This window comes from Anopheles bellator, chromosome 1 (assembly GCF_943735745.2).
Source record: "Anopheles bellator chromosome 1, idAnoBellAS_SP24_06.2, whole genome shotgun sequence".
Classification (NCBI taxonomy): Eukaryota; Metazoa; Arthropoda; class Insecta; order Diptera; family Culicidae; genus Anopheles; species Anopheles bellator.
Window position 1 is genome coordinate 22,583,054 of NC_071285.1, and position 140,147 is coordinate 22,723,200.

Below are 140,147 nucleotides of genomic sequence, written 5' to 3' on the forward strand. Positions count from 1 at the left end.
GCGACGACGTTGTTCTTCACCCGGTTTCCAGCGACCGCGACGGTCGCTCTCTGGCACGCTCGGCCACTCTTTTAATGTCAAGAATAAGCACCTCATCCTCCGACGGGGGCCCGTTGCAACATTCCTAAAATGATGATTACTGCGCGCGTTGCTCGCTGCTCGGCTCTCGAGTAGCTAGGTTAAGGCCTAAGGGGTACCCCAACAGCTGACGAGGTCCGTGGGATGGTGGGCCACAGTGCACGACGAATCGGTCGCTTCCCTTGGCCTTCGCCGAGACGTGTGAGAAGTACCGACCGAAAGGCCGATGCCGAGGTGACAACGGCTTGTGGCATCCCCGTGCGATAATTTATGTCGAAATGACAATATTGTGGCCCTCAAATGGTCTCCCCGGCCGTGTTACATGGGCATGCGCTCGAGGGGTGGCCAAGGCATATTTAAGGAAATTGAAAGTTGAAAATTGAAAATTGAAGAAAAACAAAACAAATACAATGTTTGATAAACGCTTGAAAGGCTTCAACGAAAGGTATACCTAACATCTAAAAATTATAGCTGTATCTTAAATGAGGAAAAACCTATTTTATAGAACTGTTCTAAACAATGTCAAAATAAACTAATCGAAATTTGGAAATCTGTAACGAATGAAAAAATGTACAACATCATTAAGTGAAAAATTCTACAAAATGAGCAGACAGAAGCAAATAAGATGTAGAAATCATGAAACTTAGTAAACGAAGCAAAAACTGATAAAAACTAAACAAAAGTTGTTAGTCAACACAACGATTTGAAAAAGGAAAGATAGTGAAAAGTATAAGACTAGATGTTTCAACCACAATTTAATTCGAAGACAAATTGAAACACAACAAAAAAGAAAGTGAAGCATCTGACAATTACAATAAAACGTTTCTTACTTTTGTGCTTGAAATTAAAACGTTAACTGAAAACCGTAGGAGAATGAAAACAGGTAACACTTTAATTCGTACGGGAAGATTCATAAAAATGTTACTAAAACTTAATTCACGAAAATGACGAAACGGGAGATAAGTAAAGTGCATGTTATGGAATTCACAGCAAACAAAAGGTAAACTTTACAGTGAAAGTTGTTGAAGCGAGAACAAATTTGCCATTGTTTTATCATTACCTAAACATATTGGCATACCTATACGTATATCGCGAAAGATCAGTTTATTGGCCACACCGCTTAAAAGGTTTACCGACATTCCCTAGTGCCACCCAGTGCAAATCCCTAGCACCTGGCACCTTCACTCCGTTTCACCATTTCAACTATCCAGCCGAGAGGAGCCATCAGCCCATCATCGGCACACGGGCGGCTTGTCCTTCTTCCATTCCGTGCGATGCGCAATTAAGACGCCCGGCTAATGTGCCACAGCCGATAAATCCTCTTCAGGTTCGGGTTCGGGGTGCCGTTGGTCGGCCTGCCGGCACAGAGATCGTCCTAATGGTATTTTGATAACATGCCGCGCGTCGCTTTGCAAAACGTTTACCGACGACAAACGCATTAAAGCGCGTCCGTTTCCGCCGGTGTCTGAGCTGAACGCCGAAGACAAAGTGAAGAGGTGCGCCCGCGTTTGCGACATCGCACGCTGGCTTCGTAGGAGGTGATCTTGATAATCCCCATAGACATAATTACACTCTTAAACCGCACCAACTGCACCACACACTTGACCCAATTGTCGGCGTCGCAAGATAGCAACGTTGGAGGTTCGGAACAAATCGATCGAAAAGCCACGCGACACGATCCTTTCACGAGTTGGATCGGGGAGCGCCAGCACGCAAGAGTGCTGAACCTAGAATCCTTCATAAATCTGTCTACCGTGAACTTGGCGTTCGTTCAAGCGTGAAAAGCGTTGGCTAAGACTATCACCCGTCGACAGATACTGACATTCACGATGAATGTTTTCCAGAAGTTCTAGAGGGTCTCCCAAGCTTTCTGACAACACGGCTGAATTCACCATTATTGTCCCGGTCTACCCCGCGTTTGATTGAGACCAAACTGTACCTTGATGTCTACAAAGATGAATGAATTTGGACAAAGATGGTGGCCAGTGTTGAAAAGCAACCAGCACTGAAGTTATCAACTTCTGGGCGAAGTAGACATGCAAGTTCTAACAGAGTACGTTACGTTCCATGTGACTCCAAGTCCCAAACGCCCCGTCTTGAAGCAGACTACTCCCACTTTATTGCTTCCTCATCGCGAACTTCCGAAGCGCTCTCGCCGGTTCGCGGCCACCTAGTGGGCACTTGGTGTACTATCGGCAGAGGGGTGTACGAAACGTACTTGAGATCAGCTTGTTGGGCCGGACTGGTTGGCCGGTCTGGAACCGGTTGCCCTTGAAATGCAAACGCCACACGTGTTGCCCCGTCGCCACCGTGTCCCCGGTCGGGTCTGCTGGCATCATATGGTGACCTAGTCCGGGCGCCTCCAGTGTACACATTAAGTCGACGCGTACACTGATACGCCAGCGCTATTTGCGCCGGATAGAATTCTCAGCCCGAGAGAGGCCGGCGAAGCCGCTTTGTGGTTGTCTAACGCCTAAAGGCCGTTAGTCTCACAAGTTGCCAATTTTTCACAGCTTCCGTTGATTTGTAGCAACCAGTAACACCAGTTCAGGGAGCGCACACTTCAATATCTCCAGAGCCAATCCGACCGAAGAAACCATCACGCCGGCTACCGTGTCCTAATAAATAACCCGACGAAACAGACGCCAGGAATAGACCCCGAAAGGTTCCAGAGGGGATTTGAAGTTGAAGAAGCTGCGAAATTGGATTGGCATCCTCCGGAGACATCCTCCTGGTTGCAGGAGATGGATTTCGCGGCGTCGTCGCTGTCGTTGTCGGGCGATCGCGACAAGTGTCTCCAAGAACGTCGCCAGTCCGCCCGCTAATGTATGACAAATTCATGAAGCAATTTGCCGATTCCTGTCGCAAGCTCTCGCTTTGTTTCGGTGCCCTGGCTCTACCGTGGCTTGGCGAGGTCAGGTGGCAAACGCGAGGACACGCTTTTGCTCCGCTTCCGAGTTCCCGGACGGCTCCAATCGGAGCCATACCATAACCTCAAAGCCCGTGACAAATGCAGAATTTCGCCGGTAGCGGGACGAAATATGAGCTTCACGTACTCCATCTCCTTCCCTCCATCTATCGATGAAACCGGCGATGAATAATTCACCGGAATGGAGCCACAGTGTTTGGTGACCACAACCACCTCAGAGGGGCCTGACATTCGATTTGGGGGCGAAATTCGAATCGAATCGATGCACTGTACCCACGGCTGGTAACCCGCGGTGGACGTTGATTGCTGCAGCTCTCAGACTGGTGCATTACACCACCGCCGTCGTCAGCCTACCCAGAGGACCCTGTGACGGGGTCCCCGAACACGTACACGCGCGCGCCGTGAGCCAATGAATGACAGCGTGAAAATTAGTTTTCCGCTGCGCGCGTGGAAATTCGAAAAATCCACTCGCAGCCCGTCCATTTGGTCGTGCGGAAAGCGTACGTCACACAAACAGGCGAAAGGAGTTGGTCACATTAGTCATTTTTATGTTTCCACCAGAGGACATTAGCATAAATATGCATTACGACGGTTGTAATAGTAGTGGCGCGCTCTACGCTTTCCAGAACCCTCGCCAGCCAGCCAGTAGAAGGATGCAATGGACCACCGAAGGGGAGGGAAGAAAAATGGAACGCACCAGCAACCGGGCCGGGCCGGGACATTTGCACGACGCGCTAGTCGAACGCAAGACATATTGCAGTGGCGAGAGGATTTATGGCCCGACGGTCCTTCCTTCGGCCGCAGCGAATCCGAACTCGACGCGGATTACTGTTCGAAGCTAATTTTAAGTAAGAGTTATGTTGCAACTGGTTGTTAGCTTCAGATCGAGTCCTTCCACGTCTCGTCAAATTGTAAATTTTCCGTTAAACAACCTAAACGGCTTTCGCCGCTATAAGACACGTTAATGCCCTCTCGGAAAGTTAAGATATAACCAATAAGAATAAATCAATTCATTTTAGGGTTAATTTAATCCCTACGGAACGTGTTTCGATTGGTGTTTAAAGTATATTTTGAAGCACGCATTTTAATGGGCTATGTCACATCCACATTTCCAATTGATTACCATTTGATTACCACTGCATATCTTGATTGATCTTGGGGATAATCTGACGGGACCAGGTCTGGAGAATCTAGCTCATGGTTTTAGTCAGGCTTTTTTCCCCATCACTGTATAATTCTTCAAATTGTTATCGGTAGCGATCTCGATTGACTTTTTGGCTCGGTGTTTTTTACCTCATGATAAACTATACCATACTAGTCCACCACACACAGAGCATCGCCTTTCGGTCGGCCAGCAAATGCACGAAAGCCATTATTTTTTACGCTTATGGGTCTCGAAATAAATCCATTTTTCATTGCCAGTGACTATCCGATGCAGAACCGACTTGCTTTGGTGGCGTTGAAAAAAGCATTTCCGAAATGGGTTTGCGATGCTTCATTTGCCTTTCGCTCAAAAACGGCTTTGCAACGATGGAAAATTGCTGCTGCAGTGTTTCGCCCTATTGTTGTTGCGTTTGTGGTGGATCTGCATTCAACACACTCCGGCAAATTGCTCGTCTTTAAACCTATTCAGTGCACCAGGATGGTCATTATCCTTCAGAATGAAATTACCCCTTTCGAAATGCCGAAACCATCTCTCACATTTACTTCCTGCTGGAGCTGGAGAAAATTCCGCGTTGAACACTACCGTGATAGCAAATTACACATACACGGATTTTCTCAATAAAACACACACAAAAAAGCAATCTAATAAAAATAAAGTCCTGACACTGAACGTTTTACCGAGCATGGCAAAGGACGAAATTTACTACATTCAGGTTGATGTTGGCCCCATATCCCATTACAAATGCATATAACTTGTTCCCAAACAAACATACTAGATAAGCATATTTTTCAATTAAATACCGGCAACGGTCAAAGATCAGAGATCGGCAAACCCGCTCCGCCAAGTCACGGTTCAAGCATAAGCATGAAGCATCCATAACCCACAGCCACCCAGCCTGACCCGGGCCATCGTAAACCGGACGAAAAACGTTGCCACGGCCCGCTATCTAATGCAAACACCGCACCAACTCCGGTACCGAAGCAACCTTCGGCAGATCGCAGCGTGGCACGGCTCGATCTCAGACGGCCGGGAGGGCTCCAGTTCCATAACCGCGCAATGGAACCATGCGCAAGCTTCGGCAAAGTGCGAACCGTTTAACAAAAAAAAAAGCAGCCGTCGGAGAAGATCAGATGCCAACATCGAGCTGAGATGACCCGCGCGACCCGCATTCCGAGCGACTGTTATGGAGCATAAAGCAGCAGCCCCCAGCAGTGGCGTCGACGTACATGTGCGGCCGGGCACATGTTCTCGCACCAAACAAACCCATCAAGATTCTGCACCAGCCCTCCGGCTGCGCTGTCTGGGTCAGGGTCAGTCCTACGGTAAACACAACCTTCGACGCCGACCACCGTATCTCTTGTGACCACCACCACCAGCATCGGAGGCGGAGTTGTGAGAAGTGACACCTCGTAAATTGAAACGAAAACCCTTTCGGAAGGCGAGGCGGCTGGGCTGGGCTGGGTTGTGAAGGGAGGTTCGCGGGCGCGGGTTACGTAACCGCAAACACCTCATAGGGGCACGTGCCCGCGCTCGGTTCGTTGGACTAAAGATGGACACACAGCGAGCCCTCGGTGGCCCTGCGCTGGCCCTTGTTGGGAATGTGTCGGACTCGAATTTGCTTACCCCCCTCGAAGCGGACGACCAGGAGCAGGGCGCTAGGTCCAACAACACCCTCCCTCGGCGTTCGTTGGCATGGTGGGCGCCGCGGTCCACTGGCCGATTGCAATCTTCCGGCGAGCTTTTCCCATTTCTACAGTTCGTCGGCCCGAAACTCCTTTTGGGGCGGGAGCCGGTCAGCGATCGGTGCCGGTGGCGATGGCGGTAGCGAGCTGCCGGATTCGGTTAATGGACGAGGGCCTGCCTACATTAATTCGATGCGCTTTAGTGCCGGGGAATGTTTGTGCCGTGGAGCATTCGTTGGAAAAGGAAAACCAGCAAGCTGGCAGCGAAGGTTGCTGGCGGACAGAAAACTTGGATCGAAGCTCAAACTTGGGCAATAGCGTGCAAGTGAAGTAGAAAAGATAACAAAACTATATTGAATGGATTCAAAGTAGAAAGAACTGAAGAAAGGGGGAAGTGAAAAAGGATAATGAAAATGGGCAAATGTAAAAAACTCAACCTAAAAAAAGGATTTAAAAACCCGTAAAAATCCCAAAACTAACTCAATCAACGACAAGAGAAGGAATATTCTGTCATTGAAAGCAAAAAGTAGTTAAATAAAACCAGTAATGAGCCTGAATAAACAAGAATAACCGTTTAGGAAGGGAATGGCATTCAACGCAATATTCGCTAATTCATTCCACCGCCAAATCTTCAACTGCATAAACAACGCAAAACACACACCACGGTTACACGTCTCGTCAAACCTGTCGAATGTCAAACATGCTCGCCGAAAACCATCAGCCGATCAAAAAAACGTTCCAAAATTTGGTTTCCTGCTTTTCACTGTAGCGCCCGTTTGAAAAACCAAAATCAATTGGAAATCAATTTATCAATATTGATTCCCCGATTGGGGCGGATGGTGAGGTTCGCGTTCGCAGTTTCCACCGCCGTCAGCAACAAAACAACGGCGGTCCTTAATCCGTCGCAGGTTCGTGCCGCAAGCCGAGTAAACGCGGCCTAACGTCGACCGCGAGGGGGAAGGAAGTCGGTAAGGTAACGTTTTCCAAGGGTGGATCCGTTTATGAAGCATCCACTTAATCCTAGCCCACGGCTAGGCCTTCGGCGCCCACGCTCCGATGATCCGATGTCAAATTTTCCTTTTTTTCTGGCAGCTTCAAAGAATTGTGGCCAAAATGCTGACGCGAAGAAATGTCTCGACCTGGTGCGGCCATCAAATTTTAAACAGCGACAAATATTGATTTCCATTAATCCGATAGGCTGTCGCAAAAGACGCAGAAAGAAGCAAAAAGTTTGAGAAAGAGAATCCGGGCGAGATATTCGCCCCGCTTCACCGATTTTGTCCATGCATGCAATAGGCTTACACGAATGTAGTAGAAAACATTGTTAAACTATTAGTAGTATTTTTTTAGTATTCGCACTCAAAAAGCATAGAAAGAGAAACTTTCATGAAGAAAGTATTCGTTTCTTTAAAAAGAAATTAAAGTATCCATAGAGTAAACAAAAATTGTGTCAAAAATGATGAAAATGAAAAATAAAAATAGTTATTATTAAACAAAACTATACGAAAAACGTATTCAATTATAGCTGAAACGCTAAAACGACAGAAAAGCTTTCGTAACACCAAAAATGGAAACAAGCTAGTAATATGAAGTTAAATCTAAACAAAAAACAAGAACAAAAAGATAAGAGCGCAGCAAAGTCAGACACATAAATAGCAAATAAAAAGCCATAATGTCAACACGAAAAGCACGTAAAAATAGAGCAAAATCATTCAAATAAAGCCATTACCATTTAACAGTTGTACAATAGACAAACAGTAGATGGGAAAAAGTGATAAAAAAGTGGCCATTAGCCATCAAAATGAAATTATCGAGCAGCTAAACGTTTCTCACAATCGACGCGCACGCAACGCAGACTCCCCTGACGCGGCCGCATCATTCCATCCTCCCGTTCTCTTTCTCCACCTTGTTTATCGCAAAGGGACCGGAAGTGCTGACAGCGGAGCCCCCCTGGGGGCGAGAACAAATATGCTGCGGTAAAGCGAAGAATGATTGATAATTTCTCATTACGGACCGACACGGTAAAAGTGAAAACCAACCATCCATCACCTCGGTCATCCTCGGCACCGTTCCGATCGTTTGTAGCTCGGAATCTTTGACGGCAGCACGGAAACATAACGCCCAGCATCCACCGAGCGGTTGAAATCTGAGAACACCCCGAGCGGCGTCAGGACCACCTTTTTACAGCCAATTAATTTACGAGCGACAATAGATTCGTACACGGCGGTGCCATCTTCGGAGACACGCGGGACCCATTCGAAGCATTGAACCTCTCCTTAAGGGCCTCTCCTTTGACAGTGCGCACACATAAACACTCACCCGGGAAACTCATAAAACCTTATCAGGAGGGCAACAAATTTCACGACCCACTCGGGGGGGCTGCATTTTTAGTGGCCGCGATGTGTTCATTGGTGTGCGTAGGCCCCCCAACACCGGGGGCCAAGATACGCAAACAATACGTCGCCCCGGAGACCGACGAGAAGGGTCCTGTGACCGGTCCTGAGCCCGTCGGTGATAATCTGCCAAGTGCGGGCCGAAGATGACGCCAGAGCCGTGGGGTCGCACACCAGTCACGCGTCAAGCCCCGTCGTCCTACCCAGGAAATGGTGCCACGGTTGTTGACACCGAGATGATGGAAGAAATGATTGAATATAGATTGGCTGTCGACCCTTTTTGCCGATTAGCCGTCCCGGAAACCCCTTTCCGGGGACTGGGACCAAGGCTGGAAGATTTTATTACTTTCCGAAGACACTTCACACAACCAGGGGATGCCGGGGGCAGTAATCAAAAGCCACTTTTCGACGGGATAACAACCACCTTTTGGAGGGGTTTATCTTTTCTCGGGGGGGCGGCTCAAGTATTTTCGGGTACCCGCCCACGCACTAAAAGAGGTTCGATTTTCTTTTTTACATTTTTTTTGCGGGTGAGAAGCACCTTGGAGGACGAATGGCGTGAAAAAAAACGCTTTCGAATACAGCTAGCCCAAAGTAGGTGCATGTTTTGGCATAAATTTGAATTGATTATAGAAAAAACGGGAATAATCAGGAGTTGATTAAATGCCGAACTAGCAATACGTGATGCACTGAACTTTTGAATTAAATGCCGAATATTTAGAACGGAACGGAATGGTATTTATGTAGCGGGAATTATCATTCAAAGTGCTACGGTATTGTGTTTTGATAAATATTTTAAAATGTACAACTAATGCATAAATGGCCTTCTATTTTGACGTATGTGTTTGGCTGAAACCTTAACGAGGAATTGGGAAGACACTCGACCACGAATGTACTGCAAAAAAAAATATTTATTTAATATTATTAGAACGAACAGAGACCGTACTAAGGATCAATTTAAATTTAAAGCACTCAAGCTGATGCACTGTCACGGTTCCAACTGACGTCTTTCGCACAGAAACCTATTATTCGGACACAGCGCAGACGGATGGCGGACCAATAAACACCAACCATATTTGACAACAACAAAGCTGTGAGTATTGTTTTCTCATAAAGATGGATGCGACACCGGAAACCGAAGTCAAATAAAACATTCAATTTAATCGCACAAACCACATAATGGCCGCGAAGCAGAGGAATATGGTACGCCTGCCAGAGTGCACGCATCTTGAGTGCAACAATTGATCCAGGGGAACGGCCGCTAGGGCCTCTGTCGTGGTCGCGGACCATTTTCCAACTCATCGAATCTCTGGCGAATCGTTGAATTATTTTATCACCCACACAATGCATAAAACCCGACGATTTAATGTACAGCTTAATGAACGCCCCCCCATCATGGCGGGCGCATCATTTGCATTTTAATTTCGCGCCAACCGAATGCCGCTGGGCTCACCATTGCCCGAGGACCCTATTTTCAGGGGTGCGTGTAACTTTTTGCGTTTGATTCGTGGACGGAAAACACCACCTCCGGCCAGCCGGAACGATCCGGAAGGATTAACTCACGTGCCATGCGAGCATTAATCACCCACCGGCCCCGGGCTGCGGGCGAATAAATCTGTTTCGACGGTGTGAAAATCGATCAATTCGATTCATTGCCCTGGATTCGGTTACGATTTTCTTATGCTAGCTGAGCTTTATGACCGAACGGGGGCCGCGGCTTGCGGTGATGCGGTTGATAAAAATTAATGATCGTCCCCGGAGGGCTTTTATTGACACGAACCGCCACCGGTTGATGGGCTTAGCGAAAATTAAAACTCGATTATATCGGCTGGGAATGTAATGAAGAGTTATTGACGGCCGATTAATATGGCCAAACTTGGTGAGAGAAAAAAACTAGCGGCGAGGCAGAAAAGGCAATTCTATATTATTCTAAAAGGTTCAACGTCAAATATTGAAAACAAGCGATCCCAAAAGCAGCTCATCTACTCTAATATTTACGGTCAACTCAATATAATTTGGCCAGGTTAGACAGACAACTTGAAACGCTTGAACGCTTGAAACAATAAATGGCATTCACGCGCAGTTCCGTAGATACAAGTATACATACAGAAGTAAGTTGGAAAAAAGGAACGAACAGCCTGCCTTCGGTCAAATGAAATAAGAATGTGAAAGAAGAAGTGAAAAACATCGACCTGTGTTCGTCGAACTTCGAGGACGAACGAGTTGTCGGCAAACGAACGAGACTCAAAAAATTGATGTAATCAATGTTCTTAGTTCGTAGTTCCGCTATCAAAACATTACTTCAATAAGATTTTTCGCTGCCATTCGTCAGAACGTAGTACAGTCGTTCGTCATTTCTGACGAACACTGTTAAATGACCAGTTTCGGTACTATTAGAAAATCTGAGGAATTGGACGTTCAGTTTGAAGCGGTGCGGTGCCGACTTCCCCGACAGTCGATGCTGGCGATAAGGTCCACCTTCATAAGTAATGAACTAATGATTGTAAACTGTTGTTGCGTAATGCACGTTAAATTATTTTTCCAATATTCCTGAATTTACTATTAAATGAAAATGAATTATCCAGCAATAGAATTTACAATCAAAGCGCGTAATCGAAGAGACTGTTCCAACTGGTCTGAGTGTTGGATAAATACTGGTAAGGTAAGTAAGACTGGTAAGGCTTACCTTAGGGGTAAGCCTATCGACAGCCTACCAATCAGCTAATGAGCCTATCTAAACGTACCCAGGACTCCAATTTGCACTGGAATAGAACCTACGCAAACGTTTCCGCAGACCCGGAATGATTGTCATCGCCATTTTTACGGCCCCGAATCGACACTGAAACGGTTCATGAGGTGCTAATAAAATTTGCCCGCGGTGGCTTCGGGATAGCAAATTCACGTAAAGCGTACACCATTTTGAGGCACTCGCAATCGGATCCGTTTATTGCGCGGCCTCGCTTAGTAGGCACCCTGATTTTACGAGTCTCGTCCGTACGAGTGCAGTCCGGAAAGGAGACGACTCTGAAATGGGATCCCCAGGTGCGTGGGTCCTCTGCGTAGCCCAGGGCCTGGTTGGGGTAGGTGACGATAAGGGCACAGAGCGATGTCAACCGTGGCAGGCAGATGGCAGTAGAACGTGAATGGCGCATGGAACCGGTGTGCGTTGCGCCACCGGCATGGGAATGACGGCGAGGACGCGATCATAAATTCATGCTAGAAAGTGAATGTACGTCGTTTTAGGGGAACTGAATCGAAGTGCTTCGGAGGTTCTTCCTCGGCAGATGCAGCACGTCAGCATCAACCTTTAACTTTAACCAGCGAGCAAACTTGCTTACCACGATGACCTCACCGATCTGGCAGCAGCAATTCTCGTCTGATATGCACCTCTTCGTGGTGGATCAAACGATCACCATTCGGCAACCGTGGAGTATGTGGACAAACCACTCGGCACCACCGGCAAAAAGCAGTATCTTCGGTTCGGAAGACTCCGTCCGTCCGGTGTGTCTGGAAACGGTGTGGCCAACAGCCGGAATGACCTTCGGTTCGGCGTTTGGCACCGTCTAAAACATATTTGATGAACCTCTTCTTCGTCGTCTTCGATGCGAAGCTGCCCTCCCCAGTAAGGTGCCTGCCGTGGTGCTTTGCAAGTTGTCTGACTCCGATTCTTGGGAACAAGAACCTATTCTTGGGAACACGATCCAGCTCAGAACCGTTTCCCCAACAATCGGCAGCAGGAAACTAAATTTCCCATTAGTTGGCCACCGAAACCACGTTGCATGCGCGCTGGGGCTGCGTTCAAAGCTCGCCCCACTGACGATCGTGCGAGTTGCATTGTTGGGAAGGCGCCGGAAAATTTTAAATGAAATTAAAACACTCATTTTCTCAGCTCGCGGGTGGCGCTGGAACAGCCTGCCGTGTCGAGTGCCTCCCAAGCCTGCACGCGAGCATAATGTGGCGGCGGCCCCGATTATGTTCATTAGTTTACAAGTTCACTGCTAAACGCGCCAAATTACATAATGTTCGGTTCATTGCATTAAATGACGCCCTCTCTCTCTCTTTCTCTCTTTTTCTCGGAGGGCGGCAACGACAGTTGCTTCAGCGATTTATGATTACATTCCCATCGCTCGCTCATATACATATGCTCACGTTACGCGCTTGACAGCCCGTACGCCGGTTGCGTGCATGTTTTAACAACTTGCAGCGGGTCGTTGGACGCAAGGGGCCGATTCGGGGGCCGCCACCACTACTGGAGCCTACCCAGGGTTTTCATGTTTCTTTTTGTATGTGTAGAAAAAACACTTTCCATCTCGTCGAGAGGGAGGCCCACATCGAGAACGACGACGGGAGGGAAATTATAATGAAGCGTAAGCATGATTTATCGGTAGCCCTCAGATTCAAATGCGATGGCACAGCTAATTAGGCGGTGCATATTATCGCACGGTGGCTGATTGATTAGAGTTTTAAGTGGTGAAAACTTTAATCATTTTTATTTTCACTTCTTTTTCTTGTTTTGTTCAATTGTGTTTTCTTTTTCCGTATCGCACCGTAGTTATCATAAGGATGTATATTTTTTTCTTTCTTTGTTCAATTATTTAATAATTTCGGTTTAATGAAGAATTACTCAGTCCGCGCCGGATCATGTTACATAAAGATTCGATGTCTACCAAAGAGGCACTGAAAAGATAATGATGTCTTAAGCCAAACCGAGCAGCCGTAAAACAAACATACCCGTTTGGCTAATCGTTCGATGCTGTGCAAATGCTATCTGGGAAGTTCGTAATATTATATTGTATTTACCAATATTCATGCATCTTTCATAGTGCTTGGGTATAGTTTAGTAGTAAAACAGCTTTAACACAAAGAGAAAAACCTGAAAGTCAGCAAGCTGTCATAATTATAATTCGTTATCTGAGAAAAGCTTTGCAAGAGCAACCGGAAAGCATGTTCTCTATTTTGCTTCAACATTTTCAACGAATCAGGGGAGCAAAGGTTTTGAATCGTTATCTATTTCCGGAGTTCAGGATTAGGATTAGGTTCACATCTACAGTTTACAATTTTGTAACATTATTTTTAAGCAACCATAAAAATCCTTTTTTGGTGATATTTCTTTTCTATTGTACTTTGCATTTAAACAGCAACGAATGAACAATTAACTTCTTTTGAATCTAGGATTATCGTTATCATTCTTTAAAATTTGGAACATTTTTTCCCTTTTCCCCTTTTTTCCTTTAATCAAGCAATTTACGCACCGAGTTAAAACTGTAATTTCGGCCTGCACACAATCAAAATGCATTCGCTTTGCTTTTCCCAACTCTTCTCGAACACGGCCGCGAGGAGCTATTTTTGATTGCCTCACGTTGTCGAAACATCTGTTCTGTGGGCACAAATATTTGCCCAAACGCTGATCGCCGATGCGATGGAAAGGATTGAGGAGCACGTAACCTGTGTGTGCGGAAATTGTAAACAAATGTTTGTTTCGCTCCCCGTTACATAGCACCGCATCCTCCTTCTACCTCGCCGAGGTTTTCATTTTGATGTTTCACTCGTATCGTCTACATAACAGGCCCAAAAAAGGCCGTAGAACGCACGGACCATGATGCAGAGTCGCTAGACGGACTCACTAGTCGAGTCCGTCGAACCCAGCCACGTGGAATACCTTAATTTTCAACTCCTCGACACCTAGTGGACCGACGGTCTGTGAGACGGTTAATTAAAGTCCATTGCCAAATCTTGATGCCAGAATCGTTAACCACACGGCAAACCGCAACATGCACCCGGAGGGTGGAAAGGGCGGGTGCTAGAGACGGTGAAAATTTTGTGGGCCACGTCTAAAGTGGCCCTCCGACAGTTGAGAGTTTCCTGACGAGGCCAGGTTTTTCCGGAGTTTTCGTGGAATATTCCACTACGGCTTCAACTCCGGCGGTTTACAATACCGTTGGCCCTGGAGCCGCAGGCTAGGATACCACATTCCGGCCTCCCCGACCACCTCTTCGTGCGTCGAAAAAATCTACCACCCAGCACCGTACTGTGGGGTTAATGATACGAACTGCCATTTCCCGGCTGCGATGCCTTCGAGCAAACTGCCTTCAGTCAGTCTCGCTCTTTCTCTCTCTCTCTCTCTCTCACTCACTCGCACACAACATTCCAAAACATGGTAAATGGCATGTTTGTTGGAAAAACATGAAACATAAAAAACCGACCAACAAAAAAAGGAATGTTCTTTTTATTACGAACAAAATGGGTTCGCTGTGCGAATGAGCTCACCCTAATGGAATAATCGCACGCGCCGAGCGTCCTCGGCCCGAGCATCGGCCGCAGTTGGGGCCCCCAAAAAGTGCATCAAACTGTGCAGCGCGATGCACTCGCGGGCTTCCATTGGCCCAGAGTGGCGTAACTTTCAATTTTTTCCGGCCCCATAAAAACACTGCCCGATGCCACAGTTGATTTATTCGCACGCATCGATGCACCACGGTGGTGTGCGTGAGGTCCTATTTTTTGCGGAATGCCCCTCTGTAACCACGGCGATGGAGTGCAAAATGGAACGGGGTTTGCCGTCGACACGTTCACCGGTCGTTCGGCACGAATTATCGCCACTGCATCGGATGCACCCACTGTCGGATCCCTGCGACAGCAATGGGCTAATTCGAACCCGAGACAAAAAGAGTTGTCCTGCGAATATCCTGCACATCCTCAATCCCGAACTGATCCCGGGCTTCCAATCGTGAGGTGTCATAAAAAAGTGCGAGCTAAACGAAAAAAACAACGGACAAGCAACATTGTAGCAGCTTGACTTACCCTGCCGGTGTTGGGTGGTTGGACTCGCTGTCTCGGATGGTTCGGTCGAGCGAAATTGATAATTTGTTTCGGGCAACGCGTCAATGCCTGGGGAAAAAACGGAAAACCAGGATAATGAATGGGGCGCTTTGGTGCAGATAAACGAACACACATCAAACGCCAGGCCTTCTCGGTTAATCCTGACATTTATTGGGGATCTTGGTTGTCGATGCGTTCGATTGAACAGAATCGGTTTCAAAGGAGTAGGCCAGCTTCGAAGTTGCTAAAGTAATTTCGTTGTTGTTGTTATCATCTTTATTTTAGAGATTTTGAGCCTGAAGCAAAAAAAAAGTAATTTCGTTTTTCTTGTTCATCGTTTCGGTCGTACTTTAAAGTGTTTTTGAAGTGTGCTTTTGTGTGTAGTTTTTGAACTCTTTTATTTTGTTTTTTTAATGCACGTTTTATTAAACGCCTTCTATAGAGTGTATTATACGAAAAACTGTAATATGGGCATCATGAATAGCAAGAACCAGGTTTCAGGTATGAATACTAAGCAGTACTATCTATCGAATATTGCCACGCTATATTCGTTTGTACGAAATATTTTAAGAACTATTTCGATTCGTCTTGTCTTTTCCTCAATATGTCGATTAAAACTTCTCTTTCCCTCAAAAGAAGGCGAAGAAATCAAAAAGGAACACCAAACGTTTGTGATAAGTTTTCCTCTTTATTACATTGATTTTTATTTTCTTAACGTATTTATTTAATTTATTTAGTTAATACAGTTGAATAGATTTACTCTTATTACACAAGTGTTAAATAATTGAGAAAAATCCATTTAGATATATGAGCTTTTATCACCCTTTTAATTCGAGCTCTTGCAAATATTGGACAAATTGTCAGAGAAACATTTCATTTCTACAGGGTTCTAAGTAACAATAGACAATTCAATTACTTAATTAATTCAGCTACGTCTTCGTACTCAGAATAAATCGTAGGTTGTAGACCCATTAACAATCCTACCTCGGCGATGATCGTCGGTTGCGCCGTGCAAACGGCGATCGATTTAAATTCAAACTACGTTAATTCGACTAAGAAGTGCGTTCCATTGTCGACCCAAAACGACTAACTACCATTCAAAATGAGGGCAATTTACCAGACACTCGTTGCGTTGCGCCGGAACAAGCTCCTCGGAACCGACCGACCAATCGTCAAGGGCGCACGAGAGTTGCCACAGCTACATCACGTTTGCTTGAATGGGTTTCGATTACGCTGTTCCTGTTGGCGGAGCAGAACAAAAACAAACTCGGGCCACGCTATGCATATTTATGCACTACATAAACTGCAATCCTACTGCCCAGGAGGAATGGTAAAACTAGTTACGCGTTAATCCTCGCACCAGCGTTCGGTCTACACAATGGTCTATACGAACGGGAGTTTTTACCACTTCAGGGACGGAAGCATCTGATCGACTGTAAAGAATGACCAGCAAACGGGGTCTCCAACTTTTTAACCATTTTCATCCTGGAAAGTTCACACAACTCTCGGCAGACTGGCTGACTGTCGGTGTGTTCTGTTTTGCAAGTGCAAACAGGATTTGTGCACTAGAGTGTGTCCATCCGTTGGCGTTTGGCTCTCAGGCCTGCTGTTGTCGGGCAGTGCCGGACACGGGAGAAACAAAAAAGACCACCGCCCTTCCCGGAACGGCGTTAGAATTTAAATCCAGACAAAATGCGCGGACAGCGGGCGAACTGCATTGGACTATCGGAGTAGCAGTAGCAGCTAGACACAAGAGCCAAGGTCCTTTGCCACCAAATCCGGGAGCCTGGACGGTCCCGGCGGGATGTCCGCCGGCGATTGTCTGGAGATGCTAATTTAATTAAAACCGGGAGCTGGCCTGGAAAGAGATGGCTGCTGCCAGCTGCTGGCCAACGTCAAGGTCTGAGCCCTTTTCGGCCCCAAGCACATTATCCTTCTCGGTGACGACGATGACGATGAACTCCCCCAGCTGGAAATGGGCGAAACCGGCTACGGATTCTGGACGTTGGACTCGAGCGGTTAGCGGTGGTCAGCAAAGACGGTATGGAATATGGCCACCCCACGATCCGAAACAAGGCCAAAGGTTAATTGGTTTCCATGGGAGAAAAAAAGGAAAGAAAATAGGAACGAGTTTGCTTGGCCTGTTGTGTACTGACCTCCGTTCGTTGGCAAACTTCTTGCAATTTGTCTTGGTTCTCAGACTCCTTTCTCCAACAATGCCAAGAAGCAAGCACTTCTTTCCTGCGAGAGAGCTACCTAAAGAGTGGCTGTGAACCGCAGGCCGACGTTGTTCCGCGACACATTTTTTAGTGATTTATTTTCAACCCTTTTTCAAATCTAATACGACCCCGAAGACCCTCTTGAAAGAATTGGCCCCAATCTTCACCCTGGAAGGGTTATGGTCGTTTTCGGTTCCGGGGAACAAAACCAGCGATGGCCAACTTTTGGTTTCATCACTTCCTGTTGATACTTTTTTTTCTCGGGTCAGGTCCGGGACAGGTCCTTCGGACAAAATGAAAAACAAACGCCCAACACCCAACAAGCAACAGGATCCTTACGGATGGTGAGCGCGCTGAGGGTTGAAGCGAAAGAAACTCTGCTCCTCCGCATGAATAAATTAAAACCATGCTTCGCTGATGGCTGCCAGGGCAAGTGCTAAAAAAATCTCTGGCGAAGCGAGATGCATTTTAATATTAAAAGATTACTTTCTTAAACTGCTTATTTCCAATTTGCACTTGAATGCATCCGCAAACGCCAGTGCCAGGAGACTATCTTTCAGCTAGAGCAATCTATCCTCGCAAACCCGTTGAACAGCAATCCAAAAGGAAACAAAAGTGCTGTGTTCTATAAAAAAAAACATATTACTTATCCCCACGAAATTGAGGCGATTTCGGTTAAAGAGTAAAAAGCGAGAAACTTCTCGAGTAAAAAGCTAGAAAAATTCGATTGAGCCAACTCAAGTGAATCGCGTTTCACAAAAGTAGTGATACCTCACGCTCTGAACGACTTATTAGCTCATTGATAATCCGCATATAATGATGAATCAGCCAACACTCCGAGGTAATCTAAACGTGTACTGCATAAATTTATGCTCCGTGTAGGATACGATTACGCAACAGCTAGTATATTTTATAAATTTATAGAATAATATCATTACTGAAGATTAGCATTATTGTCCCTGAACAAAAGTTCTCAATGGCCCTCGAGCAGCAAACGTGCCGATATCACCGGATCGGGTTTATTTGACAGTTTGCCTGCATCATCAACCTTTGTAGCATTACTGCTACTCAAGAGTGGTAGTTCCGGTTTGAAAATTCTCTTCTTCAAACTGCCATCAAACCGGATTCGAAAACAACGTAAAAACGCAGAGAAATTCCCCACCAATACCCAGATTCCCAATTAACACCAATTAACGACCGAGACTAAACATTCAAGGTAAGTTCCCAGTACATGAAGCTACACGGCTAGCCCAATACATTTAACCATTCCACCATTCAGTACTTGAAGCCGTATCTCGTGGTTCGTGGAAAGTTCGGTCCACAACCACAGCTATCAATTATGTAGCGAACTAGCTTACGGTCTCGGCCATTCCCTATAATGGTGTGCATCCTGATGCAAGGTCTCTTAGCGGCAAGCCTCAACAATAATATGAAAACATTAGCATTCCACGGGCAGCGCCTTCTTCCGGTGCCTTCTTCAGAATTTCGTGTTTGCCGAAAGACAAGCGAAAGGATGTGGCATTTGGCAACTCTGCCCCAACATCTGGTCGCCGGGATGTGCATTCCGAGGTCCGTTTCTCATTTTGAGGGATTCATTGGGGCATAGGACATAGGCCGACATAGGGCACGGACGATAGATCCGACCGGCGTCGGTTCAAGCAGAGAGACACCTGAGTCCTGATTACATATTAATGCCGGAGAGCCAAAGTTATGTGCGGGTAGGCGCAAAAGGGCGGCCCGGTCAGCTGGTCAGCTCCTAAATTAATTCATCCTGCACGCAGAGGGTCGCGGACCCGGTGAGGTGTACGGGAGCAGCCGTATTACCGCAGCTTTTGTCTGTCGCCGGCAGCCAACTCCTTGGCAAGTTTGTTTCGTATCTGCCCGCAGCAGTCGGAATGCGTACCGACAGCCGTGGTGGGTTGAGCTGGAATGTACTTCTGTGGTTATGCCTACCCCGACACCGGTGCCGTGTCCTTCAGGCTCCATCGTACCGGGTCGGATAGACCGGAACCGGAACGAAACGGGCTGAAAGAGAACCGGAAAAAGAAACAGAAACACCGACGCAAAGCCCGACCGACGGAACATTGATTCATGCTCACCGTACCGTGCCCTGGCCAGATGCTCCTGATTTTGTCTGCGTGTGTACGTTTGTGGATGTGCGTGCGTGCGAAGAGCTTTATGGACTTGGGCAGCCGGCGGAGGGAGCAAAGCAAGAAGTAAAATAAAACGAGAAGGCTCGTGGCGTAACTTAACCGGAAGTCCACTCCTTTTGACAACACAACCCACAACCAGCCGTTTTCTTCTTCGGCCGACCGAGGATGTAGGACTGTTGGACATCCTGGAGCAGCGGACTTAGGACATCCGAGAAAAGGGCGATGGGCGATGCCGGATCGTTATCTATCATCATTTTCTTTGTTTCATTGAGTGGATTTCCAGCGTTCGGACCAACTTACGGACTTCCGTAAACGACACTCTTCCATCCACCGGAACCCCTCCGGTCTAGGAGAAGCGGGATGCGAAGGAGGAAGGCACGGTGGAAGGAGGACCATGGTTCATTTCGCACTAGAGACCGGCGGATGACTCGGAATGGCTTTCGGAGTTGGCATTTCCATTCCATTCCCTTTCATTTTATACTTTCTTCCTTTGCAACACCGACCCCGGGGTTCTGCTAACTATTTCCTGCCGTAGGGGGCAATGCCAACCCGAGGTACGCTCCGTCAAGATCCGTCGCATGTTGCATAATTTAATTTGACTCTTCCTGGCCAGTCTTCCCACTTTTTTTATCACCTAATGTCCACCGGTTCTATCCGACCGGACTGGACCTTGCCTGAGATCCCGTCACCATCGTCATCACCGTCATCGTACCGTTGGCTCCATTTCTCCATTTCACACCGGAGGGTTTAAAATTTATTAAAGCGCATCAAAAGGAATCATACCACGGTGCGGCCGCGGTCGAGTTATTAAGGACGATTCCCTGTGGCTGTGAAGAGGATACTCTCGAGGTGTAAGTCCGAGACGGTGCTGCGTTTGATGACACTCCCGTCCTGGCCATCGATTACGACCGGCCGTGAGATTGTTGGTCTTTCGCTTCACGCTCTAAAAAAAACGTCGGAAAGAAACCCCCGACAAACCGCCGGTCATACGCAAGACGAGGCGAATGGTCATTTGGTTTGACGGTGAGATTTTCCGGAAGCCCGTCGTAAACGGAGAGCCGTTTTCCGCATTTTACTTCTCTTGCTTTTTAACCCCTGAACGTTGATTACTTATGCGCTGAGAGCTGATAACGATAATGGTCGGTCAGAGATCACAGTTAGTATAATTGGAATCAGCTTTCAATCGAGGCCCTTCAGGAAGGATCATCTTTTTGCTAATTTAATTTTGAAGTTTCTACTCTTGTTTGGTCCCACTGGCTCCTCCTGCTGATACTGATAACATCAAATCAATATTGGATACTTTGCTCAACTTTTAGGTTCACTGTTTGAGGTGAACGATGTTTCAATTCCTTTTATCTGTTATTGTTGATCTCCTGTTGATAACTCTATTCTATTTCTCTCATATTCATAACACTTTTGTGTCTTGTAGTTTTGCAGGAAGTCTTAATAACTCTCACGGTGTATTAGGATATGTGGGGGAACTAAAGCTACCTACAATAATGGCGATAGCTATGCCTGTTAGCTCTTTAAGGAAAGCCAAGCAAGCTTATTGACTTCATGCTTAAACTTTGGAGCTTGTAAGGACATGCTACAACATTTCCCTGTGTTCGCACACAATTGTCGATATTCAGAATCAATCCCATAAATCCCCCATTCTCATTGTCTCGAGGAAAGGGCACCGAAAGTGCACGAATGCATACTCATTACGACCACCGTCAAGCGTTATTTCGAATACTGATTTCAACCCTTAGGAGAAAAATAATGTTACTAGGTTTGCCTCAATCCCTAAGCTACTGTCAATCCCGAAGAACCCGCAGAACGTAATTGATTAAATACAAAATGATCTGAAACGGCGTTTGGCAGTAGGACACTTAAATCGGTGACCGCACATTAATTTTAGTCCATTTCATTTAAGGCCATGTTCTGACACCTTTAACTGGCATTTTCTCTATGGTGTCCATCTATCACCCCAAGGAAGATGCTACTACACGCTGCCCTCATGATGGTACTGATCAGTCTAACACTATCTTACAGTCTTCATTCATTCGAGTGCTGCCGATGATGAATGGAAACCGTTTTCCAGTTTATTGGCCGCATAAACCGTGAGCCGTCGTCGATAAATGATGGGCCATCGTTACTTTTTAGGCTGATTGATAGATACACCTCGCTCGCGTATGCTTTGCGCACATATGCTCAACATTGTCCCTCGTTTTTGATTCGTGCGCGGTGGGTGTCTCACCATCGCGGTCCGTGGTATCGATGAATTTGCAAAACTTTCCGCTCTGCGCCGCTGTTTGATTAATCTCTCTTCACCTTAAGTCCTCCCAAGATCATTAATCAAAAGAGGAACCCAGGACGCCACCGTGGATCCAAAGAATTGTCGTGAACCCAAAATGAAAGCACATTTACATTCATACAATCTGAGGGACCGTAGAAATGTGATCTGCCAATAGGAATGATTCACTGTGGAGACACACCTTCGGTCAAATCCCAGTCGGGTGCAGTCTAACTCCAACCAACACAGCAAATAGCAAGTGGCCTATGAACTGAAAATATCCAACCAAAGCATTCGACGCATATTTTAACACGAAATAAACTTATGCCTTCCAAGTTCTAAAAAGCACAGGACACCAGAGCTGAGGTAGATCGACTGGAAAGAGCAAAGGAGTTGTAGGATTTCTCTTAAATACGATACATAACCTCATAAAATGAACGTGTTTAGTTTACAAGAGAATTTGATTTAATTACAGTAATGGTTTAGGCATCACGGACTGTTTATGCAGAGGCGGTCCCCGACCATTTTCTTTGACTTTGGCATCAAAGTGAGTGCCATTAATTAGTGGAAAAATTGATTTTCTCGACACAATGGGTCCTCAATGCCAGTGATGGGAATGCTCGGATGGGGTTTTCTGTCTGAACCATTATGAACATCAAAGTTTAGGCCTTACCCTTACATTGAACCAGTATGGATGCGGTTAGATGTAAAAGGGCCAAACTTCGGAAAACCCCCATTACCAGATCAGACCACTCGTATCTACCACGAACGGTCATTTTGTCACCATCAAAATGTCATCACCCTGATTTCTCATGGCGGAAATTGACTGTATTTTCTAGCTAATAAAGTCTCAGTTGCTAGTTGACTTCTTTCGCAAACCGAACCCTGCTCCGCAGTCTCATTAATTGTCTCTTTCATTCTCTCTGCCGTTGGTAAGCAGCGAATTGAACTTCACCGCGACGGAGTCACCAATTTATGAAATGCCCAGCCAGCCCCGTACTGCCGACAACAACATATGATTACGACCGGCAAAAGTGGGCAGACCTGCAGACTCCTGGCAACGAACCCGAAAGTCGACGACGACGACGTGCACAAGAGAACAAAACTATAATTCCACACATCCACACATATTCGCCGGGACCGGTCTTGGGCCGGGACCGTAGAGGTCATTGACCCACTCCCGCCAAGAAGCCGGTCTTGCCAAACCGGCCCGGTGCTTTCGGGATCAAATCGGTATCCCCAAGAACGCACCCCGCCAGGTCTGGAGGTTCGACACTTTCGACTGACGTTGCCATTTTGCCAGAAAAACACGTTTCAGCACCAGCTATCTGGGGCGCACTTGGCAGTCCATTAATGTGACAGGGCTGGGCAGGGCTAGGTTAGGTTAGGCTCTCAACTCACCCGGTTGGCCCTTCGCTAACGGTAAACGAAAAACAAAATTGAAGAAAGAATAAAGTTACGCCGCGATGCTGCCCGAGATGGCTGTTTAAAATTATGCTAATCAGTGCGCGCGAGCGATCGGGGCGAAAAGTATGCCCGGAACTAACTTACTGGATCGCTGCTGCTCCGAGAACGGAGGAGCGCCCGAAATATTAATGCAAAAGTTCGCGTTGGACTTTGCGGGAAAATGGTTTTCGCATTCCTGGCCGTCGGCCGGAAGGAAGGCCACGCGACTTAATTACGCGCAAAACGAGGTGTCCCGACCGGTTGTGCCCTTAGTCTCTGGGTGATCTCGTCCCTCGGTGTGGAACTGGTTCGAAAGGGTAGGTTTTGGATAATTTTCGAGCAACCGAACTAATTGCGCTCATTTCGCCAAGTAGCTTCGGTCGCTCGGCAAGCAACCGTTGGCCTGAGATCTGGACCGGTGCTGCTTTTGGTGGTCTTAATCTCTGCAGCGATCCCTTGGAGCGCGAGATGACTCAGGATTATTCGAGAACTTGTAATGAGTATTAAAACAGATCCAGAACCTGTCTGTGGTGTACTTTGGGCGTGTCGCATCTTGTTGACAGGCGTCCTCACGCAGTTCCGTAACGCTGCTCCGTTTTTGCATATTTATGCCGGAGCTTAGCTTTGCTAAAAACACTCACAAATCGAAGTAACGGCTCGAAGTACAACTCCCAAACTTGTGAAGCTTTTCATTAACGATCACCGGAGCGTGACTTGGAGCCTGCTTTTTAAGCATCCCTTTCTTTCCGGCAGAGTGGCTTTCGAACTTCCTCGGGTGGGTTGTTGTGTCTTAAGCAGAAAAGTTTTTCGAGAAAACATGCGACACGCAACGGCCCGATTTGGTGGACGTTGAACCCGATGCACACCACACCCGGCTATGCAAAAAACACACTCATTGACACGAACATTGACACCCCCGGGTGTTTCCACATTGATAATCTAAATGGAAGATTTTTTCTTAAATTAAAACATAAGATTTGGTAAAAAAAATTCTTATTAAAAATAGTGTAACACATTAACACGAACAAAATATTTAAAGTGTACTTTAACTACTCAAAACAATAATTGTGTACAAAAATATAACTTACAAATGAAATAAAGGTAATGAGATTAATTCCAAAATCATCCCAGCTGACAAGAAAATCAAAGAAAACGTCATTAATATTCTAGATGAGATTAAACTGACCCAAAACCAACGCTTGGGGCGGAGTCTTCGAGGTTCCAGGATCACAGGGAAACGAATCTTTAAGGTTCACACATCGTCAACACGTTGTCAAGCTTAAACAACAGACTTGGGCAGCATCAGGAAGCATCCTTTGCCTTTGGCGAGTTTGCACCGTCGTTGAGCTCGCATCACATATCCCGATCCCGACACAGCCAGAACGACGACGTCGAACCGGACGAAAGTAGCTCCCTTCTACCCTCCCTTCACCCTGCGGTGTGTAGCGAGCACTTGTGGCATCCTTTCCGGTTCCGTGGCGATTCACTTCCGGTCCATCCTTTTCGCCGTTTGCCGGTCACGGTCACTTGAGACTGAGGAGCAAAAAGAAAACGAACTCAAACTTGGGTTGTGGGGTCGAAAGTTGGCCCCGTTGACTTCCAAAAGCCTGAAGCTGCGTTTTCATCCACCATCTCGATTGGATGTCCAGCTGGCCCCGAGAATACAGACTGTTTGTACCGCCGCCATGTTGGTAACGTCAAAAACGGGAAGAGTAATCTAGCGTGTGCGGGCTCTACAAAGTTGAAAGTATCCCAAGGAAGCTCCCACCGGTGGCCTTGAAGGAGGTCAAGTGGCCAGCCATGAATCAGCAGTACACGCGTGCCCCGTCATGGTTTGATGCTCACCAGACAATTCGACAAGCCAACCCGACCGTAGCCGTAAGTCGTGTCCTGTCTGACCGCAGCTGGAGGTTCCAGCCCAGCAGCTCATTAGCCGCGGTCTGTGGTGCTTCATTGTGGGCCCGCCGTTCAAGGTGGGATTCTGCCATGACGCAACTGGCTCCGTGTTTGAAGTGGAACGCAGAGCGGGATTCTGGGCGATTCTCCATAATCTAACGCCATTCAAGGGCACACGATAGATTCGGGAGGTCGCGTGTAATCAGCGTAAGGGTAATTGAACTTGACCCCCTACGATGTAGTGTGGATCCGCTGGACAGCCAAAATAAACGGGCGAATACGAAAATTAGCCCATCACCCCCCATCGGGAGGGAATTCGTTTCGCGCAGTCGATGTTTTTGGCTTCGTCTATCTCATTTTTTACTCCTATGTGCATTTGGACTATGTTAGACGTTGTTGCGGTCTACGGTAATGGTTACACAACTCTGGTTCGCGGAAGCAACGCGGCGGATGGAGAAGAAGTAGGGATGGTGCTCAGCGTGACGCCCACAGGGAGCGGGTGGTTGAGCGATTCGATTAACCTTGAACACAGACAGACAGACACACGCCGAAGCGATTGCGAAACGAGTCAAATGTGTAACAAAACGCGCAAACCAACCCCAGCTGGCGTCACGCATGGGGCAACGGGGATCGAATAACGTACCCGGCCGAGTGTGGCCCCCGGGATCTGCGTTGAGCTGTCTTCAACCCGTTTGAACCTGGATCGGTGACAGCTGTGGATCAGAGCAGCTATCGTCCGTCTGATTAGATTGCTGAATAGATGGATTCTTGGATTCTCCTGGACACTCCTGGAAGTTGGACCTGGACATGGTTACAGCCACGCGAGGGCTAGAACCGATTCAATTAGCAGCTGGACGTCCAGTTGTGGGTTTGGTCAAGTGACTCTCTCTCCGCCGGGTGCCCAGCGACACCAGCTAAGGATGTTAAGTAAAAAGAACGAATTCCGTTCCAAGACAACTACCAGCCTTAACCTTCCACGTGGAGGGGCCGGACCGCATGGGCTGTGTTTGTGGCTTGTTTGAAACTAGTTTGGTCAGAATTTAATTATCGCATTTACCCGTGCGCAAGACCTGGTCGGTCTACTTTTAGTCGTCAGCCTGGTTGCTGGACCAACGAGTGCGAGAGGTATGACATCCGTGCGGACGTATTCTCCACCGGAACCCTGTTGGAAGCTCCTAACCGCACGTTTATCGCAAAGTCCGTGTGTGTCAGGAAGTCGACGGAAGTCCTTGTGAGAGTTGCAGTTTTTCCGAGCCTAATCTAGTTTGATTCTGACCGAGAGTCAGAACCCCTACTACCTCCAGCGCAGCGGTTTCTGTGGTTCCAAGAGACTCTAAATACAGGTATCCAAACCTTGTCAATAGCTGGCGGGCAAAGCGAGCGTTTGCTGGTTGCATCACATCAACGTTCGCCTAATGCTGCAAGCCAATCGCTCAAACGGCAAGTACCTCTAGAAGAGTCCGGCAGTTATTTGTAAATACGTTCTCGACTTCAATCGTCCCCCCAGCGTAGTCGCTAAGAGCACAACAACGATACCATTTTGTCGCCGACAGCAAACAGAAGTATCCGGCAAGTTCCTGGGTCCAGGAGAGCGAACGGAGAGTTAAATTAGAATCTCCCAACGGTACCGGGAAACACCACGAGGAACCAGCCAGCGGGAGTTTCGCAAGGAGTCGGTCGGTGTTTGGAAAGTAAGCAAAGCAGCAAACATCCTGCAGCGACTGCTGCGGCGTGATGACAGTGCTGATGATGGCGCTCTAGTTGGCATCCGAGACTACTGAAGCACCCGGAAAGTCTAGAGCGAGAAGCGTGTCGTCCAGTATCTCCGTCAGTTCAGAGTTCCGTGTGATTTAGCAAACGAACGACTGCGCCCTGATTGGACGTAGTTGAATGGGGGAAGACCTTTGAACTTCAAAGTGCCGATGGATCGATGATGATTGGCGCCGTCATAGTCGTCGTTCTCATCGTCCACATCCGATTCTCCACGCGATGACAGGCGACGACAAATGCCCGAGAAGGTGATCTTTGGTAATCAACATTTCAATTCCAACCGGGCGAAGTTGGCAAAGAACTGTCGCAGAACCGTCCGTTTTTGGCCGGCGCAATCAGGGCTAGACATTTGTAAGCGTCACAGAATGTTTGAAGGAAATGACGGGAAGAAACGGAAGTGAAAGAAAACTATCGCCCGGATCCGGACATCCGGTCTTCGATGGGACCACTTCGGGCAACCCGCACTTGAATGGGGTTCGATTCCATCGAATGGTCTGAGAGGATACCCACAGAGCGCAAGATGAAACCAAATACCATACGAACAACCCCGAGGAGCTACTTTTCTCATCTCGCAAGTTTATGTTTTTCTAACGGCTCCCCTGGGAGTTATAGGTTCCGGCACCGATTGCACTGCGGAGTTGTCAGAGTCTCCAAATTCCAATCGCAGCGATTTATGTTGCCGGGGTGATAATGGGCCACAAGTTATTGTGCCCTTTCTATATTGCATTGGGTGAAAAATCCCGAATCTGAGGCCTATTCGTTGATCTGTCACACGGAGGATTGGTGTGTACCACATCGCATCACAACTATGCTCCACTAAAATGATTAACCACAGAAGAAATCAAATTACATTTAAAACGCTCCGGAATCTGCTGGGCCGAGATCCTTTCAATCAATCAACGTCAATCACCGTGCAACTCTTTCTCCATCCCTGAGAAGAGTGTGATCCAGAAATCCCAGGAAAAGTGATAAGAGTATTTGAAAAGGAGAGTCCTGAGTGATACGTATTTCAGAGCGGCATGTAGCAGATCTTCTGATACTTGAAAGTCGGAAAAAAATCAATTTGTCTCCCAAGTGATCCATCTTAAAATACTCGACCCCATGGCACGGCCCCATCATCCCAAGGACACGACCCTCTCCACAACTAATCTATCGATTAGTACTTCACCCACCAATGGATGTGTGGCACGAACGGAGGACTCCACCCCCGGGGGAATCTGTCCTGGATTCTTTTTCCGTGCCCGTTTGGGCTCACGGTCTATCGATAACTGGATTATCACCACAGCTGATCTGCGCTCTGCCGGTTTCGTTTATTATTACTCATTGGTCTACGGAAAAAGGCGGCGGCCCGGCGTTCTGCCAAACCGACCGGAAGTTGCTGCAGACTCTTGTTTTTCTCGGTGTGTTCATTTAGCGGACGATTACATAAACACAATACGCCCCGCACACACCTCTGATCTTTGGTGTTGCCTTGGATTATTATCCGCTGGGGTGGGTACTTCCTGGTGGCCTGAAATAAAAGCGAACGAAAAACTGTGGCCACTTTTGGCGAACCTCCGCCTTCATTCGATTAGGTTGTTTACTGCTGACGGGGACAGCACACCCTCCTGGGCCGTAAAAATGGTACCAACCACTTGACAGATATGCAACAGTGCGTGAAGCGCCCCGAACCAATCAACAAAAACAAGAAAAAAGAAGGTTATTAGCCATGGTGGCCGATGAAGGATACTCATTTTGTCCGAGGCATAAGAAAATCAAATATTACTCCTTCTACATCCGCAGCTAATCTTTGGTCCTTCGTGAAACGAGCTGGTACGAAGCCTGAACGGAGTTTATTGCTACCACACTCTGGCAGGGCACTAAGGAGGAGGTTTTCTCAGAACACTTAAGCTTGAACGGGGACGTGATTTGGAACAAAAATATCCACAAGGGCTGCCATAAGTCGAAAAAGGAGCACCCAAGATACCATAAAAAAATTCATAAATAACAACTTCCGCCTCACTTTCGGCCGCCGATGTGCGGAGTTATTGTAAACATAAAATGCATAAACGCAACATTGGACGCACGCCGTGAGTTGAGACTGAAAGGCTCAAACAGTTAAACCAACGAAGTTCGAAGGAAAAATCCACAACGGTCCAAGAACATGATTATACTCGTCCTAGGCGGTTTGCTGGAGGCTGGCTGGCTGGATGGATGGAAATCACATAATTAGTGGAGCGTAATTTAGCGAAAAGTCGGACTCGCGGGGTTCCGGAATCGCCAGACACAAGGACGGACCGGGCCTAATTTATATGCTAGCGAAACTTTACGCGAATCCTGGCAATCCTTGCTGACGATCGCCTGACGTAGCTAATTGAAGCCACTCTCGGGACACGAGAATCCATTTACCTAGCGACGGACGGTGAAATGGCCGAAGGAAGTGAGCATGCGGACGGGCAGGGTAAAGATTTACATACCCACTGTTGTTTGACGTTTGGAAAATGGCGCGGGCACGCGCGCGTATGCTTTTGCCAGTTCGGCGACCGTCATTAATAATTCATTAGTGGGCGACTTCAGTCTCGGTTGCATCTGAACGATGGATATCCCTTCGGGGCCCACCAAAACCCAGGCGATAGGCTGTTTTCCCGCGGAATCGGAGAAGACCCCCACTTCTTCTCAGCTTACCCCGCATTCCTTCTCAGGTGGACAGATTTCCCGGGAAGTTCTCGCTTTGAAGTTTGATGTTTCGGTAATAGAAGTGCCACAAACGAGTTGGGAGTTAGTGGATTTGGATTCCAGCCGAAGATCGATAATCTGGCGTGGGCGATTTTCCTTCGAAAATTTCGCGAAGCTCTCAATTTCATGCCACTGCCACCAGATGGCTGGTTCATTTTGAGGAAGACATTAGAATCCTTCCGAAACTCAACACATCAGCGAGCTTCACGGAGAAGATCATCTTGAGCAGAGTTTTGTTACAGAAATGCCAATTAGAGCCCGGTTCTCTTGGTCTGAATCATTTGGGAGGCTTGGGATTTAGCACCGGCGACGACTTACGCCGTTGCTTGTTTGCTAATTAATTAAACCGTTCTTAGTTCCCCCGAATGCAGTCAAATAACAGTAAGGTTCGCTTTTACTCGCGATTTCCGTAGACGAATAATAATTATAAATGGATTCATATTTGCCTTGCAAGGTAAACCCCGGCAACGGGCAAAGATAATGTGCTGCGTGTTCCGATACTGGTCTATTGATTTTGTAACAAGGTACTTTGTAGGATTTTGTAACGTACTTACCTTCGCTAGAGATGTTCTATTCTGCCCAAAGATTCACTCGCCCGCCGTTTATAGGCAGCACACTGTATTAGTTTTCACTTCGTTTTTATTCACACCACCTATACACAAGAAAGAAGGAAATAACTACTTTTAGTTGAGAACTATCCTGTTGTTCCTTTGCCCATCGCCACTGAATATCGCGCGCTAGTTAGACACTGTTTCGACAGAATCCCAGATCATCTCTTGGCCTCGGACCACGAATTTGTTTTGATGTGAAAATAGTGGTGCCTTCTCGCTTTGTCTCACTTTTATCCCACCATATTCGGTCTCACTCACTGCCAGAAGTCTCCACACTGCCTCAGCGGACTTCAAATATTGTTTGCATTTGTTCCACACCGACCGTTGACTACGCGTAATAAACGTAATTAACCAACGCAAAATGTACTTCAGCATCCGGGGACCGGGACACCGGCCGGAAAGGGAAATGAACCAAAGCAGCCCCACCACACACAACACCAATTAGCAACGACGACGCCGACGATACGATTCTCACGGAGCGGATCGCATTTTCCAATCCTGCTGCCGACGTTTTCCGACGCGCGCCCGCCAAATCTGGCCAACGGCACATAGTTTATGAATAAATAAACCGGGCCCGTTCACAAAGTTTTCGGGGCCAACACATTTTTGCACGGGTCGTATTTTTTCTTTAATGCTCTCCCCATGTCCGCCTGTCCGCCAGTCACCCCGCGCAACTGGCGGGAAAGTTTGACTCCGGTGCCAACCTCAAATTTCGGCGAACATTCGGGGGTTTTGAAGTAAACAACATTAAGATGACGCGTACCCTCCCCGACTTGTACGGATCCACGGATTAACTTTGCTCCAGATTTAAAAACGAAAGCTACTAATATCATTTTCAAACGTTTTTAAAAACGAAAATGTGAAGTTTCGTGGCGCGTTTATATCACTACGTTAAAACGGTTTGCTGACGACTCCGAAAATGAGTGCACTATGAACTTGCCAAAAAAAAACGCCAACCAACCACACAGTATTTGGAGTCCGCACTTCAACTCGTCCCGGACCGGCTATCGCAACACCAACACCGGTTCCGTCGAACCACACCAAATAGACGCGTTTTTCGCACGGCGTTGAGAACAGTTGAAACTCTCGGAGCAAACTGTTATTGTTATTATCTTTATTATAGAGACTTTGACCTTGATGCTTTTTTCTCAAACACTGCAACCGGCCCGAAACACGGTCGCCGGTCTTTGGGTTGATTTTGCGTTGAAACACTTTATTACTACACACTGCTTAAACACGGGAACATACAACAGTTCCAACCCCAAAACACTGGCTTTGGGGCCTCTTTGAACCAGTTAGGCTACGAATGCTAAATAACGCTGCACAGACAAGACCACAAACCGAACCGAAAATACTGAATCCGGTGTTGACTACTTACGCGAAAATACGAAAATCCGGAACCGGAAAGCACGTAAACTTCGACGGGAAATCTGTCACAAGCGCGCGCACGAACAACGTCCGAAGCCGGCGAAACAGTGAAAATCGACTTCGACTGTACTCGACATTCGAGTGTACTTAGTACTTGCTCAATTTAGTACGTCGATAGTAAATCCGCAACCGTTCGTATTATTAATTTTTCTATTATCGAGAGAAGAGTTTCTCTCTCTCTCTCTCTCGTTGCGTGTTCGGGATTTTCGTAGCTTAAATCGGGAAATCGCACTCACTCACTCACATCTCACGTCTCGTTCGCTCGATTTTTTTGTGAAATTGACACAAACTCTGTACTTTTTACCTGTACTTTTCGATGCGTTCCCGGTCTCTGTGCTTTTCTACTCTCTCTCTTTGCTCTGCGCTCTCTCGACCCGAAGTGGACACGAAGAAGAAGACTCATGAACGGGAGAGAGATAGCTGGCGTTAGAGCGAAACAGCAAACGTTACTCTGTTTTTGTGGTGCACAGTGGGAAATTTTTAGTTCAAAGGCGGACATATTTATTTTTAGGAAGAATCTATGGACTCTCTTCAACGTTTTTGTTTCTTTGCAGGTGTTTTGATTGAATTCAACTTTTAATGTGTAATGCACGCGTTCCAGTATGTGAAATAAACCTTTTTCGTTATTTTAAGCATTATTCGCTACATTACCAAAGTTGAAAAACTGTATTTTTCGTAGTTTTCTATCCTAATTCCCGAAAAAAGTGAACTAGCAATGCAAAACGTAAACTTTTCATTATTTCATATGAAAGAAGGTTTCATTACCTTTCGAATGGTGTATAATATAGATACATTACCGTTGCCGTTGCAGAACTGTACTAACGATGGCGTTAAAGTAGCTGATAAAAGCTGGTTTTAAAGGGCCATTTTTATCACGCTTTTTACTTTGACAGATGAGTTTTCAGAATTTGCGCAACATGGAGGGCTAAATATTCGGATTTGTCATAGGTAACTTATCTATTGTAGGCTAATATAACTAAACCCTCAGTTTTTAAAGTTGACTCTTGACCGCCTTTTCCCCATAGTGCACCGGGCAGCTGCTAACGTTACACGCGTTACGTTGCGTTAAACTACGGAAAACAGTAAACACGGAGAGCGAGAGAGCGAGCCGGAGAGCAAATGCGCGAGAGCTAATCGACGAACGAGCGATGTAAACAAACCCAAGTAACCGAGCTGGAAAGTGATGCCAGTTTGTAGTTTATTTAAAACATTGCATTTAAAATTTGCGAAGATTTTTCCAGCGTACGGCACGAAATGTAAAAGTTTAACGGCAACCGCATATCGAAAGGTTTGGCTTGTTTTGTGTCCGTAGAAAACTGGGTAACAAAATGGAGGCGCCACGTGGCAAATGGAGGCGCTTGGTATTCTTCCGAAAAAGGATCATTTCCTACTCAATTTATAGTTTTTCTTCTACTAACCAATACACTCCAACGGATGGTAGCTGCGTCGTAATTCTTTTGAAAATGTGCGAAACGATTCCATTTCTCTTCTAGCCGTTTCATTACCGACACTATCATTGCCCCATTAGTTTTGATGATAATTTCGCTAGCGCTGGGGTACTGTTCTACGTCGTCAAAGTTAATGTCAAAATGTTGATGGTTTCTTCTGGTGCTGCAACTTCGGACATTAATGTCTTCTTCAAGCCTATCGATACGGACCTATCGAAATCGTTTCCGGAACTCGATTCGCTAGCCATTACGGCTTTTCTTTTGTTTTTCCTTAGAAAAGGAGCCCAATGCCATTCCTGCTCGAAGGAAAACGAACACTTTAGGCACACAGCGAGCAGTCGGTTGACCATTACTTGTGCCGGTGCATCAAGTCCCGGTCGTCCGGATGCGATCTGAAGGTGTGTCACTCTTATGGCCAATCGTTTCCTTCACCCACAACCACCTTGGTTGTTGCCTCCTTCCCTCCGGGGGTGCTCCAGGCATCATCGCTACAAGGCGCTGTGTTTCGGGCCCTTACAGCTTCATGCTTGAGCGTGCTCTGCTGACAGAAATCACTTCACACCATCCGGAGGACAACCCTTTCAACTGAGCTCTGATTCGCCTACATTGCTGCACAATGTCCGGACCGAACAACCAGAAGTTTCCGTCGCCAGCACTAGCACTTTTCCAGTGAGCAGCATGGTTGACTGATTCGCTGTTGAGCTCGCTAGCGAATTTGTACGGCAATTTCGTTCCGAAAGTCTTTCTATTCATCAGGGAACGCTGGCGAGGGACGCCATCGAAAGCTACCTTACTATAGCTTTTCTGCTAAGTTTCCGCAAATCAGTAACTGGACGATTGGGAACGAGTGTGCCGATTAGATGGTGGCTTGAATTGAACTGTAAAACTCATCATGGGAGTAATAATCCAAAACTTCCAGCGAATGTTTCTTCGACATTTTGTTCTTCATCTCATGCAGTTTAACTTTCACGCACGGGTGGATCAGCGTGGTAAACATTTGCATGAAAAAGTGCACTGAATGGGACCATTATCATCGATGTGGCAGCGCAGGATGATAGGTGGCGATGCCCTAAATCATCGGCCCGCTGGAAACGGCCCTACTCGAAGTTCATTACACATTACAATTCAGCACATTGTAATAGGAATAATCCGGAATACTAAAGCGCAGGGCCCTCGGAAGCCGGCGGAGCACCCAAAGCCAGCACCACCAGTCCGCCCACTCATTACCTGCTTATCGCAAACCGCAACGCCCTTTCCGCCAACATCATTATCACGGCATTACATATGCTGACTTCACTCTCTTCACGCCAACCTTCGCTCGCTCTTACCACCACAACGGTTGCTGCACGGTGCGGGATTGGGATTTTTATGCCGTTGTTTCCAAGCTCCGAAACCCAGGCTGGGGCCAGGGCATCGTCATCATCGGCATCGTCACTCTCCTCATCATCTTTCATATCTTCATCCCGGCCCGGCCAGAAGGACCGTGTCGGGCCGGGAACAAATCCTGAACAAACTACAAGGTGAACAAACGATAACATATTCTCGGTAGCGGCGGCGGCGACCGCGCACATAAGCGCATAGCTATGTGGGGGGAGAACCGTACCAGGTGGGAGTAACAGGCGAGCTTCTTATGCTGATGAACGGAGCCACCTACACCAGAGCAAGACCCCGTGTTGCACACCGGGGCATCAGCATCACCCACCAGCGGAAAGATTTTTATGTTGCAAGCATAATGCGTGTTTCCTCATAATAAGTTAATAAGAAATGTTTCTTCTGTTCAAAAATAGCTTTTGGAGCAAGAATCAATTTCACTTTAATAAATATTAAATAAATAAATTTTGTCATAAGTCGTAGAACGCTTTCATGTTTTGTACCCATAAATGATGCTTGCCTCGTAGTGTCAGCCCATAGTTCGAAGATGTTGGACGGTGGCACGCCGTTCTCAGCTCGGTCCCGCCGCCGACAGTGACCATTTCCGACACATGGCAGAAGGACTCACACTGCCACGTCACCTGTAAGCGGGGCTCAGTGTGGGAATTATGAGCTGCCAGCGGCGGCGGAAGCGAACCTTGCCACGGTGATAAGAATGAAAAATGATGCCCTCCTCCAGCAGAATTGCCGACGAACGGCCTTCTTCCTACCCTCCGGACGTTCCTCATTCCCGGGCTGACACCGACACAAAGGCACCTCACAAGACGCGCACACAACCATTAGTTGTCATGAATCCTCCGACAAAGTTGCGGAAAGCGCGCAGCCTGCCGAATCACGTGCAAAGGACCTCCGACACATTCGGGGAAGAGGCGTCTTCTTTCGTCGACCAAAGATTCGGCCCCGCCGCAGTCACAGTCTGTCACCGTTTTGTGGCCGACGGATTTCCCTCATCGGGCTGCACCGGGCACCATTGGCACGTGTTCCAAGGCGCAAGTGCCAGCAGCGAGGATGCCCCGGCCACGCGCTTTTCTGCATTGCTGGTGATGCACTAAAATAATTAAAAGCATTCTCACGGCGCCCGGCGTTCGGAAGTGAACCGGAAGACCAAAGATGGGCGACGTATTTCCAGAAAATGTTGGGGTGTTTGCATCAAATGTACTTGTGGAGCTTTCACATAAACAATCCCAGCTTTAAATGGTTGTAATAAAGCAATGCAATAAAGCAATACGCCGTTCACAATTTAGGTGCTTAGGGTTTTTGCTTAGACCACTAAAATATTTTACAGGTTTTTCAGAATAAAAGAGTCAGTTTAGCAGATGATTCACTACAGTCACAATTTCAATTCGTACACATAAAAGAAAAGGAATTTCTGTTTTCCACATTTTTCCTAAAAATTAAATCGACATCTCTCTAAATTGGAAGATGGAGATGCTTTATTCAAATAAAGTCATACGCGTGCATTTATCGGAGAACGCGCTGCTACGAGGCTAATATGGTTTGAATTGAATTGAATTTTTCTTTTTTTGAAGGTTTAAAAGCAAAGGAAATTTATGAACTAATGTTGAAAGTGTGTTAGAACTCTTCCCCTTCAATTAGTACAGTAGCAAGATGAGTTGCTGAATTTAAACGTATAAGCCTTGAAAACGATATATGTCAAGGACTTCCAAAAAACAGTAGCAACACCTGATATCATAAGAAAAATACAGGATATACAGGAAAAATTCAGAAGATTTAGGAGACGCTCTAGGCATTATAAAGTGTATTTCAAAGCTTAAAATTGTCTTTTTGTTATCAAAGCTGGAGACTTATTGCACAACCCAGTATATTCTAAATATACTTATATTCTTTCTTCGTTCCGACAAAGTTAAATTGTGGGAACTTAATTAAATATCAAATTTATGATCAAAGCAGAAAACGGCAACAAAAAAGGATTGAAATCATTGCCTCCGATTTAAAGTCGGCCAGTACCGCCGTTTTTCACTTTTTCACTCAACACGTTTCTCGATTTCCGGTAGGGTCGCCATGTAGCACGTAGTCCCTCACAACGCTACAATCAGCCTAACAGCATACATCGGCCGCCCCGAAAGTGCCCTCCGGTGAAACGTGATTTAACAACCTACCCCAAAGCGATCTGCAAACCGTTTCTGGTGGGTCGCACACGGTGTACCTTCAAATGCGCCGGCAAGTGGAAATTTACACCCAACATACAAACTTTTAATTGCAACATTACTCGCGTGGGCCGGCTCAAGTATCAGCGGCAGCAGGGCACACCGGAGGCGCAGGCTCATTTCCATAATTGTGCCATACATATCGTGCGATGATGCCTAACAACTTGCACCATCGCTGGGTCACAGGCACATTCATTTTTGGGCCTCCTATTAGAAGCCTTGCTGGGTCATAAAATCTTAAAGGCGAAAAATGGTAAGCCTTTCTGACGCACCGACGAGAGATCCAAAGCGAAAGCGTTCGTCTAAGCGCAAATTTAATGCATCGTCCTGGCGGCTGCTCATGTTTCTTGGCCGAACCGGAGAACCGCCAGCAATCTGGGACATCGGCCAGCCGCGTCCCTGGATTCCGAATCGAGCCACACAGTGAAGCGGGACGATTTATTAAGATAATTTATGGTCACCGAAGATGAGTCCGTGGACGGGAGGACACCGTGCCTCAAAGTGGGTGTACCCGTGAAGCGGTCCTATTTCCACCCAATTTTCCCGTAGGTGGTTCCAAGCGAAATGACGATTATCACCCACAGCGCGCAATCAGGACGATTCCGGACACCGCCGGTTGCCCGAACGATGGATGAGAAGGAAAGTTCGTTTGAGTTTTCCGGTATCTGGACCGGCCAAGACCTGATGACGATATCTTTAATTAGAATTTCCCTGGAACTTTCTTGCGAGCTAATAGAAAAAGTCACTCACCTTCGTTATCTCTTTTACTCATTTCTGATTGGCAATGCCAAAACATCCCGTAATACAAGATTTATTTCCCAATAGATGTTCGGCTACCGTTTTCCACCGGAAAAGGATCAGCCTGAAGTGTGTGAGTGCTCGCTGGTTTAGTGGGAAAAAATGTGTATCTCAGTATATTTCAGAACCCCCCCTGGAGCGGTAGCTTGTCATGTAGGCATGCATGATGAACCGTCCACGAAGAAAGGAATTTAACCAAACGATCACTGGCAGCTTATAAAAGAGCGCAAATCCGTCCCAAAAAAGAGTACAACTATCACGTCCACAGGACGCCAGGGATCTACATAATGATTCACTTGGAAATGAAACGACTTCCGGACAACACTTCAAACGAAAGCGACCCACTGGGGATGGCTCAAGAAAAGGTTCAGGACAAAAAAGAAATAAACATTCGATCGATAACCGACCCGTGGCGGGCTGGCTACCTTTCGACCAATCGACAGAATTGGTTTCCGCTTCGTGTAAACCTTTTGATGTGTTAAACTACTGTCCAGAAACCACGAAAGCCGCAGAACCGTCCCTTCGTCCGGTTGACGCCTGACGGATACAATCCGGAATCGAACGGAACAAAATCGGAACATCAACCAAACGAGTAAAGCTCGTCAGTTGCCATGTCCCGAGTCAAGAAAGTGCAAGACAAGCACACAACAATAGTGCAACTGATGCAACAAACGGGCGCTGGGAGTGTAAACACTAGAACCTCTTTTTGAACTAACGCTCTGAATGGTTCCGTTGCTTAGTGCTCATTAAATGTGGCAACTACTCATCGGCAATCCTACCGTTGCATTACTCTCTGCTTGCTGCTGCGTTGAATCTTGAGAGAAAACAAACAGAAAGCATTCTTCCGTGGTTAAAAGGTCAAGTATTCTGGTCTTGAGCAAACCCACTCAGATGACTCCGGACCGGACCCTTACGCCCAACTGAATGCGGCAAAGGTGTAATGAATGTAATGAACGATTCTATTTGAAAAGTTCATACAAATCAGTAACTTACGAAAATGGGCTTCCAATGGGCACAAAGCTTGTCATAAATAAATTAAACAGTAACTTAACTGTCCGAAGCCAGTCGATCCGAAGTACTCATCGCGGGAGCAAACAGGGTTTGAAGCGAAACAAATTAATTATGCACAACGAAAACGGTCGTACCCTTTGATTGCCTGGTCTTTTGATGCCATAGTGCGCCCTGTCCCGAAATAGTTTTATTACAGGCCGGCCAGCCATGCTGATTTTAACGCTCTGTTGCTAAATTATCTATCAGCAGGAAAATACCTTTTATTGTTCTGTTGGTCTCATTTCTTCACTAGGCACAAACGTCGCTCGGGAAAAGGAACAACGACGACAGCACCAAGAATTGTACGTGCGATAGTGGTAAATAAGGAAGAGCAATAATAAGGTGCTCAATTTACTTGGTCATTTGAAAATCCTTTGCGCATTTTCGCCCTAAGGAAATAGAGGTTGGACAGCTCAGGGGTCCAAATTTCCATCCGATACTCGACAACCATCCGTCGCTAACCAAAGACGTTTAGTCTGATTTATTTCTTGAAACTTTTGTAAATCAGCTTGGATTCTTCAGATGATTTCATGATTAGATATCAAATTATAAATATAAATAAATTATCTATAAATTGACAACGAAAAATGGACAAAACTTTTTGTAGTGGGTCAAACCTCGTGTGCTTCCGGATCGACACCATCTGTAGCGATTTTGGTTGAAGTTTGGCCGGAACTCTCTAAACCAAGCACCGCAACAAGCAGGAGGCAGCTGCGCTGCGGTTGCCGTCACTCTGGCAAATGAAACCGCGAGAGAGCCAAAACCAAAATCACCGCCCAATTATGCTTTCCGAAAGTCCTCTGACCTACGACCGGACATTTCATTTCATAACTCTTCTTGCGATCCTATTTCTAATTATGAAATATGCGGGCATTTTTAAAGTGAACACTAAGCAAAATTAAGTATCCTCACATCCTTGCTCTGTGCGTTTTTTTTTTCCTGGAAGCGCACAACGACAATATCAGCACTTTCATAATCGCCAGTCCGGAAGACAGTGAATCGGTGCCGCAAAGCCGCCGGAAGCACCAAAAATGGAGAGATTAATGAATTAACGCGCTTTAAGGTGGCTGGTCTGTTTCGGTTCGCTTAAATGGTTCGCCTCAAAACCAAGAAGCAGCGGAGAACGCCCGCCAGCCCGCCCCAAAGGTCAAACAAACCGCTCTAGGACTGAAGGAAGCATGAAAAGTCCATTTATTTTCCCCGTTTTCACCACACGACTACGGCTTCTTATCGACGTAAACCACATTCCGTGGCGACGAGGGTGGCAAAAAGCATATTTTGGAGATAATGTCTCGGTCAGCCGGAAGGACGAGTGCCGTTGCGTTGCTGGCCACTACAACAACATCTGGTGCAATAAATTTCCCGAACCTGGCCTTACCAGTATCGTGTCCGGTCGTTCGGTCCCACCAAGCTTAAAAGCGGAGTGAACCTCATTATGACTTACCCTCAGTGGCGCCCGTGGCAAGGACTCAGTCGGTGCCGATGGGACAAATAAAAACGCTAACCGGGGTTTATCGTCATTGCTGTGATTAGAATTCTCCGTGCTGCACCTAAAGCTCCTACAACCACCGCTAATTGGAGGTAATTGTTATAGGTCAGCCCAATCTGGCTCACGGATCGAACCGAGGAACTCCAACCAAGTCCGGTCTGGCTCGTACAAATCCTCTCAAATCAATCGTTTGTAAAGAGCCGGCCCTCGGGGTTTCCATTGGGCGAGTGACGAAACAAAAGCGCCCTTCCGAGTTCGAGAGGGATTTTCTATTATTTGTTGTCCCATCAACTCTATTGATGGGACGCACTGGTTGGCCCCCCCAAAGCCAGCCATCCGTTCGTTCCGAAGCAATGGAAATTAATTTCCCCAAACAGTTTTGGGGTGCGCCCTTTCGAAGCGAGCGGACCACAACCGCCGGCCACCGGGTCGATCGCCACAACGGCCGCGCGGTACAATTTGTTTGTTTGCTTGTTTGCATTTCATCGTTTTTTTTGCCTTCAAAACTTGGGACCCCATTCCCTGGTTCGTTCCCTTATTTTTTGCGTGAGCATTATCCTTCGAAGCACAGACTGGCACCACGGAATTGGATTGCTTTGCCACTTGGTTTCGATAACGATTGGGATAGGTTCGTGACGGGAATGTTTAAATATTTGATCGTTCGGTGCTTCTCACTCGTTCGTTGGCTCGCTGCCGTACCATCGCTGTAACCCCCCACGGTGCACGGTCGGTGTCCTGATTCCTGGTGGGGCCTTCGGTAAAGGAAAATTACAATTGCAATGTGTGCTCCCCGATGGCAACCAGGTTGGTTCAGACGAAGCTCGGCATACCGTCCACGGCTTCACAACATGCGTCCTGCTACCGTGCAGCATTTATGCAAACGGGGGGGCGATATGTTTGGGGGTCTTCCGCGAAGAACGAAATGCTTAAACGGAAACGCATCAGACGTAGGTTTGTTTGCTAACATTGCATTTTTAATAGTATTTCAGTCCGAAGTCAAAAAAGCTTTTAAATTAATTCAATAATCAGGAACTATTTGCAATACCAGTAGATGGGTGACCTAATTCTTGATTGCTGGGAAGAATAAAGTGGCCACTGAAGACAAAACCGAAAAATAGCACGACCTTGACCCATTATTCCATTGGTCCATCAAAGTTCTTTACGTTTACTGAAAATTATCAAAAAACTAAGAAAACTCATTAATATCACACAAAATCTATCATTTTCACCTATTTCATTGTGAAACATCGCACAAGAAATCCAAACTTGTGCAAATAAAGTTACAAACGTTCCAACTTCTTTTACCGTAAAAAATAAAACCCTCACTTGCTACCAACTATGCCTCCATTAGCATACGTGCGGGCTCACGACTTCGGTACCGAAAATGTGAATTGCATTCTACACCTCGGTGTACGTGCAAATTGTGCCCTTAACGATGGTCAACCACTTCTCGGACCGAGCCCTCACAGCATCCGGGCCGGCGGCATCAAATGAGGTATCTACGGATCCGGGTGATAAGTTGGGACACTTCTGTTCCCGGGAGTCCTACGGTCCCGGGCAAACAGGGAGAGCTTTCCCGTGCAAACAACGACCTGTACCGTTGACCGTTCAAGCTATCCAATTTCACTGAACGGTCGTCTGATGATTTTTTTTTTCTTTCCAGACCGCTCGTGGACCGCTTTGTGGCCGTTACTGTCGCCAGCACCACAATGTCCTCAGTGTGAGGTGTGACCGAACGATAGAGAGTGAGAGATGGAGTTAATTTAAAATTTATGCTTCAGTTCATTTGCAGCACACATCACACGGGTTAGGGGGACCATTTCTTCTGGCCGATAGACGTTTCTTTCACATTCGGGTAATGTCCACTGTTTCATCGATCTTCTCCCGTTTCTAGTGACAAAAAATAGTACCATCCCTGAATATGATGGTGATTACTGGCTAACAACGGATCCAATTGCAATATTTGGTCCAGTTCTGGGGGTCCCCGCACTTCAACCTCTCCGCAAGTGCCGAAGAAGTATGCAGTGTCCCGCTCCCAGGTGGTGGAAAGAAATCTCGCATTTCACCTCCGAGGGCTTTGAAAATTGCGAAAAATTCCAATTAAAAAACTTTGCATTCCGTACCGCGCGGTACCGTGGTCCAACCACGGCACATGGCTATGCCTCGCCGAGCTCTTTCATAAAGTGTCAAAAGTAAGAGTAATTCCAACTCTGCCCCATTAAGTGGCTGACTCACCAGCAGCAGCAGTAGCAGCGGATTAGTGGAAATTATTGAACGATCGGGTGAAACTTTTGTCACGCCGATGGGAAAACGTGCTTCCCGTTCACTCATAGAACCTTCCGCAAAATAAGCCCATTCATTTCGCCGTGGTTTTCGGGGAAGAAACCAGTGAATTACAGAGCCGAGACCACTGCACCAGAAAACTAGCCAGTCAGGAGTCCTCAGCATCTCGGTGGTGCTGCCACTCGAAAACAAAATCAATTTGCAGTTGCTTCGCGCCTGGAGCCGTCCGAATTCCGGTTTGCAGCATGATGATTTTGAAACCACGGGACGAGATTGAATCGGTTGTCACGCTCGGTGACGGTTGTCAACAGCTGCCATGAAGGCGAAACGGCGACTTTCATCGAGCTATGCTAATGATTAACGGCGAAGTTATGGTTGGAGGGTGGTTCCTTGTACGAGCTCCATTTGCTAAAATTAAAATGAAAGTGTTAGCATGAGGTCGTCGTTACGATGGGAGCAATGGCGGAATATGAAGGTACCTTAGGGGTGGTCCTTCCCAGGAAGACACTCTGTGCTTCAGATCCAATCCACAATATTTCATCAGCTTTTTAAGGGAACAACCATGCCTGTTCTCCTGTTACAAATGTTTTCACGTAATCCTTTATGTTTGAAGCCCCTTTTTGGCAGCGACGAAAGGCGTTGAAATTGATAGGTTTGAGTACTTACAAAACCCAGTTTGCTGTTCCGTTTCACGGTCAAAATGAAAGCCGGTCCAGTTATGTTCCTGAGCATGGGTGCAAAGAGAAGCAACCAATTGTGGCAAAGCACATTATTTATTTAGGCATAGATTTATGTTGCATTGTTTGAGAAATCATCGCCACTCACTGGTACACAATTATGCACACCGAACTGTGTGTGTTGGTGTTCGTATACTGGCTTCGTTTGTAAGTTTTCACACGAATATACTTCTTTACAGTTAAATATCAACTGAGAGCCCGTCGTAGAGACAGCGGAAGCGCTGCCATCCCCTGATCCCTAGATCTGAGGATCGACATCCGTCAGCTTCACCAGCTTCTTGGAAGCCTCCCACAGGGCTTGCTGCTTGGCGACGTTCTGCACCCTACGATTCAGCTCATTCAGTTTGCAGCCCCGGAAGTACTGTCCGCTGATGTGCTCCACGTCCGGCGACACGGCCAGAAAGATGGTGGTGCGGGCTCCCTCCTCCGGCGTGCGGAAACACATCTTGATCGGCTTGAACAGGATGCTGAGCGGGAAGGGCAGGTTGCGCCAAATGCCGGTGTCGATAACGCCCGGGTGTAGGCAATTGGCCGTTACACGCGTATCCTTCAGCCGCCGGGCCAGCTCCTGCGTGAACATGATTTCGGCAAACTTGGACAGGCTGTACAGGTGGACGGGGAAGAGCGAGAAATAGTTGACCGGGTTGATGCTGTTCGGGTTGTCCGGGTTCAGCGAAGCGTATTGGTACAGCTTCGACGACACGATCACCACCCGGCCCTGGTCGGCCTTCTTGAGCGGCTCGATCAGCAGGTGCGTCAGCAGGAACACGCCGTAGTAGTTGGTGGCCATCGTGAACTCCAGCCCGTCGGCGGTCACCTTGTTGTTGTAGGCCTGCGCCACGCCGGCGTTATGAATAAGGACATCGATCACGGGCTCGGCCGCAACAATCTCCCTGGCAAACGCACGCACGGAGGCGAGCGAACTCACGTCGATCTGCTTGATGATGAGCTGGGTGTTGCCCGTTTCCGCCACGATCTCTTCTGCAAGTTCAGTGGTTTGAAAGCGTGAGCGCACCATGTCATAACTACCGTGAATGATTGTGTCGAACAAGCTCTGATATTAAAAAGGCAAAAATGGTGACGAACTCTCTAAATACATACGTGGTTTGAGGGCCCCCAATGTAACTAATTCACTTTCCAATTTCCCAAAGCTACCAACGAACAATTTCAATTTCTCAACTACCAGCATTTGAAAACTGACAGCCTGACAGACAGTAAGTTTCGAAATAATTCGGTGAAAGTTTTCACGCGCGAAATATTCCCAGCGGAGCGCAAAATTCGAAAACAAACCGCCCGAAGCGTGACATTTTAATACCAAAGAATTAATTTTAGCGACCACAGAAAATGGTGGAAAAATGAATGATACCGTGATGAAACCAGCGGAGTGTAAACCAATATGAAGAAACGAGCTTTTTCTGCTGTTGTTTGCGTAAGATGCAGTGAGATGAGTTTTTCGTTTTTTCAGCTGATTATGAGCGACGAATTTGCTGGACCTCGGCGGAAATCAAATAATTAACAGGCCCGAAAAAAAAGCGATGAACAGCCAAAGGAAAGTGGTACGGATACGGTTGTAACTACTGACGTAGCCTATCGGTTTGTTGCTTATCACGTCTTAATTCATCTCTGAAGTCTGAAGACTCTTAATGGAACACTCACAGAACGCCGCTTGTGACCATCGTTCCGTGGTGACGATAGTTGCGGTGTCAGCGAAAAACAGCACCACGATGAATCGCAATTTTCAATCGCGCCCCGTTGGCCGGGAAGTAGGTTAGAGAAAACGACAATAAAGCGTCAAACGAAAGCCAAGCACACACAGCACACACACGAACGGGCAAAAGGTGGAACGGAACGGCTTTGCGACGGTGAGAGAGGAATGGGCAGACTCGGCAGTGCGTGGACGATTAAAATCACCACCCAGAGGTGGGTGTGCCGGGCGATCGCATTATGGTTGGAGTATCAGCGGTTGGACTTTCAACCGCCTACCAACGGCGTAGTCTTGTGATATTTATTAAGTCAACTCTATGGACGGAATAACACGTTGGGCAGCCGATCCTTCAGATCTTGGGATCGCTGTCGGTCAGCCCGACCATCTTGACCGACTCGTCCCACAGCTTGCGGGCCTTCTCCATATCGCAGATGCTGGCACTGAGACCGGCCTCCTTGCAGTCCATGAAGTACTTGCCGGTGACGCCCTGGACCTCCTCGGAGCAGGCGAGATACAGTGAGGTTTGCGCTCCCTCGACGCTCGACTTGAAGAAGCTTTTGATCACGCGCATCGGGAGGGTGAGCGGAAAGGGCACGTTGCGCCAGATGCCGGAATCGATCATGCCCGGGTGCAGACAGTTGGCGGTGACGGCCGTGCCCTCGAGCCGGCGGGCCAACTCGCGGGTAAACATAATGTTGGCGCACTTCGACACGTAGTACAGGTAGGCCGGCAGGCTGCGCAACGGGTTCAGATTGTTCAGATTGACCGAGGCGAAGCGGTACAGCTCGGACGCCACCACCACGATCCGGCCCGGCCCGGTCGACTGCTTCAGCGGCTCGATCAGCAGGTGCGTCAGCAGGAACGGCCCGTAGTGGTTAGTGGCCATCGTGAACTCGATCCCATCGACGCTTTGCGTCTTGCGGAACGTCTCGGCGAAGCCGGCATTGTGGACCAGAACGTCCAGCGTGCGCTCGGTGCGCCTGACTTCGGCCGCAAACTCGCGGACCGAGCCCTGCGAGCTCAGGTCGAGCTTCAGCACGACCACGTTCTGGTTGTTCGTTTCCTTCACGATTTCATCTGCGGAGAAGAATCGGAATCGGGATCGGATCTCCACAGTCATTCACAGGTATTCACAGACGGTCGGGGTTTGGAATCTGTACAGTTGGCAGGAGCATGCAGGAGCTATACTGCTGTCGGGTTGAACTTTGACAGAAAGCTCACGAAGTGTCCACGACTGGGAGAGCGCTTTGTACAACAGGACGTGGGACAACACAGCACTACGATAACGAGGGGCGAGACCAGAAGGAGACCAACAACGGGATCGGGAGGACCTTGTTAGATTAGTGCCATTAGTACCGACCCACCACCGTGTACGGGTTAGTTCGTACACTATCTTCACTAGTGCGTTACACTATCATGATCATCGGGTGATTCTCCTACCTCGTGCCACCTTGGCCGTCTCCATGTTCCTGCAGGCCATAATAACACGGGCACCCCGTCTCGCTAGGTCGCGGGCCGTCTCCTTGCCGATGCCCGAGTTGGCCCCGGTAATGATGACCGTTTTGCCGTCCATTTTGCGCTGCAAAGAGAAACAGGGTCAAGAGAAGAAGCGTTGGTCACACACAGGTTGGTCACTTGGCCTGCCCGCCCGGGGGTAATGCTTACTGCCGAGGTAAAGTGCCCGCAGGTGAGGTACAGATAGTATTTGATTAGTGACAGAACGATCGCTAGGCCCGTGATCACGGACGCGATCGCCGTCAGTGGATCGTTGAATCCGAGTAGGGACATAGTTTGTGTGTGGGTTGGAAAGTGGCTAGAAGGGAAGCAAGTACACCAGAAACGTAAAGATTTATTAGATTTATTTGCTACTAAAACACCTACAACATACGGCTAGGTCGTTCAGGCGTTTATTTACATGGCCATGGCGTCACGAAAAATAAGAAACGGAGGGACCACCTCAACCACCTCGCCGGTAGCATCCAGCACAGCTAACCAGCATATAAATATGTACATCCGGTCGATGCCTTACCGGTTAGTTAGCTAAAGGAGAAAAAGTTTTCTTCCCCACCTAACGCAGCAAGTAAACAACTCCAAGAGCGTCGCCCGCACAAAAAAGCGCAAATTCTCGAACATTCTTGAGCGTTCACTGTTTGTCTTCCAACGGCCCCGGGAACTTCAAGTAGTGTTGGACACCTCAACTTGCTGCTGTCGAAAGAGATTCGTATCGAGCGATCATGATGGATTAGGAGGGATGGTCGAACCCACCCTTTGACCCACGTCCCCTGGTCGTATCCATTACCCCAATCAGCAGAGTGGTGGTCGCTGCCCACCATCATCATCACTCCCATTTTTTTTTCTCAGAACTCAGCAGACTCCTCCTAGGATCGTTTTGATTTGCATCTTCATCGTGTGGAATGATGATCACGAAGATCAACAATTGTTTCCTTCTTTCCCGACCGACCCGTCAGGCACCGTCCGATAAATATTGACCTAAGGTTTGGCCACCCCTTTTTTGCGCAGTTTCTTGTATGATCAAGTGGGGACGCACTCAGCGAGATTTTACTGCCATCCGTGTGACTACTGCACTTGACTACAAAGAATCGCTGAGGTTTGGGACCAGGTTTGGTTTTTTTTTGTTGGATTGCTTCAATGGTCCCGCTCACCACGCGCTTCGACCGGTGCTTGACTTGACGAGCTGGAGTCGCAAAGTCGAACATTGGAATCGTTTATGGAACTGTGCATGCTAAGTGGTGGTAACAACAAAAAACACAGAGGTATTGTGGCCCCCAATGGAGAGTACTCTGGCGAGTTCTCGGCAGATCGCGCGTCGACCCAACCCGCCAGAACTCGCACAGGGGTACATCGTCATAATTAGCAGTAATTGCGTTGCTGGCTCCGATGCTCGGGTATCGGCTGGCGTAATTCTGTTACTATGGGCCTAGCACAAACCCGGCCAGATTACCCCAAACGGCCAGACGCGGATATCGAACTTCGAACATCGTAAATCTTCTGCGGCACATAATACGCACCCCGTTCAGCGGAACGTCAACCGCGGCCAACACCTCAATTTGCGTGTCATGTTTGCCGCTCGTTAATGTTGTAATTCCGATTGGCTGTGCGCAGGAAGACGCGCTGTAGAAGAATCCACTTCAACCAGCAGTGCCATTTTTACAGAGGATATGGACATTGGCAAATAAACACTAACGTGGAGCGCTTGGGCAATCTCAGGACTCTCCAATGGCTCTTTGACGCATCAACTCCACAATTGGCATAGGCATTCACGGTGGCAGTTTGATAATACCAATCGTTCCACTGTGTGGCAAACTACGTCACGGACAGGTCGCGATGGGACAGCCCACGACATCGATGTCTCTCGAAGGCTACATCCCTTCTTCAGGTGCTTCGGATGAGATTTAAATGTGGCATCAATATGCATGAGCCGCGATGGGGATTCGATAAGCCCTTCTTACGCAATATACTTCGGAGGCGCCCTCTGTTAAAACAGCGTTCGAATTGTCCATGATCTTCGACCACCGGCCATAAGACTCCGGCCAAACAAATAAATGTGACGAAATGCTCCCAGATCACAGGAACTAGTCGCTCAACGTGCCACAGAAAGGGTTTCGTGAGAAAACGAGTTTACGATCACGATACTAGCATTTCGGGGGGCAGAACTGTCGGTTACTCAATGCTTCCACGTGCTGTTTTCGACGAAAAACACGCTGAAAGAGAGGTCCTACACATTACGCAAACGAATCAACCAAATCACGCGACCCGCGCCAGCTTAGACAAGTCCAGCGAATGGGTGGCATTCACAACCCTTCGAGATTAAAACGGCCTTAGACGATCGGTCGTGAAGAGAGAAAGCGATCGAAATTCAGCGTTGACTTATCGAGGCCGGCGCATAGATGTGTTTTGGCCTCCATTCCTGAAACCATCTGGCTACGTTCGATCTTATTTGTTGGGTAGCGAAAAACGTTTGTGCGTAATTGAAAAGATTGATCGTATTTTTCTTGATCGAAGAACATCTTGTTTGATTTGAGACAACGCCCAGCGCTATCGTAACGAAGGTGGACCTGCTTGATGGCGTGATTAAAATAATCGCTAGGATGCGGCCGACTTGGCTGGCCTTTTGGAACTGTCTGGAAGCTAGCGACTCTCAATAGCACATGATTGAAACAATGGTTTCCCTCATAGCACTGAGTGCGATCAGCGATCAAGATACTACATCGCGACACGCCATCGCAATAATTCCGCCGTATTAATGCTAATTGATTCACCCGTTCTGCCCGTTCTCGGTACATCTACCATAGAATCAGTGTTGTTGAAGTAAATCTAGACACGAACTTATCATTTTTACTTCCCCTTCGTGGAGGATCGATTACCCGTGTTCGCTGCTTGATGCGCGCTAGAAAATTATCCCCATTCTAGGCTTATGCCCAACTTGCGATTCCTCCACGAAAGCGGCGCCTATAGATATTGGGAGTGGATGATAAATGCGAGGATTCCAAAATTCCCCAAAAGCCTACCTCCGGACAGAGTGAGTGGCCTTCGAAGCAACCGTCGATCACGGCGACGTCTTTGATTTCGCATCGCCGACTTAATAGCCCGCCATTAATCTCCGAAGCAGTTACATGATATCGGTCCTAAGTCATGTCATAATACATCGCGATATTCGAAAAGCGTTACGAGCCTGAGAATGGCAGACTCGAACCTGTCGTCTGCCGTGGTCACAGAAATCCCATTCGAATGCTCGTCAATCGTCCACCGTCGACGACGTAACAGTGGCCTTCGGCATGTAGCCCTTCGGCCGCCAAGCAATAGGCGGATGGCCACCGAAAACCCAACCTAAGTCGTCTGGCCACCCGAAACACGATCGAGGTTGCTGGCGCCGCAAGCATGGCATGGTTCTGGACGCACCACAGCGTGAACCACAAGAGAAGACAACACGAAAACACGGCGAAAACTGAAAGTCCCGTTGACCCATTTTCGGTTCCCATTGCCTACATTCCACCCGAACTCGGGTGCACCAGGCGGGGTTATCTTTCGGTTATTGTCCGTGAGTATGAGTGTGTGGTGAGAGCTTTCTCTTTATGCTCGATGTTTTTCTCTGATGTTGGATTTATGATCCGCCAACGTGTGCCGGATAAACGTAAAGAATTTGAATCCGGTCACGTCACTTAAACGATTTCAACGTAACGCTTTTGGTTGAACCAAAAGAACCAACATCCGTCGGCAAGCAATTAACTGCAGCAAAAATTCTCTGTACCCTCGGGAGAGCATCCATATATCCGATCGCTAAGCCGTTTTTAAGCGATTGAAAGTGACCCGCACCTGATCCACTGTTTGAACGCCTGGTTTTGCGACAGATTCTACTGATCGACTTTTGGCGCGGACTAAGATTCGAGAGCCGCCCAAAAAACATTAAAGATGGTCCTGCTGCTGACCGTTCACTGACCTTATAGCAACGTTTTGCACCCCGCGGGAGCTGCGACTATCCTCTGGGTTCTCACGCTTTCGTCGAACACTTTGAACACTACCCCTCTGGTATCGAAGTACGCTTTCGAGCTTTCGAACCTGTGAAAACACGGGCAGTTTACTTCGCGGAAACTTCCGCGGATAAGGTGCACTTCCTCTCCAGCCGAATGCGACGATCGAACTGACGATCGCTTGGTGCGCAGTCTCGAAGCTAACCCGAACAAAAAAATCGCTCAATTTTTCATTTTTCTGGCCCCAGATCTCAACCTGTGAGACAACCTCTCTCACTATGGCTGGATTGAGATATAACGGCTCACTTTCCTTCTTGTATATCCCAAAAATCGCGTTTATATCCCAATCCGTCTCACTAGCTCCGTGAGCGTCTCCCCCTATATTTTTTATTCTCTCTTCCTCTCATTCCATACACCCTCTCACCTACATACTCTCAATGCATGAACTGTCAAATCGTTGTGATGTTGTAAACAAAGTGTTGCATTTATTCATAACCACCAATTACAATATTTTCACAATTGTTTCACTATTCCACCATGTACATGCACTTTTCACTTATCTCTGCGTGTACGTAGAGTGTATCCATCCGTGAATCCTGTATTTCATGTATCCTGTACCATCCGCCCTATCGACATTGTCCCGTACGCTGCTAATGGTTAGCTGAAATGGAAACAGACGCGTTGCACTTTCACTATTTAGAAGTAAATACTTATCGAGAAATGCTTCCCGATGCTTAAATTTACTTACCGAAATAAGCAACAGCTTAGAATTCACAGTTAAACACTATTTTTACACCGATGATGCGTAGTCGATTTGCTTGCGTCGTTCGTTCTGTGTTCCTGCATGAAACTAAGAGTTTCTAACAGTTTGACATTGGAGTGCCGGACTGGATGCTACATGAGCGTGACAGAGACAAAAAAGTTGTTCGGTGTTGCGCTTTCTTTCTGGCCTTTGGTGAGAAACGAATCGGCGCTCAGATATTTCGTCTCACTATAGAAAATATGAGTGACTTTTTTGTTCGGGAAGTGCGGTGCGCGCATTATTTGTTCGCGGGCCAGAGCTTTTACTGTGACGAGCGGCGAGCGCGAGAAACAACTCGTGCGAGAGAACTTCGAGTTATACGGCCGCGGAATCCCGCGGCCGACAAACACGGAGAGTCACCAAACACAGAGGCATAAAACGCACGTTTTCCAGGTGCTTCAATTAGCACATGCGACCGAAAGAGGTGAACTATTGGCCTGTGAGGATACCGCCCAGAGAGTCAACGGACAAGTCGTCACCGGCCAGGTACCATTCAGCAAATTTGTACTTTTATTGAGGTCTACTTTTATTGAGGTTTATTTATTGGTTCAAATTGCCCCTTACTTGGTATTGCTTCCCATATTACGTTGAGGGTGTGTTGAAAAGAGGCTCAAGCCATAGCCATAGCACAAGTAGCTTATCCGATGCCGCGTTCTATCTTCAGATAAGAATCTGGAAACATCTTCAAGAACAATGCCAATTTGTCATACTTTTTCTAGTATAATACACCGCGAGTTACTAGTAGTTAGAAACGAATAGTAGTTACTGATGCTACTTTCCACATAGCATCACTTCTCAGTCGTTGAAAAAACCCTGTATAAGACCGTTTCCTTCTTGGTTTGCCAACTCGTACCCATTTCGGTTAGTTACGTTTTCGCTATCATTCCCAAGGGCTTTAATATTGTACAGTACAAAATCATCATTTGTGTTTAATGCAGAAAAGAATTATGGACACCGTTGAATGGCTTCACTTCCAAACACAACTCGAAGCGCAACTATTTTTTTATTTTACACTATTCAACTATTCAAACGCAACGTGATAAAAGGACACTTCATCGTCGGAAGATAACCTGATCAGATGTGTTATGTTTCTGATCCTTCTGTCTTTTTGCACGTGCTTAATTCTTCCGTCTTCCGTCCCATGTTTTACATCGTGTTTTACAATATATACAAAAATGAAGTTCTGTCCGTATGTTCCTATGGACTCCGAAAGTACTGGACCGATTGACTCGAAATTTGGTATACAAGGGTTATAGGGGCCGGGAAGTGGCGTAGTCATGGTTCGAAACCCCTCACTCTCCTCTTTCTTTTCCCTCCCAAGCTACTAACTGACAACAACATTGATTACTCCACAAGAATTTCATCCAAACTTGCACAATAGTTGATGGTCACCTGAGAAATCATGTGACAAAATTTGGTCCTTGCAGGGGGGACGAGGGATAAAATACGTCCTAGGGCAATATGGGTATCGTATCTTAGGTTTTGGTCGTCTTAAAATTGATTGGTTTCACTTAAAAGCCTTTTCCTTTCTTCTTCCACCTATCGCCACCCATCATCTTGAAGTAGTGTGATGTTCCGGGAAACAGCATAGATTGCGTTTGATTTTTGAAGAAGGTCAGAAAGAGAAAAAGAGAGAAAGAGAAAAAGAGAGAAAGAGAAGGAGATAGAGGAAGGGAGAGAGAAAGAGAGAGAGATAGCAACGGACTAGATTTCAATTAGGATCATATAATAGAAAAAGTACATTTCACTCCTCCCGGGAGAGGGGCTCCCACATAAGCCAGCCACAGGATGCGCAACGACACATTTTTGGCGTTTCAGATTAATGCCAAACTGTTGCGCTTCTGTCTAAACGTTTATGGGTCGGCCGAGGCCCGACCGTAAATACTTTTTGCATACGCTTTGCTTACAAACAGAGGATAATGTAAGTTCTTATTTGCTGGTGTAGCAACAAAATCGAAAAACACGGGAAAAAATATTCAGAAATCAATTTATTTCTCTTCTGTGTCTGTTTTCGCGGACCAAAAACGCGAATGTAAACACGTTTGACATTTCGTTTTTATATTTTTGAAGCGCAAACGAAATAACGTTTTTGCGGTCCGATTTGCGCTTGGTGTGGCACCGCAGTTTGAGTGTAAATTTTTGTAAACATTGCACAGATACACATACGCAGATAGCAGTTCAGATGTGCTTACGATTCTTGCTATTATATTTCTGAAATTTTAGGACGATATCCGCGTATTACGTATTAGCTTTGCTAATCAGAACCTATGAAAAACCCACCACCAACCAAACGGATCTTAAACATGAAAACGCTTGACGCCTGAGCCGACCAATTTATGTTGAGCAGTGTAACCAGTGTCTTCAGCGTAAACCTGTATTATTATGTCCGGCATTCTGGCAGGGAGCTGTGCGAGGCCCGCTTTAGTGACCATCCGACACGATTTAATTTTAAGCCGTTGCAGCGACGGAAATGCACCCGGGATCTTCAGGAGACTTTCGTCGCTTATCTTCACGTGAGGAAAACACAAACATTAAAAATATATCATGCAACCAAGGTGTAGACATTGTACTTACTTGATCACAGTATTTTATCGTCAACTGGCGAACAGTGTTGCGGGGAACATAGTCAAACACATCATCCTTTACATTCAGATATCCTAGTTCAAGCTCATGCAACGCGTGTAGTTGATCAATCTTCGAAAGAACCCGCTCTGAAATCTACAAATGGAGCAAGTTATGACAAAAGAAAATGAATAGCTTCAAGATGAATGAATAGCTTACGTGTAGGCAGAGCTCCAAGGACAAAAATTTAAGTTTCCGAAACTTGCTACAGACAAAATATGCTGTTTCGTCGTTTACGAGTCTTTCACGTATTGTAAGACTGGATAAGTTAGTAGCAATTTCACATAAGTGGTTGCAAAAGTCCAACATATCATAAAACAACGCGGTATTCAAAATAACGGATTCGAGAGACTCAATCTCTTTGCATCCCTCAAACACATCCGGTTTAAGCCTATCGTGCAACTCAAGACACTGCGGAAAAATATAATAAAAATGAATAAAAATTTAGCAAAACTGTATCGTTGAGAACAATAATGCAGAACGTAGGATATGATTTAACGTTCTATTTGGTTACCTTTAACTTGGTGAGCTCCGCCAACGATGCAAGAGATCCTCTTCTCAAGTAGTCGGTTCGAAGACTGAACCTAATTATTTTCCGACAGGTACTTGTTATACTTTGCAGAACAGTCGCTGGCAAACGGCAGCCCAAAACGAGCTGGCGTAGGTTCGCTAGACTTTGAAAGAATTGGCAAAGGCTTTCAATCATATCTTCGCGCCTGTACTGTATGTCCTCGCACCAGTATTCTAGCTGTTCCAAACATGGAAAGCGTAGTTCACAAAACCGCTGGTGACAAATGTCCGTCTTAAAATACACCGCAACGAACTTCAGCCGATCGCTAAAATATCTGTAAACATTTAATGCCTCATCCGTGTCACAATCCATTTTTAGCGTTTGCAACTGGGGGGCGATTTCAATCGGTTTTGTTCGATCGAATGGTTTGATCGGTTCGTTGTTCAGCTCAATGTCGAAACACAGTTCCGCAAGAACCGAAAGGTGTTGCACTTTCGGCACTTCTACTAGCATCTTTCGCAATTCGTGGGATGTAATAAAAAAATTATTCCATGTTGTTATTGTGCGTATCGACTTTTTAAACTTACGTAAGAGCTGAAAAAAGTAAGTCAGACCCTTTCGATGTCTGTTGTAAAGTAGCACCAAAACGCGATACCTTCGGCTACTGTTTTGAAGAATTTTAAAATATTCCTCTGCATCGTTGAATCTAAAATCTATTTTCAATTGCACACGATCCATTCTTCGGCCAGAGAACGTAAGAGATGACCATCTACGACAGACCAACGAAGCATTCTTAAGATCAGTCATCCCAAGCCAATCGAAAATTGTGTGCAATATCTGAAAGAAAATCAATTTGTAAGAACGTTTTTCGAAAGTCCATGCTTACTAACAACAGGCTTACTTCATTTGGCAAATCTGATAGTCCACATTTATTATAAAACTCCATGGTTGAAATGTGTTTTATTTCCCGCCTTGCGAAGCGTTACTTACAATGATTCACAATCAAAACAAAGCCTCGGGTGGGAAATTTGACAGCAGCTGGATCCCATAAATTATGGCCATGTGTTCGCTGCTAGAAATCGGCAAAGAATGAAGCGGACGAAATATTACACATGCAAGAAATGTGCAAGAAAAAATTCGTGCAAAGATAGTGTAGAACTCCTGTACGCAGCCTAAATTCCGTGCGTGAACGTAGCCCTAAGTTCCGTCAAATATAACTTCTGTCTGGGGGGCTACATGAGGCGTGAAAACTAGCGAAAAATTAATTTGTAATGTCAAATCGTTCGCAAAAATATAAAAACGAAATGTCAAACATGTGTACGTTCGTGATTTTGTTCCGAGAAAATAGAAATAGAAGAGAAATAAATTTATTTCTGAATATTTTTATCCATTTTTTTCGATTTTGTTGCTATACCAGCAAATAAGAACTTAAATTATCCTCTGTTTGTAAGCAAAGCGTATGAAGCGTATGAATCGAGAAGTCGAGTGTTCGAATTTCGTAATAAGGGTTTGGTTTCTTGTTTCTTTCCATATTCCAGGGTCGTATTTATTAGTTATTATTTATTTATTCCATCTTCGTATCAGTCGCAACTCGGTATTCAGAGCTTCTATTCCCTTATAATCCAACGTAAGCTGGATAAAAATGTTGACCATTCTTCACGAATGTACACGATGGCATCAGCATACGCAGCCTCTCCATACAGTCGTTCGTCACCAGTGGGCACTTTCGAATCGTCAATCGCCGCAGCAAAGGAAACTTTCCTGGTATCTTTCGGAGGCCATCGTCCATCGTCTTCGCTCGATAGAAATGAAAAAAGCAAAAACTTTCATTCTCCTATCCAACGGGCCCGATCAACTAGATCGTACTTACTCTGTCACAGCAAATGATCGACAAATAGCGAACAGTGTTACGGGGGATACATTCAAACATTCGTTCCGAGATGTTCAGAAAGCTTAATTGAAAATGGCGCAACTCTGCCAGTTGATCAATGTTCGCCAAACCTTCTCCTGTAAGCTGCAAAGGACGACAAAGTTGTCCGTGGTAAAACGGGACTATTCTAGCAAACCGGTAATCGCATTCTACTTCAAGACGGCGCTTACCTCGCGACAGGATTCCAATGTGAGGCTCTGGAGGCAGGCAAAGTGGTAGCATATGAAATGCAACACTTCATCGTCGACGATCGAAAACTGAATGTTCAAACGGCAAAGCTGTGGTGCAACCCGAAACAGAGTGTGGAAGAACTCCAACGGGTCGTGAAAATAGACGGATTTCAGGTGCACGGATACGAGCGAGGCCACTGCCTTGCACCTGCGAAAACTGTGCAACCGCATGAATCCGTCCAATTTAAGGTTCTGCAAGCAGAGAAAAGTGTTGTGAAGGTCATGGCGCTGGACACTCTTACCCCGATGCCGATCCTTACCTTAAGCTTAGTAAGTCGTCCCAGCGACTCTAGCGCACGCTCCTCCATCTGGCTGGTTATGATGTTGAGCGAAGTCAGCTGGCGGCTCCATGATGGATTGCAACAACACTTTGCGGGCCACGCATCGAAGGGTAAGCTGGCGAAGTTTGGAAAGCCTTCGAAAGAAGCTACAAGCACTTTCCACCGTCCCGTTGTCCGTGAACGGTAACGTTCGTTCGTCACAGTAGCAATCTAGCTCTTCCAGACATGGGAACGGTACCTCGGAAAAACGGGTAAAATAGTCACTTTGGACGAAAACCACTTCCACGCTTTTCAACTGACCACTAAAGTGGCGATACACGTCCAGCGCGTGCTCTGAGTGACAGTCCATGACGAGCCGTTCCAGGTGGGGGGCGATCGTCCGCACACTGAAGGCGTCGCACCGCAACCAGCCACTGTCCCTGGCAAGCTGCAAATGCTTCAGCTTCTTTAGCACCGGCAACCATTCGCCTTGGCCGGGTTTCCGGCCAACATCGACAAAGTAACCGTGGCGCAGTTCCGACCGGAGGGACAACCGCTGCAGATAGGGCACCTCTAGCAGGAGCAGTTTTAGGTCGTGCAGGGAGAGCGACCACTCGGGAAACACTTGCAACGTCTGGATCGAGCCGGTGAGCTTACGCAACAGCTGTAAGAAATACGTAGGACACCAGGTGCCATTGCGCGCGAACACAACGTGACGATAATTCCGCGTACTTTTGAGCAATACTTCACTGAAGTCCTGCGCGACAGTGCGATCCCGCGCCTCGGCATCCACCTTCAGGCAGAGTCGCTTCATGCGGCGCCCTGCAAAGGTTACCTTTGCCCATCTCCGACAGACGAGCGACGCACTTTTCAGGTCCAGCACATCGAGATGGTCAAAAATTAGGGACAGCACCTGGAGAGCACAAACGACTTGTTCAGTAACGGCGCACCTTCACCAACACCTCTTTTCCCTCACCTCATCAAGCATATCGCACATTCTGGCGCTACTGGGCGCTACCGAATATTCCATATTTTGCTCGCTGGGTGTTTGGGGCCTGGATTTTCACAAAACCGTTGTTAAGTCTATGCACGCCACGGTGGTTTCAAAACAACGAGAGCTCTTGATAAGCGCCGCTGGACAACTGAATCGACTACCCCACAAACCCGTTCGATCGGCGATCCTTGTCCGTCTAATCAGTTCAAGTCAGGTCAGGTTACAACGTTCGACCGGTAATACTGTTTACGTTTTTGCGCGAGCACTGATGTTTGGTTTTCTATTGTGAATCACGCATTTTTTAAGAAGTAGCACATGGCCTTAAAAATCCAGAGCCCAAGAAAGAAAACGTGTTTTTTAAATCTTCGAAGAACGGAGCGGGTCAAGAAAACGTGTTGTTTTGTTTAAAATTGGCTTTACTTATCAATCATTCCAGAGTCGCTCTTACATTTAAATACCATTTTTGTAAAATGGTTATGAGTGAGCATTTTTCTGAGTTCTGTGAACAGCCAGTAATCACTGGGAGCTAAGTCTGCTGAATACGGTGGATGGACGGACAGCAATTCGAAGTTCAATTCATGGTGTTTTGCCATTGTTTTCATAGCCTTGCGGAACGATGCGTTGTCCTGATGAAACAACATTTGTTTCTTTCCGTTTTCGGTCTTCAAACGCTTCATTAACGCTATATATTCACTGTTGATGTTATTTCTCTTCTCAAAATTACACGACATAATTACATAATTAATAATTACATTATTACACGACGCACATACAAAAACGGATTCTTCAGACTCTTTGGACGAGGTTCACCAGTCGATGTTCTCTCAGATGACAAACGTTTTGATTCCGGAGTGAATTGATAGATCCAAATTTTGCTTAGAATCATCAAAACGATCTTGTTTTTGACCAACAGTCAACTTTGAACAGAGCTTTCTCAAGCGTCAAAGGTACAAGCTTTACATTGCCAACACGTTCTTTTGATATCTTTACCATGTCAGCTAACTCACGCAGCTTCAGTTTTCGACCATTCGAAACGATTCTTTTATGTTTTCTGATGTTAGCGCCTCATTTGGACGTCGCCACTGCGTTCTGCATAATCGGTGGCACGGTTGTAGCCGGCAAACCTTCGTTTTAACGATAGTTTTTCCTATCAAGAAGCACTGTAAAGGTAAAAAAACGAGATTGTGTTTGATCCATTGTTTCAACATTTAATTTAAACTTAAGAGTAGAATACCATGAAATTTCAACAGCCTTTGTTTGAAGGTTAGTAGTAACTGGAAAAGCGATTATTAGGCGCGGAACATTTCAGCCCATGTGTTATGCTGTGCTTCCACAGGGTTTACTGCTATCCTACTTTAGGGAGAAGTACTTTCCATGTTGAACGAAATCTAACTCTCTTTGTGGTTCCCTTAACCTCGTTCTGATCGCTTGTAGTGTGGTTTCTGTGGATGAAGAATTCGAAAAAAGCAAAAAAAAGGTTTCTGTCCACCTTCAGATCAGATCTTCTTTTCGACGGTTAACGACGGTCTACGAAGGAGTTTAAAAGCTACCAAAGCGATCTGGTCCAATAGTCTAAGGTCAGATGGGATTCAGCGTGTTTCAACGCATGACTTAAACACTAGTTAGTGCACGTGAAACTCAAAACGACCGTTACGGCCTTCGAGCCCTCGTCCTCAACGGTCTCCAAACCGATACCAAAATCAAACCGAAAGCCGGCCATTCAAAGCTTTCCAGCGACCCGGACACATGATCGGGGCACCCGAGCCGAGCGCGAACAGCGTCCCCGAACACATGGCCCCGTACCGAGGGCTCTCGACCCGAGCTTCATTAGGGTTTGCGGTCGGTCGGCCAGTCGTTTGCCGTCCGCCGTGGCGTTCGCACACCAGCAACGGTGGCCACCAGAAACCTGTGTTTGTGTTCGGCTCCTACGAACTACCCTGTGATCCGTTCGGCTCCCGGAACCCGGATCCCTCTGCCTGCCTCCGACTCCCCAAAACCCAAGTCACCGCTCGATCCGCGCGGGTAACGTAAGCGAACGTTCGAATGTTCAAACAGAACCACGCCACGTGGTTCTACGCCGGCCGTGTGCTGAAGAGTCGACGCGAATCCGGCACCCGTCAGTAGTCAGTGCCGTGAGCAGCTGGTAATTAACCATCACCCCTCGAGACCCACCGGTCAGTCAAGTGTGTTCCAAGCAGCGCTCGAATGAAGATGGAGGCGCCTGGTGGTCCCAACCGGCTGCGAACGTGGAGCCGGACCGTTCGATGCGTGTTTGAATGCAGCACGTAAGCCTTCCGGGTTGGAATCGGCTGTACGACGCTGACCAGTGAGTGAAATGAAAGAAAAACAAACAGAAGCGATCAACGCCAACAAGAAACGAGTGTGGTGTGCCGCGGTGCCATTCGCAAGCGGAACTTCCAACGGCCGTGTAATAGGATCTCGAGGGCGGAAGTGAGCCACCGAATGGACGGGAAGTGAAAAGCTCTTAAACTGGTTGTCGTCGAGTTGAGCAAAAGTTAATTGAGAGTGTGATTATATTTGCTTCTAATGTCCCAGGGATAACAGCCAGCCGAAAGGGAGGGGTCGCCCGAATCCGGGTCGTAAATCCGGATCCCCAAACCGGGCTGTCCAGAAATGCCACTGCCACTGCTCGGTATGACATCAAATCGATGCAGCAAAAGGTGCATCGAACACAAAGCGAAGTTCCAATTTATATAATAAGTATTGATTGGGGGGAACCTAAAAATAGGGACCCAGCTCCCATTTGTCGACCCAACCGGGTCGGGGCGGTGGAATATCATCTATTTAGCCAACAGACTTTAGCCCGCGAATGGAGTGTGACCTGCCAAGGCAAAGCCCAGCCTGTCTCCGGGGTCCAGCGGCCCAATGTGACGATTACAAAACTGAAATAGTAATGTAATTGCAGCAACAACATCCAAACCCGGAAGTCACTCACCGACCACGGGTCAATTCGTACCCAGCCACACTGCTGTCACTCGTTTTTGTGGCGCGCAATTCGATAGGACAACCGAGACTCGTTAGATGAACTCTCGGTGGCCCCTCGAAGCTTAGGTGGCCGGTTGGCTGGTGGTGGCTGAGGAGACCAGGAAATTCAGCCCGAGTTTGAAGTACGGTTGGGCTCTCTCACTCTCTCTCTACGTTTGGCTCTAGCTTTCTCTTTCTTCTCTCTCTAGGGAGATAATTAGTTGGACATCGAAGAACCGTTGGTCGAGGATTCCCAATTCTTTCTCTACCATATGCGATGCGCCAGTGCTTGTGCAGTTTTTTTTTTGTGTAATCATTGAGCAATGGACTGGGCCGTATTTATGGCGATTCGGCAGTCGATTTAGAGGATATTATTAATAACAGGATATTATTGTTAAGCCGATCGGTTGTCTGATCGGCCGTTTTAGTTCCGGAGCCGATTATACTTCCAAAACCCGCTTCGTTTTCGGGAACTGCTGACGGTTTAAACCCGGTTCTACTCCCCAATGTTGAACCTTTTGAGATGCTATTTGGATTGAGCTTTGCAGTGCTCCGAACTCTTTAGTCAGGCAGGCTCAGTGGTATCTTAGCAACGTTTCTTCAAGCCAAGGGTTCATTCGAGTAACACCAGCAACAGAGCAACACGACCGAAACGAAATGGAGCATCATGACCTTCCGGTTTCGGGACGGTATGTTGGTAGAGGGAAAGAATGTTGTCCTCGGTTATTGTGTTCGACCTTGTGTTGTGTTGTGGACAAGGAACGCGTGTCGACGTGGCACAGTGACGCTTGCTTAGGATGAAGTGCTCCAAATTCGTACGGGAAGCTGATGCATGTCTGTCGCATACACAGGCCTTAATCTAACAATGCACCGGCTAGTCGCAAGGCCTAGAAGCTTCTTTCTGCATTTCCAATTTCTCAGTGACCAGACTCAGAGCCCACAGCCAATAGCTCCGAGATGGAAGGGATATTTCTTGTCGTTACTACACACCATACTTTAGATTTTCGATGTTTTTCGGGCAACTATCTCGCGGACCTCGATTGGGATGGTCAAACACACCAATCGAATGCATTAATTGAGTGGCGGCCAGGAATTCAAATCCAAAGCTGATAGTAAAAGTAATTGAACAGGACATTAAACAGGAACCAAGAAACGAGAAGACAACTCGACTCAAATATGGCCTAACCGCAACAGGATAACGCACACGCTCGACAAAACGTAAAAACCAAACACTGCGGAACACAGGACAAGTACCACTTTTTGGCCGCACTGTGCAAGGACAGGATCAGGTCCTGACGAGTTCTTTTTTTGTGAAGAGCGTGTCGAATGCGTCCAAAAACCTAGGCTCCGTCCAGCAGGCGACCTTCGAGTACGTCATTGTGTCACTCGAGTCACGCTCAATATGGGGTTAAACCCCGGCCAGGCCACGCGATCCGGGTCCAGGACACGATTCCGGCGACCGTATGTCGTCGCGCAATGGCACGCGAGCGAATCGCATAACTTTCAAATCATTATTAAATTAAAGAAAGTGCACACCGTGCGCCGGGCGAGCTCCTGGTACGGAGAAATCTGTCCTGTTTGGTGCGGATGAAACATTCGCACCTCCTCCCCTTATACTCTTCCGCTCGCCAACTGCCGCCTGTTGCGTACGGTTGAAACCGGACCCCAAAATGGTCCCGGTTTGTGTGCCATGTGTAATGCTATCCCACACTTAACACCGGCTCTGTGCGGAGCGGCCCCGAGTTATTAGGGGCCTTTCAGGACGTCTGTGATTATTGTTGTTGTCTGTCGTCTAGCGAGGTGATAAATTATGCAAATGGACGACCCGGCCGCCCGACTTGGGCCGTCCAAGATAAATAGTAGCTCCACTTCACTTGACGTCCTCCGATCCCAGATCAGTTCCCCGCGTTTCGAGTAAAGCTGTCATCTGCTTCAAAAAAAACATAGATGTCGTACGGTTCCGAGCCAATGCAAATCACTAGAACCGGGGCAACTAAAGCGCGTCCGATGGCGAGTATGCGCGATCAGTGTTCAGCGCGCGCTGAAAGATTGTTGTGATATGGTCAATTGGTGCGGTAGACTTCAAGAGCAATTGGCCGTGCGACGGCGGAACGATCTGCTTAAGACGTGACAGGTCCGTTTCCGACTCGCGGGTGATGTTCAGCGGCCGGTTCTGGAATCTTCGGCCCGAGTGTTACGGCGCTGCTGCTGCTGCTGTTGCGTATCTGTAAGTGATAAGTCCTGCAGCAGCCGTTTCTATCATTCCAGTACCTAGCTAAGGGTCCCACCTGTGTAATAGTGCCGCGTGCCAGTGAGTGAGTGAGTGAGGAGTGAGTTTCTGATCTGGTGTGATCGCCGGCCAGCATCCTGGATCGCAGAGTGGGACCGGCGCACACCCGGGGCCCAAGGTGGGCGGTGGTGCGTGCCAACTCAACACAACCATGAAATGATCATAAACCCTCACAATCGGACCACCGCACCATCCTCCTTCGGCCGGTCAGGACAGCCACAGCAACGGCTGCGGGGACTGCTTCACCACCACCAACACCAGCGGAAACGACGGAGGCGGCGCCGACGGCGACGGTACCAGGAGGTACCACAGCGCAGTACAAAATGGCCGCGGCATTCGCCGCCGGAAGTGCGCCCCGCAGTACTGCATCGATCCTCTTGGCGCTGCTGCTGCTAATGCTGTGGTAAGCCCTGAACTTGACGTGAACTTTACTTTCGTTGAGGAACCCGTGAGATAATGATTTTTTGGTTCCCAAACCCCTCTTTCAGTCTTGCGTTTTATGAAATCTAAAATAAATTAATAAATGACCAGAGTGTGGCAAATAAGTCCCAAGATTTGGTTGCCTTTCCTTGGCAACTGATTGTGAAGACTGCGGCAAGATTGCAGGCGTTCGGTGTACTTCTTTGGTATCAACATTTCGTTGCAAACCGAAAGACGTTCACGTTGGTCTCGAAGAAGATCATTTCCCGACCTTGAACATTCTTTGTCCATCGCCCTTTGACCGATCAGTAGAGTCTATTACCACTTCAAATCGAGTACTTGGCCTATAATAACTACGCTTCATTGTGTCGTTTCGCATTTGTGAAAACTTAAATAGATTTCAAGTTGTGTCACGTTTCACTTGTGTTGTTTCAAGTTCACTTTCAATAGCAATTGGACTTGGACAGATATTGATTTGAGGGCTTGCATGTACAGGAAAGGGTTCGATTTTTCTGTGGTTGAAAGCGATCGAACTTATTATAATCTGACTCCTTCGGCATTATAACAACAGACACGTACAATAATAACTTTCAAAGGCAGTGTTCCTTGAAAGCCGCAGATGACTGCAGATGCAAGCAAACTCAGGATCCTTTCTACAATTAATTTTGGAACTTTATTAGACATAAATGCTTGGGATTTCAGCTATTTAATAAGTCTAAGGTATCAAAATGATTGAAATGAAAATGTTTCGAATTAAATCTATTTAAATTATATGTTATGTCACGTGGCTTTGAGCCATTTTATCCTACTTACTACTACTGATAACTAACGACATGTTACAACTAGTTAATTTTAAAATCTTCAGATAATTAACTCACTATCACTCACTGGCTTTTAATTTCGAACGATAGTCTTTGCGAGCCAGCAAGGTTTAGGAAAAGATTCGTTGGTGTTCTCCAGTGTAAATTAAATTGAAAATTTAATTCAATCTGATTTGTATTGACCGGAAGTTAGTTTTGGATAATTGTGACCACAGAGAAGATTTTTGATTAGATACTCATGCACCCCTCTCAGCGCCCACATATTTCAATTGCCCAAAAGAGCGATCAAACGAGCGATCAAACCACGATCAGCTCAAAAAGGAATACTTGTCCAATGATCGGCCAAAAAATTGAAAAAAAACCTTCAAAAGCAGTCCGAAAGTTTACAAGACACTGCCGCTAATCCTCCCGCTAGTAGCATTTTCGCTGCCATCGACACACATCAGCAACTGTAATGGGGACCCAATTAGAGCGGTTTAGAGGGCCAGAAAAATAATCAATTCCGTGGCTTCAAAATGCACGTTAGCTCGGGCCGGCCAAACGGAAGGTGGCTCCTACCACCACTGGCACCAAGGCCAGTACTGGCAGGCTCCCCCCCTTCGAAGGGTTCGATTACGAATCAGCGGATACGGCGGTTCCCCCGACCGCCTTCTCGCCCTGCTCTGCAGAACAAATGATTGACGGACGGCGCGAGGGCTGTGACCTTCGAAGCCGCAGTCCGGACCGGGGGACACGTCACGATGTGTCGGGACGTTGGTCGATTTTTTTATCGGTTTTTCGCGGTGCCTCCCACTTCCTTGAGTGAGGTCCCTGCCAACGGGACCGTGTGTAGGTGTAGGTGGATGGCGAAGAATCGAAATCGGTTTCGATGTTCCGATTGTCGGTGTCTATCATCGGGGTTTGCCGATAGCAATTTATTTATTCTGGTTGCCCTTTGCGGCCACCTAAGAGAAGGCCCCATAAGAGGGCGTGAATCATAAGGCAAAGTGGCTAGAGTCGGCCTCCGGCCAATTGGGTGACACTTTAGGGTTGACTCGAGTGGCTTCCCGCGTGTCAAGTTCTCTTTTGGCTGCTTCTTCGAGCCAAGTCCAAGTCATTAGTCTGAGTGCCGTGCCTGCGACAGTGTCGATCGCCTCAGACCTCAAACTGTTTGCTAATCGTTCTGCAGACCACCTAAACGGCACTGAATAGCACTGGGGCCATGTCTCTTCCAGCGGGTTCTGTAAAGCTGCAAGCTTTGAAAAGGTGCCGAACACACCAAGATGTCCCTATTGAAAGGGAATGAAAACCCTCAAGGGAACAACGGATGCGGAAAACATAACCGCACCCAGATCGCTTCCCTGCTAATTACGTACACGGCTCGGGGCTCGTGCCTCGAAAACAGGTGCGAAGCCGTTGGAAAAATCGAGGAAACAGCCATAACCGTTAGACACCTATTTAGGAACGACGCATTCCATAAACATACGAACTGGCCGGCGACACAAAACCAATAGACGAACCGGTGACGGGTAAACACAGCGCCACACGCCAACACACGAGCGCAGCGCAGGAAGAATTAAATGTTCCTCGTTATAAATAATTCATGAGCGGCAGAGCTTGACCTGCTCCACCACTGGTCAAATCCCTAGGTTCACCTGGAAGCGGGTTTCCTCGACACTGGGCTGGGTCCGTTTTGCGTAACCCCTTGTAACAATGGACGCTGTAGCTGGTGTGTCGTTGTTTTTTGTTCTGTCGCACGCCCGGTGAAGGTTTATGTTAAATTCCTGGCCCATTTCCTCCGGTCCGGAGGTCCGGACCAACGCTGCACCGGAACCATGACCTACCCGAATGCGTACCCGGAAGTTGGCCGGCTGAATGCACATGCCCCGTTGGGTTCGATGGCTGGTGAATACACCATCGGGACCCCCGCGCACACATCAGCCAGTGCGCCAGGCAGCGCTCAAGGATCCACCCTAGTCCGCCGCTAATGTGACAGGCCGCATGAAAAACCTCTGCAGTACTCGGTAGGCGTTCCGGCGTTCGTGCGTTCCCTCGAGCACTTTATGGACAGCGAAGATTGGTACAAAACACGGCCGACGATGTCTGCCAGACGATGGTCAGACGTCAGATATCTTCGACGTCGACGCCTAAGTGGGTTTCTTTCAAAAATGGCCAACCATACGCTAGGCTGCCAATACGCCAATGACTGCATCTCCATTATTCAAACAGTCCGCGCTGAACGTCCGGACCCGTCCTGTTCGGAGCTTTTGGCTCCAACCTGGCATAGTGCGGGCGCCAACTTTAGTGTCCCGGGGCGCAATCGGTTTCGAATGACGGCAAATAAAGGCTGACACCGGCGGCTCTCCCACCGAAAGGGTACCGGTTTTGGCCAGCGGATCACTTTTCGCTCCTGGCTGGACGCAACAAAACCTGAGATTTGGATTCGGCTTTTATGAGGCATCCTTTTTATTGGTCCCGTTTCCATTTTGTATCGTTGGCTATCCGCGCTACTATGAACCATCCTTCGCCGGAGCATCGCTACGTTTGCTCGCGTTTTTCGGGTGCTTCGAAAGTTGGGTGAGTGAGTGTGTCTTGTTTAAAGTTTGATCTCCAAAAGCGAATGACTCAAGCTGCCAAGATTGGGGTTTTCCAGGAGTACCGTTCGGTTAGTGTCCGAAATAAATCCGCTAATAAACATTTTATAAAATGCTTTGATTTTTATACAAATAGGAAAAAGACAACATTGAATTGTAATACTAGGACTGGAAAAAGACCTTCATGGTTGCTAGTCCATGGTTGGTCCTGTTTATTCAAAACTCTGGATATAAACCATAGTACACGCTTCGACGGAGGAAAACAAACTTGCTTCGACAAACCCTTCAACCGACCTGCGGAACTCGAGTTGAGGTTTCGGCCAGGGTAGTAGAGAACGTTGTACGCGTAAAATTTGATTGATTTACAGCTCACTGTGAAGGGTAGGACACATGAAGGCAATTACTTTTCAAATTACCTAATCAAAATTGAGAAAAGTGCCAACAGTGAAGGATGAAAATGCATAAGAGTTGTCCAACTAACTTTCAAAGAAGTAGAAAAAAAGGTTTATAATTTGTTCTAGAAACATTCACAAAAACTAAAAATTCCAAGGAGCTTTTTGAATATAAAAATACAAAACAAAAGATAAAAAAGATGAAAATTATACGAAAACTTTAATGTAAGTATCCGATTGTAAACAAAAACGAAAGAAATATAACGTTCAAAAACAGTACATAAAACTTAAGCAAATAAAATTAAAATATAAATTAATCAAAACAGTGCACAAGAATAAACTAAAGAAAAGCAAGTTTCTTGAGCTAACTGAAAAATTATTGAAGACACGTCCATAAAGCCAGCAAAGAATGCACAACTAAGCAGCAGAACATTAAATAATTGTTGTAAATAAACGATAAATTCGATAAAATTAATGACAATAGATCAATAGACGAACGGCGCGGAAAATGGCGAACAACATAATAGAAAAAGATTGGGAAAGCAAGAATCTGAATCTTCAGATAAACATCGGCTCTTCGTCGGGTACGAAGAAAAAATGGAATTCAAACAACACAGCAAAAATTTGAAAATGACTTGTACAATTGTGCATCAAACCGCTACAGCCTTCACGGACCAAGGTTCGATCGGAGTTAGCAACACTTCCAACGAACCAACCAATTAATTTATGGACCAACCTTTCCCATTCGCTGCAGCGCCAAGAGCCATCCTAAACCGAGGGTGGACCGAGCGCGATTTGAATATCAGTCGGCCGGGAAGGACCGCAACGCCTTTTGGAAGGCGCACCGGCACAGACCGTCGTCTTATCAGGGGGTGCTGGTCGCCGGTCCGGTGCATGCAAAGGAAACATACATCATCATGTTCACATCACTCCAGGACACACACCACCCCAAATTACGGCTCCGGACGGCCACTGTGCGCTGCTCCACGCTTGACGTGTGTACTTTTCGGTGCAGCTGATTACAGCTGGGGCCAACTGGGGCCATTTCGTTGTGGCCCGGCCCAGTGCAACGCGCCACATTGGGCAACCCGTTAAGGGGCCGTTTTGGCTCGACAAAAGACGTAGCTCGACCTCAAAGCTGAGCATCGTTCGTGCAAAATCATAAATCGAACGCAGATAACCTTGCCAGACCCAACCCAATGTGTTCGTGCCGTGTGACGATTGCTTCCTTTGGAAAGGACCAAAACATTCCAAAAACATTCCAAGATGCAAGGAAACCCCGATGCTTAAAAGTTGGGCGGGTGGGCTTGTGGGGTCTTCGAAATTTCGCCTAAAAATTAAAGTTCCAAACTGCTTTCTCGAGCGACGGCCAGATTCCTCCAGGTTTCAGGGTTTCTCGTGCTCACCATAAAAACAATGGCCAACCAAAATAACGCTCACGCGAGCCGTTGGGTGTTGGGAGGTTTGGCCTTTTGCCTCCTTCGCTTCCTAACCATAATAAAACCGTGGTCGCAGTTAAGGAACTGTCTGCCCCAGGGCAGCCGTGGCAATTCACGGTAGCGTTCGCAGAAGGCCAGCCAAATTGAGGCATCCTTTATTGCTGTGCGCTAATTTCACTGGTGTTACCTTAACCCCGAATGGTTGGAAAGGTGTCGAACGGTTGGAAAGTGTGAAGGACAACCCCCCTTTTCGCGATCTATTCCAAATGTATTGTCCAGTTTTCATTCAGACAAGTTTGACTAATTTATTTAAACTTTGGTTTCGATTAACTCCACTGTCTTCTCCATTAGATGCTGCTGCTTTTTCTTATTAGTGACAAAACGATCGAGAGCCCTAAGTATCTTACCGTATTTTAGCTTGTAAGGTAGCAGAAATCTCGAAATATTGTAAGCTAACCTATGAAGAACGTCAAAAGGGTAATTAATATGAGTTTAAGTGGTGAAACAACATGTGATATTGGAGGAGGCCACGCGTAATTTAACTGAATTAGTTCTAATTAGTTAAAACAATTTGGTCAACAATAATAGCTGAGAGTTTTAATTAGAACCGCATGAAAAAATCACGCTGTATGGCAATATTGTCAGAGTTGAGGATACTAAACTATCTAGGCAGTAATATTTAGGTTGTTCTAAATATGTATGGCTAAATTTTTAATTTGGCTTCAATGATCCCTAAATACAGCAAAAATATCACCCTCTTAGGAATTTTACGATGGAATGCAAAACGTGTAAAAAGACAGATTTCCGCTTTTGGGCTATTTATTTTAATTTTCCATTTCCAACTTTAATCACTGAATCACTTGAAAAATCAAAGTATATTGTTGTACATGAACATAGAGAATGCCCAGAAGTCAAGGTTATTCGGAGATCACCAGCCGCCGCATCACGACCAGTATTGGCCGGCAGAATCAACGACATCTCAGGCTCCGTTTCGATTCTAATAAAACGACAAATTATGGGAAATGCCATGCTCCCGGTGCATGTTGTTGCAACCAAACCCCGGCGGCTGCTAAATAATAATTGGTCTAAACGTTCGCTGAAGCTGCTCCGAGATCGTCGGAGGAACCCGTTGTGGCGGGTTCTATTGCGAACGGGCGTCATTATCACCGCGTCCATCATCGCGTGTCGCCGTTGGCCACACGACGATGTTTGCGCATTTTGTGCGCACGATTGTTCGCATAAACACATAAACTACAACCAGCGGTAGTGCCTGCCAACTACACACCCATCATCCCCTAAAGCGTGGTTCCGAACGAGTGGCTGCGGATTCGAACGCCACTAGCCAGGCCACCAGGAGGGCATTTGTTGTACCGGGTGCCCCCCATTTTTCTGACTCATTTGAAGTGCGAGAATGTTGCGCACTCTCCGATGAGCAGAGCAGATTCGTGCCGCTGATAATGCAATTTATTTTGATTAAAAATCCCCCCACCGGACGGGCACACCAGAGTGCAACATTCATATCGAACGCCGGACAAACACGGGCAGAGCACGGAGCAGGCGCCATCTGGTGGACAGGCGGCCGGCGAAACTCTCTCTGGTGTTATTTTTTCTAATTTTCTTAGGGCCAAAGATTCCACTCGCGTAAATGGCGAAGGGGCGATTCGATTGGTCCGACAGTTTGGAATAATCGATAACAATCATCTACACCTTCGACTGTTGTTTTGTGAGAGCTTTGCACTTTGCCTATTGCCTATTGGGAGGATCAGCAGATTAGCCACTTGCTCTTTGAATTCTGCGGAAACCCAAGAGGACGGCGACCATAAATGGAGATCCTGGAAGTCATGGTTAGAGCGCATCAGCTGTTTAATCATAGTTTTGCGTTGATGAAAAGCCATCGAAGAGAGAAATGCCTTCCAATAAAGTCATTATCTGTTGGTCCTGAGAATCACAACGTATCTGGGAAGCAGTACGAAGAAAAAAACAATTCCAACCAAGTAATTCTTCACTGGAGCACCTAGATGCAACTTCAGCTAGTTCCACTTTTGTATGACCGGAAATACTTCAGTGGGTTGGTCCATGTTTGAAGGACTTAAAAATTCTCGTCGGTAAGCCCCGTGTGTTGTTAATATGTTCCTTTCATTTAAAACCCAAAGTTAGCTATTTCGTTCATTGCCTTCTCGAAAAGGGCTTAAGTTATTAACTTAGTTTCCGGAGATATGTCCGATCGTTGAACGCGGCAAAGAATTCCATCCTAAAACAACTGGAATAAAAGATCCGGCTTATTTCTCCTTAACTTCTTTTAGTAGCATTCCTTACCTTTACCTTTCAGGACACAAGTGACACTTTTTTTCTGAACCGTTGGCGTACCGTTTCAGGACACATTTACCCGTTTGAATGCGTAATACCGGCAAACTAACTAATGAAGAAAGATACGACAATAATTAACCTGATTCAAACACGCTCAACTGCTTCTATCACATGCTTTGAAAAACGTATAATGTTGGGGAATGGAACTGACTCTTGCCTATAAACACGGACATGCCCTGCTATAGTTAGGACGAGCACACGAACGAATTCATGGTTGTGCTAAGAATCCACATAATCTGGAACCACTTTTCAGCATATCAGACAAAAAGAAATGAACAATTACTTGCTACTTTCGCTGCTTTCTTTAAACCAAAACTAGCTGTAAACGCTATCGACGAGGCTCGAAACCTTAGCGCTGTATTACGTCAACGAAGAAGTACGTAAAACAAATTATTCCTATGTGAAGAATAATCGAAGCTCAACGACAATCGTCGGGCTGATCATCGGGTTCATCGCGCGGTTAGTCAGTCGGGGCCGATTATGCCATTATGCTCCTTTACGATTTGCTTCTCGACACCTCGCGCTCGACACTCGAACCGAGCACATCAGCCTTTCAGATCGATCTATGAATAAACATGTCCTTGCACCAAGTGCCGCCCCGGCGATTGCGTTGCATCCCTATTACCCTGATGATGTTTTCATGAGCTCCGTCCCCGAACAAACAAAAAAACGACGAACCACCCTGTGAGGGCTGCCCACCGAATAAGCACACACTTCCGGCGACGACGACGACCAGCGCCGCCAGCTTGAGCGGGGAAATTATGATTGTCACCCAAAATATCAACACATTTGTCAAGAGGTTACCATCCGGCGTGGTCCACAGGCACTCGCTCGTTCCCTCGACATTCAAATAGGTGTCTGGTCGCGTTTGGCACCAAACGAGGAAAGCGGCCAATTGGGCGCACTGAGCGGTGACTAGCTCGCGGGCCTCCGTATACCGTGATTTCCAATGTTTGATTTGCTGGCGTTGCCCGGAAATTGACCACGCGTTGGCCGCCGGTTGACCGATCAGAAGCCCTCGTCCTCAAGCGAGCTGCACAAACAAAGCATTTCATTCATTCTTTTATGTTAATTCTTTTCCCTGGTGTTGATGCGAGCAGGCGGAGGTCCCACAGGAGCCTCGCCACACCTAGTGGGTGTTCAGACCCACCACGCAATGGCGAGGCTCAAGGCGTACGGTTTGCAGTTGTTTGGCCCTCAAGCAATAGTGAGTGGGAAAACCCATCAAACTCCACAATGTTGTGTAACGTGTAATGAGTAATAACATTTATGCCCTCAGCAATGTTTCAGACACTAATAAAATTATGTTCTACAGTATGTGGGATTCTTATTAGGTTTAATGTTTCCTTATTATTGATATTGAATAACAACAGATATTGAACAATAAGAAAACACAGCAAGAAAATTAAATATCGATGTAGGAGATCGGAGTTGAAGTCTTTACCATCCATAAAGCAGATTCTGTCACATAAAAACAAGAAAAAAAAACCCTAATTTAGTCAATTCAACAATTTTTTTATTCCCTTCAAAGTACAACCCTACTGAGGCATCAACGATTAATCCAATCATCCGTACATTTTCTATTACCACCCGAAGAAATCGACTATAGGACCTCTTTCGAGTATGGATTCGAGGTGAAACGTGTTTCTCGAAATGGCTCGTCACAGTTCTTCTGACAAAAGTGAAACAGTTCTTCTGATACATGGTGAAAACGGTGCTCCTAGTGCGACTTGCCAAGTTCAGCAGAACCTCATCCGAAAATGGGGAAAACCTTGCAGAGCCTTGTTTTGGAACAAACCGTGTTGAAACGTGTTTGAAACCTGCCAGCCCAAAATACCCAGAAAATTCTAATGCCTCGCGTCGTACAATGGTCAGTCACGTGGGACGTGTACTAAACTCTCCCTATTTGTTTTTCCCGCTCTGCGGAGGGGTGCGACTGTAGTCCAAAAATAAATATCATGTTTTCGGTAACCTTGTCCCCTGGCTGTGCTGTGTGCCCACCTTCTAAGGCCCTCCGTTAGGAAGGTGTTGAAATGGTCATAAAACCGTCGCCACCCTTGCCCAACTGGACTAGACCAGGGGGTCCTCCCCGCAGGGGTCCTCTCTTTCCACTGCCGAGAGCTCCGTTTAAAGTGGGGGCTAATTGATTACTAGCATTAGTTGATAGATTAACACCATTCGCAGCGGGTTTTTCTTGTGGGACCCCTCCATTTTGAGTTTCGTATTCTAACTCTCTCTCTCTCTCTCTCTCTTCGCCAATCTTCTTGGTATCTCTTTGCAGCGTTCTGCGGCAGGTGTTGGCCGCGAAGAACTACACACTCAAACCACGGGTAGTCCTGCCGGAAGACTATGTCAAAGGTGAGTCCCAAAGTGTCAGCCGTGTTTGATTTATAGAGCTAGATTTGCAGCACCTCCTGGAGGTCCGCTGATATCAAAATTAAAGCGCCCGCGTAATGGTTCAAACCCCAGTCCCAACGATTCCATTTACTTGATTGCCTTACCAAAATTGCGGCTCCGTTTTCCGGCGCCGGCAGGATGTTGGCCGGAAACTTTGAAATTAAAATAATGACGCTCCTCGTGACGGCAGCAGGCAGGCGCTGAGAGCTGTTCCGCTGTACATCAGTCGCTACAAGCTCGATGTCGTGGACGGTATTAGTGCAGTTAGCTCTGGTGGCCATTTCATGTGCTCTTGAGGAGCACCAATTCGATCCGCCCTGGGGTCGCCTGGCGTCCCAGGCGCCAGTATCCCGCTATCTCCTGACGCTGTTACGCCCGGTCTGCCACGATGACCAAGTGTACCAGCTCAAGTTTATGAGCCAGGTGGAAGATCCTCAAGCGAACGATATCCTCGGCACGGTGCTGGCCGGGCTGGCCGATGCGCCCTGTGCCCACCAGATCACGCTGCAGGACGACAGACACGAGCAGATCATGACGGCGAAGAAGTATTTCGTGATCTTCACCAACAACTTGCCCGCCGTAAGTTTGGACCGTACTTCACCGTAGCAAGCTCACAAACCGCATTACTACGGAATCCACTCCCAGGGACTAGAGTCTTTCCGGCAGTTTATGGCCTGGAAAGTGATTCGCTTCGGAAGTGCCCGCTTTGTGGTGGTCATCCTGCTGCGAGACCCTCAGCTGGACCCACTGACACAGATGTTCGGTTTCGCGTGGCACAATCGTGCGTTCAACGTTGTCCTGCTGCTCTACCATCCGACCGGTGCGTTCGAGTGTGTCATGCTCGAACCGTTCCAACAGCGAGCCATTGTCCTGCATCCTGGTGGTCCTCCGTTCGGCACGCTGGAGGCCCTATTCTATCGCCAGTACCGGAACCTGCACGGCTACGAGCTGAACGTGTACCTGACTCGGGGAGACATAAGCCAGCGGACTCTGACGGCCAGTCGGTACGTGTACTTCATCGAAGTGCTGAGCAGGCGGCTGAGCGCCCGGTACCGGATACACGTGGACCGCATGCCCAACTGGAACCACGCACACCGGATGGACTTTGGCATCGTGCACGGTATCCACGGAAATCACCCGGTCAAGCGGGTCCCGATGCGCCAGTTCAGCTACCACTGCGTCCTGTCGCCGCGCGGTGGTCGACTTCCGCTGATGCGCTTACTGATCGACCCCTTCAATTGGCTCGTCTGGCTCGGGCTGGTGGTGATGTCCGCCCTCACCAGTTACCTCCTGCGCCGGTTCGGGTTCCATCGTCACCGGGCCCTGGTCACAATCTACTTCTGGCTGTTTCAGATCTTCATCAACGGGCCACCGAGAGCGCAGGTGGATACGCGGGCCGGCAACTGCATCCTCACGGCGTACATGTACGTCGCCCTGATCCTGGTCACCGTCTACCAGTCCGCCCTGACGTCGCGGCTCTCGCGCACCCTCCGCTACCCCAAGCTGGACACGGTGGCCGCCGTTAACGGATCGGGGCTTCCCATCTTCGTCAGTCCATTCCTGCGCGAAGTCAGCAAAGTACGCTTCGCGCGGGAGATTGACCAGGGGCAGCTGCAGCAGTCGGCTACCCACGGCTACCACCTCGTCCTGCCGTGCGATATCGCCGAACACGTGCACTACACCGGTGGCCACCGGGTCCACCTGGCGGCCGAACGGATCGCTCCGTTTCAAGACACGTTCATCCTGTTCCGGTTCTCACCGTTCGACGAGCTGCTCGACTTCTACTGGACCACCTTCACCGAGGCCGACCTCTTTCGCTACTGGCTGACGCAGAACGCGGCCCGGAATGCGGTGCCCGGCACGGAACCCGACAGGATTCCAGATGGCGATGGCCACCAGCCGCCCGATGGTGCCCGGGCGTTTAGCGTGTCCGATTTGCTCATCTGCTGGGCGATCATTGGGATCGGTCTGTCGCTGGCACTGGGTGCGTTCTTCGCGGAGGTGCTCTGGCATGGGGCTCTGCTCTCCCCGTGCGGACCGACCCGATCGATCATCGGGCGGTGCTGGCAGCGAATGAAAATTGGCGGCCAATTTCGAAGAAGTATCACGAAAACCCGCCCTGAGGATCCAATATGAACACTAAGCCTATTTTATTGACAAAATGAGTTAAACAGAATGGTAAATGGCGGCTGCGAAAGAAAATCAGTGCTTTCGGCTTAGATAAACTGAAAGTAAAAAGTAAAAAGTAAAGAAAGTAAAGTGAAAAAAGGTCAAAGTGAAAGTAGTGAAGTAAAACGAATCGAACTGAATAATAGAAAGACCAAGTGGAAAAGTGTTAATGCCACAACAAACAAGTTATAACCCCACACCAACACAATAATCCCGTTCGCCTATTTGTAAAGAGAGTGAACGCCAAAGAAAAGCGATTAACGGTTATTCTGAGGCACCTCCTGAGGCACACAATGCAATAACCAAACACGGTAACCAACCCACGGCCACCGACACCATGCTTTCGCTAGTTGTTACTTCCGAAACGATTATTCCAGTTTTTGTGGGTGAGGTGCAAATAAATCCTTCTCCGCCGTGCCTCCGGCAGGACCCATCGGGCAAGGAGCAGCCCAAAACCGAAGAAATGTTCCGCAAACCGAAAATGGGCGAAGGTGTCTTCGTTCAGGCCACCAACCGGGGGACACCCCGGAGCCAAGCCAATTTTTGCGCCACTTGACAGCATAATCCATTCGTCTGCATTGCATCATGTATTAATCAAACCGCGAAAAGCCGGCGGGAGTTTCCCCACGCGTCAAGGTACTCGCTGGCGGCCAAAACCCCAATCCGCTAGGAGTCGACCCGGAATGGGCCGAATCGGTGAACCAATCCCCACCAAAGAGCCCAATAATGCTGACCGAAATTACGGCTCGAGCCTCGAAGCCGAAGGGGCTGTACCTCTGTGGCGTGATAGAAAAAGGTTTTTTGTAACACGCGGACATGGGATTTCCCCACGAAAGGCCATAGCTGTGCAGCTGCTGGGTATTTGTTGAGCTGCAGGTTATGACGTTGATCACGGAGGGTCTGCCGCGTGACCTCTGTTTCCGAGAAGCGCTCCGAAATAATGCAAGACATGAAATTAGTGTTGGCTTTCTTTTAAATGGAAAGGAGTAAACCAACACCCACATGGAGTGGAACTTAAATAACGTACTACCAATAAATGAATAGCTGCTGGATGGTAAATCTCGGGTTCAGTACGATATTATAAAATAAAGTACGCAAGAAAGGAACAAAAAACACCTCAACCGAGCTGTAACATTGATGAACTCCAAGATGGAAAGTGAAATATCAACAAAAGAAAAGCAAACCTTTTAGACCGACCGGAGTGAGACCGCAAGTTCAAGTTACAGTAGATGGGACCGCGGTTTTATGTTTTTAAACCGAATAGAAACTGAGTTAAGCTACTCGAAAAGAACTTGAGCTTGAGTCAACCAAGTATTCATCAACGCCATTGTTTATTAGTTAACTAGCTGTTCCCGGCGTGCGACGTCGCGCCTCATTTCATTTTCATTCATCGGCTTCCCTTCTCGCTTCTCGTTGGATACATGCCGAAAGTCTCATTTAACACGCCCGATCGCTTCAGACGGCATCGTATGTACTGGCCGCGTAATACTTTCCCTGCCTGATGATCCGATAAATCGATGCAGACAGATAATCTACGACGGACGAGCCACGATTCTTGATAATTGAATGTAGTAGAAGTATCAAACGACGAATCAGTATTTACTCAAATTTAAACTTTAAACAACTTTTACCATAAAAGTATTATTAATTTTAAAGGTTTTTGATTTTCACATTTAAAGTCTCACCACATAACTGTTTAAAAAAAAAACAATTTTACCCGTTGCACGCTCGCTAATCGTAAGCGACTCCATCACCGCAACCGTTCACCGTAATTAATATGGACCATGATTACGCCCGGCACTAATCAAACCAATAAAAGACAACGCTTATCAGAGGCCACCGATCGATCCGCCGCCGCCAGGGCTTTGCCTTTGCGCGCTTTTTTTTTTTTTTTTTTGAAACAGCGAAGCAAAAGCCCGTTGGAGACGTCCATGCTCCAACTAAAACACGGCAAATTTATTAAAACCCGCTCACTGCTCCGAGTGCACTTGAAACCCGTCCGTCGAAATTATGATTGACATGCGCTCGTTCGTCCGACTGCTCGTCTGCTGTCCGTTTGATTTATGACATACGGTGAATGATGGAAAATTGAGCATTAAACAAACAAACAAACAAACAGCAGAGCAAAAAAAGATGGCTACACAAAAAAAACCGAAATCGAAAGTTAGGAGAATTATGTAGGTCTGCGCATTGGACTGCTTTACGCGAAAATTAAATGGAAACTCGCAACACTCGCGCCGTTATGGTTGGATCTCCGAATGGCAGGAACTACCACGAAGTACCACGGAGTCTGACACTTTCCGTAGCGGTAATGCCAGGGGCTACCGTTTTTGGCATGTTGACAATTGTGAAAGTTTCACTTCTATCATTTTTTATTCTCGCTGGATACGGAGCGTTAGATTGTGCGTTTGGAACTTTTTTTGGCTCAGTCGTAACTGCCAATTCCTAAATTAATTGGCCATTTCAAATTAGGTTTTGGCACCAATCAAATCGGAAGTTTAAACCGTCGCGCGGTAACTGCCGGGGTGTAACGTCCTCCGGGTCCTCCGACAACTAATGAAATTAAAGCGAGCGGTAGTACCGAGAGCAAAAAATTCCGGCAATTTCGTCATGGCTAAAAAGATTCAAAATATTCTTCTAATCTATTTCATTCACTTTAAAGTCCCTACTTGAATATTCTCTGACTACCTAAAACGCTGTGAAGCACAAGTATTGAAGAAATGGTTTTAATTTCAAAAGTTAAATACGAATGCCAGCATTTTTTGGTAAAATGGCACCAATTGCAGAAAATCGCAAAATATTTCATTTCCATTGATCCAAGGCTTGACCATTCTACTGGCCCCAGTTTCCTGGCTCTGCACTGACTCACTGGAAAGTCCACTTCTAATTGGGCCTATTAAAATGCACTTCGCACGTTCTGCACGACGGCGTGGTCTCGGAAATGGTTTACGATTTCGGAAATGTGCAGCTTGCACCGGCCCGGCTCTACTGGCCACGCTGGGTTTGGCAGAGATTTACGATGCGGGTGTGATGGTTTGAACACAGTGAGAAAGTGATAAGTTTTCAAGGACCCGCTGAACACACGTCTCGGTAACCTCGAACACCCCGAGGACGAGAAGCACTTTTGGCGGGGCGCGTTACGTGGCGATGCAAATTAGGTGCCGTAAATTGCGAGTTGCGTACCGCGTTCCGAGGACGCCGGAAATAAACCGCCAAACCGGAAAGCCGGAAGTCCACACACACGCAGTATGGTTGGATTATTTTTAGCTCCTCCAGGAACCCGGGGGGTTTAGATGGGAAGGAAATCACAAACGCAATCGACTCTCTACCTCCAGCTGGCCGCCTGACCGATCACATGTCGGCGCCGTGTGGGCAGGCGGGTTATCCTCTTAGTTGGCGCATTAATTACTTGTCTTTACTATAATCCTCCTCTCTCTGTTTCTATCTCGTTCCAGAGGTTCGGCCACCGTCGCGAAAGGGCAGCCCGGTCGTGGTAGAGTTCAGTATATTCGTGGTAGATATCAATTCCATAAATGTCGAGGATATGGACTTTAGGTATCAGAACGCAGCTAAGCAAATAAACAAACGCTCCAACAAAGTTGTTACTGGCCCGTTTCCCCCTTACCAACACCAACACCGGCCACTCACTCATCGCACTCCGCCGCCGGGACTTCCCTTCCGTTAGCGTGCACTGAATTTTTCACCAACATGCACTCATTACACACCCGGTAGCGCATTATGTACCCAGCTCCCACTGCCCCAAATCCGTGTTCCTGTCGCCGAGCCAGAGAAATCAATATATACCAGCAGTCGTAGTAGCAGTAGCAGTGGGTCACGCCATTCAGGAATCCGTTCAGGACGCTGTTGTTTTAAGCAAAACAAACAAGCCCCAGTTGTTTGCAGCAGGAACTGGAATTAAAGTCAAGTCCTGTGCCTGATCATCAACTCGCGGGATTGGGATTCCTGTTTCGTTCATCTTGACACGATCGGACCAGATGTTTTTTGCCAGAGCGTTGGAACCGCTCTACGGAGTCTCTCGAGCACTATTCAAGCATCCTGTAAAGTAACGAAAATGTAATAGGGACACATGTAGCTTGAATGCCGGTGCTGGGAACATTCAGTTCAAAAGGGTTTAAAATTGTTAAAAAATCAAATTGAAAAGTTTTGTTTCGGAATTGAAATGTTTTAAAAACGCTTCCATTATTTTTTCTTGAGGCACCCGAGCTATTATCAAAAAAAAAACCATCTAACATTAATTATTCCACACTCGATCAGGGAACATTCTACAAAATGAAGCAATTGAATCTAACGATGGATTGTGGTAGGATTGAAATGTTTGTTTTGCTACTTGGCCGACAACCTGTTATAGGTTGGCCCTCTGCTCAGGTGAGCACCGCGCAGGCCACCGGCCACAAAAATTGGAGCACCGCTATTCGCAACACCCTCTGGTAGGGGTGATTTCGGATGCGGTCGGCTCATGGCGCGCCAATCATCCGGCCAATCGCGTCGAAGTGCTAAAAATAAAAAGCAAAATCACCAAATCAATTGCAAATAGAGTCGTTCGGGGCGGTAGTCGTGGCATCGTGTCACAGAAGTGCATCGTGGGCTGCAAACGCCCAAGAACTGAACGGAGAATAGTGCGACAGGAACGTCATCGTGAAACCCCCGCTTGAATTCCGCTGGCTTACCACTGACGGCAAGTCGAAGGCTGCCGAATGCGCGGAATGCACCTCATCAACTCACAGCGGTTAAACCCACCTGCCACCATCCCCACAGCCTAGAAAAATCATATCGCCCACGCTGTCAACATTAAGAATCACCAACATACCACAAGCTATGGCGGCCTAGTCCTAGACCCATTCACCACCCGATGGCCCCGAAAGCAAGCGCGAGCGAGCGAGCGAGCGAGCGAGAAAAAATCGATTAATAATGCAACTTTTCCCGCCTCATTTCCTCCCTGCTACCCTGCTGCCGGTGGCCAAATCGTTTCCGGGCATTTGGCGGCCCGTTTCCTGTGTGACGAACCCCGACAACAACAATGAAAATTGAAAAAAAATAAACCAAACAAATGGAAACAACCAACAATCCTGCACCGCACAAAAAATGCATCACGAACCACGGACGGTGGGGTGGCCTTGCCCCTTCGGCGCCCTGCACTATACCTGCCCGGCGGCCCCCCCAGGGTAGACATGTTCGTGCACCAGAAGTGGGTCGAGTCGCGGCTGGATCTGCACGACGACATTTTCGAGGAGGGCGACGATCACGTAATACTTCCGCCGGAGTTTTTCGATAACCTATGGCAACCGGATCCGTACTTTCTCAACTCGAAGATTTCAGGTAAGCGGCACACGGTTCCCCCGACTTGTTACTTGGCCAACATTCTGACTTACCACGTCCCTTATTCGCTACGCAGCCGCCTGTTCGCGAGCTTTAGTTACGCGTTTCGCTATAGATCCCTGGTTTTGGGTGCCATGATTGTGTTCGGCTTGTCCTATTGATTGAACCTGTGCAGGGGACCTTCGCAGAAGTTGCATTGGACAACTACAGGACTCCTGTCTCGATCCTGGCCCGAGTAACGCTTAACAGCTTTATGTCAGCTTTGCTTCAACTTCCAGCATACACCATACACTGCAGAGCTTCTACGTCACTGCTCTTTATCCACCGGGTTTCCGTGTCAATCGCTTAGTAGATGGTAGAAGTTTTCTATCCCTCACCGTTTTGGTTCTTAAAGCGTAGTTGGTAGCTTGGTTTACTAAGGGTTGCTCTGGTGTACAATAAGGACCTTAAAAGTTTAAAAAAATTTGACTAAAGAAGTCGAATCTGAATAGAGTTCTATTTCATTTGCAGGCATGGCTGGAATCTGTAACATTGACCAATAGGCCAATGTACCAAACCAATTGACCAATAGGCCAAAGTATTCCCAAATTTTATTAGCGGCAATTTTCCATTAGCAAAGATACCGATACCGTATTATGTACAGATCGCAGTTGCTGAAAATTAAAAAGTTGGCATTGAAAAATCGAAAATTGTGGAAACCGGAACCTGGAACCAGAACCAGAGGATAGGATAGTGAAAACCAGAATCGAAGGTCACATTCCTATTCCATCGAGTAGGTGAATGCTTTCAATTCTTGCCAAAAAACGATAACAACCAGATTACCATGTTTGGGTCGCAACAATCTTCCTTTTTGGCGATTGCCGATCGATGTACAGCTGCGTTAGTTAACAAGCTAAACACAATTGTAAGCTGTCCCGCACAAGAGAGAAGTTCGTCCTCCGGACCACGATTTCCGCTATTTCTGGACCACGTCAGTGGCGCCAGTTGCCCTTCGGTTCGGTTTCAGTAAATTACGCCAGCTAGACCGTGACCTGAGCAGGCTGCACGAGAGCCTATCTGCCATGTCTGCGTGCAATTTACCTTTACCTTGGCGATTCGGGGGGGGAATTGATTTCGAGCTTCCTTCCTCTTCCGGTCGGACGGTGATCCTTCGGTATTGATTGTATCAAAGGTTCTTTCTTTGCTTCGGTGAGTAAATAAAGGTGGGCTCGGTGCACGCTGCACCGGCGCATTATTGATTGTGCGCCGCTAGGCCTTCCCTGGAGGGCGCGTGCCAGGGCCAAGGGTTCACCGCGGAAAACCTTCAGACGGGGTGGGCTAATTTTCATTGACCTTGTCGTCGATAGATACTAATAACCGATCCTGATCCCACCAGAGCCCAGACAAACCTTAATGGGCTCTTTGTTCATGTCGGCGTCGGCGTCAGGCAAACTTCCGGTCGGTGGTGTACTTAACCCGAGATAAGCCATTCCCAACGTTGGGCCTTGTTGGAAGTCCTGGATAACAAGTCCTGCAATAGCGATACCGTGAGGCTTTTGGATAGATTTTACGACAAGCGGACAGAACACGCTACGCCACCTTCCATGAGCACGGGAACAGACGTGACAACCACAGTACAGGCTTGGGCGAGCTATAATTGTATGGCTGGTTGCAGGTGGCTTCCGCTTCGCGTCCTTCCCCAATCCGTGTTCCGAGAATGCAACCACACACAGCCCCACACAGCCACAACAGCAGCAGCAAAAGCAGCAAAGTAGTGGACTAGAAAGTTTGTATCCACCTTCCCCAACACACATTATAAGACCTGAGCAACGTTGCCACCAGCAAAAAGCCACTATCCTTCAGACCAGGTAATACTCTCCTTCCTCCTCTGGAGCACCTTGGCAACGGCGCAAGTAATGGTGTGTGCCGTTACGTTGTGTCCAACATCCAAAACAAAAAACCCCGAAAGCTCACCCACCACCTCTCGTGTACCATCATCGTTCGCAGGTCAAACCTTTATAAATGAGGGTATGAATAGGGTGTTGTGTGGCAAGACAAGTTGCATGACTTCCATGCGACTGCAAGGTGAGTGTCAGAATGGCGGCCCCAAGCCCTGGAACTTTGGCGGCATCCACACTCTGGAGGCACTTCAACAGCTGCATCCTTCAACGTCACGCCATCACACACACCACAGATTACACAGTCATCCATCCATCCGTCCGTTTTCCACCCAAAACCCCAAAACACCCAGACACCCTCATTCATCGGAGAGGATCATGCCTTATTTGCAATGTGCTGCTGTGGGATACTTACGCTTTACGTAGGACACTTGTGCTGTTGCTGTTGTTGCTGCTGCTGCTGCTGGTGCTGCTGAAGGCGCAATCCTGAGGATCGTGAAGTTGTCGGAACTCGGTCCGTTGTGTTGCTTTCCGCTTTATATGTGTCGTTGTACCCCGTAGAACTTCATGGCTTTCCGTTGTTTTAAGCAGTTATGTGTTGCTTTTATAAGTTGCGCTTTCAATGGAACGATCACTAGAACGAATACTAGCGTTAAAGGGAGAGAACGTTCAACTAAATAACGTGTGAGTCATTTGAACCATCGAGCTCGATATAGGGAAACATGTCTGTTAAGAGTTTAAGCTAAAGTGCGAATCACAACCGTTGGTTGTCTGATAGCAGAACCCCAGGCTGTGTTGAGCTTTCGGTCCGACCGGTGCAATAATTACAATTAATTGGGATATTACCATTCCCGGCTTACAACTTAGAAAGGGCCCCAAGATCTTCGTTGAAGGTTTACTACCGAATATTCTTTTTGGAATTGTACTTATTAAAAATGAACAAGGATCGTCTGAGCCAGTCGACTGGGGCATTTCTTGTCCGACATTCGAACCGGAACCAAATGGATTTTTGTAGGTTGACCACCAGACGACGGATCCCACCGATGTGTTGCCATTTTGGGTGAGATCGATTTTTTTTGCTGCCGAAAATCAAAACCTAACGGCGAAGAAATAGAGCGGAACACGTTCGACAGACCGTTACCGAGCGCAAGCTGCCAGGCGATGTTTGTTTCTTATTGGTTGCCAAGTTCGTTTTGATTTTTTGTGAGTTTTTGTCTTACACTCTCCAATCTCTCGACTCATCCAGTCATCCGTCAATCGCCATCGAGTACAAGACCACAGGGACCACACAGGTGTCCAGCGCACCAAACGAACACCGACTCCGTTGGTCAGCTCGTTCCTAACACTGTGTCCTGTCTGTTTCTGTTTCTTTGTCCTTGGCCGAATGAATCCCTCCCGATCGATCACTAGAAATCGCCACGCTCACGCACAAGTTCTCGTCGGTGACGCTGTACAAAAACTCGACCGTTCGGTACGCGTGTATGATGCACGCCATCATCGCTTGCCAGATGGAGTTCCAGCTCTACCCGATGGACATCCAGATCTGTCCGATCTACATTGAGAGCTTCTCGTACCACAACCAGAAGATACGGCTCAAGTGGGCCGACAACGGCGTCACGATCAACCCGGAGCTGAAGTTGCTGCAGTACAACCTCGGTCGGCCTTTGCAGCTCGAGGAGACGGACGGATACATGCCGGAGAAGTATGGTACGGAACCGGCGTTAGCGCGTTCTCCGGTGTTGATCTCCCGGTTGAACGCTTTCTTGAGCTTACCCTTTATGGTTCTCTCTCTCTCTCTGCCTCTCTTTCTCTCCGTTGATAGGAAACTTCTCCCGGCTCGCGGTGTACTTCCGGTTCGAACGTCAGATTGGCCACCATCTGATACAGACGTTCGCGCCGTCCTCGCTCGTGGTGATGCTGTCGTGGTTCAGCTTCTGGCTCGGGCTGGATGCGATCCCGGGCCGGGTAACGCTGCTCGTCACCTGCATGCTGACGCTGGTCACGATGTTCACCGGGATGCGGGCGGATATTCCACCCGTGGCCTACGTCAAGGTTAGTATGCTACGGGCGCCACACATCGCGGACACACGCAGATGAAACGCACGGGTGGATCCCGTTTCAGGCACTGGATCTGTGGATGGCCGGCTGCATGCTGTTTGTGTTTTCGGCACTGGGCGAGTTCGTCGTGGTGAAGGTGCTCGACGTCCAGTACCAGTACCAGGTCAACAAGGTCCCGAAAGTGCTGCCGATGCGCATCAGCGCGATGGAGAAGGGCCAGTGCGTGGGCACGGTTGCAAACTGGGAGGGCGGAACGGTGAGTGTGCGGCCCCGGAAGCCAACCCAAACGCCGACCACGCCGGGCCAGGTGTCGCTGCAGGGCAACGGAGGACCCCAGCCGCCGCCCCCGACGAAGCAGCCAACCCGGCGCCAGAGCATCCTGTCCGTGGCGTGGACCGACACCGACACCGGCATCGAGAAGATCATGTGGCGCGAGATCGACAAAATGTCACGGATCGTCTTTCCGGGCTTGTTTCTCGTGTTCGTCGTACTCTACTGGCCGATACTGATCTTCAAAACCTCCTAGATGGTTCCGGATCCTTAGCGCTCGGTCGGACCCGGTGAGCGCCTTACCAAGATTGTGATGCCTTATGACGCGAACACCAAACTACAAATTCGAGATTTTACACCAGAATCGAAATTTTTAGAGCGAGCTCAAGTAGAAGGAGGCTCAAAGCCTTCCAGGCCGTGCTTTCAGTTCTAGTTCCACCGGTTCACAGGGAGACAACGCCGCAAAAGACAGGACAGGACTTCCCGTACCCCAGGAGCAACGCGAATTCGAATTTCAGCGGCACAAAAGCAAATGAATAAGCTAATAAACACTGGTTTCTTCTCGCACATCGATAGAGAGAGAGAGAGAGAGAGAGAGAGTTGTAGGTAGGAGTTTAGTAATATTTGAAAAGCTTTACTAAGTGTAAAAATGGTATATTGTTTATGTATTGCTGAAAGTGTTGCGTTGCGTAGCTTCTAGAAATGGTATAATTTGGTAGACATTTTGAGTAGCCAACTCTGAGGCCATTTCCGTTCAATCAAGCAGTTAGTTTCCGTTCGATTTCCGACGGCCAACATTTCACTGTAAAACATATTTATCGGGTTGCTTCCCGTGCAACATAGAATTACTAAACAGCATGATTTCATGTTGGAGGAAACGGAAACAGGGGAAAACCGCGGAAACGTGCCCGTTTTCTTAGGCTCTTGTCTCATTACCATCGCCGTCGATGGCTGCAAGGACAATATAATCTATAATTGCCTTCCGGTTCCGGAAGTGGGACCGCAGTAGCACCGCGAGGCTATGCTGCAAGCAAACATACTATATGGCATTTAGTGCATTACCGCCGTTCTTATACAATTGGTAGGTTCTAACCGCTGTGAAAGCAATAAGTACCTTATACTATTTAAGACAGCTGAAGAGTGAAAATTGGGAAACGCAAAATTTAATGCTGATGTAGTGCAGCGGCAGAGACAAACCAAAAGGCGAAAGCACAAAACAATAAACTGAATTCTATAAACCGAAGAAGAGATAGCAGGCAGTCTACAGCTACAACGAGCAAACACTTGTTCACGTTATGTTTTGCGTAGTGAAAATATTAAGATATAAGCATAAACGCTGTGCCTTTTCGGAAGAAGAAAAACTTTATTCCACTTTACTCAAACATGTGTAGTGTAATCGTTAATCGGTCACGACGGTCGAAGCTCGCTGGAGAACTTTCCTATGAAGAGTTACAAACATTTGAAGCAAAACCACAAACACGCGAAATGTTAAATTGTGCAAATGAATGAAACATGATTGCGCAGTTAAGTGTGGCCATTCAAAATTATTGTGGCGTGCTGTGCAGACAGATAGGGAGAGTGAGAGCGTCAAAACGAGACAGAGAAATAACATGGAATTGTGATAAACATTAGCTAGAAAGTAAATTCAAAACAAACACATGCACTATCTACTAAATACAACACACTTCAAAGCTATGCTGCTGAAAAGGCTCTGCTCCGACGCGTCGCTACGCCAATGTCGCCGGCTACAAGACACTACAATGGGTTTAGGGACGGTTCTGTGGCGACCGTTCCGATTCTTTCACCAGCTTCTACTGTAAAGCGAATACTAACCGAAAATTAAACATTTTACAAATGGTTTCCTATTAATTACCGAAACAATATCAAAGAGATAGTATAGCGTATAAACCGAAAAGAACACTTCAAATCGCCCAAATCAACAACAACAACACAAAGAGGGTTTGTAAAGGTAAAGAAACAATAACAAGTTGTTACAAAAGAGGAAGTGAACACATTACCCTTTAACAAAATAACCACGGAGATACAGTGAGCAGTGTAAATAAAAGAATACCATTCATAAAAAATGGAGCTTTAAACCCCCAACACCATGCCTTGGCATAGTGAAAGCAATCTGAAAAGCAACAGGTTGAAGCAGCGAGACCGTGAGACGCGCACCTAATAAGCAGAAGCACCGGGGACTGACGATCCAAAGTATCTTATTTTCAGTTGTCAATTTTTACTATTTTCAAATTATCTACCCAAATATGATTCGCGGTGGGAGCATCCGAAAACGGTAATAGACGGCAAACATACGTTCCCTCTGGGCACAGTTTAGATAGATTTCGATAACGTTGGATTTAACGTACCTCAATTCTTGATACTACAGACGACCACCACAATAATTGAGGCAGGGACAAGAGAGAACTGGAAGGCGGCCGACTACACATAGTAAATCTGTAAACTGATCGAAACACTACTATCGACCGTCCGAAGATCTTCCTTAAGAATGAAAGAAATCGATTAAACATAAATTCGAACACAACCAAAATCAATGAACTCTATCATTACCTATTGGATTCTTATAAGAGCCTTATTTTATTTTCTTGCGACTTGTATTGGTTGTTGGGCCGCTAATGATCGTCTGCTTCCATCGCGTCACTGTTCGCATCCTGCTCGTCCTCGTCGCTAGATTGCCGCTGGACACGTTCGTTCAACAGCATCAATTCGAACTCGTCCTCCGAAGAGGAACCGTCTTCCTCTGCCACTCGCTCAGCCGCAGTACCTTTGTGATCTTGTCCCTTCCCATTGGATGGCGCTCTTTTCGTCGCCTTGTTGGAGACAGATAAGTTTTTCAACACTTGCAAGGTGTACTTGTTAAAATCGCAGCTGCAATTTGTGGAAAGAGGAGAATCAAATAATGAATTGTTCAACGGACACGGCGGGTTCGTCTCGTACATTTTGTTCAGCTGATCATATTTGTGATTCAGGTTCTGGTGCAACGTAACCAGGGTTTGCGTGTCCAAAAGGGATTCCACCTGGCCCAGTCGTGTTAGCAGTACGGTCGACCAGCGCAAGTAAAACTCAACGTGCCGCGTGTTACCAAGTGTTCTCGCTACAAACTGCAATGTCCTGTGCGCAAACTCGTCCGGCAAGGATTCCTGCACCAGCTCCACTGTAACCGCAGTAGGAAGCAAGTTAATTTCGGGAGGATTCTCACTTACTCTGTTCGTCTATTGCTTCACTTACCGTCGCTGAAGGGAACACTTTCGATGACCTCCTGCAGGAGGCTCGGTTCGTTAAGCTTCAGTGCCATCAGCATGGCCCCACCGTAGTCCTTCTTCTGGTACAGCAACACACGGGTCGCCCGCGGTGTTACCTCCGTTGACAGTTGGAACGGATCGAACACGATCCCTTTGTGCAGAGCGTAAACCAGCAAACCTTCACTCGAAACGGCGGCCCACGTTTGACCGGAGGGCGAAAACCGTACCGACAGCACGTTTACCTCCGGTTTCACGTTTCGAGCCGCCATGTTCCCTTTCTTCGCTCCCGGCAACTGCACCGCCACGTTGCCACCTTCGAGCTCTTCGCGCTCCTCCAGCAGCGCCATGTTGCCGAACTCGGTAAGGTTGCGACGGTTCATAAATTCCTTTAACAAACGACAGAACGCAGATAGTACTCCAAACTACGGGGATCGCCTCCATTCCAGATACTTACATCCATTCCGTCCAGGCTTCGATTTTGGGTGATTTGGAACTTTTTCAACAGAATCGCTTCCTTCACGTTGTAGATGCAGACGTACTTCGATCTGCCCCCGGCCAGCAAACACTCCCCGTCGGCCGAGTAACAGATGGACATAAAAGCTCTGCGAAGCGAGTACTGGGAATATAAAGCATTCGTTTTGTGATGATCACAGGTTGTCTCACCTTCCGAGCAGATTCCTCTGAGCCGTGTTCAAATCTTGCTGAGAGACACTTCCCTCCATATCGTTTCTGCCCTCGATTGACGCAAGCTGCGCGGCAGTTTTCGCGTGAAACACGGTGATGTTACCGTTCAGCGTGGATACTGCCACCTCCTCACCATCCGGCTTAAATGCGACGCAAACCACGTCCGAGCCGAGTTGGATCGTTTCCTGCGCTCCGGACGCTTCCAGGCAGTCCCAGATGCGCACCGTCTGGTCCCACGAGCCAGACACCATCGCCGACGACGAAGCGATCGGTGCGAATGCCAATGATACCACCGGTCCCTCGTGGCCACTCAGCACCTCCAGCAGGCGACCCAGTTTCATCGACCACAGGTAGACCTCGAACGAGTCCTGACTACCTGCGGCGACCAGTTCACCGGAAAAATCGGCCGCCACTGACGCAAACTGGACTGGTTCGGGAGAGGTGAAAGTGCGGAAGTTTCGGTAACGTGTCACGTCGTACGCTCGCACCGTCCCGTCCAGAGATGCACTGACGAGAAACTTTTTGTTCCGACAAAACTCCACCGCCATCACGGCCGACGTGTGCTCGTTGAACGTCACGATACAGAAGCCGCTCGTGATGCTCCACAGCTTCACCTTTCCGTCGTGACCTCCGGTCACTAGCTGGTGCCCGTCCGGTGCGTACGCTACGCAATTCATACCCTGCGAGTGCTCCTGCTGCTTCATGATATACTGCTCGCTTTGCCACTCCCAAACCAACAATTGGCCCAGTTCGGATACACCGAGAGCCAACCAGTCGCCCGTGTTGTTGAACACCACCGAGCCGATGCTCATCTCCGAGATGCAAAGCGAGTGGATCATGTTAACATCCGGCAGCTCGTACAGGTAGAATGCCCCTGTCGAAAACGCCACCACGAGGATCCGCAGCTGCTTATGGTACGCGGCCGCGCTGACGATCGCGCTGCGGTTCTCCTTCCGCGGTTCATCACCCAAAAAGTGGCGCGCCAGCCGTTTGTAGAAGAACGGATGCCGTTTCAACCCCACAATCACCTTTCCTTGTGCGTCCCGTTCTTCACCGTCCTTTGCCATGCCGGCATCGCGCAGATGCTCCATCTGCAGGTCTCGTTCTCCCAGACCAGAAGGACCTTCTTTTTCGTAATCCTTATCGGTCGAAAAATTCTCCGTCTCGCCGTCACCGTCTTCATCGTCTTGACGCTCCTTTTTGAGGCGCGGCGTGCCTTCTTCCTCGTGTTCGAGTTGGGCCCGGGTTTTATGCAGATCGCCGACATCCATCCCGCACTCCCACAGCATCAGTTGACCGTCGCTACTGATCGTGTTCAAATCGAGTGTTCGGTCCTCGAAGAAGCACCCAACTATTTCTGCCCGGTGGCCACCGAGTACGAACGGGCGAAATGTGTTCAGGTACACGACATTGTGTAGCCGCACGGTGTTATCCTTTGAGCCGATTGCCAGCACCTTCGAGTTTGGAGCCCAGTCGAGAAAAACGGTCTCATCGTACGCCACTTCCAGGGCTCGGGCCACTACAAACGAACCGTACGTTCCAGACGCTTCACCCGGCGTACGGAACACCAGGACAGCCGTGTTGACGCACGCCGCGAAAAACTTCCCGTCCGGGCTAAATCGCAGCCACTTGACCTCAGTGCGGAACTTGTATCGATGAATGGTGGTCTGTGAGATCATGCTGATCATCTGCGCCTCGCCAATTTCGTTCACCACCACCAACAGGCAGCCATCAGGCGAGAGGTCGATGGCCGTATAGTTGTACTGGCTCTCGATGCTCAGTGTGGACGATTTATTGCTGTATGGTAAGGGAACGAACACTGTTTAGCCCGCAAACTGCTGCCGGAAGATAGTCTATCTACGTACCTCTTTAGGTCAAATATTGTTATCCGATTGCCCACTGGACTGATCACGGAGTAGCCGTCCGGCGTGAACAAAAGATTTCCTCTCCGAAACACCGCTCCGAGGAGGTTGCTGAACTGGAAAGCAAATGAGAAATCATGAAGCTGAGCATGCTACATTTACACTATACACTATTTACTTACCTTGTAAGCGAACTTCATGTTGTAGAAATGTACGAAAACAGCAAAACTAAAGCACCATTCGGTATGTTTATCTTTTCGACCGGCGCAACAAAGCACATGGCTGAGTTTGACAGTTATTTGTTGTGGCCGTAAATGAACAGTATTGCCGATGAACACCAACACGGTGAGTGTTTCATTTTCCGTTCCGTTCCTAAACTGGCCCTTGTAGCAGAAAGCACTTTACTTTTATTTTCAGACACACTAACTTTATTGCTTTCGTATCTACTGTAACGATTAACTGGCATGCTTAAATTTCAATTTCTGGAGGATAATTTCAATCATATGAAGCACACTAATATTATCCGGCGGTTATTCTGTATGATATGCTACCGGAAGAGAGATGGTTTTGATTACACGCTTGCTGGCGAAGCAACGACTAATAGCTACAACTACGACTATCAATTCCTTCGACAAACTCCACCACCATGAGCAGAGTTCGTGGTTCGAATTTCGTTCCACAGTTACTTGTGCGCATCCGGGTTTAGCAGAACAAAATTCTCGGCTCCACTTGTCATATCTCGTTATCGGTTGCGCCTCGATTCATCGTCGGAGATGAGTTGCCCGTCAGCTTGTACGGCGGTGGTTTCGGGCGCATGTACAAGTTGCTAATATGAGGACTGGCCTCGCGATAGTAGCTATCCGATGGGCTTAAAAGGAGGAAGGAACAGATTACTTTCCATTACAGCATCAGTAGCAAACGACCGTCCAACACACCTAAGACGCTGAGGATCATCCAATGGGGCATCTCGCAAGCTCTTCAGCTTGATCGTGGAGTGAGTATCGTCTTGTGAGTAGACCATCTGCACATTCGACGGCACCATGTTGTACTCGTTCCGGGAAGACTTATGCATCCTGTCTCAGTAAGGAAACCACATGCAAGTAGAAGAAAAGAAATAACATTACACAGTAATGAGCGAAGACGCGAATTGTTTGAACGAGTCCGCTCGATTCCGTTACCTAAGGAAGTCTGAACAAATGTAGAAAACATGATTGAAATAATACTCTGAATCGTCATCCTGCCTGTTGTGGAATCAAAAATAAGATAAATGATAAAATGAGAAACCAAAAGCTACAAAACCATCTTTAAAGACGCCCAAGACCGTTGCTTACAATTTTTCGTGCTGGAAACACAGAATGATGGTCAAAGCACAGATGAGCAGGGCAAAAATCATGCCAGGGATAGCGAATGAAATGGCCACCTCGTCGCTGTAGTTGCGCTCCGGAATTTCCGACTTCAACGGTGCGTCCCACTTTTCAACATGAGAACCGGCATGCCTGAGGCTTTCGTTCGGATGATGTGGCAATGCCGTAATGTCATCATCGGCTGTCGTCTGTAAAACCGACAAAATGGTCATGAATATGCTGCCCTTATCTTCTTAGGTCTCAGACTTACCAAACGGAAAGCGCACCAATCTAGCTTAAAGCCAGAGTTTTCGAATGTCGTCTGCACGGACGTACGTTTGTACGTGCAAGAGGCAATCTTATACAGCGGTTTCACTTCCTCCTGAAGATCGAGCATGCGTCCCGAGAAGTCGGCCCGACTGCCAAGATGCACAACGACCCCTTCGCGTTGCTGCGGCCTGAGCGGCATTCTGGCGCCCAGTCTAACCGCCGAATCCATGAAGATGATGTGCAGATCTGCGCGGCTTTCTGGCCACAGCTCGTTGCGGAAGATGTTCTTGAGATTCTCGATCCGGCCCGGATCCATCATGTGCACCCAATTCAGGTTGTCGATCTTCATTTGGATGGCGTGTTTTGCAGGCTGCTTCCGATGAACGGCCAGAATCAGCACCAAGCGCTTCGTCTCGTACGACATCCGGTTAAGGGCGATAATTTCGATCGGAACCCGCGTATCGGCAGTACGTGTCGGTGGCGTCCCGTAGAGGAACCCAGAGTGATATTCCTTACTGTACATATAGCGTGTCCACGACGGCAAATCGGGGTATCCCTCGAGCGAAGATCGATAGTGGAACTGCTCACTAAGCCCCTCGTACGTCCAGTTGAACATGCGCGGCTCGATACGCAACGAGAAGAGCTCCGAGACGGACACATCGTCCGTAATGTAAATGGTTTCGGTGCCACAGCACAGCGGAAGCAGCACCAAAGCTAAGGCCAACGTTTTCATCACTGTCCACTGCAAGTTGTTTTGACTTCGAAGACGTAACCTCTTGTGCTCTGGACGCAAGTCTGCATTCACAACATCGACTCTGTAATAAATTACGATAACTTTATAATGTAGTGTGCCACTCGGAGATGCAATTTTCGCTCCATTCGATGTCAGGGCAAAACAAACATGCGGAAAAGTAGTCCGTTGCGCATGTGCGTGGAGTTTTAAAAAAAATGTATTGTCGGACAATCTCACAGCCTGTCAGTAGAAAATCTCACAGCCTCTGTGACAGTTCGTTGCGTTGTAAACAAACCCGTTCGTTCATTTGTTATCCTCGCTTTGTTACATTCCTGTTCGGAAAACTTAAAACGAAGGTTTTTCCCACCGGCAGCATGTCCAGTGAAGATACGTTAGTCGCGCCCGCCTTCACAGAATTGGTCGACGAAAGTTCACGCAACAAAACGAACGTAAAGTGCGAACGATGCGGTTCCTTGATGCTGAAACCGGCAAACGCAGACTACACGGACATTGAAGTAATATCCTTTGACCCTTGTTTTGCTTTCGCACGGTGCGATTGGCATGTTTGATCATTTCGTATTCTTATCGCTTAATTTCAGTATGATCTCCCGGAAGCGCGGCAGAAAAAGGAAACGACGGCACAGAACGACGAGGGTTTCGCGTGCCAAAAACTGAAACACTTTTGGATGGTCAAGGATATGTACATTTTCGAAAACATCGGATTCAGCAACACGGTCAACAACAAGAAGTACTTGATATGCGCCGACTGTGAAGTAGGGCCCGTTGGGTATTATGATTTAGCCACGAAGCAATGCTATGTGGCCCTCGAACGGGTGAAACACGAATAAGCGGCACCGACACGGTCGTTTTGGGGTGTAGCGCAAACTGGCATGACAAGTGTTTAATAAAATGTTCTTAACTCCCACGATCAGAGGTACTTTCCAGGGAGGGCCACTATATTTTTCTCAATTGTTCAATAGGCAATTGTTTTCGTTTTGTAAATAGTCAATTATCGTTTTATGCTGGGTGGCTTTTGTGAGGAACATCTGAAAGAGGCTAATAACATCACTGGGTTTTTCGTCGGACAAAGTAATTCTTCAATAAGAGCTGATTTGAGCTTAAAAAACTTTAATATTTCAAAACATATTCGTAACCAAATTAGAAAAACAAATCGAATTCAAAGCGATAAAAGCTTCAGTAACGATGATATGAACCGCAAAGCTTGGAAAGGTAATAAAAACCGGAAGGGTATAATCCACGACGGCAGATCGGGGTATTCGGGGGAAGATCGATAGTATGTTCACAGAGACCCTCGGTAGGGTCGAGAAGAGGTCCAAGACTCATATAATACACATTTAATACACAATCTATTTACGTAGAGTCCTTTCATATCGATTGGGTGTGATTGTGGGGGTTATTCTTCCTATGAACAGCTGAAAAGAAAGCTAAACAATAGAAAATGCAAAATCGTAATAAAGCAACGGCCTAGAGGTTCCTTGTTCTGTTTTCTCTTTTTTATTTTCATATTTTTTCACTTTTTCATTGATTATCTTCTCCCGTCGTCTCTCTTTCGTGTGTCTCCTCTTTAACAGATGATGGTGTCCGCAATTGTCATTTGCTTCGGTAGATTCATGCAATTGGATTTTGCTTGCACGCCCCGTGTTAGTACTAGAGCTCCAAGGGGTTATCTTTTTCTTCGTGTTGATCTTGTTTGTGTGTCTCTCCATCTGTCGCTTGCTCTCTCACTTTGTCTTTCGATTACATCGTGGTTCCTTTCTTTAACTTATCAATAAAAGTAATTAGATGGTATCGGTAAGGTAGTAGGTATTTGTTGCGGCAAGCTACTAGTAGCTGGATCTTCGTGTACTAACTTTTAAAGCTTCCTCGTTTGCTCTCACTGTTCTCCTCGCCGCTCACTCGCTTTCACTCTCCCCCACAACCCAATCATATTTTTAATAAGTTTCCGTTTCCTGTCGGGGTCTCCCTGGATGGGCTGTGCTCCAGAAGCTGTTGATGTTCCAGCATTTTCGTTGACCCATATATCTTCCATTTTCCGTACACTTCCGTTCAGTGCAGGAAGAAAGGGAGTTGTAGAAGATGTTGAGTTAGCACCATCCCTTCGCCTATTGCACCAGTTATGCTGGTGGTTCGTTGCTCTACATGTACCTGTGCGGTGGGGATAAAAAGGGAGCACTCCGGCGGACAAAGCGGGAAAATGGCTTCCACATCCGGTTTCACTCGTCTCAGCATCTAGACAAGCGAAAAGGGGGACACCGTACCACGCGCATTCAAAGGGAAGCCTTCTTGCCACTTTGTTCGGAACCCTAATTTGCTGTTAACTCACCTCACCATCAGCAGGCACATTAGATGTTAAAGAGCATTTGTTTATCGTTTTGTATCGGTGTGTGTGTGTCTCTTTTCTTGATCTTCTTCTTGATGAACTCTGCCTATGTACAGCATACGATATTAAGGATCTAAGGACCTCCTCGTCTCTGTTATGATAACGACGTTGTTGTTTTATCATACGTATAAGGTATGCGTGTGCATTTTTATTTTACTTGCGTGTGTGTCTCTTTCTCTCTCTTGTTGTTTTCCGTGAAGATACCGTGAAAAATAAAAACAATAACGTTGATGATGTTAAACTCTCTCTCTCTCTCTCTCTCGCCCTATTATCTTTCTCGTCTGTAGACAATCTTCGTCCTTTGCGCCATACAGTGAACAATGTGTTTGTTGAACTGCTTTGTAACTTATATAGGTTTTGTTGCAGAATGTGCTGTTGGGTATGCAGCAAAAACCTCTCCACCGGTCCCCCAGAGCAAAGGCCACCGGCATGTAATTGCGCCAGATCTTAAAGATGTTATCTGTGGATTACTACCGCGTGTTGATGTCAATCCCGTTCTCAGTTAACATATTCTGTTCCCATTAGACTTAGGCAATAATCGTTTCGTCGCTCAGTGATGATGATGATCGGTAATATTACATTTGCTTATGTGTGGTTTTGTGTAACGAACATGTGTAACGAACGCATATGATAGTTCTTCTGTTGTTTTCCCTTCTTCAAGATTAGTCTCTTATTTTCCGTGATTCCATTCCTGCTAGACACTGGAGTAGGTAGGAAGCTAGTTGGTGGTTTGATCTTTAGTCTTCTTTCGCTGACCTTACTCCTCCGCGTAGTTGCCTCTTGACGGTTCGAAGATCTTTTTTCGCAACATGGATTGGTCTGTTTTCGGTTTTTATGCTTCTGGTAATGAAGTGACAAAAAAGTGTTCAACTTTAGCTCAATAGTACACAACACACTTACTACTTGCCACTTTCGCACAGACACAAACACAAACACACACACACCCAATTCCTCTTCGCAAAACCAAATTAACGAATACTTCAACAAATCCCTTGGTCTTCGTTTGCTGTTGTTTTCTTTTGAAAGCTGTTTTGAGAAAAAATATGAAACGGAGATTGCCCAACTTTGCCACCCACAAGAATGTGAGCCGCACGACGGTTGACGAAGAAAATAGATATTTGCGCCACAAATAAATGGCACCTCTCCACGTTAAATGTGGAATCGTTCGCTAAACCAATTGCTGGATTCCACAAACCGGTGAAACGGAAAACGGAAAAAATGTACTCCAAACTAAAGCTTTCGTCGAAGCAATGGAAGATCGTAGGTCCTTTAGAAACGAGTTCAGATTCTTGTGGTGTGTGTGTCTGCGAGCATGTGCGAGTGCCGCTGATGGCGGGGAGGAGAGTGTAATGTGTGGAAAAATTTACATGTACATAAATTAAGTTTACAATTAAATACACATTATTTTACATAAATACAAATAGTCTTTTGCTTTAGTTCCGGAAGTTTTGCAAGTATGGTTCGTGCGTGGTGCAACCAACGCCAGACTGCTCCGAAAAGGGTACATGTATCCGCAATTCACATCGCCGCCCACCAAAGTGGACAGTCTGTGAAGGGGTTGATCAAGCACACAGGATCCTTGATCGACGACAATAACTGGTTACCATACCGCTATCGGTATCTGTCCCTTTACGCTTCATATCTCAGTGATGACAGGTTGCTCGATATGATCAAATGAGCGCTCCTCCAGGTGTTATGTATTATTGGCCATTGTTTGCGTGAGAGAATAAGGAGCCGCTGCAGGATGTATTTCATTGTCAAGCAGTTTTTGAGCACAGTTGTGTCGAGTGCTCTCTCTTTCTCTCTCACGCACTAGACATCTTTTTTGTGTCACATTCGATTCGGTGTTATTCTGCTTTACTTTATCCTAAGATGACGTGTAAAGTATGTATCTTGTTGGTACAGCAGCCCCCGTTCTTCTCCCTAGCTACTCCGATGCATACCTTATCCGTTTCTTGCCAGATGCCTTCCAGATGTTTTGATGGTGATCGCGCCAAATAATAGTAGGAAGTTCTGCATGTCTAGCGTCGTGCAAGTTTGCCCATGCCCTTGGCATGCTCCACTATGCTGATAACAGCAATGACGATGATAGGTTCCTTCTAGACTTTGCTACATACTCTGCATCTTCTTCGATTGTTTGCTTGTTGTTGCTGCTGTAACCCGCCACAGTATTACTGGTGTTGTTGATTCGGGTACCGTGATTGTTTGTTCTCATTTTTTTTTTTGGCGCTACTACTACGTCAGAGAGTGCGGGGAGATGTTTAAAGCACTACCCTTATCCTCCGACTGTAACCCTCTCTCGTCGACTTCCACCGACCGCTGCTAGCTTATTTCGTGTACAGGTAGATGGCGACAATCAAACCGTACAGACCCAAGACTTCGGCGAAAATGAGAATCAGAATCATACCGACGAACAGTCTGGGTTGCTGGGCAGTACCACGGACACCGGCATCACCGACGATACCGATGGCAAACCCGGCAGCCAAACCAGAGAAACCTACGGACAAACCGGCGCCGAGATGAATGAAGCCCCTGCAACGAGAAAATATTATTTTAGCCTTTGTTGCCTTTTACAATATTTACTACCACTTATTTTAATTAAATATATAATTTTCCACCAAGTCAAATTGAAACTCTTTCACAGAACTATCGGGCATTAAACGTCCTCGGCAAGTCGATTTCTCTCTTTAATAAATTCCTTTTTTCCTTCCTTTTTTCTTTTCCTTCCAAGCATCAAACACTCGTAAAGATGAACACTCGTAAAGATAAAATAATCAAACACTCGTAAAGATAAAATAGGGTCTACTCCTAATAAGGCTTCAAAAGCAATGAATTTTCCATTTGAAAAAAGGTCGATAATCACTGGAACGATACTTACTTGTACAGCGAGTATTTCGTTGGCTCATCCAAGGAACCAGCAATCAGCACAGCAACGACCAGACCGTAGATGGCAATGATACCCGCCATGACAACGGGAATGATCGACTTCATGATCAGCTCGGGGCGCATCACCGACATGGCGGCGATACCGGTACCGGACTTAGCTGTTCCATAAGCAGCACCAAGGGCTACAGTAAGAAGGTTAAGAAATGGGTAATTAGTAAAATCACTTTGATAAGACTTGGCAGAGGAAATGTTTGGAATCTTTTGTTGAGTGCCGCTGCATCTTAGAACGAAACCGAAAACGGGAGATGTGCTAACCACTGTTTGTGAATTGCGCTCGAAATTTTTCACAACGACCGAGTGCGACTCTAATCTGGAATGCAACGCCCGCAGGGACACTGTCGCCAGAAACAACCGGCTACCACAGTTCCTATCAAGTTCCACCACAACATGTGATAACAAACTTCCGCCCCAAGCGAACAGTCGAGGGAGTCAATCTTTCGGGAAAATTATCGCCTATCGCCAGCTTTTTAGTAATCTCCTGTCAAACGTACTTGACGATCACACGTGGATTGTTTAAGGTGAAAAAATGGAAATTCCATGATCATATCTCTCGATACTCCCCCCGTCAGACCGTGTCACATGACGCTTGGTACACTCCCTCCCCTCTCCTTCCCTCAGACACACACACCAGTAGGCTAATATTGCACCAATGATATACCATCACGTGAAGATCGCACTGAAGAAATCGCCGCTCATGGAAACAGACCCTGCTCGTGTCGGTTGCGGCCCCCAACAGGTGAGCCATCAAACAACACCCTCCCCGCCCTTATGGACGCTAGTGAGGTGCGTGACAAGCTACATTATGTGTCCGTGATAGTGGCATCATGTGACGTTGTGGTGGTAGTTGTGCTGGAGGAAAAAACGCGTTCACATGATCATCCATCCAACGCGGCGGGCTTCGAATCGTCACCGTATCAGTCACGCTGTGCGAGTGGTCATATGACTGGCGAGCAGACAATGGCCACGAACATGTGAAATCGCAGTTCCCGACTACGCGCAAGATATCAAGGAACCGTGTACGTCAGCCAGATAGCAGCTGGAACTTCCTGACGCCTTTCCATTGAAGTATTATATGATTTTCTGCTTGCTACAAAATTCGATTACGGTTTGTGCAAAAGATATGACAATAAATATGAAAGTTTGTTCCGCAATTTCGTCAGCCTGATTCGAAAGCTCCGAACGGCTACTGACTATGCGGCTATGGCCAAACAATCGTGACTCGCGTGCATGCACACATGAACGGGAAAATTCTCTAGCGGAACCAGCGGGAAACCCTTACTCGAGAGCCCTGTAATTATTCCACACTTTGCAAATCGCACACCCCGCGCATTGTGGCATCCACCGACATACCGACGAGAGCCACGAGCCACCTAAATGCCAATTGAAACCGAGTGACGTCACACGGGTTCATAATGGACCGCAACCACAGCAACCCCGCTTTCGGGGTCAATTCTGTGAGAGAGCGAATGTCCTTCCGTTTCAATTCCATTCCTTCGTTTCAATCAACATGGTAAAAGGGAGGATAGTTTCCAGCAACTTTTCTCTTATTTCTCATCCTCATTCCGTCCCGTTGCTTATTCCATGGATATACGCGAGTTCGATCTTTGAAATTGGAACACTCTCAAACTCGGTTATGGGATATTTCGGGTCATAACAGCGACAGGAGAGCGAGAAGCCACATCAGAAGAAAAATCGATATCCTTCATCCCACACACAGTCTTCTGACGGAGTAAATGATAGGGGCTTCGACAACAACAGGGTCCGGTTTTTCTTCGAATTGTCAGACGATTCATCGCGTAAGCGGGCCCAAGCGAATCGGAACAGGCGCGGCCTCACCACCAGCCTGCAAAACGTTAATGATTAACCTTAACACAGAGTATGTGAGGAAACATATGTCGGGTGGCAGGCAAAGTGCAAACATCTTTTGCTGATTAAGGCCATGGATCATGTGGTCAGTTCGTTGCATGATACTGATCAAAACCGTATCCTGTTACATTCTGGACAACTTTTCCACAAGAACCCCCTTCATGATGGGGCTCGTCAAGAGATGGTGTTGCCGCCACCGCAGCTTCCGCCGTCTCCGGACAGTCATCTTAGAAAAATCGATGGAACCTTTGGCGAGGGAGCGTTCAGCACGGATAATGTACGGTGGTGTTTGTGTGGCGAGAGAAAGAGAGTGAGCTTTTCCTGTTCTCCTTCCATTACGCGCAGTAGTCCTTGGCCCCAAAATCAATAATAATCAAGCAACGAGTGGAGCAATAGTACGAGAGCGAGCGAGCTCCTTCGCTCCCAAAAGCACGGCACCTTCGACCAAAAGGATTCCAGCTCCCTCTTTCTCGTTCGTGCTTCCCATGCACAGCGAAAGCTTGGCACTCGTTCTCGCTCGAGGCATCCTCTCCCAAGTCGTTACATTTCTGTACGCACTTGTTAAATGCATTCCTTGCCAACTGTGCGCCACACCACACGTCTCCGTCCTTTTGCGCTTGCCTGTGAATCACCCACACATAGCCATACCCCAAATTCACGCAGCACATCTTTGCATGGGACAGTTTCGCTACATCGAATTTTCGTCACAATTTTCGCATGAAAGGTACTGGTCAATTGCAAGGAAAGGGGTCCTAGCGCCCCGTGCATCCCGATAAAGACCATCGTCTACAAAACGAGGCCAGGAATAAAAAGGATCGCCATGGTTCCGAGAAGGAAAGCCCGCACAAGAGAGCACACGGAATGGTTCGCGCAAAAATCGAAAAGTGGTCACGAGGGCACTTGCGCGCACAAACACACACATAAGCACGACACAGTATACGCACACACACACATGGGCGAAGACACATTGCGCTCACATGACGAGATATTCATACACCGCGGTCTGCCACAACCCGTTCCACGGCAAGAGCGGAAAAGACAGACGAAAGGAGGGCGGTTACGCAGCCAGCGGCGGAATACGGCGGAATTGGGCGGATTTCGAGCTATCGGAACAAAAACTGCGGACTCGGTAGGGCACCGGGGAATCGATCTCATCAGAGGGCGTGGTGGCGAGGGGTCCCAGCAGTTTCCTCTTACCGCTGAACACGATAGCAGCCGCTGCGCCCATGACTCCGAAGAAGGGCGAGTAGACGGGATTCTCTTCCGGCAATGGTGGTGCCATTTTAGAATGTGTGGTGGTAGCTTTCGTTGATCTAGTTCTGAACGCGGTTCCTTTGCAGACGGGTGGAGCTGCGGGTCACTTTGCACTGCTGCTGCTGGTGATGGTGGTACACAAGGAGAGAGACAGTTCTCGGAACACGCACGGCTAGAGACGACTGACTCGACACACGCTCCGTACAAAACTGATGAATCGACTGGTCCGGTGCTCCGACAAATATGGCCAACTGCGACCGTGTACACGGAACACTCGTGACTTTTGCTCAGTGGTGAGTTTCCGCGATGGCACTCACACTCGCTCACACTCCGTTTTGACACCGTGCCGGAGATTCGCGGCTACTTTCAAGCGGGATCGAAAAGGTGCCAAAGGGCGAACGGGCTTTGGTCTGTTTTTCCCCAAATCGGTAGTCTCCCGTTGGCTAAATGGAGCATTTACACGCCACACAGTTAGTGTAAGCCTTTTTTGCCCCTAGCTCGCGAAACAGCACGGCACCTGTGTGGGTCGACACGTGCCAGAAGGAAATGCTACTGCTTCCAGTAAGGGTCATATGATCTGGCTAGACTCCAATTGGATCGCCGAACTAGAGGTAGAAAACAGGCGTAGACAATGCCCCAGCATCGAAGGCAATTCAGAGATTAGGATGCTCATACGTTCAAGAATGCCGCAGAAAGAGTGCGAAATTGCGTCTCGTAATTCGTTGAACATTTTCCGGCAGATCGTACATGCGATTGCCTACACCCTCGGCACAATAAACCTACCGTAGAGTATGCGTGATAACGAGCTTTTTAATTGCAGCCGTGATAAGTAAGTCACATGATCGTGATTAAAAGGGCCGAAGGTGTGTGCGGTTGCCGCGGCAACGCTGTGTGCGTGCGCATCGTGCGAAACGTGCAAGCAAACTTTCAGTACGGCAATCCCAATCAAGACAGCGCCAAATGGTGAATATGGACCGATGGAAGGAACCGATTCTGCTGCTCCGCTTTCGCAACTTGGACGAAAGTGTACGGCGAGGCAAATTTTACTTCCGAGAAGAATGCGCACGAGACCAGCTTTGTAAGCCCAATTCCGTGCCAAATACATTTTACATTTTACAGAGCAGAAGAGTTTTCACCAAATAGTATGGATTCAAATGTTTGAAATTATTCCCTGCATGGAATGAACCGACAACGTTATTAGCATTCGCTGAAACAAATTATAGCTTTAGGGAATAAGCAAGAATATGATATGTTTGAAATCTGTGCTGTAAATAGTTTTGACATGAAAGCTAGCACGAAAATAAAAACTATTCTCGACCTAATCTGAATGCGTAACAATATTTTAGATCTAAGGCATTCGAGGCATCACAAGACACATATCAACGAGCTGCAATATTTGATTAAGGCCTCACGTTGTCTTGTTAGCAAGTTATCAGCTGCATTCCCCCACCGCTAACCTCGTGGAGTTGGACATGGCGCCAAACTTATGTGCGGCATGTGTCCCTGCCCTTTTCTGCTTCTTTTAAGGAATCACTGAGCGATAGAAATAAAATATAAAAAATATTGATACTGTTTCTGGTTTCGTAGTCTTCGTATCAAGCGGGAATCTACGATCTACGCTGTTCGCTCCGCTGTGCATGTGACATCAAAACCCGACTGCCGGTTACGTACCAACAATGAGTTCACATCATATGACCTGTATCAACGTCTTTACAGAACGATTAGGTACAGAAGCCGTCCTTGGATCTCATGTTTCTTTGGTTTGGTACTAAAATGCATGTTTTTTATTCAATTACAAAAAGTATTCAAAGTGTATTCATAATACTATTTTCTGGGGCATTCCGTTTTAATTATCACGCAGATTTTGGGCATGCGGTGCGGTGTGGGACATGTGGGTTGCCTCTGTCGCTAATGATTATTTAATAGAAAAGCCCAGATTATTTTTAACACCCAGGAGGACAAACCTGAGATAACAAATAGATACGCTTACGCTAGTTCGCCCATTTACGACTTGCAACAGGTAGCACAATGTTAATCATTCGGTGCTTTTGGGTTTCAAGGCTTTAAAAAAATTATAGAATTTTCCAAACATATATGGACTAAAACCGTTGAAGTGAATAATTTTCTTTTATTCGACATTTCCATTTTTGGCTAGATTTTGAGCAACAATCGTTCTTAGGAAATTTGACAAAATTTACTCAAGCTTCTTTCATTTCATTATTTCTCCATCTTATCACCTTTATCGACCAAATGCACAAGGCCAATGTAAGCCAATCTACTATTACTTATACGATTTTTATTGTATGGACACACAGTACAATCGTATTCGCTTCAACCATTTACAGCTAGCAAAGAATGTCAACTAGTGTTTGTCGAGTACCTTCTCCAATAAATCATTCATACTGGTAAGCAGCATGCGCGGATCGTCAACTAGGCCAGCGCCCACCATCGCATTCGAGAACAGTTGCTTCGCCAGCAGTTCCGCTAGCTCCGGATCGCTGGATGTAAGTTTGTGGAGCTTCCTGATGATGGGATGTCTGATCGGGAAAAAGAGTTCGGTTGAAAAGGGGTTCTCAACAAAACGCACTTTGCCGTTTCGGCACCAACAAATCTACTCACTTGGCATTTATTTCGAACTGCGGCTGCAGTAACGCGTACCGATTTTCTTCGCTGATGTTGTGACTTTGTGTTTTAATAAAGTGTCGCGCCGCCGCCATCTCCTCCACCGTTACCACGCATGGGTGGCTGTCGAGCTTGGTGGTCGTCTTGACCGTGGATACTTTCCCTGCCAGCCGTTGCTTCAACCAAGGCAACAGCTCGTCGATCTGTGCTTTTAATAGTGAACCTTCTATCGCTGCAGCCTGCTCGTCCTGCTGCGCACTGGCGCCGTCCGAGCGACGCATTTCCTTTTCCACCGACACCAAGTTCTTGCCCAGATACATGCCGAGCTGCATTAGCACGAGCTCATCGTACGCCTCGTAGCAAAATAGCACCTCGAGCCCACGCTTCTTCAACGATTCGTAGTACGGTGACGCTTCTGCTAGTGTCCGGTTCGGGGCTGCCAGGTAGTAGATGTCCTTCTGACCTTCGGCCTGCCGTTGGCAGTACTCGGGCAGCGATACACTGTTGTCCGGTTCCTTGCTCGTCTCGAAGCGCAACAGTTTGGCGATCTCCTCCTTCTCTTGCTGCTCCTGGCTCGTAACAATACCTTCTTTCAGGAACAGCCCGTAGTCCTTGTAGAATTTGGTGTAGCTTTCCGCTTCTTTCACCGACCGATCGTGTAGGAAGCGCAATACTCGGTTCGTGAGGGCGGTCCGCAGCTTCCGAATTAGGGCACTGTTTTGTAGCAGCTCGCGGCTCAAGTTCAACGGTATGTCCTCCGAGTCGACCACGCCTTTCACAAAGCGCAACCACTTCGGGAGCAGATTTTCCGTCTTAGACTGTATCAGCACCTTGCGCGTGTAGAGGGCCACACCGACGTCGGCATCTCGGGACATCTCAAACAGTCCCGGTTTACCCTCAGGAAAGTACAGCAGTGCCCGGATGCTCAGCGGCACGTCCGTTTTGTAGTGCAGCACGAAGCGTGGCGTGTCAAAAGTGTTGCCTACGAAGCGATAGAATTCGTTGTGCTGCTCGGGAGTTACCTGCTTCGGTTCCATGAGCCAGATCGGTTGAATCTGGTTCGCTTGCTTGCCGTTTAAGTAGATGGGGCTTCCGACGAAATTACTGTACTTACGGATCACCTCACGGATCCGATCCTCGTCCGCAAACTCTCGGCAGTCCGCCTTGAGGTGAATAACGATCTTTGTCCCGATGGCCACATTCTCCGCTTCCTGCACCTCGAACGTGCCCGAGCCGTCCGAGGACCACTTGAGCCCCGGTCCGGCTCCAGCCTTTGCCGAGCGTGTGTAAACATCCACCCGATCGGCCACCATGAACGCGGAATAGAACCCGACCCCGAACTGGCCAATAATGTTCTGTACATTTTCCTGCGAGCCCTGGCCACTCTCCTTCAGTTGTTCGATAAAGTGCTTCGAACCGGACCGCGCAATTGTTCCTAGGTGGGCAATCAGTTCGTCACGCGTCATACCGATTCCCGTGTCCTGGATCGTAAGCTGCCGTTCTTGCTTGTTGGTACCGATGTGAATCTCGAGTGCCCGATCCGCCTCAACGAACTCATCCGCACTCGCCGACGTTTGGGAGAGAAAACGGAATTTTTCCAGCGCATCGCTCGCGTTGGAAACGAGTTCACGGACAAACACCTCCTTATCGGAGTACAGCGAGCGGGCTACGATGTCAAGCAGCATCCTTGTCTCGGCCTGAAACTCGTGCCGATCGGTATCGCCAATCGCCTTTTCCTGATCTCTTATGATCGAATGGTAACCGGAAGGCCCCGATGATGCATCTTCGGCCACTTTTGTGGTGAGCAGTCGTCCATTGAGTGGGCTTGGAACTGAAATCGGGAAATGAGTGTTCAAGCAAGGGGAGGCAGATTGCGTAATCCCACCGGAAGGAACGTGTACGGACGATGAATGGAAATCATAAGGGTGCCTTTAAAATCCTTACCACGCAACAAACTGGGCGACAGTGGCAACAGATGACTACCGTTTGCAGGCTGTAAACATCTCGCTAGCGTATACGAACCACGCACTAGCCTCTGTAGTCGCAATAGACCAACTGTAGCGCTCATTGTGTATCCGATTCGGCGATAAACAATCGGTGTTCCGCGGCAGAACACGCGGCTTAGATTTGAACTGAGGAAAGACCAAAGACCGCCGGGAGGCAAGATTGTTTTGACATTTTCATATCAGGCGACACAGGGTTGTAGTTCGAGTAGCAATTATTTTGTAGCAGTCACCGATAATCTATCTGGTCAACGCATGGAAAAAGGGTCCGCAAAAGCTCTATTTATTGCTTAATATTCTTCGCCTTTAACGAAAATGTCCTCCGATGCGTGTCCATTTCTACACGCTTTACTCAGTCTCATCTTGTCATCCACGCGATGAAATCTGTAATGTGTTTCATAGTGTTTCTGATTTTTCCCCTCAACACAACAGGAGTTCGTATGAGCAAGAACGAGAAGACGATATCGAGCAAAAGAGACGCATCTATTTACCACTTTCCTTTTAAATATTTAAAATTCAGCAGAGAAAATAACATAGCGGAAAGTTGCCGCCGAAAATGTCGATAAAATCACAGAAATAATCAAAGTTGATCAGCATTTTAGTAATCAGAGCATCGACCAGGAGCTAAAGATTAACTTTATCGAACAGTTTTAAGCCCTTTGCGCATTGCTGGATTTAGAAAGAAGTTCGATGTTTGTGCGCCACCCTATTTTGTGTTCCATCAGGACAACGAAATGTTTCGCACGATCTTAGTGACTCGCCAGAAAGTCCGGAAGCTTGGTTGGGAAGTTTTAATGCATCTACTGTAAGTCTGAACCTTATACCACCGGAATGACACCTTTTCCAAGAATTACAAATTTTCCTAAATGATGAAACATTGAATTCAAGAAAGGATTCTAAAAAAGATTGCCAGAGTTTTTCGTCAATAACGACCAAGACTTCTACAAGAGAGGTATTATGAAGCTATTTTTAAAAAGGCAACGAATTTTCAAGATGTTAGAACAAAATAGAACGTGACTCTCTTCTGAGGGTGTTTTCTACTTTGCACAGTTCGAAGGCTGGTTCCCAGAAAATATTCAATACAGTGTTAAGCTCTTTATGGTAATCATTATGATATTTTATGAACACCCAACACCATTGTTAGCGCTCGTTAACAATGTACATTTTATTTCTTCATCTTTTACAGCAGATAACATACCGTCACACTCGTTATCGAAGAAAATCATTAATGGCACAAAATTGCTTGCACTGTCCGTACAGCTAGGTTAGGTGGCAACATGCGAAATGAATTGCTTGGCCAAATGATACGTTATCTTAGTAGAGCAATATTTTGTTGTCACCATGCTGCAGCTCGTCGCGTGGTTCATTTTGGGGTGCTGCTGATTCGCTATCACGAAAACACGCGACCAGATGCAACTAGGCGCGAACGGCTTAGCAATAGGAATCTTCCAAAAAACGTCATTCTTTGTCCTGGATCGAATTGATGGCGCTATAAAGATACCACTGAACCGACTACCAATCATCGAACGACTAGGGAGGAAGAGCCCCTTACTTTCTTCTCCCGAAAAGCTGTCCCCGATAAGGACACGGTGCGGCGATAGCGTTTTGTTTGCGACGACAGTTTCTGGCCCGCCGGTGACGTCCTGCCTGGCCTGATAGTATATATGTCTGCGAATTTCGGGAGACCCGCACCAGTTCATATGAAACAGTGCCGCTTCCAGTGTCCGGTGATCAGTACGAATTCGGGAGCGTGACCGTGCGGTTGTGAAGAGTGTTTAACCGATTTGGGTTCTAAGGGTTGGCAGGAGTATCTTTCCACAACTGACTAAGTGTTTACCGAGGCCCGCTACTGCGCCTCTAGACATTCGACCGTCCAGCTTTCAAGTGCTGCACTGTAAACTGTACAATCATGCTGCGACAAGTGCGTAGAACGGAACTAATATTGACCAACAGCTTCGAGCAGCTGAGAACGCAAAATGCGGTCCCGCTTCAGAGGATCGCCAGATTCCATCAGAGCCGACCGTCGCCGGTGAACGGTGGACTCTTGGCTCGTCAGCGCGATGCATTCGGTGAGTGCGGATTTGGTTTTCTCTTTTTTGGCATATTTTTGTTTCGAGGAACCGGTTGGACTCCCGCTTAGGTTATGCGGGGGCGCATACTGCTACGCGAAAACACACACAACGATTTGCAGTACGAATGGAAATAACCCAAACCTGACAAATAATACCGGTTTTAATGTCTTCTTTTAAGATTTACAGTTTAGTCGCTATTAGTGCAACGTTAATCGGCATCTACTTTAAATGAATAAAGCACAAAAAAATCATAGAATTTGCAATATATGCTGCGATCGTGAGGGGGAAATTTTTGACTAAGTATTTCAAGAGCTGTTGATATGTTCTGAAGCGGCTCGTTTATGCATTCAAACGGTGCTTGGCATAAGATCGTGAGCAAACAATTACTGCCACATTTGAAATGTTTTAAATGAACTAGAAGTGCACGCACAAAAATTGTATTTCATTTACGTATTAGCATAATTACGGTATTCCTAAAAGTTCAAAGGCCATTTCAAAAATAACACATCAGGCGTTACGGCAGCTAGTGGATCTGTTGTGAGCACCGGTGGAAATAGAATTCACTTCGTAAACAGATCTGTTTTTTTTTCGATTAGGACCGGAGAAAGCAATTATACCCCTTTTTGCTACCGCCCGCAAACATCCTTGGTCCTATCTGACAAGGTTGTAGCATTATCATTGATTTATTTATGGGAAGCTCCCCTGCGAATTCGCAGTTCGTACTCTTATCAAAGGTTTGAAAAAAATAACGAAAAAGTTCCCTGATATGCCTGTATGAGTTGATGTTTCCGTCCGTTACGCACGAGAACGTGTTTCTGGGACGCTCTGGAATCAAAATTGTGTGTTCAGGCCATTGACGTGAGCACGTGTTGTCCAACTGCGGCGGAGAAAGACCAGCATAATCTTTAGGCACACATGAAACTTTTCCACTCGGACATCACACAATTACCTTTGACTCCGGCGGTACCGAAACTGGCTCAGACGTGCGGCATCGACAATCGCCCTTTATTGACCAGCTTTGACGTTCGGGCTGTGTCTTATCTCCGCGGCTAGTAAGAAAGTTGTTAAAATATAAGTAACTATCTCGACAGTCCTGCCCTGGAAATACGCAACCAACAATGACATGGTGGGTTACGCACATTTATGTTACTATACGAAAAATGTAGCTTTCGAATGGAAAAATTCCTAGTTCCTTATCAACTAGCAACATGTTCGCGCCGCGGAATGGTGCCGGTCGCTGTTGGCATCTGGTTATGGGCTATTTATAATTTTATACTCTTTTTTTTTAATAATTTGCGACCACGCAATCAACGTGTACAGCCATGCGCACAATCGCTGTCATGATCCTTTCCTTCACAAATGACACCTCCGGCAAAGCCAAACTATAACTTTACCAAGGCTTCGGTCGGCCTTAGATTATAGTATTATTGTTTTATTTGTGCCGCTGTTGTTGATAAGCATCGGCGCATAAGAACCACTGCAAGCATTGATCGAGTCGCAGAAAAGTACGGTCCGATAGAAGAACATGCACAGCGCGTAGCATCCGTTAACTGATTTGCCCTTGATATAGATCGCGCTAACCGGCAGCACCTCTTGCCGCCGACTATCAGTATTGATCTTGTGTACTTTGCGTGAAGAAGTGTGCAAAATTTTCTCTTGTGTCACTTGCGTGTCGTGGTTTGCCTCATTCTATTGTGGCTGGTGTAGGATTTTATTTTATTCATTCATCGTCATTTATCATCATCAAATTAACATCAAATTATCACATAAATTGAAAAGCGTAAGCTTGTCTCTGATCCTAATCGTTTCGAACGACTGATTTTTGTGCTTAAAAAAATGGATGAAAGTGGTCGATTAATATGTAGATGTCCCTTCGATTATTCACTAGTAAAAGATGTACGCTTACAATACAATGTGGCTATTATCTCTTCGCCATCGCAGTACGGTTTTCGTATGTGAACTTGGCGATGATTAAAAGCTGATGTTGTGAAAATGTAAAGTGTTGATAAGTTAAAGCACGTTAGCCTTAATGCATAGCCTTGGCGCCGTATGATTGCTTAATTCCAATAGTTAGTTCAACATAGTTTGAACTTCGTAGTAGGATTAGTATAGTTTTACAGATTTATCGTTAAAAATTAAATTATTACTCTTATCAACGTATCATGTAATTATGTATACTGTCGCTTTTTCAGTTAAAATGAGTGCCGTCCAGCAGAATGGTTTCGGACATGCGGCACCGCAGGTTAAGCCGTTGCCCAAATCGCAGGCCGTCTTCGATCGTGAGGATAAGTTTGGAGCACACAACTACCATCCGCTGCCGGTCGCTCTGGCCCGCGGCGAAGGAGTCTACGTGTGGGACGTCGAAGGCAAGCGATACTACGATTTTCTAAGCGCCTATTCGGCTGTTAACCAGGGCCACTGCCATCCGAAAATTGTTAAAGCCTTGGCCGACCAGGCGCAGGTGCTGACGCTCACCTCCAGGTATGCAGCCTCCGGCTCCAGCGGTCCCAACCGTGAAGAAACGACGATAACCAATATCCTTCAATTTCGTTCTATATTCTTTACAGAGCGTTCTACTCGAACGTACTCGGCGAGTACGAAGAGTTTGTGACCGGGTTGTTCGGCTACGACAAAGTGCTACCGATGAACACGGGTGTAGAAGGAGGGGAAACGGCTTGCAAGTTGGCACGCAAGTGGGGCTACAAGGTTAAGAAAATTCCCGACAACAAAGCGAAGATCGTGTTTGCCGAGGGCAACTTCTGGGGCCGCACTCTAGCGGCCGTTTCTTCTTCGTCCGATCCGACAAGCTACGCTGGCTTTGGACCGTTCATGCCCGGCTTTGAGCTGGTACCGTACAACGATACGATGGCGCTGGAAAAGGCACTGCAGGACCCCAATGTCTGTGCGTTCATGGTGGAGCCAATTCAGGGCGAGGCCGGGGTGTTGGTACCGGACGATGGATACCTGACGGCGGTGCGCAACCTCTGCAACAAGTACAACGTGCTCTTCATCGCCGACGAAGTACAGACGGGTCTCGCCCGAACCGGTCGCTTGTTGGCCGTTGACCACGAGAACGTACGCCCGGACATACTGATTCTTGGCAAAGCGCTTTCCGGCGGAGTTTACCCGGTGTCTGCCGTACTGGCCGACGACCCGGTGATGCTGTGCATTCAGCCCGGTGAACATGGTTCGACGTACGGCGGCAATCCGCTCGGTTGCACCGTGGCGATCGCTGCTCTGCAGGTGCTGATCGACGAGAAATTGGCCGAAAACGCGGAACGTATGGGCCAGTTGTTGCGCAGCTCCTTGAGCGAGCTACCTACCGATGTAGTTTCGATCGTGCGCGGCAAGGGACTGCTGAACGCCATCGTCATAAATCCGAACTTTGATGCCTGGGAGGTGTGCGTCAGACTGAAGGAAAATGGTTTGATCGCCAAACCGACGCACGGTGACATTATTCGTTTCGCACCACCCCTGACCATTGACGAGGAGCAGCTACGCGACTGTTTGAACATCATCAAAAGTACCATTATGTCGTTTGTGAAGAAGTAAGGATGACGGCGATGAAACATGCGGCTGATGGAACACAAGCCTCCGGAACGATGTTGGATTAGTTTTAAGAAAATCGTTTGGCAGAAAACAGAATTGATTTTTGTACTAATTGCATGAGCAATTTTGCATGAGCGAATTGAAATTCTCTTCTAGGGAAAAAGGAAGAAGTATGTACTACTGAATTAAGCTTGAACAACGCCCGCGAAAGGCTAGACTGATCTGATCAAAAGCAAAGAAAACATTGTAGTATGAAAAGAGCCGAAGTACCTGAAGAATCTCCGAGTAAAATGAAATAAAGAGGAACTTTAATAATTCAAATGAATCAAATAAAATAAATAAAGCTAGTTTACACAAAATCGGTGATGTATCAAGTAATACACCACTGTTCCGAGTTATTCACCGATTTTCCAAATTTTTCACCACTTACTCCTTACTTTAAACTTTAAAAATTGTTTGATCCTTGTAAAAAAAAACTTTGTAAATAAAACTCCTATAGGTTATGCAATCTGGTTTGCGAATTTGGATTGAAATTTAAAACAAATCCGATTTGAACTCATTTGAAGCAAAAGCCGTTAAGCATTTCCTCCTATCAAAATTAGGGCGATTACAGATTATGCGTATTGTCGTAACCAAAAAATTAATAACGCTCGTCGTTGTCACGCAGCTGGCATAAGGATATCCGAGAACAAGGATTCCGATAATCATCGAACTATTTGATTCAATGATGTTTAGCGTGTAGGATGCACTCTCAGAGCCCATCCTTAACGGAGTTCAAAATGGCAGCACATTCTCAACTTCCCCAGCCGGTAATCAAGCAATCAATCTAGGGTGATGCTTCACAAGCCTGACGCGGGATGGCCCAGCCCGCGTGCTGTAATCAGTCTACAGTGAACCACCGTTCACATCGAATGTAGCAGTAGGCCCCAAACGGTCCTCCGTTGTATTTTCGCTTCAACTGTGCCAATCAGATCAGAAATAGAAAGAAAATGAACACTGTTGCGTTGTTATTCTTTTTAACGGTTGTGACTGTAGGAGGTGAGTGTGGCAAAGTTTCATGGTAAAACTGCGGAAACGGTGCATTTCAAATATCTTTTGTCAGCAGCTTTTACCATACAGTCAGCGGATGATGATCTTGACGACATGGATTACGACGAGGACAACCAAGGTGACTCGTTAATTCCTCCACCGATTGTGCTGCGATCGGAGCATGGCGAGCCACAGCCGACTGTGCAGATCCCGGACCAGGAGGGTAATTTTCAGCCTATGACCCGAATAGGTGTGCAAGAGTGTAGGAACAATGCCACCCACTACGATGCAGCCAAATACGTGAAGTGTTATCTGTACAGTAAAAATGGTACACGCACTCAGTTCCACTTCGACCAGCTCGGCTCTATAGAGCTGGCCGGATTCATGAAGCACCTACCAACAACCATTCTCGTGCACGGCTGGCTGGGAAGCTCGGAGTCGGTGGTGATTGATCCACTGGCCAAGGCACTGTTGGAGCAGGAGCACAACAACGTAATAGCGGTGGATTGGGAGGAGGGTGCCAGCACGTTAATCTACCCGATCGCTCGCTATCGGGTGCCGAAGGTGGCCGCGGTGGTAGCCAAGCTGATCGACAACCTGGTGTTGGGACTGGATGCGGATGTTGATTGGATCGGCATCATAGGCCACAGCCTTGGGGCACACATTGCCGGTATAGCAGGAAAGAAGGTTACGGCCGGAAAGATCGGCTACATCGTTGGTCTTGATCCAGCCTCACCGCTGTTTCGCTTGAAGAAGCCAAACCATAGACTGTCTGCGGAAGACGCACAGTACGTCGAGATTATCCACACAAATGGAAAGGCATTGGGGTTCTTCCGCAACATTGGTCAAGCCGACTACTATCCCAACGGAGGAGTCGCACAACCCGGCTGTGGTATCAGTTTTACTTGCAGCCACCAGCGAGCGGTGGATTTTTTCAAAGAGTCGCTCAGCACGCGCAACAACTACGCCAACCGCTGCAACGATCTGGACAATCTTGGTCCATCTTGCACCAGGGCTAGTAGTGCCTCCTTCGGAGGCTTGGTCTGGAGAGCTTCAAAACCGGCCGGTGTCTACTACATAACGACTTCCGCCAAAGAACCATTTCTCCGTGATAACTCAGCGGGGTCTACACCTTAAATATGATCTTGACATCGTTGGACAGTAGGTAATTGTACAGAGTTCTTCTAAATGGGGTAGTTAATAGTTAAAAATAATTTAAAAAATTCCAACTTTGGGAATTAATTAATTTTCAATTAGCAACTTCAGCGCTTTTCAACGTATAGCTACTGTACTGAACTTGAGGTGTAGTGTCCATTGGTGGGCACGTTGTAGCGTAACGTAACACAAAAACCACAAAGATTGGTTTCTCAGGTACTCGCCCACAACTCGGGGATGATATTGATCGTTCGGCTTAGTTAAGTGGTGTACTGTAGTGTTCCTCTCGCGGAATTGCGGTTCTGCGTAATCCGAGCCACATGATTCAATTGCATAGGAAAAGGCCATAGAAATACCCACCCTCGTGAGGTAATATATTTCGTTCGTTTCTGGCTGACGCAAGACGTAGCTTGGTGTTGTTGAGGACCGTCACATAAAGAATGATTGACTTTTTCAATAAACAAATTATGCATCTGTATTTAATTGATAGAAATAGAAATAATAATAATAATAATAGCGCGCTCTTAATCTGGATGGAGATTCCCGTGGGATTCTCCCGGAGTAAATAAAGCAAAAGACCGTTGGATGTTACAATCTTTCCGCGTAAGCAAGAGTCCAGGCAGTATAAGCAAATAAAAATCAGTCATCGTTGACTACGAAAATACATTGCTAATTAGCATTACATACTTTTTGTTAACTGTCTGCGATCACTGTGATCGAAATGTATGGCCAACTGCGGTACAACGACGAGCGTTGCCGACTGCTCTATCCATGGGGGGCCAAAAAGGTCTCATTTGTAAAGTTCTCAAAGGGTAAATTTGTCATCAATACACACCGCATAATGAACAAACACTGGACACAACCGTCGAATACTTCATTCTTTTTTTGTATTTTTGTATGCTGCATGATATATAACAACTTCTTCACATTATTTTCAAATTTTGCATAATGTATGTATGTATATGTATATATAATATTATTCACATAATATCAATTACACCAAAAATATGCACAATTTTTGTTTTTTTCTTCTTTTTTGTCTCAGTTTTGCTGGTTTGATGGTTCTTATCATTAGTATTATTTTTATCAATATTATTACTACTCTGAAGTAGTGGTAGCACTATCGACCGCTCGCACTTCGTTTCATCATATCAGACTTTTCACGCTTAGCGTATTTTTTCCATGTCATTGTTCATTGTTTTCCGATTTACTTTCGTTTAGATTTCGGATTAGTTTTCGTTTAGTTTGGTTTTAATTCTGTGTTTTCTTTAATTCGCTTTAGGTTTGCATCTGTATTTTTCCCTATGTGTTTGTTTATTGTTTAATTTCCAGCCTTAATCTTTTATCAAATTAGACTGCTTATATGTTCAGTGATAGTTTTAACACCACGTGTTTGTAGTTTTTGCTGCTTCTCAGAGTTCACGTTTTTCATACATGTTAGCTGGTGCTACATGCTCTTGCCATTTAGACGTACATACTGTTGCTTCTTTAATCGTACATCTCACCAACTTTTACACACTGAACAAGGACCACTTATAAAGTCCATTTGACTGCTTCAAAAGTGAGTGAGTGTGCGTGTGTATCAGTGTATCTGCGGGGACACACGATGCGTAACGTAACAAGTTTGACGTTAACGATTAATGCCAAACTGCTGCGCCTCTGTCAAAACGTTTACGCCTCGCGCGAGCCGTAAACCCGAGCGTAATTATTTTTTTCATACGCTTTGCTTACAAACAGAGGATAATTTAAGTTCTTATTTGCTGGTATAGCAACAAAATCGGAAAAAACAGATAAAAAAATTCAGAAATCAATTAATTTCTCTTCTATTTCTATTTTCTTGGACCAAAAACACGAACGTAAACACGTTTCACGTTTCGTTTTTATATTTTTGCTGCCACACGAAGCGTAAACGTTTTGACATTACAAATTAATTTTACGCTAGTTTTCACGCTTCGTGTGTCCCCGCAGTATGATTTGTCATATATTACTCATTGGATTAATTGTTACCCGACTTATTAGCTATCCAACTGGTTTAGTTTGTTCGACTTACATTTAAATGTTTTACGTCGAATTTTGCGTGGTATTTCGTTGCGTCGTCGCTTCCGATTAGTTTTATGGTCGTTGCAAGAATGCTACGAGCGCTTTGAAAAGGCAATTGATTCTTTCTTTGCTAGCTCAGACTGTATGATTGAATGAATTCATCGCATCAATTCGGACGTCTCACTGTTCATTAATTTTTCAAAACAAACTGTAATAATGATAATGTTTTTCTTTTGGTTCGTGAGTCCACAGTTTGTATCCCCAATCAATCAACAAGCTAAGAAACAATCTGTAAAGAACAAACTTAACAGATGTTACATCAACTCTTTTATTAGTCCAGTAATATGAGACGATCTAGCCCATTTTTGGAGTATAATATAAAACGAAAAATGACTATGCCACGAAATAGATTGGCAAACGGCAAGACACATGTAGATAAAGCTATTGTTGATAGACCAACAAAATGATGCACTTTTCTTCTAGTTGTTTTTTGTATATTCCGATCGCCATTGGGGATCTTTGATGTATCAGGATGTATTTTAAGATATTCTCATTAAATAAAGATTAGAAAAAAGTTATGCATTAGAAAGAATGTGGCCTAGAGAAACATCTTGACAGGTGGGAAACATTCAATAACAGAAATTAAATTATCTCGTACCTCACGAATTACCAAATCGTTACATCGATTATCGCTTTTCACTAGTATAATAAACTTTTTTCTCGCAATCAAATTGTACAATGGCCGTATGCACATTAACGACAGCGTATAAAACACTTTAAGCTTTTAAACCAAAGAAGTCTAAACGCCAAAAAAAGGTTCGCCATAAGAGTGATTCAAAAAACAAAGATCAAATAATTGGCAAGATTAAGTTTTTGGGTGATCGGTCAATAAAACGATGTCAAGCTAAGAACAAATGAACAATTTGCTTGATTGTACGAGCAACATATACAAAAAATTAACCGTCACAAACACTAAACAATAATTCAGTCTTTTTACCGTGTTATCGTGTATAATTCTTATGGCATAAGCATTCATTCTTTCAATCATACAGTAAGAACGGAGCTTCTTTCTTAAAATTTCCTTCTTCGTAAGTAACGTGTTTGTTTGCTCACCGTTGTGTTCAATTGGCTCCAACTGGGCATTCTAAAACATTGCTTTTTACGATAAGTACACTTTCTAAAATCGTTCTCCATTCCATTCTTTTATTGTGGTGCAGGTGACTGTATGCATTTCTTTGTATTCTTTGAACTGAACATCTGCAACTCAATAATGGTAGTTGGTGTAACTAAAGAGATGATTATTGATTATACGAAAATATTACAATGCTGTATCAGTAAACTTGTCGGCATTTTAATATTTTCTTATAATAAATAATATCAAACGTACAAATATTTACTCAGTGAGCTCCATTCGAACCTTGCCAGTAGCTCTATGCCCAATTTACACGGCAAAGCAGAGAGAGTAACCGGAGTAATCGGTGTTGCTGTATACACATTTCACAATTCTCCACGAATAGTAGTCCAGTTTCATGTGTATTCTGCGGGTTCTAGTAACGGTAATCCATATTCCATATCCATTTCACACTAATCTTCCACAACTTGAATGATTTCGCTCTCATTGATGACTTATTTTTCCAATGACCTTTCGTTTGTATACGCTTCTCAGTCTGTTGCTAGCATTGTGCGCGCACGTGTTTGTTTGCATCTGTGGATCTGTGTTGTGTTATTATCGATAAATTTCCGTTTGTTTCTTTAATCCTCTGATTTGGATTATTTCTTCTATTTTGGTACAGAACGTTATGACTTTCTCAACTTGAACTTTTGCAATTCTCTCACAAAAAGGTCCCCAATAAATATATATGTATGTATATGCATGTATAACAATCGTTCAATAAATATATGACTTTTTTCTATTTTAATGTGTTCGTTTTCACTCCCCAGCTCACAAATGTGTGCATGGAACCGTTTCTAGCTCAGTTGTGTTTGTTTCGTTCCCAGTTCTGGTTTCTTGCAACTTTGATCATCATTGTTCTGTTGCTGGTCATCCCATGAAATCTTCCATAGCCAATCGATACAGACTACCACACAAGATAAATTGAGATATTTTGTAGCTGAAATGTTTGCGTTCTTCTGATACAAATGCAAATTTCAAATTTTGTTTCTTATTTGATTGTAGTCACTATTCTCGTTTTGATACCCACGACTAGTTTGCCAACACAAACCCTCGCAAACTGCAGGTTCACAGAGGCTCTGTGTTTCTGCCCTACCACCAAAGGAGTCTGCTGTCCTGTTACGATCAATCCGTTGCTAGGTCTTAAGTGTTAATTGAAAATATGTTCGTTGGATGGAAGTTACACCTATAGTCGAAACTTCTCGCCCGAAAACATGTCATCTGGCCATTACAATTAGATCAGAAGAGATAACACGAAGCTATTTCTTACCGAAAGAACATAAAAATGGGAAAACTATGAAAGGTGAGGTGCTTGTCTCGTGTATTGTATATACAGTCGATCGTCGTCGTAAGGGACGTCAATACCGTTACGGCAAGTGATGTGAATAAAGATTCCGGAAGAGTGAAACTGTTTATTCTTTTCAAAGTCGTATTCTACCTAACATATGTGCAGATAGATGTCTAAACCAATTGACGAAAGCACCAGTATCAATAATAAAATAGCAATCAGTTCAGTTTTTATATTTCTTTTACACTTCTGCAATTTTTCATTCTCTAGGGAAAAAACCACATCAAGTTACATCAAGTTACCCAACCAGTTCTGAAAAGATTTTTGATATCTTTTCCGTCGAACGAAAACGATGTTTTGCTCTCAAGTTAAAAGTAAAGTATCCATTTTTATAAAAATTTATTTTTGTTGGTTCTACTTGGTTTGATACATTTAACTCTCACAACCACATTCATCCATAATCAAACTTTTGCCACCAAGAATAAAACAGCCACCATATTAGTTTTCGACACATTCCGTTGTAGTATTTTCTTACAATAATAATGTGTTCCGTAGCATACTTTCAATAAAAGTACACTCAACCTTGTTCTTTATATTGAACCTAGTGGTTCGTATGGGATTAGGGGAACAATCGGCAAACCCTTTAAGTAGCAGCACTTCAAAATTGGACCATACCGCTAAGAAAATAACGGGTGACTGATAGCGAGTGACTGCAATATTTGAAAGCCTTTATAGTAAACTCCTATAGATCATCAATGGTAAAAAAAATGATAGTTTTTCTTATATAGTCGTTAAAAGCTAGCACAAACACGGAAAACTGTATTGCTTTTGTGAGAAGCGTTAACAGTTTAGAAAGTTTATGTTTTGTTTCACCTTTTGTTCCGACGTTCCGAAATTATTCATTTTTTTTAAACTTAAGCCAACTTTTGGTCCCAGAGATGGCTTCAGGATACGATTCCTTTGTAGTATTTCATTTAAATTTTCCGACGTATGCAATCGAGAATCGTTGAGAGATACGGGCTAATTATAAACTATTCTACCAATTCAAAATCTAACAAACTAACATGAGGCATAATTAATATAAATTTCTATTGGTCACTTTTTTACTGGTGGAATAGATACAATTTTACATATGTTAACGAAACAACAGAATCATCCTAAATATTAAAAAAAAATGCATAAGCATTAAAAGAAATCATATATTCGGCAAACAAAATAGTGTTTCGGCCAAATAGGAATTATTGAACGGACATTTCGGACTGAAAAGAACACCGTTTGCTTCCTCGTTGCCGGTCGCTCAATGACAAAGAACTTTCAAACCATTACATTACAATGCACACATATTCAAACACATTGGACAACCTGAAATTCGCACCCCTTCGCATCGAAAACTGGTCCATTCGACCCAACAATTCGATTGATCGTGCCATCAACACCAAGGCTCTAGGCATCTAGCTTATCAAGGAATATTATCAAATATGCCAGCGAACTGATGGTCATTTCTGTCCGTCTTCGGTACCGGGGATGCAGACTCCTTCAAAAGACTGTGCGGGGTGCCGGTAGTCAGCCGTATGAAAACAAAAAATGGTTCAGTAATACAATTGAAGCTTACCATTTCAATGTGAGTTAGTTTGAAGAGACTCAAACTATAATCATACAATCAAAGCTCTCGTATGAAATCATATCTTGGTGAACAACACCAATTGTAACAAATGTCAATGCGCATTCCCATATTATTTGGCCAGCTGATAATACTGATAGCATTTGCTCAACGATATGGGCTGCACTTGCAGCTTGATGTAGATAACACTAATCGTAAACATGTATGGAGAAAAACGAAACAAGTTTCTCCCTTGGTCTTCATACAGAAGAATAACCCTGAAAGGCTTACGCGACACGGTTTAGGGCTATTATTTTTGTTGAATTATGTAAGGCTTTACAAACTATGCTATACAGTTACCAGGCAAAGGTTGATTTCGCTTACACTTTTTCCCCTTCAGCTCCAGTTATAAACTTGTTTCGGCGATGATTGGCAAATCTGGTCCGTTCGTTTCTAAATCTGTTCGTGTAATGAAGAACTTGTAACGCCTTCCGTTGTGTCCTCTGGTGTCAACCTATTAATCGTATTCCGTTCTAAGCTTCTTTAACAGAAAAGATACAGAAAATTAAAAAAATAATACAATTCTTGTCTGTGCTGATTATCTTTAGTTTTGTCTATGCCATGTTTTTGTATACTCAACGTTTGTATGCTTAACGCACTCTGTGTTAGTGCATTTAGTTGAGTCCATTCTTGTAACTTAACTATGGAACTATGCAACTATGGTTCATGTTACGTTATAGTTAATGTGGTCTACGGAAGGAATCATTCATGCGATATTATATTGATTTGGTAGTTGAATGATTTTTATTATTTGCTGCAGATCGATTTTCGTTCTCACCATTACTTAATGTTCATTTGTTTTACTATCAACTACCCCAAGAATATTGCAGACGTACCTAAACTCAATATGAAATAGCTTTATTGGAAAGAACATTTAAGATGTTGGATGTTTCCTCTACATGCATCTTACAATTTTCTCAGTTAATAATAATTGTTTGGAAGGTATGGAAAATTTTTACTTTCTCGTTTGCTAAATCATCCATATTCTCAGACATTGACTGGTTTAAAATGTTTTTTTTACAAGAATATTCATTAGGCTGTTGCTTAGCCCTTTCGCATCGATAAAAGTTGTGCAACTAAAACGGGCAATCCATCTAAATTGAGAGAGGCACCTTTGCCCCACCAAGTTCTGTTGGATATAATAAAAGCCGACACGACTAACAATGATAAGCGTGATATTATGTTCAGGCTCACTTACGTGCAGTTACTAGAGCTTTAAAATTGAAAAATGTGGTTATGGTAATTGGCATATTTTCATCTGAACGATTTGCTAATCTCCAACGTCCGATATAATGACCATCATTATGATCTCAATTGAACTGAGGATATATTGCGAAATTCAGCAACATGAATGACCGTTTCCTGACCATTTACTCGACCATGCAGATGGGCCAAATAGATTGGTGGTCGCTAATGAATGCGAATTCAATATTTTACAACTAAAAACTGCGTTCCGTTCTCGAAACTTAACTTAATTGCGGAGAATTAGATGTTTGTGCACACTTCTTTGATACTCCAGCATCATTATTGAACAGAAAATTGGAGACTTTTGCGATGCTGAAACTATTTTTGATCAACAGTTCTTATCCTCTGCATGCCTATTAAAGGCTTTGGGAGAGTCGTGGAAAAATAATTCTTTTTAGCCGCAATTTCGTGGTGCAAAAACAATCATTTGCAAATAACAGGCATGCATAAGGTACAGATATATTTACTGTAGGTTCATTTCGATTTATAATTCTGTTTTACGAACACAATCGTTGCATTGCCTTATGCGAACTGCTATTCGATTAACTGTTACACATCATAAAACTATACATGTATGCGGGGGTAACATAAAAAAAAGTTTTTGATCGTTTGGGGGATGCGCTTTGTTTCCTGAAACCACTTCCTCATTTTGTCATTGTGGATATGGTTTATTTATGCACAAATGGGCGGATAAAACCGGAAGGAATAGTTCAATAAAGACTTTTAACTTAATACCATCCAATGTCGGTTCCAGCAATGGGTTATGGCAGAAGTAGGAGACCGTTGCAGTTGCTTTTCTAAGTCATGGCCGTTTGTTTTTAATGTGGATGGTTTATCATTCTATTTTCAATTGGCCCTCCATTCTTTCGACTTGAAAAATGTCTAGCCAATTAAATCGTTCCCCTTTTCCACGGTGCAGCAGTACGATTGTTTGATGATCCCGAACGAGCGATGTATATAATTTTGCATTATTTCAAAACTTATTTACACATATGAGCTCAAAACGGATCATGGTTTTGTGCATGCAAATGGACGCTGAAGGCTGGTATGTTTCTGTTTTTATCAATGATTTATCGTAAGAGATTACCGTCTCTCCTTTGTATATGCTAATTGTGTTGATTCATTGAAGGCGTGCGATCCACCGCTGACGGATTAATAGAAAGGAGGGAATGCCTTTGTCTCCAAGAATCAAGCATTCTTGGCACTTGTATATTGTTTTGATCTTTAACACATTTTTACCGATACCGTCCACTAGTAATTCATATAAGTTAATTAAAATTTCAAAACAGAAAAATCATCAACACCAGGAAGTAAAAACCGTACTTTCTTACAATCTCAAACATGCACAACCTTTTTTTTTGGAAAGTTTGCCATAAAAACATGGTGCCATTTTGTTATTCGTTTTCTCACATAAAATGCATTTGCATCATCATCTTCTTGCGCAGTTCTTCGTAGTTTTCGATCGACGTTCACCGTTCACCGACGTCTTGCAGTCGCCTTCAAGCCTTCAACCACCGGGATGGGGTAAATGGTTGATAGCAAAACCCGAGTGTTTCCGAGCTTACTCTATCGAGTCGAATGACCATATTGGTCCCGTTAACTTTAAGTCAGCATCTGAGCATCGTTTCCAGCAATTTATGTTGTGATAAGGTTTTCATTGCACAACACACCATTTGGTGATGGGTGACGGAAGAGAGTAGTGATGATGACGACGATGATGGCGTACAACACACGGTTGATTCGAAGGATTTTTCAGGGCACCATGAACCAAAGGGAACGGAAACAAAAAACCAATCAACATGCCAACTGAAAAAAGAAACTGTTTAGTCAACAAAATAAACAAAAAGTCTAAATTTGCTAAGTATTTGCTTGCTTGAAAACGAGCCCAATGTTTAATTTATATCTATATTACATACATTCACACATACGCAAACTCACACACTTGAAACGAGTAGAAATGTTTATAAAACAGTATCAACCAAAACACGTGGTAATTAAATGAAAAAATATACTCATTTCAGTAATGGACTAACAAATAAGTCATATATGTGTCAGAGCATGTATGTGCTACATGTGTTTGCACAGATACGCTTGCTTTCCCGCCATTCATGCTCTCTATAGCATTGCGTCTGAGCACGTGTTGCGTTGTTCTTAGTTGGACTAAACAACTATCTGCTGTCGGCACTGTTTACTGAACTTGACTGAACACAGGTCAGAACCCACACCACGTTGGGGCTGACGAATTTCGAAACAAAACAGAAACCAAAACTTAAACGTAACGAATATGCGCGATGTGCGGTAACGTGATAAGGACTATTGTACAACATCTCTCAGATCATTGAATTGATATTTGCGCGCAATTCGCATTTACTCTTTTCACTTAGCTCTCTTCTCTAATGTCAGTATTTAATGTCTTCAATCGTGTTTCACATGAGCTTTGCCTTATTCTTCGCGAATATGCTTCATTGTTACAAGCTGCACCAATGGCACCTCAGCTGAATACCAAGCTATTTGAATTGGCATTTCTTGAGCACAATACAGTAACAAACATTTGCTCCATAGTTTCCGAGCTCTTTTCTCATCATTGTAATATTTTTATTGCTCCACGTTTTGTCAGAGGAGCGTACAACTTGGCGCAATTGTTTTTCTTTTCTTTTTTCTCCATTTCAGAGTGGCACTAATATCTCCGTTTCCTTTAAACGTTTTCCGTCTTATGTCCTAGGTATACGCACAATTCCCTATCTTTACTTACATTACATACAAACAAAATAATAAAGACAAATATAAACAAAATGGCGCGCATGCGGCTAGTGTAATAATGATTTTGTTTTTTTTTTCTTTCTCTCGGAGATGATAAGTTTACTATTGAAATACCACTACTGCTACTGCCACAACTATTGCTAATCGCTTGCAGTACATCTTTCGTGACAACCTCTTTTTCCATCATCATTGTTTGCTACCGCTACTAATGCACATCGTTCCGCCACATTTTTGTCTCAGTGCACCCATTATCACTCGTTCCAATTATCTCAACGGAACGCAGTAATTGAACCAAATTCTGCTAGGAATAAATGTGCACATGCTGAAAAGCGCGGTCTCTACTCGATGATGGTGCACGCAGTCCTTTACTCCACTGTCTGTTTGTCACTCGGTGTATGACACACTATTTGCTAGGATCTTTCGGAGATAGGAATAGATAACCAATTAACTAACAAAGAGAACAAAATAAACTATTTATCTAATACCCTTTTCTTCTTACCCACCAGCTCCTCCTAATCTAATATTTTTTATTAGCTCTCGACTTTCTTCGTGGACTTCGTCTTTTCTAGTTTTCTCTGCAATCATTTTGCGTTTGAATCTATCACCTGAATACAGGATTTCTCGAGTGACGTAGAACGTGCTCACTTACGATCCTTTCAATATACAGCGATGATAGTGATAGGGAGAGAGAGAGAGATGTATTTAAAGAAAGAGAGATAGGGGAAAAGAGAGAGAGAGAGAAAGTACATCATGCTGGGCAATAAAAATAAAATAAGGAATTCTTATTTCATTTTCAGCTTTGTTGATAGACACAGCTTAAGGTGTAAAAAAGCTTTCTTCAATAAATAGAAAACATTCATTATACAAACATAACAAGGGAAGCTTCGTTTGTTGTCTTCCTTCTAGAGTCAATTCTTTTTAATCTTCTATGCTTCAAAGTTATTGGCAATGAACAAGAGTAGTATGAAAGAATCAGAAGTAAATTTATTGCAAAACACACCTAGAGAAGACTTTTTTCGCTTGTAATATTTTAATCCATTGAAAAGATGATGTAGGTGCAACACGGAAGTGCTGCGTACAATGTAATTTTTTAATTGACCTATTGTGTTTATTAATAAAAAACAAAAAAAGGAAAAATTGCCAAATCAATGTTTTGGTTTTGTATGCTCAACTTTTCTTCGTTCCATTGCTAAGCACTTTTAACTGATAAATGCTTCTATTATGAGTTCACATGTGATTTCTAAGACTGCGAAATGCCAATATCCATTGGTAACAGGACAATAAAATAGAAACCTTTCATGGATTGTTCAACGCTGCCACAGCAAACAAATAGCTTCCACCAACACAAAGCCGCGCAACTGAAGGGGACTTGAAAAGAGTAGTAAGTTCATCATAGCCAACTATTCTAGGTTAACAGCTGGTCGACTGTGCACGAGTGATAGTATTTCTTCACAATAAATAATGTTTTCAACATATGAAATACGAACGCTTCATGAGTTTCAACAACCGTCAGTAACTCTCCTGCGGCCGATATAAACCGCCGTTGGTAATAGAGGTATCATAGTCACGCACAAGCAGTTTGATGTGTGATAGTTTCTTGTGAAGGTAATTAAATCTGTAATGGGTTAAATTAAACAGATTCAACGGGTTTGTACGACCTTCTAGTAGCTTGAGCGATTTCAATGCTGTCAATTGTCCAACTTACCGTTCTTTATCCTGTTGAAATTTGACATTTTTAATACTTCTATCGTACTCCTTTATGATTTTCATTTGAATATCCTGTTTCGTCGAAAGCAAAAAAAAATAAACTAAATATGTTGTAGTTTCACACAAATGGCGCACCAACGATGCAGACTCAAACCATACCTTGTATCGCTGCGTATCCTTCGGTTCATGTTGCAGATCTTCCTCGTACTGCGCGAACTTTCTCGAAGCATTCTCCAAAACCCCGTGCAACCGCCTGTATTCCTTGTATTCGTTGTCAAATTCAGTCTTGTACCTACGCCGCTGTTCCACCGAGGTTATCCTAGTGAATTGATTACTGCGTAATCGAAAGATGTGGAAGAAAAACGAAGGTTAGATTGATCTTTAAAATAGTTTGTTCTTTGTCAGACAAATTATTAAAGATATTAGTCACGTCTTTAAAAGCACACCATTTCCGAAGCACACAGTTGACAAACTGCTGTTTGACACATAATTTTTCAAGCTCTTGTCTCTTCTTGCTTATTTTTGAATTATTATTCCAATTATTACTAATTTGAACAAATGTTGTTAGTTTTCTGCCAAAAAATGGTTTTTAAAAAGTAAATTTAGGCACATTTATGAGAAAGGGGTATAATATAGAAACAAACTCAAAATTCAAGTTGCACGAATTGTTTAGAAGTAGTTGCTTTGATCGAAATATATATTTAAACGCTACGATCGTAACGCTACTACAGCCAATTAGTGTTGTCCATGTTAGGAATAAGATAAGGGAGCGTAGGTATACAGCATATACATATATTTTATTATTAGTCTTACACAAAATCATCATCTCCACCGCCGTTTATCTGCTGCGCACCATCCAGAAAGCCCGTTTCGTAAGGATCCCGCTCAGGTTCTGTTTCACACACCGATGATTCTATCCGCTTAGCAACATCGTTTGATACCAGCGAGAAACTCAAACTAACACCATCTTCATTATCCTGGGTGTTTGGTGTTAGGTTGGGCCTAGCCAATGAATCGATTTTAAAAGAAAAAGAAAAAACAAATTTACAGCGTACGCATGAATTTGTTTTCTTGTTGGTTGATTCGAAATGATTGAGAAGCGATTTCTATTCAATGTTGTAATGATTAAATAATCGGAAAATACTGCACAAATATCGATTAAATATCTTGCAATTTCTGTCAAGAAAAAACTATTTTCCATGGTTCGTCATTTATGAAATACATGTATAGGGAACTGCCCGCCCGCATGTAGCTTACACCAAATTTTTCGAGATTTGACTCGTTTGTTTCTTATTTTTAACCGAACCCAGAGTTCATTACAGACAAAAGCGACGAAAGCGAGTTGTAGAGGAATAATTGTAAGCAGAGTTTCTACAACGCTATGTTATGCGCCATGGAGCAAAACAAAATGTGTCGTTTTGACAAAACGCCAACAACAAAATAGAATAACCAAAATCAACACCAAGAAGTAAAACGGAGTTATTCGCCAAAGCCACCCGCCGCCGCCGCGCCTAGGCCTATCCTATCCACAATGTTTGTTCCGACCAATAATTACCCGTAGTATGGACGAATGGAATGATGATGATGTTGGTGGTGGTGGTGGTGGTTGTGGTGGAAGTTGTTGTGATCGTTGTTGTCCCTCGACCGTGGATTCATATTGCTAGAGTCTCTGGAATCATTTAGGCCACGTCTACTACTGTACACGCGTGACACGTATTTACACGCGGTTTGTACAGACGGGTGATCGTTTCGTCAATGGCGCCAGTCAGAAACGGTGGCACAATTGGTGACGTTGGGGGCAAAGAACAAAGGTGGTAGACAAAGAGAAACAATGTAGTAGAAATATGGGCCACAAATAGAATTTTGTAATCATTCAGAATCACCAGAAGAACAGAAGAGAAAAGAGAAATAATTGCTCTGACCACAAGGTGTATGATTCCTTATTGAAATTTACATCATCTATCCCAACATCCTGCTTTTTGCTCGTCATCTGCATAGCAGCACTGCAATCCTGCAAACACTCTTGTTTAGTGACAAAAAGTAGCTTACACTGTACACAAAAATATTCCCTCATTTTTCTAAAACACAAGTAATCGTTCCAATTTTTGTGACGAAAACGGGTGAACCTTCACAACCCTTCCGATCGCTAACATTTTTCGTAGGTTTACTGTCCACCGACCCACTTACCTCATATGGTCCGGATGGGTATCCTTTTTGTAGTGACTAATTCGCTGCTTTTTGGAAGTCGGTGTAGATCCGACTTCATCGTTGCCCGCCATTACAGGCCTTTTGCTTCCCGACTGCGGACTGTTACCGTTGTGCGTGCTAGATGGGCTCTGGCCCGAAGTGGAAGATCCTCCATCGGAACTGAGCGGAGGCGTTAAGTTCTGGGGCCTTCTCCTATGTAGCGGGAAAACGAAACCGACGTGAGTGTTCTACGTTCACAGTTTTACACCGCGACCAAAGACGGTACCGCTTAATCGCTTGGCGATCCTGCTCCGAGTAGAATGGCCAATCGTCTTGAACCTCGTTCCATACATTCCGATGCAGTATCAGTATACCGTCCCGCGCGCTGGAGATGGTTTTCAATATTTGCTGCGTGCATTTCATCTCCTCTTTACGTACACCGTCTGTCCGAGATAAATAGAAGAGTTCCATTGAAATCAATTTGTCCCCTGTTTTTTCGACACCGGAAACGTGCTCACTCGGTGGGTAGCGCGTTGCGTGTTCCTAGTCTCACTTACCTTGTTGTAGCTTAACTATTAGCTCCGCCCGTTTGTATGGTTTCAAAGCAAGCATATGTATCAATCGCTCCCTAAATTTGTTGATCAGCAATGAGATTTAAAAAAAATGCATGAGTTTTGCCTTAAGCAGAATGTTTTGTGGTGGAATTAAAGATTCCATGTATGCTACTTACTTAATATTGCATTTCATGAACTCCGAGTTGCCAGTCTTTCGCCCATTCGTCACCCTATTCTGGGCGCTACCATTATCCAGTTGCTTCTGATGTGCCGCCGGCTGTTGTTGCGGTTGATGAGGAGGGTCTTGGACCGTGTGCTGGTACCCGGGCTTCGTTTGCACCTGAGGTTGCTGAGTTTGAGGCTGCTGCTGCAAGACCTGCGACTGGTGCAGGCCATTGGTTTTAACTAGTTTTGGTGATGTTGCTAGGTTATTATAACTATTTAGATTATTATTAGACGTTAGCTGGTTCGCCACTACCGAGGATGCCTTATTCACAGAACTGTTGTTATATATAGAATCACGTTTGCTTATGACTGCATTATTACTAGGAATGTTGCGGATGGTTGGATTTTTTAATTTCACTTTACGCCCGATATCTGTTTGATTAGGCTTGATTTCTCTCGTGCTGCAACGAAACGAAAAAGCGAGTGCTATTTAAAACATTTGTCTTGTGTTTATACTTTAGTACTTATGAATGTATATTTAATGTAATATATTTCTCGGCAACAAATGTAACAAATACGCAGGCTAAGCAAATCGCAGCAAGGTAACCCCAAGTCACCAGCAATGCGTGTATCAGCCGTTGATGAAGTATTCCTCTCTGAACCTATCGCGTAGCATTGACCCACTTAGCGAATGTAGGTACGCCGTGTGCGTGGCTGTGTGATTTTTTCCTTCTGCCATGGCTACTTTCCCATTGCCAAATCTTGCCCATTGGTACTCGAAGGTTAACTACTACATCACAGTTCGCAAATCGCATCAGAATAACCGACGATTCTGTTGTGGCCTCAAAAACCTAATGACACCCTCAAGTGAATTCTACTATTTTTCATCAAGATGGCAAAAATATACTTCCTTCCGCTTCGCGGAAGGGTGCTCCGGTTGACCTTGACAGAAACAAAAACAACGCCCGTCTAAAGGGAGCGAGAGAGCCAACGATGGTGGTAGTGACCTTCTGATCCTTTTTTAAATGCCAAACTTCTTATTAAACTTCTTGTATAGAATGCTTAAAAACCGCAAAATTGCGAATAAACCTACTGGAATTGACATGCCACTGGAGTGCCAAAGGGAAGCTTCACGCAGTTTCGCTGGCAATGCCTCGAACGTTTACAATGTGTTTTGAACGTAAGAATTATCAGAGATTCACATTAAGCATCAGAATTCGCCTCATTCGATTGAAGTGTTGATTTCAAAATAAGCCAGTTTGTTTCATGTCCTAAACTTGTTGAAATTAAAATTAAATTTTTATTTACACTTTTAATGTATGTATTTTTTACTCTGAACCGGTACTGCCACTGTGCTTGTTATGGCCTGAATTAACTATATCGGTGGCTCCACTTCAAACGCTCATAAGAGCGTTTGCAAATAAATAGATAGATACTGGCCGAAAGCTATAAAGATTAGAGATGTTTTGTACTCTATACTCGGCATAGATAAAAAATTCAGAGAAAACATACGGTTAGCTAGTAAAAACCGGTACGATTATGATCAATTCGTTACACGCAGCACCACGTTCGGTGCAAATTTCAATGCTTCGTGATGAAGCTGTTGCTGAAGCTCTGCACTCCACCATTTCCGGTTCGACGGGTGGATGGCAAACCCGGGTGTGGATGAGGAGGGCAAGAGAGCCTCACTGCCTAGTTTAGGTTCACTACTTTTTAGAGCTTCCACATGGCGCCGTTCCAGTTCCAGCCGCGCAAAGACATTGGAAAACCCTCATTTTCTCTTTCGTTCTTCGATTGCTTATATTTCGATGGGGTCTCCCATAGCGCGCCTGTGGCCACGTTTTGAGACGCAAGTGTAGGTGAAGCAACGTCAAATACGCTGCTACACGGCAGTAGTAACCAACAAGATGGTGAAAGGCCCTCCTCAATTGTCGTTCCCCATGTCTGTAGTGCTTCGTCGTGTTTGCGCAATGGCCTTTCCCCCCCTTTTTGCCGATGAGACCCCGGTACAAAACTATTGCGTCTCGTGCACACACATATACACTATTGGTTTGGATCGTGATGAAGCCAAAATCGAACGAAAATTTCCACCACCGCACACACCATCGCAGTGCAGCAACGTAAGCGCGATCGCTACGAAAATAGCGAAAGTAGTAGAGACACACAGCATCGTCGCGATCACGTCACATCACGGTTGCGCAATGTAACGAGCGGACTGTGTATGTGTGTGGAGAGAGAGCTTTATTTTGTCAACGTAGTGTATTTTCACTCCGATCCGAACCGAGGACCGACGATTAAAGTGCACTTTTAATGTACTACCATCGTACGTACGCATCCGGTCCACAACATATTGGGATGATTTCTTAACCATTCCAAGCATAATGTCGGATTGTTCCATTATCACATTAGAACGGTGCAAGCTTAATGAATAACCCATTTTCACCACAAACGACAAAAAACTTACCACTTGTTCTTTTGATTTTCTTCTGCAGCCGCTAAACGATGCCTCGTCGTTTCGTACACATCGTCGTTAGCGTGTATCCGCATTTTGTGTGGAATATGGCCCATGTTCTGCAGCTGGCCTTGAGCCTGCTGAATGCATTCGATCGAACCCGTGTCGAAGTCGGTGATGGAGAAGTTAAACTTCTGCACATTGTTACCACCGGAAGGAAACGATAGGCACCCTTGCCCATTCTGGAGGAATTGTATCGATGGGTTACCCGACGAACTGCCAAGCTTAGCCTGCAAAAGGAAAGAAGGATACGTCATTTAAAATTTAATCCTATTAGATTTAGATTTGCATAAAAAAGATTCAACAAGCGGTTTCTATTGGAAAGATTTGTGTGCGTTTTCACTATGTTTGAGGTAAAGCAATTTGTAAAATCTGTTACGTTTGCATGATCATGATCCGCATACGATCGTTTGTCAGCAAAGCTTAATGATGTATGTTGCTGCTGCTGGATTGCTGCTCAATGCATCATACAACGAAAAGTGTTATTCAATCATAACACAATTATACAACACTGGCTGCAGTCCCAACAACGATCTCTTAGAATTATTTGATGAAGCAAAACACGATTCCTTCCGCGAACGCAGGATACGTCATCCTGTGTCTATTACTCCTTTACTCATAAGTGCAACGGACAATTCTGGAGATATCAATTTAAATGTTACTGATTGGATTTGGAAAGAATATGCACCTCAACTTGCGGAATTGTGATTTTCTAGTAGTACGAATCATTTGTATCCGTACTAACTGCCTTCTTAATTCAAGAATGATTTAGAACAATCGCCCAAGAAAACCACGAAAACTTGTTCCAATCCAATGATACTAGTAGCATTGAAAACATAACACTATTTCACCAGCATGTTTGTAGTGTACGGCACTCATTGACAACGCATTGGACTGCTACGGATGTATCTACTAATTGCAACCAGTTTTCCATTGTCTAGCATATTACATAACTTTTAGTTTCATTGTTGTACAACACCCAATTCGATATGTTTATGTTTTTCGATGCTGTCTGCAATTCAGCTGGTGCGTAAAGTAATCTGGATTGCTAGCAGAACGACAACCGCAAAACGAAGTGCGATGGAGATTGTGTCTCAAAGCGAAACGCCGTTCGACCGCTGGTGTGTTGGTGGTGCACAACAGTGCGCAAAAGATCTCTACCACCATCATAAAAAACAACGAAAAAACAACGTAAAACACGCGCCGGTGAAACGAAGTTAATCAAAACGAAGAGTGTCATTGAATGCTGGTTTGAAGGTTAGTGCGCGTGCGCAGCAGCAGCGCACGCGGTTGTATTTGTTTGCAATTTTACTTTATTTATTTTTTTTTTATAACCGCAACCTTGGGGTACGTGTGGGGTACACAACGGGATCGTTACAATGGTCGGGTTGGCGGCGTCGCTTACCGCGGCGTCGTTCCTCATTTCAATTGTGTGTAGAGCCTTATGAATGTAAAGGGACAATGGCTGATTTTTCGAATTTACAATTTTATTTAACAAATAGATTGCGTTTAGCAGTCGGAAACTGAAGGTCGAGAGAAAAGCTCAAGACGCGATGGAAGGACCGCTCCTGTGCAACGCACATTGCCTTAATTTTTTCTTATTTGTGCTCAGAATAAATTGGTTTACTATCTTCAACGTTTAAATTTTTTTTCAGACAAAAGTAGTAAATTGCTACATTTCGTATAGTTGGACATAATTTTTTTCATTATTGTTAAAACGGACAGAGCCCAACATAAAGTTTTGCAGTCCCTTTCATGTCAGGGTTCGAACTGACGTCTTTCGCAAGTAAACCGATTAGTCGGTGCAGCGCAGAAGGATGATCTACGAACAAGTCACCAGACATACGCTTTGTTTACATACATACGCTTTGTGCCTCATATAGGTCAAGTTATTCTCTATGCTGCAAGCTACAAATTTCGGGTTTTATGCATTGTTAATCGGGCATTTAGTGGTTTTTACAATCATTATCGCTTCCGAAAAACAAAGTGTTCAGTCAGTTTCATTTATCGCAGTGTGAAAAGCTTTTACTAGCTTTCATTTTGGCAAATTAGAGAAGTATTGAAAACGAAACGCATTAGAGCAGAATCAGAGTAGGAAGAGGGAACGTTTCGCGCCGCCAACCCGAAGTTTATCTTATCACCCCAACCGCAAAACGACAAGTATCACCGGAAACAGCAAATATTATCGTGGATGTTTTCTTCTCTCGCAATCTGGTTTCGATACCAACAAAAAGTGTACCAGCATTAGTTAATACTAATAGTAAACCAGATATTTTTCGTTAAATATTTAAATAAGAAATTGACACAAAAAGATCACGCTGTGAGACAATGACGAGCCAGTATGCAAAATCGCGATTTCATAGTAAGTTGAAAACTACCCACATATGTTCACACACATTTTTGAACAGAAGCTATTGAAATATCTTTCTTTATAAGAAATTAATTCAATAGTGATCATAACACGAACTTTACGCTAAACGTCACCGTCAGTAAATAACCTGCCGGCTAAACATGTTGGACCCCTGAAAAATATGATTTTGATTATTGGTGCTATTGATAAATAGTACAAACACAGTTGTGTACTATTGCCAAAGGGTGCAAAGAGAACTACGGTTCACAAATCTATCTGCAATGCTATACCTGCAAATGTCTCCACGTTTTAAAAAATGGCGAGAAGAGGTACCTACTGTACCTACATCGTTTATCGTACCGACTTTCGCAAATACCGAAGAAGGATACACTACTGCACAAACTGACCCACAAACTCGTTTAGTTGTAAGTGAGAACTGGTTGCTTGTAGTTGTTTTGGGCGTGGGGTTTTCGATAGGTTTCCATTTCGTTTAGCAACGGGTGTCTGGGTCTATTAGACACAAGCAATCGCAACTTACGAATATTCATAACGATCTTAATCGGATTAGTCACCACACCTCACAATAGCAAACCAGTGCCGGGGCCGGATGCTTGCCCAGCCGGACGTAGTTCGACACGCATATTGCTTGTGTTCGGTGGTCAGTGAGACACACGAGCGGCCTGAGCGGTTGTTGTGTGTGCGATACTATGTAAATACACCAACAGGCGACATATCCCGTATTCAGAACAACCCCGTATCGATGCAAATTGCGAAATATATCCAAGTAAAACATTTGTGTTTAACTACACTAGGAACTTGATTGGTTCAAATTGCCTTCTTTGACGCAAGCGATATAATATCAGCAAAATTTAACAATTTGAACAAAATCATTTCGTGGATTGGGAAAGACGTCAGAGTTCGAACCCTGTGACAGTGCACTAACTTGCGTCCACAGTAAAAACAAATTAAATTCAGCAAACACACAAATTCAACTTTCTGCCTTAAGTTAGAACTTGTATTAAGTGTGGTCATTTCCGTCATGCTTGGGATACAATTTTGTTGCTTTTCCATTAGAAACCAACTACGAACAAGTTCAAATACATGTGCACATAATTAAATCTTTGATTATTGATTCGATTGTTGCGTTTCGATTTTAATGTTCTATAAGCGACAGTTTCTATCTTTCTTTCTGACGTTTAATTTTTTGAATTTGGCTTTAAAACGTCGAAATATACCTGTATTTGTACAGTATCTGTGTACATGTGTGCAGTATCTCTTAGAGGCTGCACTATGTATGTAGCGTTAGACACATATACACGTCCAATATGTCCTTTGCAAAGAAACAATCACCGACCTCCGACCTCCTTGCGCGTTGTACAGACCTTTTCTAAAGATACCACTTGCTCTTGCTTCGTTACCACGATTTCTGGCACGTAAAGATTTCGGGCACGGCTCAACACACCTGCATATATATTTGCTTATTTTTATTTTACAAGAAATGAACACCTGGTCTCAACAGTCTTACCCAAAAAACGAAATGATATTTCGTTTTCGTATACGCTGCACGTCTACCTTAAACGCCCCTTTGGGTTTCGGCTTTCCAGTTACCAAAAATAAAAGGCACTCTCTCTTTTGCACTAACTGCACTTTTCCGCAGCATATTTTGCTACCTGATTCTGCATCCCTTTATCTTCGTCCAATAGAAAAGGTTTTTTATCTATAAGAACGTCAAACCGTATACATTCAATTTGAGGCCTTCAAACCAGGATACGAACAGACGGTCAGGATACGAATCTGCCCATCGGTATACAATTGTAGGCAGCAGCACGAATCGAATCGTACGTAAAATTCAGTTGATTCACAAAACACAATCACTTTCTTTTGGTGCGCAACAAGAAAACGACCATTTTTCATTTTCATTCCAGATCCGAAAGCAGCAACGCGCTTGTTTTCATTTGCTTATCTATAGGCAGTTAGCGTATAGGTGTAAATAAAATTGAATGTCGTGTCGCACTATTTCACGTTAGCACCGGTAGACTCTGATAGAATTTGAATTGGAAAACGGTGTCGAAGATAAAAGAAAGGGTGAACAGTTCTATGATTAATCATAGTCCTAAATAAAGAACTAGAACATGTCACGGTTACGACCAGTAAGAAAAATAAAGATGTACCTTATTTACCTTTACATGCTAATTTTTTTTCGCTTGAGTGGTAACCTACCTCAAGTGATATTGAAAAAAAATTGAACAATCTTTGAAAAAGACTACATTTCAAAAGTTATCCTAATTGTAACGCAACTTAAAACACAATTGTTTCAACAATATTAATATCTCACAGCAGCCGCTGTCGGCTGGTTGTATTTAAGGTTGTAGTTGCAAGAATGTACCACATTCTAAACTATCCTCAAGCGTTTAAATGTTCGTAGTTCATCATTGTTTATCATTGTTTGCAAAATCAATGACATAAGAACATCATCTAAAATCAACTAACTGAATAAAGTCAAGGTCACTTATCTGACTGAAGACGGTGAAGACTTCGGAAGTTTTGCTAATAAAAGACTGAAAGATGCTGCAACTTGGCAACCCACCTCGTTTTAAGTCAGCTACCGATGAAAATAGCAAATCTACAACTTCACTCGGTGTGTTTTACTAGATGCGCTGCCATTTTGCGGATTATGTATTGTTTTTTTGTGTAGAGTTGACAAAGACAACCTTCGCCATTTAGTGTTCGTGATAACGAATGGACTTACACGAGTTTGGTGGCCTAGGCTAGGCATCGCTCAGTCTTGTATAAGCAAAGTAACTCTTTCCAATTTTCTCTTATTGTTTCTAGATTCCCTTTTCATCATAACGCCTTTTCACTTTACAGTCATTAAATGGAATGTAATCATAGCATAGTGGCACGTTGCCATGAATATTAGTGGCGTCCAAGCACCATCGTCCTAAGTAATGTTCAGATGATGCCTAGTCGTATACTCTTAGTTTGTTAAAATCACATTAAGAATGTAATCAGTTCAACATTTCGTTCATTTCAACAGTGAGTAAAGTTCATTTAAACTCGTTCTATATCTGCTTATGTTTCTTCTTCATATAAATAAAAGTGAAACCGCCGATGTCCAATTTCGATGTGTTGACAATTAAATACGGCTGTGGCAATAATTTTTCGGCAGACACCGAAAGCGATCGATGGAGCACGTCCGCAAACATCGATGTAGGTTGAGTCAGCATACAAGTCATTCAAACGCATCCACGCGTCAAGTTGGGCCCTAAGGTACTTTTATTTCTTTATTTTATTGTAGGAACAGCATTATACATTAAATTTCCCTCGTGTTTAACACTGCATGGATTTGTGCGGATTTGTAGTGACTCTTAAGTGAGGGTAGGTAGAAGAAAATTCCTTTTTTGGAGGTTTTACGCGATCACTGCTTACGTGACATAACCAGCAGGCCAAATGAAGCATAACGCAAACACACCAGTGAAGCAAATGAACACCACTACAGCCCTTGGCTGCACCCGTCAGCATAACCCATTGTGTTCGCTGTTCAACTATCATTTTCAACTTCCACGCCTTCCGCCTTCCATCGATAGTCCACCTGGGCTGTGTAGACAGACTGGAGAACTGTGGCGTTACAAATTGCTGCACGGGTTAGCCTTCTTTCTTTAACTTATCACCCAAAAACCCCTTCGATCGAAACTGAACCGAAGGTAAACTCCTTGCCCCTCTGGTTGCTGTTATGTTTCGCGCTGGCTTGGATGTGGCTTTTATGTTACGCAAACGCATCAACCATTGTGGCAGTGCAGCCACCTACCAACAACTTGCCAGCGAAAGCTAAGAGACCTTTGGCCACCAATAGTCGTCAGCGTGGTACAGTTACGTTTGACTAGCAAGCTGCGCCAAGCCCGGTTTGCACGTTGCGGAGGAGGCACAGGTTTGGTCAGACTCAGTTGATTGAGATTACGCTCCCTATCTAATGCTACCACCGTTAAGGTGAGACAATCAACTTGGACAAATCCTTTTACGGCGTTTTATAGTTTAATCCATTTCACAGAAATCCCATTCGCTGAATACAGCGTACTACGGTTGGTTCTCCTTCTTTAGCGACAACATATGTTCAATCGAAATTAACGCACTTCGCGAGAGCACTGAATTAAACTTCCGGAAGAGAATTTAACGTTTATTTCGAAATATGCTTCGAGAAATGTTAAAATTGATTGATTCTGAAGATTTGAGGGGAAAATTTAGATTGAACTTACTTTTATTAAGTTTAGACTAGACAAAATGTGATGATGAATTCTTTGGATATCGTTTGAAGATTTGATTTGTTGAAACAATTGATCCTTATTACGAAAACCTTCACGATCAATTATGCAGTTAGCCATCTATTATGGGTTCCAAAATCAGATTGTGATTTCGATTTGGCGGGTCCAAGGATTACCAAGATCGTTTTTTGGGTATCTTAAAGATGAATGTAACGGATCCTCTTTGATCGTGGATACTAGAGTCCTCACCTAGAGCTAGAGAGCAATAGTCGTCTACCTCCTTGGAAATCAAAAGTCCTTCCCAGAACGAGCAAAATTCAAACTGTTTTAAAATGGTCTGTCTGATAACACTTTGAAAATTTTCTGATATTTTAAAATTGGATTTCGATTCGGTTGTTGATTGAAGCCAAAATAATTTTCCAATTACTGTACGAACACAATTACTGTCCAACACTGTACGAAACACACGGAAAATAATTTAGAAAAACAAGGATGACACCACCAAGCATTCCGCATACAGAAGAAGAATGTTCCTGGGCAAAAAGCTTAAATCGATTTATTCTATCGATCGATCGATTATCATAAGATACAGAACATCCTTTCTAAACGATTTCTGCTTGCATGGACAAGTCTGTAAATCGAGAGGTTCTTCAGAAAAATCACTCTCCATACAACAACTGCGTAACACTTCTGACCGAGATTGAGATCCTTAAGTATTTGTATTCTCGCAGGTCCGCTGGGGTGTTTCTAACGGTTAATGAACTTTATGCATTGGAACGAGACCCAGGAGCAAACATATTGACTAACTGGGGGAACCAGGGATGTAAGATAAATGCAGGTACGAAGCACACCACCATTTGAGCATCTCGCAAACGAGACATATGGCGGAATCCGTTTAAAATTCCCCCGAGGGGAACTAGTCAAGAAAACTGAGACGTCTGTGCCGTGTTGCATTGGAAGAGGGGTGAACCATAGCATTTTGTTTAGGTCGTTTGACAAATACTGTTCATCTTGTACAAAAAAACAGTTGAGACACAGTTCTTTTACTAAGACTTTATAAGAAATTCAAATTTTATTCGAAACCAGTTTAAATATGCACTATTTGGCAAAATTTGTATATAAATTATTTTCTGATAAAAGCTGGATTATTATTTATCTATTATTGCTAGAACGGACAGAGCCGAAATTAATTTTTTTTCACCCAAGTTGCACTGCCAGGGTTGGAGCTGGCGTTTTTCGCATAGAAACCGATTATCGGTGCAGCGCAGTCGGATGATCTACGGACGAACCACAAAAACTAATTGGATTAAACTTTAGATTTTGCACTATTTTGCAAATGGAGTTCTCGACGATAAAACATGGTTGTTAATGTTAATGGTTGTTAATGTTGTTAATATACATAATATACAACTTTTTAATGTATTCACAACAATCAACGGATTTGTCTAAAACATTTTAATCAAATTAAACTGTCATACCTGATCATACATCATAAACTAGTGCCGTGGCATTTCAACACTACCAGTTGTAATGGAGTAGAATGTACACTTTTATATGTTAGCACTACACAACACCAAGATCAACCCCAAAACTGACCTGTGAATTGCGTTTGATCATGCTGATGGATATTTAAATTCAAGAACTGTGAAACAACTGCCGTAAGACATGAAAAATGCCGAAAGGCAATCATCGATTGTAACGATTTTGCATGGCTGAGCTATGAAGTGAAGAAAAAAATCAGGTTGCCTTAACCGCGCGCGCTTGTGCACGTTTGTTACGTAACCATTGCCCGTCTAAAAATGCATACCATCGCCCCCCACCCCCCAAGGGCATCACACTGCCATACTGCCGCACCCAAGGAAACCCGGAACCCGCCGCCAGGCACACTGCTGCAACGCAGGGCGTCAGTCGTTGGCGCTCAGGTTACCTTGGCTCTGATACTTTCATTTTCCTCACGATCCGTCAAGTCCGTGGAGAACTGTTGGTGAATGTCAAAACTACACCACCGATTGCCATAATCACAGATCGTCGCTGCGGCATAACCCTCAGCTGAGACACTGACATTTTCTTTTTTTCCTCCCGGCCACTACCAGCTTTTGTGCTACTAAGCGATGGATTTTGATCTAGGCTATCCATATTCTGGCGTATAGACGAACCATGGTCCTCAACCGAGACGTTTTGCATTCGTTCCAGTATTCTGCAACATTTTGAGAACTGTGAACCAATATAGGGAAACAAGTTGCCGCTTCGTGAGCAAGGCAAATGAAAAACAACTTTCATCT

The 140,147-nt window shown here is 45.7% G+C and overlaps 13 protein-coding genes across 20 annotated transcripts in view; 4 read left to right on the forward strand and 9 right to left on the reverse strand.

The window, feature by feature from the left end:
• Positions 1-42,970: 42,970 nt before the first annotated feature.
• LOC131206332 (retinol dehydrogenase 14) lies at positions 42,971-50,222 on the reverse strand. Of its 2 annotated transcripts, none has more exons than XM_058198852.1 (4): positions 50,144-50,222; positions 46,351-46,498; positions 46,126-46,264; positions 42,971-43,961 (listed from the first exon to the last, which is right to left on the reverse strand). In XM_058198852.1, the coding sequence occupies exons 2-4, from the start codon at positions 46,471-46,473 to the stop codon at positions 43,219-43,221; spliced, it is 1,005 nt and encodes a 334-aa protein (XP_058054835.1). In that variant the 5' UTR covers positions 46,474-46,498; positions 50,144-50,222; the 3' UTR covers positions 42,971-43,218. The 2 variants fall into 2 exon arrangements, with proteins under 2 accessions (XP_058054835.1, XP_058054836.1); XM_058198853.1 differs by lacking the exon at positions 42,971-43,961 and adding an exon at positions 45,035-45,762.
• A 2,750-nt stretch (positions 50,223-52,972) lies between these two features.
• On the reverse strand, positions 52,973-54,940 carry LOC131206329 (uncharacterized). The gene is made up of 4 exons (XM_058198848.1): positions 54,113-54,940; positions 53,758-54,009; positions 53,551-53,694; positions 52,973-53,483 (listed from the first exon to the last, which is right to left on the reverse strand). Exons 1-4 carry the CDS (start codon positions 54,914-54,916, stop codon positions 53,274-53,276), a joined length of 1,410 nt encoding a protein of 469 aa, XP_058054831.1. The 5' UTR covers positions 54,917-54,940; the 3' UTR covers positions 52,973-53,273.
• Positions 54,941-55,724: 784 nt separating this feature from the next.
• LOC131206335 (uncharacterized) lies at positions 55,725-56,663 on the reverse strand. Its single transcript, XM_058198856.1, has 4 exons — positions 56,530-56,663; positions 56,210-56,461; positions 55,980-56,123; positions 55,725-55,901 (listed from the first exon to the last, which is right to left on the reverse strand). The coding sequence occupies exons 1-4, from the start codon at positions 56,575-56,577 to the stop codon at positions 55,725-55,727; spliced, it is 621 nt and encodes a 206-aa protein (XP_058054839.1). The 5' UTR covers positions 56,578-56,663.
• A 2-nt stretch (positions 56,664-56,665) lies between these two features.
• Positions 56,666-57,561, reverse strand: LOC131215236 (uncharacterized; the record flags this gene model as incomplete). The annotated part of the gene is made up of 2 exons (XM_058209623.1): positions 57,506-57,561; positions 56,666-57,442 (listed from the first exon to the last, which is right to left on the reverse strand). Coding segments are annotated over exons 1-2 (831 nt in total), but the record flags the coding sequence as incomplete, so codon positions are not given.
• Positions 57,562-63,064: 5,503 nt separating this feature from the next.
• On the forward strand, positions 63,065-85,174 carry LOC131206330 (glycine receptor subunit alpha-4). Its single transcript, XM_058198849.1, has 7 exons — positions 63,065-63,201; positions 73,092-73,168; positions 78,832-78,931; positions 80,559-80,713; positions 84,001-84,297; positions 84,413-84,642; positions 84,713-85,174. Exons 1-7 carry the CDS (start codon positions 63,122-63,124, stop codon positions 85,172-85,174), a joined length of 1,401 nt encoding a protein of 466 aa, XP_058054832.1. The 5' UTR covers positions 63,065-63,121.
• Positions 85,175-87,548: 2,374 nt separating this feature from the next.
• LOC131216609 (periodic tryptophan protein 2 homolog) lies at positions 87,549-90,972 on the reverse strand. The gene is made up of 7 exons (XM_058211144.1): positions 90,907-90,972; positions 90,728-90,840; positions 88,842-90,659; positions 88,633-88,780; positions 88,165-88,564; positions 87,874-88,090; positions 87,549-87,804 (listed from the first exon to the last, which is right to left on the reverse strand). Exons 1-7 carry the CDS (start codon positions 90,922-90,924, stop codon positions 87,549-87,551), a joined length of 2,970 nt encoding a protein of 989 aa, XP_058067127.1. The 5' UTR covers positions 90,925-90,972.
• Positions 90,973-91,173: 201 nt separating this feature from the next.
• On the reverse strand, positions 91,174-93,201 carry LOC131214938 (epsilon-sarcoglycan). 2 transcript variants are annotated; one of them, XM_058209286.1, is made up of 5 exons: positions 92,339-93,201; positions 92,056-92,276; positions 91,903-91,965; positions 91,660-91,797; positions 91,174-91,592 (listed from the first exon to the last, which is right to left on the reverse strand). In XM_058209286.1, the coding sequence occupies exons 1-5, from the start codon at positions 93,068-93,070 to the stop codon at positions 91,457-91,459; spliced, it is 1,290 nt and encodes a 429-aa protein (XP_058065269.1). In that variant the 5' UTR covers positions 93,071-93,201; the 3' UTR covers positions 91,174-91,456. The 2 variants fall into 2 exon arrangements, with proteins under 2 accessions (XP_058065269.1, XP_058065270.1); XM_058209287.1 differs by lacking the exon at positions 91,903-91,965.
• A 177-nt stretch (positions 93,202-93,378) lies between these two features.
• On the forward strand, positions 93,379-94,525 carry LOC131206581 (guanine nucleotide exchange factor MSS4 homolog). The gene is made up of 2 exons (XM_058199189.1): positions 93,379-93,585; positions 93,670-94,525. Exons 1-2 carry the CDS (start codon positions 93,445-93,447, stop codon positions 93,916-93,918), a joined length of 390 nt encoding a protein of 129 aa, XP_058055172.1. The 5' UTR covers positions 93,379-93,444; the 3' UTR covers positions 93,919-94,525.
• Positions 94,526-94,562: 37 nt separating this feature from the next.
• LOC131206569 (V-type proton ATPase 16 kDa proteolipid subunit c) lies at positions 94,563-110,826 on the reverse strand. 2 transcript variants are annotated; one of them, XM_058199177.1, is made up of 4 exons: positions 110,818-110,826; positions 101,481-101,541; positions 98,350-98,539; positions 94,563-98,003 (listed from the first exon to the last, which is right to left on the reverse strand). In XM_058199177.1, exons 2-4 carry the CDS (start codon positions 101,509-101,511, stop codon positions 97,799-97,801), a joined length of 426 nt encoding a protein of 141 aa, XP_058055160.1. In that variant the 5' UTR covers positions 101,512-101,541; positions 110,818-110,826; the 3' UTR covers positions 94,563-97,798. The 2 variants fall into 2 exon arrangements, with proteins under 2 accessions (XP_058055160.1, XP_058055151.1); XM_058199168.1 differs by lacking the exon at positions 110,818-110,826 and having other exon boundaries at positions 101,481-101,761.
• LOC131206527 (heat shock protein 75 kDa, mitochondrial) lies at positions 103,411-106,274 on the reverse strand. The gene is made up of 3 exons (XM_058199109.1): positions 106,104-106,274; positions 104,157-105,990; positions 103,411-104,074 (listed from the first exon to the last, which is right to left on the reverse strand). Exons 1-3 carry the CDS (start codon positions 106,225-106,227, stop codon positions 103,900-103,902), a joined length of 2,133 nt encoding a protein of 710 aa, XP_058055092.1. The 5' UTR covers positions 106,228-106,274; the 3' UTR covers positions 103,411-103,899.
• LOC131206536 (ornithine aminotransferase, mitochondrial) lies at positions 107,853-112,278 on the forward strand. Of its 4 annotated transcripts, none has more exons than XM_058199121.1 (3): positions 107,853-108,231; positions 110,427-110,715; positions 110,802-112,278. In XM_058199121.1, exons 1-3 carry the CDS (start codon positions 108,072-108,074, stop codon positions 111,784-111,786), a joined length of 1,434 nt encoding a protein of 477 aa, XP_058055104.1. In that variant the 5' UTR covers positions 107,853-108,071; the 3' UTR covers positions 111,787-112,278. The 4 variants fall into 4 exon arrangements, with proteins under 4 accessions (XP_058055104.1, XP_058055118.1, XP_058055111.1 ...); XM_058199135.1 differs by lacking the exon at positions 107,853-108,231 and adding an exon at positions 109,749-110,014 and having other exon boundaries at positions 110,802-112,277; XM_058199128.1 differs by lacking the exon at positions 107,853-108,231 and adding an exon at positions 109,750-109,937 and having other exon boundaries at positions 110,802-112,276.
• A 400-nt stretch (positions 112,279-112,678) lies between these two features.
• Positions 112,679-114,878, forward strand: LOC131206560 (phospholipase A1-like). Its single transcript, XM_058199155.1, has 2 exons — positions 112,679-112,821; positions 112,889-114,878. Exons 1-2 carry the CDS (start codon positions 112,773-112,775, stop codon positions 113,947-113,949), a joined length of 1,110 nt encoding a protein of 369 aa, XP_058055138.1. The 5' UTR covers positions 112,679-112,772; the 3' UTR covers positions 113,950-114,878.
• An 8,427-nt stretch (positions 114,879-123,305) lies between these two features.
• The window catches only part of LOC131206734 (RNA polymerase II elongation factor Ell), a 21,784-nt gene continuing 4,942 nt past the window's right edge, over positions 123,306-140,147 (reverse strand). The window contains exons 3-11 of one of the 2 annotated variants that reach the window (XM_058199406.1): positions 131,209-131,486; positions 128,756-129,205; positions 128,583-128,653; positions 128,312-128,468; positions 128,026-128,238; positions 126,652-126,840; positions 125,998-126,172; positions 125,837-125,910; positions 123,306-125,746 (exon numbers count right to left, since the gene is read on the reverse strand). In XM_058199406.1, the coding sequence (XP_058055389.1) occupies positions 125,641-125,746; positions 125,837-125,910; positions 125,998-126,172; positions 126,652-126,840; positions 128,026-128,238; positions 128,312-128,468; positions 128,583-128,653; positions 128,756-129,205; positions 131,209-131,486 (1,713 nt within the window). In that variant the 3' untranslated portion in view covers positions 123,306-125,640. The remainder of the gene's footprint in view (positions 125,747-125,836; positions 125,911-125,997; positions 126,173-126,651; positions 126,841-128,025; positions 128,239-128,311; positions 128,469-128,582; positions 128,654-128,755; positions 129,206-131,208; positions 131,487-140,147) is intronic. The other variant, XM_058199407.1, reaches the window with a different exon arrangement.

Excerpts from the sequence above, each read along its gene's own strand:
- LOC131206332 (XM_058198852.1), bottom strand. The coding sequence starts at position 46,473 with ATGTCCCTACTCGGATTCAACGATCCACTGACGGCGATCGCGTCCGTG. Across the intron at positions 46,265-46,350 it reads GCGGGCACTTTACCTCGGCA|CGCAAAATGGACGGCAAAAC; the intron begins GTAAGCATTACC and ends TTCTCTTTGCAG. Across the intron at positions 43,962-46,125 it reads GACGGCCAAGGTGGCACGAG|AAGAGATCGTGGCGGAAACG; the intron begins GTAGGAGAATCA and ends CTGAACTTGCAG.
- LOC131206329 (XM_058198848.1), bottom strand. The coding sequence starts at position 54,916 with ATGACTGATCTTAAGAATGCTTCGTTGGTCTGTCGTAGATGGTCATCT. Across the intron at positions 53,695-53,757 it reads CCTTGGAGCTCTGCCTACAC|ATTTCAGAGCGGGTTCTTTC; the intron begins GTAAGCTATTCA and ends CTCCATTTGTAG. Across the intron at positions 53,484-53,550 it reads CGATAAAATACTGTGATCAA|ATAAGCGACGAAAGTCTCCT; the intron begins GTAAGTACAATG and ends CCTCACGTGAAG.
- LOC131206335 (XM_058198856.1), bottom strand. The coding sequence starts at position 56,577 with ATGGAGGAGCGTGCGCTAGAGTCGCTGGGACGACTTACTAAGCTTAAG. Across the intron at positions 56,462-56,529 it reads GACGACTTACTAAGCTTAAG|AACCTTAAATTGGACGGATT; the intron begins GTAAGGATCGGC and ends CTCTGCTTGCAG. Across the intron at positions 55,902-55,979 it reads CGATCATTTGCTGTGACAGA|ACGATGGACGATGGCCTCCG; the intron begins GTAAGTACGATC and ends TATCGAGCGAAG.
- LOC131206330 (XM_058198849.1), top strand. The coding sequence starts at position 63,122 with ATGGCCGCGGCATTCGCCGCCGGAAGTGCGCCCCGCAGTACTGCATCG. Across the intron at positions 78,932-80,558 it reads GTCGAGGATATGGACTTTAG|GGTAGACATGTTCGTGCACC; the intron begins GTATCAGAACGC and ends CGGCCCCCCCAG. Across the intron at positions 84,643-84,712 it reads CACCCGTGGCCTACGTCAAG|GCACTGGATCTGTGGATGGC; the intron begins GTTAGTATGCTA and ends ATCCCGTTTCAG.
- LOC131216609 (XM_058211144.1), bottom strand. Across the intron at positions 88,781-88,841 it reads CAGAGGAATCTGCTCGGAAG|AGCTTTTATGTCCATCTGTT; the intron begins GTGAGACAACCT and ends CTCGCTTCGCAG. Across the intron at positions 88,091-88,164 it reads AAGTGTTCCCTTCAGCGACG|TGGAGCTGGTGCAGGAATCC; the intron begins GTAAGTGAAGCA and ends CTGCGGTTACAG.
- LOC131214938 (XM_058209286.1), bottom strand. The coding sequence starts at position 93,070 with ATGAAAACGTTGGCCTTAGCTTTGGTGCTGCTTCCGCTGTGCTGTGGC. Across the intron at positions 91,798-91,902 it reads ATTTGTTCAGACTTCCTTAG|GATGCATAAGTCTTCCCGGA; the intron begins GTAACGGAATCG and ends TTACTGAGACAG. Across the intron at positions 91,593-91,659 it reads GATGATCCTCAGCGTCTTAG|CCCATCGGATAGCTACTATC; the intron begins GTGTGTTGGACG and ends CCTCCTTTTAAG.
- LOC131206581 (XM_058199189.1), top strand. The coding sequence starts at position 93,445 with ATGTCCAGTGAAGATACGTTAGTCGCGCCCGCCTTCACAGAATTGGTC. Across the intron at positions 93,586-93,669 it reads CAGACTACACGGACATTGAA|TATGATCTCCCGGAAGCGCG; the intron begins GTAATATCCTTT and ends GCTTAATTTCAG.
- LOC131206569 (XM_058199168.1), bottom strand. The coding sequence starts at position 101,565 with ATGGCACCACCATTGCCGGAAGAGAATCCCGTCTACTCGCCCTTCTTC. Across the intron at positions 98,540-101,480 it reads GGCTGCTATCGTGTTCAGCG|CCCTTGGTGCTGCTTATGGA; the intron begins GTAAGAGGAAAC and ends TTCTTACTGTAG. Across the intron at positions 98,004-98,349 it reads ACGAAATACTCGCTGTACAA|GGGCTTCATTCATCTCGGCG; the intron begins GTAAGTATCGTT and ends TTCTCGTTGCAG.
- LOC131206527 (XM_058199109.1), bottom strand. The coding sequence starts at position 106,227 with ATGAGCGCTACAGTTGGTCTATTGCGACTACAGAGGCTAGTGCGTGGT. Across the intron at positions 105,991-106,103 it reads GTCGCCCAGTTTGTTGCGTG|TTCCAAGCCCACTCAATGGA; the intron begins GTAAGGATTTTA and ends TCCCGATTTCAG. Across the intron at positions 104,075-104,156 it reads CAGTTCGAAATAAATGCCAA|ACATCCCATCATCAGGAAGC; the intron begins GTGAGTAGATTT and ends TTTCCCGATCAG.
- LOC131206536 (XM_058199121.1), top strand. The coding sequence starts at position 108,072 with ATGCTGCGACAAGTGCGTAGAACGGAACTAATATTGACCAACAGCTTC. Across the intron at positions 108,232-110,426 it reads TCGTCAGCGCGATGCATTCG|TTAAAATGAGTGCCGTCCAG; the intron begins GTGAGTGCGGAT and ends TCGCTTTTTCAG. Across the intron at positions 110,716-110,801 it reads GTGCTGACGCTCACCTCCAG|AGCGTTCTACTCGAACGTAC; the intron begins GTATGCAGCCTC and ends TATTCTTTACAG.
- LOC131206560 (XM_058199155.1), top strand. The coding sequence starts at position 112,773 with ATGAACACTGTTGCGTTGTTATTCTTTTTAACGGTTGTGACTGTAGGA. Across the intron at positions 112,822-112,888 it reads AACGGTTGTGACTGTAGGAG|CTTTTACCATACAGTCAGCG; the intron begins GTGAGTGTGGCA and ends TTTTGTCAGCAG.